Source organism: Varroa destructor, unplaced genomic scaffold (genome assembly GCF_002443255.2).
Source record: "Varroa destructor unplaced genomic scaffold, Vdes_3.0 BEIS01000005.1, whole genome shotgun sequence".
Taxonomy (NCBI): Eukaryota; Metazoa; Arthropoda; class Arachnida; order Mesostigmata; family Varroidae; genus Varroa; species Varroa destructor.
Window position 1 is genome coordinate 15609595 of NW_019211458.1, and position 128806 is coordinate 15738400.

General features: G+C 41.8%; 3 protein-coding genes, 3 long non-coding RNA genes and 11 other non-coding genes across 17 annotated transcripts; 5 read left to right on the forward strand and 12 right to left on the reverse strand.

Annotated features, from left to right (window-relative positions):
* Positions 1-719: 719 nt before the first annotated feature.
* LOC111252067 (solute carrier family 22 member 7-like) lies at positions 720-7287 on the reverse strand. Its single transcript, XM_022809434.2, has 10 exons — positions 6906-7287; positions 6143-6260; positions 5623-5726; positions 4957-5111; positions 3540-3705; positions 3037-3291; positions 2608-2822; positions 1699-1874; positions 1409-1513; positions 720-915 (listed from the first exon to the last, which is right to left on the reverse strand). Exons 1-10 carry the CDS (start codon positions 7133-7135, stop codon positions 784-786), a joined length of 1656 nt encoding a protein of 551 aa, XP_022665169.1. The 5' UTR covers positions 7136-7287; the 3' UTR covers positions 720-783.
* A 901-nt stretch (positions 7288-8188) lies between these two features.
* LOC147755336 (uncharacterized) lies at positions 8189-11932 on the forward strand. The gene is made up of 2 exons (XR_015329424.1): positions 8189-10350; positions 11793-11932. It is a non-coding gene; the product is annotated as an uncharacterized LOC147755336 (long non-coding RNA).
* A 1420-nt stretch (positions 11933-13352) lies between these two features.
* On the forward strand, positions 13353-20968 carry LOC111251248 (uncharacterized). The gene is made up of 4 exons (XR_002673682.2): positions 13353-15657; positions 16055-16158; positions 16950-17097; positions 18261-20968. It is a non-coding gene; the product is annotated as an uncharacterized LOC111251248 (long non-coding RNA).
* Positions 20969-20983: 15 nt separating this feature from the next.
* LOC111250858 (uncharacterized) lies at positions 20984-75784 on the forward strand. The gene is made up of 9 exons (XM_086989830.1): positions 20984-21027; positions 40677-40767; positions 59007-59067; positions 68389-69365; positions 69687-69834; positions 70189-70488; positions 71297-71642; positions 72323-72621; positions 72856-75784. The coding sequence occupies exons 3-9, from the start codon at positions 59007-59009 to the stop codon at positions 75000-75002; spliced, it is 4278 nt and encodes a 1425-aa protein (XP_086845956.1). The 5' UTR covers positions 20984-21027; positions 40677-40767; the 3' UTR covers positions 75003-75784.
* Positions 75785-102006: 26222 nt separating this feature from the next.
* On the reverse strand, positions 102007-102079 carry TRNAA-CGC (transfer RNA alanine (anticodon CGC)). The gene has a single exon. It is a non-coding gene; the product is annotated as a tRNA-Ala (tRNA).
* Positions 102080-104388: 2309 nt separating this feature from the next.
* Positions 104389-104461, reverse strand: TRNAA-AGC (transfer RNA alanine (anticodon AGC)). Its single transcript has one exon. It is a non-coding gene; the product is annotated as a tRNA-Ala (tRNA).
* A 922-nt stretch (positions 104462-105383) lies between these two features.
* TRNAA-AGC (transfer RNA alanine (anticodon AGC)) lies at positions 105384-105456 on the reverse strand. The gene has a single exon. It is a non-coding gene; the product is annotated as a tRNA-Ala (tRNA).
* Positions 105457-106304: 848 nt separating this feature from the next.
* TRNAA-AGC (transfer RNA alanine (anticodon AGC)) lies at positions 106305-106377 on the reverse strand. Its single transcript has one exon. It is a non-coding gene; the product is annotated as a tRNA-Ala (tRNA).
* Positions 106378-107183: 806 nt separating this feature from the next.
* On the reverse strand, positions 107184-107256 carry TRNAA-AGC (transfer RNA alanine (anticodon AGC)). Its single transcript has one exon. It is a non-coding gene; the product is annotated as a tRNA-Ala (tRNA).
* An 832-nt stretch (positions 107257-108088) lies between these two features.
* On the reverse strand, positions 108089-108161 carry TRNAA-AGC (transfer RNA alanine (anticodon AGC)). The gene has a single exon. It is a non-coding gene; the product is annotated as a tRNA-Ala (tRNA).
* An 810-nt stretch (positions 108162-108971) lies between these two features.
* Positions 108972-109044, reverse strand: TRNAA-AGC (transfer RNA alanine (anticodon AGC)). Its single transcript has one exon. It is a non-coding gene; the product is annotated as a tRNA-Ala (tRNA).
* An 836-nt stretch (positions 109045-109880) lies between these two features.
* TRNAA-AGC (transfer RNA alanine (anticodon AGC)) lies at positions 109881-109953 on the reverse strand. Its single transcript has one exon. It is a non-coding gene; the product is annotated as a tRNA-Ala (tRNA).
* A 1304-nt stretch (positions 109954-111257) lies between these two features.
* On the reverse strand, positions 111258-111330 carry TRNAA-AGC (transfer RNA alanine (anticodon AGC)). The gene has a single exon. It is a non-coding gene; the product is annotated as a tRNA-Ala (tRNA).
* A 1419-nt stretch (positions 111331-112749) lies between these two features.
* Positions 112750-112822, reverse strand: TRNAA-AGC (transfer RNA alanine (anticodon AGC)). The gene has a single exon. It is a non-coding gene; the product is annotated as a tRNA-Ala (tRNA).
* A 333-nt stretch (positions 112823-113155) lies between these two features.
* On the reverse strand, positions 113156-113228 carry TRNAA-AGC (transfer RNA alanine (anticodon AGC)). The gene has a single exon. It is a non-coding gene; the product is annotated as a tRNA-Ala (tRNA).
* Positions 113229-115492: 2264 nt separating this feature from the next.
* Positions 115493-118647, forward strand: LOC147755337 (uncharacterized). The gene is made up of 3 exons (XR_015328947.1): positions 115493-115679; positions 116340-116584; positions 118477-118647. It is a non-coding gene; the product is annotated as an uncharacterized LOC147755337 (long non-coding RNA).
* A 6299-nt stretch (positions 118648-124946) lies between these two features.
* On the forward strand, positions 124947-126391 carry LOC111251139 (cAMP-dependent protein kinase catalytic subunit alpha-like). The gene has a single exon (XM_022807452.2). The coding sequence runs from the start codon at positions 125221-125223 to the stop codon at positions 126304-126306; it is 1086 nt and encodes a 361-aa protein (XP_022663187.1). The 5' UTR covers positions 124947-125220; the 3' UTR covers positions 126307-126391.
* The last annotated feature ends 2415 nt before the right edge of the window (positions 126392-128806 follow it).

A 128806-nucleotide genomic window follows, 5' to 3' on the forward strand; every position in this document is an offset into this window, starting at 1 on the left:
CGGATGTTTTCTACAACGTATAGAAGTACATACATAAGTGATACTGCTCAGGCCGTCAATCGTCCTAGCGCCGCATCTACTTAACATGACTGAGAACCGCTTGCGGAGTAAATAGCAGTGCATGGATAGAAGCCTGTAAAGAAGCTCGTTCTTTTTCGTGAACGAGTGGATTTGACGTATTGTCGTCGTGCCTACTCTAGTCTTTCGATTAGTTGGAATAACAGGAGACACTTTTGATAATAGGCCAAAATTGACGAAAATTTAGATATATGACGGAAGAAAAGGTGTATGCCCTGACGCATTTATATCATGCAACAAAGATGATGTGGGCTTCGCTAGAATGCTGTGATTGTTTCACCATAATCTCATTTTGCTTCATTACGGCTTCCTTCACGTTTAACGTACATTTTTCAACAACGTCAGCCTAGGCTATCTTTTCCGGTCGTCAAAATGCACCAATGAATTACGGTTTCATGTATCGTTTTTAGTTAGAAGCTAAATTCACGCCAAAGTTTAAATAGTTTCCGTCTGCTACCGCCGACTAAGGAACGCGCCAGTATTTTATTGCGGAAATAATTGAGTCGTTTTTACAGCAAAAATATTCACCGCCGGTAAAGTAGTTTACTATCAAGGTAATTCGTCTATCAGATCTGTGGCTGGTCAGCGTCCATGATTTAATGAAATAGGTACTATGCAAAAACATCATCAACACCGCAAGCTTCAGTGATGTAAACAGATTTTTATTGCTACAGATCTTAACGTTTTTTTTTTTTATTAACAACGCTATGTGCGGCGAATGCTACATTGCACTTTTACCCCATTCTTTATATCGTCGGCTTCGTGTGTGTCTTTCGCCCTTGTTTCTACCGAAGCGTAAACTTCAGGATCGACATCGGCCAACGAATCTGGAAGCTCCTAAAACAGGTACATATACGTGTTCGATTAGTTCGGCAGTGTCGAAAGGTTTTTGTTGTTGGGTAGAATATTTAAGGCTCGATATTTGATAATATGTCATAAACTAGGCTGCTGTTCTGGTTCACTAGAGCTGCGGAGTGTCCTTGGGTGCATTTGCAGTCGGTGGCTGCAAATTTAAGGGTGACCGATTTACCCGACAGAGGGCTCACTGCCTAATTTAAGATGCGTCCAAATCACTTGCCAGGTCGTTTGATTCCCGGAATAAACCCACAGTGGTATAATGGTAAAAGACTGCAATGGCTGATTTTTGCCTAACGTAGACTCCCTGGCCTGGATTATATTGTCGCTATTAATTTCTCCTTTTTGAATAAAAAGAAAAGCGACCTGTTCCGTATGTAACTCGATATATATTCGAAATAATAGTACGAATAGGCTGCGTCGCATCATTTCGCCATATACGTTATTACTAAGTACAAATAGTCAATTAACAAACCTTATTCAGCGTTTCTGGTAAAAAGAGGGTTGAGAGAGCACCCAAAGCAGCGATGCCTGCGGATACTGCAGCAGCAGCGGCGGGACCTGCGAAATCTGCTAGCTCCTGTAAAATAGTTGTACGCAAATAACACGTCGCGTTTATCAACCGGACCTAGGCTATTGAGGTGCTAGCGAAGTGTTCGCAGCTAACGAGCGCACACAAAAAAAATTATATCAAGAACAATTGGTGATACCAGGTGTCACTATACATAAACAACACTGGCTTTAAGTATAACTTTCTAATCGTACTTTGAAGAATGGCGAGAACATCGCGCCAAATCGCGAGGATGTGTACGCGCTGCCAATACCCATGGCTCTTATGACGGTGGGAAACGATTCCGACGCGAACACTCCCAGTGAGCAAGCTCCTATCCCGTTAAGGCTCTTGGCTAGCGTGCACAAAATCACACGCGCCATGAACTGATCTAGAAGACATAGAGATAACAAAATTTTACTTATGTAACCTTCGGAAGACAGTTGTAAATTTTGAAAATTGATTAGCGTGATCACGTGTGGAGCAAAATTTCATAGCTAATGCGCCTATGCAGACAATGTTTTCATTCGTTAGACCACCATTCAGACCAAATTTACTATTATAGATATATGGAATTTTGCTTTGAAATAGTGCGCCGTCCGGGCGCACTAACTTGCGTTAAAATTGTCTTGCAAAAAGAGCTTGCTTGAAAAATATATTGTAGGTTTTTTTTTATAGGTATAAATATACAAGGCTCACAGTTCCAGGTCTATATGCAACTCAGAATTGGTTGCATCTCTAGAAGACATACACAATCAAAATTTTCCGTAAAAACGGCCAGACTCCGCCTTAAAGGGTGTTACCTTGATTTTTAGTTTTCGTTCATAGGGAACGTATCAATATATTCAATGTGTTCAAGCATTTTCAATATATTTTGAGTAAGGTTCCGTAAGTGGATTCATAGCCATATGTACGTTCTGCTTTGAAAACCGATTTGTACATATGTAGTAGGACGCCTTCCTTGTTATAATAATAATAATATTTGTCCTCAGGCGCAGATAATTATATACTTAAAACGAGCTGGGCAGGTGTCAATAAGAGCCTTTTTGATTTGAAGCTTAAATTGAGTATGTTAGAAAAGGAGTGCTAAACAGAGTGAGTTTAACTGGAAGTTGGAAACCCACCTTCGCCAAAGGGGACAAGCAGCAGGATGAACGCGCCGGTACCCAGAAACGATATGAACATGGTGGGTCGCCTCTTGACGTGGCGAATGCAGATCACAGAAATAATATCTGATGGTATAGTGAGAAGAGCAACAAGTGTAAAGCCCCAAAATGGGTTACCTCCCATTCGTGACGAAAAAAATGTTAAGTGAAACATGAGCAGACGATTCGCGAAGCTGTTGAGATGTCGAAGCGTCAAAACGGATGGATAAAAACGAGACAATGTTAGACAACCACGAATCCTACGATCAACAATGGCAATTCAACGAACAACGACTGTGTGTTGGCAACAATTTACTCACTGACACTGTATCTCAACAAAGGGGAAAGGTAACCAAAGGCCTGTTCATCCTCAAGGTGAAAGTTAGTTGTAGAGCATAAGAGACGTACTACATGATGAGAATGCAGACAGAACGGACACGCATCCTAGGCCCGCGAAAAAGGTCAGCATATGCTGGCTGGCCCACTACCGAATCGCGTGGTTTGGTGCCCTGCAATATGTTGTTGTTTTCGCGGTACTCTTCAAACATTTTACCGACGTCGACGTTCTTTAAGTTGTTTTTGCGCACGAGTTTCCCTATTGCCGTCTCAGCTTTATCTACATGCCCACTGGCCAAGAGCCAACGGGGGGATTCGGGTAAAAATCTAAAAGCAAAGTTTGTTTACACTTATTAATCATCTATTATTTGTATCGTCTCTCGAGTTAAACAAGATCTATTTTTCGTTTATTCATATTTCTAACTATTCTTTCACTGTTCGGTTGCTTCCAGGTGACTTACTTTTCTCTTCGAAAAAAAGGTACGCCATCTATCTCGTCTATGCACAATAATGTCGTCATCAAAACTGAAATAATTTCCTTCTTTCGAAACACTCTACATTAACTCTTTACTCACTTCCAGATAATCAGACACGGTATAGCGGAGGCTGCGTAAAGGATTTGTTGGTATATCCAGTTCGGCAGGAGGTACGCGGTCCATGGAAGTATCATCGAGCCAGTTGTCCAGCCAAACGAAGAAAGCATTGCCCAACTTCGCTTCTTAGCGGACAGACACTCCATTACTTCCCATCGGATAAAAACAAACAATAGCATTTATTCGCTGTTAGTTTTTCAATTAACCGTATTGTTTCTATGAGTAAGGTAAATACACTTGATAGGGAAAAAATGAAAGCATTCATATTGGTTTGTAACGTAAGTAGGTCGTCCTCTTCTTAAATCTTTATATGATAATCAAAATGTTCTCTATCACCTCTAAGTTCGTTGTGCAGGAAACGGGGTTCTATGTTGAATTTAGATAGAAAAACGCACTTTCGGCATCAGCTTTATTTTACCTCTTGCGGAGATTAAAGGCTAGGATTTTGTAACGGAATGAAAATGTTCCCTAAGTTAAAAATTAGGGGGCAATGTGGACTGGGTGGCTAAGGCATATCATTTTAAGTGCGTTGCCATGGTAACCATGAGCGCATGCGGCTATGTTTGACCACAATCTAGGATATGTTACCATGGCATATAATTACCATGCCGCTTAAGTCCCAGATAAGTGCCATCCCGGTTAAGTCCTCTACCGAGGGCTTATTGAAGTTAAAAGTTCCGAAAGCACTTTTTAAAAGAGGTTTAAAGCTGTTTAAAACTGAAAGGGGTATACACCATGCCGGTCGGCTATCCGAGGCATCTTAAATGGGAGATGGCTCGTTAATTGTCGAATAAGTTACGAACATTAGACTGTTTTTCCGAATTTTATATCTATTGCGTTTCAGTCGGAGTGCGCTGTAAACTAGGTGAAACGTACAACGAAGTATGACATCTTATCCACTTACAGCATCTTGCTGGGCACCGCAAAATACGCAGCTAAAATGACAGACTTGTCGCCAATTACTAGAAGTAGTGCCTCTTTTTTTTACTATTAAACAAAGGAAAAAATGAGCAGCTTCGGAAAATATACCCAAAAGGCTAAGTTTTCGTTTCAAGGAGATCATTATTATGAGAAAGTGTTTGAGAAGGACAAGATACGGGCCTGTATATAGCCCAACTGTATTGGGTACAGTATCCGATCAGACGATTGCTGTTAACAACGAACAAACGTACTGACTCATGTATATATATATATATATATATATATAAAGAACAAACACGCATTTCTAAGAGGGAATATATAACAACTTAGTTTTTTTTGCTAGAAGTTGAATGAATTGTTGTGTTTTCGTTAAGTAATAAACCCGATAACACTTATATGACAAACTAGTATGTCTAGCAGCGCCTGAAAGAGCTTAATTTCTAAATAGAGATTATGTTAAGAAACAGATGTACCGTACACAATGACAGAATTGTACACTGGTAGGCTCCACACGCAATTGAAATGCCAAAACGTGCAACGTTGAATGACCAATAGTCTCGGCAGAAAACAGTGATGAAGCCAACGACGATCATCAGAAGCGTCGACCATAGAAGTGATTTGCGGCGTCCATACCTAACATTTGGCCACATTGGCAGAACCGAAAGAAAAATTGAAAAGCGAAGTTGTTTGTTAGTTGCTTGAAGGTACGGGGAATATTTAGCGATCGATCGATGATATTACATGTAGCGATTTCGTTCAAAGGGTAGAGAGAGAGTATAATGATCCGGGCTTACCACATTATTGCATGCTATCAGACTCAGTCGTGCATCGAACCCAAGCCTTCGAGTACGTTCGTCCTGCACTCTAGTTTCTCAGCCCTATGTGTACATTTATATGGCCAGCATATGCTGATGTACATATATATATCAGTTCAATTTTGTTTAAAAAGTGCAATTAGAAATTTTGGCAAAGAACAAGGAGCTAATTACAAGCGCAATATTGGATCCTACTGGCTTTGGTTTGGGCCCGTTCATAAGAAATGGTACATTGGCAGTTTCCATTTAATGAAGGCAATCTATGCAAACTATCTGTGATATAACGCTGTGTTCAAGCAAGCTGATGCGTGAACAAAATGTTCTATTACCTGTCGGCGATTTTAGCGAATACGACATTTCCCACCATAATTCCAGCCATGAAAGAAGCCTGGGAAGCAGAAACGTACCAGCTTTTGTCGCATACGAGCCCGAACTGCAGGACACCAACCGAATAGGTAATGATACTTGTAAACGTTAGTTGTAGCATTAGATCCCTACTTAAATTTAAATTTATAAATTTTTTTCTCGTGTCTGTTTCTTTGGAATCGGCTGATCAGACCGTATGGGCATTCAATGCGATTTTCTAGCGATGAAATGTTCAATGCTTGGTTGCCGCTGTTAACTACTACAGTACAGAAAAAAAAATTCAGAAGAAAACATGTTCATAATCACTTTGTTTCAGGCAGACGAATGATACACAAAAGCAAACTACTATATCTTTAACTTTATGTAAGATATAGTACGTAAGACGAAAGTAATAAGCTAAGTAACCTAAGTTATTATTATCAATTTAATTAATTAATAATATCAATTTTCAACGGAACGCAAGTGTGTACATCTACTACGTACTTCTCGGACGACAGTCCAATCATAGTACGTCGTATCATACTCCCAGATTTTGCAATTTTCGGTTTCGTTCAGAAATCGCACTTTGCCATTTTCTTCGACCCATTTACGAACCAGGCATCTGAAGGTTAAGTTGTGCCAAGAAGTTGGTTAGAATTCTACCTAGACAATATGAAACGATACGTATCGTGCATATATGAAAATCTGTTCAGGGGTTTAGCCAGCTAGCAAACTCTAATTGCCAAAAATAGCACCTATGCCACTGACGATTATAGACAATGAGCCGTACAGATGTAGCGCAATAGCAATCTAATACCGTGGTAGCGTATGCGGTACGCCAGAATTTAGCGACAAGTTGATTTGTTGGAGACGAAGATCACAATGACGGCTACGAGTTAATATATCTACAGATAAATAGATCCGTTACTTCAGTCTGGTAGATACGATATGCTTCGAATTTTAGTTAGTCTGAAGCTAGCAACATTTCTGAAATGCATACTAAAGCATGGTTCGTGTTCCGAGTATAATGATCTTTGCCCCTAACAAAGCAGTCGATGCTGAAAGTCTCAGACGTAAAACTCGAAGCAATTAGGCATACGTAAGTTACATAGTAATCAAAGTTCTACCAGACCAGCACTAGACATCAAATGTTAACAAATCTCTGTTACCTTCGGGTTGCGCGTAGATTATCCTTCGATGCATACGTTACGACAATAATTCTGTTAATAGTAGATGTGTATAATTGGAAGCGTTAAACGTTATTTACCTGCTGAACTTATTTTGAACAACTGGTATAGCCTGTCGTTTCCATTCATCGACCGAGAACTTTTCGACAAATTGTGCCGGCCGGGCGCACCAGTGATCTTGTTTCGAGGGCGCGGCAAACGATAGAAATAAAATGTGAAATTCAAGTGGCCACGATCGAAGAATGATCAGTAGAAACACCGGAATCTGCCACGGCCCGATCTTGTCCACAAGAGCGTTTACATCAACCATTGCTTACTTCGGAGGTGGGCGTACCTTAAGACAAAGTACTTTACTCTTTCCCTAATCAAGTCAACTTTTTTGAACACCTGCAGTACGCGCGCTGTTGCTTTTCGACTGCTATTCGACCCACCGAGTCATGGTCAGTTGTGTATGTACGTCGTTCCTTCGCGTGATTCCATCCAGAGCGTGAGTCTCTTGCCATTGTCGTAAACCAGCAACCGTCGAGGGCAATTGCCGCGAGCAAGTGAGCGCTATTCGTCCGATAGACACGTCTGCCACTTGTTGCTTCCATATCGAGGTAGCGTGACTAGAGGCTATGCTAGCTACGTCTTGTCTCCTTGTACCGTAATAGTCTACTTATCTTCTCTCTAGAGCGCCATCGGATGTTCACTGCTTCCAGTCAAACCAACAAACGATTTCCGGTAACTAGCTATCATTATTGAGCATAGGCTGGTGCGAAGCTGTTGTCTCGTGGGTGGTAGAGGCCTCTCATTGTATACGCGTTCAATGTCCAATAACCATGACAGGCCGAATCTTTTGCCAACAGAGATAACCTAATTGTTTGTATAGGCGATAAACTCGAGCAATCAGCTTAAGTCGTGACCTATCTAACGAGGTTTCCGGCTGAGAGAACGAATATAATTTTTATATGTAACTGCTCATTTTGGTAAAGGTTACATGAATCGAGCAAATAGGAGATCGTATTCTGGAACCGTTGTATCGCGGTTACTTTGCAAAAGCGGCACTCGTCCTGTAATAGGCACGATAGATTATTTGGCTGACACTTGATTCAGATGGATAAGTTTCTACAAAAAAAAACTCGTCCACCCGCAGGGGACTGCCCCTAATATATCAGAGCGCAGTTTCACCATTTTAAAATCGACACACGAGAATGTGTAAGCTGTTGAGATCGTGTATGGAATAGACAAGCAATCCGCTAGATAAGATCGCTTATCTAGTTCCAGCTCGCCTCAGTCGGCCAAAAAGAAGCATACGGAGGAGCACCAGTGGCGTAGCTTGATCAGCAGGACGCGCCAGGGAAATGCGAACAAGAGCTGTCATTCTTTTAGTAAAATTCAAGTTAGCTCCTATTTCATTAAAGTTGTCGTAATCACTATTATGGTCACGGGGTCCCTACGAAGAGCATCAACAAGATAAATGATGTCCTAAAAATTTCCGTCTTAACAAAGGTCCAAACTTTTATGTATAATAAACAGCTGGACCAAATAATCGTGAGAAATGTGTTAAGTTTATACTCTAGCTAGAGCTCTAGGAATCAGTGTGTCAGTTCCGGCGAGTAATTCCAGTGGACTTGCTAGGGCAAAATCGCAAAGACAACGCCGAGCTATGCAGTATATAACACACAATAAGATATAAAATTTAATTCACTTTTTGAAGTCAATTAAACATAATTGATTTTTGCTAGCAGTTTACTTAGCAATTCTATCTAATGGCATCATATGTAGGTCTAGCTTGTTAGCATGTCAGCGAAGCGGACACTTATACGTACACAATGCAGGTTTTACTGAGCACGAACGCAGGTCAAAAGTGCAACAGCAACCTTCTGCAACGGATTCACGTTTTGATATCCATAAAGGCAAAGCGTTAGATGTGGCGATAGAATGGCAAAACTGAATGAAGTTGAAGTAAATTTGCTTTTTTTTTTGATGTCTAAAACTGCTGTCCTTCAAACTGGATCAAAAGGGCGATTTGGAAGCTTTAAACAACGATATGTAGATGCTTCGTTGTACGGAACAAGGTATGATCTGGAGTGTCACACAACAAGATCAAGATTAGGCCAAGGTTAAGATCAAGATTAAGGTAGTAAAACAAGGCTACTGTTGTAGATCAACCTAGATTTAGAAAAATTCATAGTTGTGTGCATATCCTGCTCAATAGTCATCTCCTATTTTAACATACGTACAATTCTTCGTTGACTTTTGCCACTATGGGCTCATATTATCGCTCTGAAGTACATGAATATGATTGACTATACATTGTTTCGTTGCAACGTTTCTCGAACGCCTGGCATTTATCTCCTCTTAGTAATTTGGCTGTGCTTAGCTTCTTACGATTGAAGATTCATTTTAAAAAACCCTCGATTCCCACTCACATTGCCGGACGGTATATACGATGCTATTGCGTCCATAGCTAAGGCTCTGGATAATGATTCCTACGACAGCAAGAGCTGGGAAATTTTATCAGCGTTCGATGGCTTGCACCGTGTCAATGATAACTTCGTTAACGAAGTAGAGTTGTCGATGTTCAACGGCAGACAGACTGTATGTACCTCAATAAGGCTTCTAAGCCGACACGTCAGTTAAGTGAGGGCATTTTTCGACGCTACGCGAGACGGCGGAAAAATTTGCTTGTGATTTTATCGTATGAGCCACTTAACGATTCCAGAGTTGATATCAGTGTCGTCTTCGAAGCGGTAAAAGCAATCTATGTTCTGTTTGGAATTCAGAAGCTACCCGGCAAAAAAAGGGAAGTTAACAGCTCCAGCGTGCAAAATTTTAACGGGAATGAGCACAGATTCAATTACGTCCGATACTGCGATAAAGGATCCAGAAGACATGTCTTCAAGCAGAGCAGAGAACTAGCTTCAAAAAAGTTTTCCTTCCTTCCCGAATTCGAAGGTCAAAATGACAATCACAAATAAACACGAAGAAGTGAGAGAAGATTACTTTCTTCTTGCTGCAGTGGAAAGAGCTACCCAGCACAATTCCAGATACGCGGCATAGGTGATTCGCGTCGAGTATGCCACTGAAACTCCAACTGAAGTGCGCGGCTTCGTTGGAAAGAGCGTCACAAATTATTCTGGGGATTATGATATAAAAAGTGCAGGCAATAGAATAGGAGTGAGCCGATACAAACGGTGGAGCTGCAACAATTGTCGGGCCTTCTCAATCGAGCGAATAACCTAGTCAAAAAACGTACGTGTACTTGGCACACCTCGCTTCGTACGCAGTCGACAGATACCTAGAAACATAGGCGCTGAGTGCTAGATCCTAAAGGAGAATTCGTGTAATTAACATCGATGCCGAGGGATGACTGACTATGGCAGAAGCCCTATCCCTAATGCGTGACCGCGTCCTGTATGAAAACAAGGCTCCTCTATTCACGATTACCACCCTTACCAGCGCTGCATGACGTTATGCTGGATTTCCTTATTCTACTGCAGTGGGCAACGGTTTAGCTCAACGGTGTAGCACGGCTCAATGGTATACCTTCAGCAATTTGGTTATGAATTTCTAAAAATGATTTGCATGCTTTTTGTTTGCTTGGTTTTAGAACTGCCCAAGATTTTTAAAGAAAATGTGAATCTTCAGCATGCAAAATGCAAATTTGGTATCTGGATAATCGCAATGGGGTAGTTTCAACGTAAAAATAGGTTTACGGTGAAAGAACACTAGGTTGCATTGGTTGGGAGGTATGAGATAATCATACTACGACTAGGTTGTTATAGGGGAATATCTGAAGTAAGGTAACTAAATAGCCGAAACAGGATTACTTAGTGGACGCAGTCAAATTAGGTAATGGAACAAGGTAAGCAAGATAACCAAATAAAGGGCACAATTACTTTAGGCTGTACCTCCATAACAATTAAAAACATACTCACCAGTATAGTACGCTTCTTTATGATACAAGTCTCTATACTCTCGTTCCACGTAATCCATTTAATTGAGGTGCTTGAGGCTGATTAAAGTGCTAGTGATTTTCAAACGTTAGCAGTTTTGTTCTGCCACCTAATTATACGCGTGCTTACTTTAAGTCAAGCATATTGAATTTCCTTGTTGGTTTTATACACCTTCAAAGGGTGTGCACTGTGCAGAGGTTGCAGTGGGCAGACGAGCAGGTCGGAGGCATGATTGAGGTAGGTTGTGGCGTGAAGGCTATCTGAGCTTCCAGGCAATTCCCGAATCTGAAGACATGGACAAACGGAAGACAGGCCTCTAACACTCCGAGCAGTATTTCTAATGACATATTGAACTGAGTAACTCTAAAAGATACAACATTTTTGCGAAGCAGAATGACGTTTGCGTTGTTAGCTATCAATGTTTTACTTTCGGAAATCGATATCACATATATTTTATGTGCCCCATAGATTTTACATAAATAACGAATAGAATATAGAAATCAAGTAATTCTACACAGCTTCACTGTACAGCTACATGAAGTGTAGTAGTCCTTTTACGCATTCTGCTGTAAAATTAAGTACGACCTTGCCAAGTATATACATAAGGCAATGCAGAACTTACTTGACAACTTGAGAACTTTTGTTTCCGATTTTTGAGGTAGGAGAGCGGAATGTAGGCAAAACGAGGATAAAGAAAAAAAGTAAGGTTGATACCCTCAAAGTGTCAAATAACTCTAACTAAAATATCAAAAATACTTTTACGGGGTGCAAGTTTGCATCGTCGATTAATGATCTATTACAGGTTTCGACAAAGATGACCTAGAGAGCAAAGCGCCTCAATGGAGTCACTAATTTGGGTATTGTCGCATTGGAAAGCCGATCCAATCCCCGCAATCTCGGCGGAGATCACTGTTTCTATAGGATAGTGTTTGGCTCGCATATAATAATACGCGGGAAGTACATCGCTATATGGAACGCCTAAGAATATTATTGAGAATATTTATACAAATGGCCTTGTTCTTTCAGGGTCCGCATAGCTACTGATAGCTAAACGAGCATCTGACAATATGGAGCGTCCACGGCACAGTTACGTATACCTTCCACTATAGTCAATGCCCTTGGTATCGTTATCATCATCATGAAATAAATCATTCTTTTTTTTTCTATTTGACGTATCTCTGTAACAAACTGTTTGGTGCTCGAGCAACGGACTTAGGGCAGTCTCCCTAAAACTATGCATAGCACAGAAGCGCCACAGACTTCTAGGTGGATGCTAAAGTAGAAATTATAAAAACTAAGTAGGAACTGATTATGTAAAGGTGAAAAAAAGCTAAATATAATTTACCTTAACCAAGACTGATGATAGATCTATTGAGTAAGAGAGTTCCCATTGCACGCGTACAGATAAACGTGCAGCAAAGCAAGGTTATGGTACACATACATAAACTCAGAATTATAGCATTTGTAAGATGCTTAGAAATTCAACAAATTTGCGTGAACTTACATTTGCTCTTTTATAGGAAATCTTCAACGTTTTATTGTAGAGCATTCCCTTTATAATTGTTCAATTTAGAATCTACTGCTATTCGGATAATTAACTTTTGACAATCTAGCCACTGAGTGACTGTTTCTTCCAGTTGTTTTTTTTTTTACCAAAAAAAATAGAATTGTTGGTATAGGGTTAACTCAGCAAACACTTTTTTTAACCGATTTCCCTGGCTAATCTGCCTACTAGCAATTGCATGCCGTCATATGCAATGAAGAAAATTGGCTCGGTGATTCCAAACCAGCGAAGTAGTACAGCTGAAGTTTTAGCTAATACAGAAATGAAATTAAAAGCGACTGGACGTAAGTTATACTTGATTCTCAAAGAATCTTCCGATGAGCGCGATTCTAACAACGCACAGTTTGTACGATACAAAAATATTATGAGCTCTGATGTAACGCTCCTTGGATAAGACACTTAGATCAGTACTTATATAAAATGTAGTCTGTGTGGTAAAGTATTTTGCATATGAGAGAGTGGGGTAATCATTCCTTAGCAGTTTGAGGGCCCAAAGGACCTGGATCGATCTACGTTATGTGACTTCTAAAAAACTGAAGAAGACTTCCAGAAGGTAAAGCATAATATCCTCGATAGAACTTTCGTTTACAAGGCTGGAAGACTCATCAAGCCAGTCAATTTAATACACTTTGGTCTTTTATATCGAAAGTTTGCTTTCGTAAAGCATCACGTCAATTGCCAATTGGATCTTGTAGATTTGTTTCAATAAACGGTAGATCTTTTCGGCATTTCATGCGATTTTTGCACCTTTGTAATCGTTGGCCATTTTTAGCCCTTGATCTTTTGAGACCTTTGACCTGCCTTGAGGCCAAAACTTAGTTTTTTTTTAGGTGAATTTTTAGTATGTACTGTATTTTCGCGCCTTCTAAAGCAGTCTACACCTGCTAATACAACTTGACGCACGATTACTACTAGAAACTGCTAAAAAAAAAACAACTAAAAAAAGTATTTTTGAAAAACAATGAACAAGTTAATGCTGTAGGTGTTTAATAAAAGATGCAATTAGGGTAAATTAAGGTTATATTAAATAGACATAATCGGCAAAGATGACACATCTTGGATATGAAGCAAATATTAGAAATGTCTTCAGAACAAGTCATAAAAGCTTTGATTTATGCCGTCCTGTATATGTGTGTAAACAATATAGAGCTGTCAGCCACGATATTTAGCTCAACTATATAAAGCACGCGTCGGTCAAAAGTTTGGTCGTATATGTTAGAAGTGTAGCTTCGTTTCCACGTACCGAATACGCCGTTAACCTTTACAAGCTAATAGCTCAGTAGTAATACGTGGACGAGCATTTGCGTAACCTAGACAACTGAATCGGTAACTCGCGAACTCGTGTTTGGATGGGAATACGTTTAAAGATAGATAATAACAGTCAATAGGGTATAGGATATAAAATCAACTTAAGTAGCATTCACATAGAATGAGGCCAATTTAGGTACGATTGGCGAAATCTAGTATTTCTAATGCAATCAATTGTATTTTCGTAAACCTCGTGACTTTTTCTTTTTACTAGTTACTAGTATAAAAAAAAATCCCCTCTACATGAATATGCTTCCGGGTTCCCTTGGCAGTATCTCCCGTTCTGTGCACGTTCGGGGCGACGGCCTCCGCCGGCGAACTGTTCAGGTTATATGAAGGACTCAGTGGTTTTCCCTGTGATGAAAAGAACCACCTCACTTCGCACGAAATAGGCAGACACGTAGCTCCCCCTTTATTACCGCACCTGATCTCTTCCGATTTTACCCGTATTCCCTTCAACTAACGCACCCCACAAAGTGTGAAGTAGACGCTCACTGAGGCGAATATAATTCGAGATACCATGATAACTTGCTATCATATTGAACATATGGACTTCAACATCAAAAAGCGTTGATTGCTTCTGTCGTAAGGAGGAAGATCTATCTAGTGCTGCCCTGATCGAAACATTGTATAGCTATTCATAAGAGCCAGTGTGATTGAACCATGCGTCCAACGCTGCTTTTCCATTATAATGTTGTAGTAATTGTTGCATATATTCTTGTTGTATCAGTAGTACTATTGCCATGTTGACAAAAGCATATTATAGTTGGCGTCGCTATTTACAGCCGGTGATTGTTCGCACCGTTATCTACCCCCTTAATACGCAGTCGTCTTGGTTTTTTTTTTATTATTATACAGAAAAAAAAAGTTTATGACGTAATTCTGTATCGGCAGAAACTAGGCATTGGCGGAAAGCGCTGAGGGCGTAGTCGATGAGGTCAAAATGTGTCAATATGAAGAATTTACAGCACCGATATTTTAAAAGGCAATAAATTTACCTTAATACTAACGCAATACGAGCTGTGGATCAATAGAAGACAATCGTTCGACCCAATGGCATCAAGCATCCAACTCGAACCTATTTGCCAAGACCACATTATTCCTACACACAAAATATATCGAACATATTTCTATTTATAAATGTTGTAATTATCAAACCGTATCGATAACAATCACTAGCACATTGCTCACTGAAGCCTATCTTGCTAATAACCTCTTTAATATGGGTGTTCGGGATCTACGGCCACTCCCACAGCGCAGACAAGATAGTTACGCGCAGCGGGATCTTGCACTAGACCGGGTGCAGACCCATTATAGCGACGCAGAGATTCGTGACGGACAAAGACATCTTTCCACCTCGGACGTATATATCAGCTTTTACAGGTAAATTGTCAATATTGCACGCGGCAGTCGGTTCGTTTCGTCCGGTAGGATCACGTGCCTACTTACTGCGTGTTACGAATGGTTAAAGAAGAGCCTGCATGGCCTGACTATCATTATTATTGCTCAATCTCAATCGATCGCAGCCTTCGAGAACGAGCCGCCCAGCGTTAGTCACCAAGCGGCAGGGTATCGTCAGAGCATCATCGTTATTTTCGCCATAACTGTAGAACCTATTGATACGACACAATGTTCTGCCAAGAAGCAGAAACAGCAAAATTTTCAACAATTTTGTCCGAATAATAGCTGGCTACTTACAAGACACAGCGTATCTTTTATCCCGGTTATCTCGATTTTCCTCTCCTATCTGAGTCATTATGTTTTCGGGTCCTAGTGGCCGATTTCGATTCATGTTTAGCTTGTCAGCCAAAAAGAAAGATACCCCACGAAGGTCGTATAAATCGAGCCGCGTGCTGTTACAACACACAATTAGCCCCTGCGACGATCTGGAACTCCTATAAAAGACGTAAACGCTTGATAGAGAGGAGCCTGTGAAACATAACAGCCCCGAAGTCATCCGGAAAGGTTTTTTTGAATGAAACTTCCGAAAGAAGACATAGATGAGCCCAAGGCTAAAAAGTGAGGGACTCAGATGCCAGGTTGATCGCTGTAGAATGGAGGCTTTGGCCGTCTGAACTTTTAGAAAAGCCTAGCTTTGTTTTGTCCAGAACCTTTAAAATCAAATGGGATTGACAGATTTCAGTTGCTCGATGATATGGGAAAGCTTTCGAAGCAAAATCAATTCCTTGTCTATTAATACTTCAGTAGTCGATTGTACGCCCCTTTTGTCTGGTCTGTATACTGTCTTGCAGAGACAAAGATGTATTCGTTCATGGGGGGAATTTATAATAAGTTTTAGTATCAGATAAAATATTCAATAATGTAGTAGAACTCAAATCGTTTATTTTATTTTTTTTTTTAACAAAATGTAAGTGAGATGACAGGTTAAGTAGAGTTACAGCCCTGTTTATGTTAGGTGTCTACATCTACTTTGCCTGATGGTCTGCAACGACGTTTGCCAGTAGCAGTTCCTGAAGAGCCTGATGCAAACTCAGGTTGACTGGAGCACATAAAATGCAGGTACTTAAATAGCTATGCAATTTGCATCTCGATATCATTCTAGTCGAGCTCGAAACGTTTGGATTTATCTCGCGTAGCGTCGCCATTGAATAGCCGGCCAGTTTTTTTTTTGAGGACCTTTTCTCCGGGAAACTAGCAATTGACAGACTAGCAAAAACAGACTTAGTTTTTTCGAAGTTGCCCGATGCCTCTACACTCGTCAGCGTTGAACAACGAATTTCGAGAACACTACGTATCCCATATGATATTATTTCTAACTTGATGGAAACTGGCAGCCTGTTTAGAAGATACAGGCAATCCTAATTTTCCTTCGTATTGACTTCGTAAGTAAAGTATCTTTACTTGACGGCAGTAATTTTATGATATCTACATATAGTGCTATGCAGAGTCTGTGCGTGACAAACACTTTTCTATGGGCAGTATTTTGTCAAGCAATATTGCCAAGGACAAAACAATTGAGTTGTTAGCACGTTGCTAATTAAATTATCATGTTTATATTTATGTTTGTCTAGCTGAATACGTAACACTGGTAAAGATGTAAAAGCGTATATGGTATTTTAGGCAATATAGAATCAGCAGTCGTGAAGCTTTTCGAAATATTTCTTGGACGTCAAGCGGCTGGCTAAAAGAACTATGCGAAATTTCGAATACAGATTTCTTCACCTCAATGCTTTGCTAGGAAAGTTCTACATTATGAGAAATAGACAATCCTTAGCCATTTATTTAGAAATCATATTTGATTGATACTATCTTTTTCGCATCATGTTGTCGATGTCCGCGATCACACTCAGCGATGTCCTGCACCACCGGCAGGCCGATCGTGCAGCCCGATAGAAGCACGTTACCGTGCCCGCGTGCGGTGTGTAAACTGACGTAAACGCGTCAGGTAACCATCATAGGACTACAATTCAAGAAATGACTTATCACTGCAAAAAATCAGTAAGTCAACTCGTGGTCGCTAATTACCAGGTGTTCTTACTGCGATACAATTTTATGCAGCCGTGTGTGTTGGCTAAGAAAAGCATCGCATATAGAGCTGTGTGATCTTCTATCAATCTAAGATCCTAGATGGAGTTTCCCTATCCCGCGAAAGGACCGACTATCTTTACTACGTAATGCAAAACAGTGGGGCAGGATTCGAATTTGAGCCAAGTAAAATTGATGTCTTAACTCGCCAGAATTGTTTTACGTAGCGGTGGCAAGTTATAAAATACTGAAACGCCTACCAAAATGTCGAATGCCTGTCCAGCTATGCGTCAGGTTGATTATTTGGGTTTAATGTTGGAAATCTATGTGCTTTCTTGTTTAATTTTCCTACGATCGATCGTCGTCGCTTCTATGATATACGAATAAATTCCTTTCATCGATCGAAGGGGCACTCAATAGACCATTGTTAGCGGTTTGGAAAGTTGCCAATATGGCGATTTGACAGAATTTTGGAATACAGAGTGTTAGATAATGAAATTCTGCGAAAGAATCTCGTAATAATTTAAAGGGCATTTTGTGTAGGCAATATTTTTCTCTTGCATGACAGGTCCCCATATTTAAACGCTTGCTTAACGAAGATATTACGAAACAATGGCCTAACATCAGCAAACACCAGTATCTTACCAAAAAGCTAATTCTTAAGCATTATCGTGCAACGATTTAGGTAAATATGTCTGAACAAATAATTTACTAAAAACCTTACTAATCCTTTAAGCTTATCATTAGCGAGAACTAGCGATTGTCTAACAAGAGATCGTTGTTTCGATTAGAGCATACGTTTGCAGAAGCATCGACCGGCATGTTTTCATGTACACAATTCTCTCCCTCAAGATCATATATATTCAGAAACAGACTTTTTATGATTAACAACGACCGGCCAGAACACGAAACAACGAACAAGTTACAATGGCCAATCTCAAAAAACAATTCCTAACAGTTTGACAAACGGTCGGTGACGATGCAATGGATAGAACCAAAAAACGAGGCTGGCCGGCGTTTAGAGACGCACGGCGACACATCATCGAACCAGACGGACAGAGCGATAAAGTAACTACTAACTGCAACGTTAACTAGCAGAAGGATTTCAATTTGATGCGATGTCTGCAACTTCACAGGACGAACCTTTGCTGCTAAGTCTTACGTTGTTGAATGAGCTACAGTTTCGACAGACTCAAAACCCATTGACGGTCATGGAACGCAAGAAAAATAGCGGGAAAAACATCTGCAGCCCGTTGGTTATCGTCGTCACTGTCGTACTAGTTGAAGAAGCTATTGATTATGATCAGCCGATTTATCATTATACAGCAGTTTTGCTTGAAGTTAGAAGTGTTGACATAATCGCAGACGGGTCAACCAGCCAACAAATTCAGACCAAAAAAGAAAAAAGTAACCTATCTAAGATCACAATGAAGTAAATACAGATCTATATATATACATATATAGGCAAACATGGCATACAAATATATTTCAATCACTAACATTTTGCCATCCTTGTTCGACTAGATGCACAGCTTTTTATGATACCTATATGCAAGTATGCGTCAAAGGAAAATAGTTACTTACAGAATACGTAAGTAATGTAAAATGTTTGCTTATATATTGTTTTGAAAGAACCGAAAATATTAAAAAACGCGAAAAATTTGTAGCGAAATTTTGTCGTGATGACTGCCTGTAGACTATGTCCATGATATGCAAAAACATGCGACAATGCGCACAAATTGTAAATATAGATTTTATACACGATAGTGATTCAAAAAACAATGACGCGAGCTTGACGAATTAACCCGATGCTGTCTGTAGTCAGGTACATCACACAAAATCTACTTCGATTTGAGTTTTGCTTTTGAAAGTGCTTCGGGTCCATCTAGCGGCGTTTCCACCGAAGTGCTTCCAACCTACATTGCGTATCTTTATCTACTAGGGGGTAAAACATTTTTCATTGAATATAATTTAGTTTCTCTTTCACGCGTTAAGTATCATCACATAACAACGCTTAACCTAACAAAAGTCTGCTACCTGACAAGCGCAGGTTGATCCTGTCCTACACCTCTGTAGATTTTGCGTTTCGACATGTCCATGTAAGTATACTGTGCTTAACGATCTTAATAACTGTATTAGCAAACTAAATCAAGCTTCGAAGACGGAGAGCTGACTTCGAATGAGCGGACAACATCTTACAATGAGGTGGTAAGTGGTCTTTTTAACGCGCAGCCTGGCTGACCCCTGTTGCTGTTGGCTATACATTGCCAACAGTTACGGAAGTGCCATCACCCGCTTGTGCTACCACTAGCCCTCTGCGTTCCCTACCTATCATTCTCGTTTGCTGTAGCTGACTTGTCTATTCCTTTCGGTATTTTCCTCTACAGCTTCTTATACTGCTTATGCTTCTTTTTACGCAGCGTATGTAGATACGCTGTTTCATCGTGTTTAGCATTATTGTCAAGTCTTGCGCACTACGAATGTCAGTGAAGGGGCCTGCTGGCGGCTTCTAGGGTGAGTCCGTTGTCGTCCTTTTGTCCCGCCCAACCCCAGATACGAAAGCTAAAGAAGCAACGAAGCTTCCGATGCCGCGCCTGACAATAGTGCTGGGCCAAAAAGGTTACTGTGGGCACTTCTGTACTCGTTTGCCTCCTCTCTCTCTCTCTCTCTCTCTCTCTCTCTCTCTCTCTCTCTCTCTCTCCCCTCCCTTTCTCCCCCTGTTTTCTCTTGGCCCGCTCTTGCGGGCTGGCTTTTTTCTACAATAGCTAATAGGAACTCCCGCACCTGATGTTTCTTGTTCTTGCCACCACTAAATACGCAGGTATACGAGCTCGCCGTGTAGCCATAGACGTTATATATAGATATATATAATATAAAGTTACGCACTGCTTGTAGATACAAGTGCTTTCACTTTGTGACGCTGGTGCTGAACAAGAAAAATAACACAGATCAGCCACAGCGGCACGAAGGCCTCCATTTTCTGCTAATATAACGCTTCCTGACATATGGTAAGCCTGTCATCTCCTTAAGGCAATGCTTGAAATTGATTCGACTACTTTTTCTTTAATTGAGAGATCTGGTTGTTGGCGACGCAGACAGCGTGTGGCCGGTTATTTTCTCCATTGTCACTGACCACTATCGGCTGATGGCTGTCGGTGCCCTGTACCGCTGCCCTGACCGCTCCTTTAGTCTGTGTATATAATGCGAATGTGTTTGTATGTGTGAAAACAGCGTCGATTCAGAGCGTTTGCCTATGTGGCAAGGGCGAGCAAGAGAGTTCGGGGCATTTAAACAACTGGCGATGCAATGGTGGCCGTCGCACGGAAGCCTCCATAGTTACACTTCAGATCATTAGGAAAGTTTATCCGATGAAAGCCGTAGCTATTTCAGCTCTAACAATACGATAGCGGTAATAAGATCAAATAATTTTTTGTTTGCAGTAGCGACTGTATGGACGTTCTAGACTTCGGCATGCTGGTAGTAATCATACTGTTGTTGTTACTGCCACGTAACAATAAAAAAAGCCGCCTATACTTAGCCGTTCTTAATGTAATAATCGACTAAATGATTTGAAAGCAACTTTCCGGCGCTACCGAACGACGCTTTTGAAATCCGTTTAACGAGGTTTATATACGAAAAATGATCTAGTATAATATATCGAATTTGTAAAAAATAGTGTCCTTCTATTTCGAGAATGCATGTTCTCTATTACTTTTAGCCTCTATTATCCTCCATATTGGGGGGTAATCGCAGAAAGCACTAAGGCTAAGCTAATTAATAAGGAGATTCGATGGCTCAGTTATTATTGTTTCACGTTTTTACCAGTATTGTAACGTAGTTTACATGCTTTTCAGACGTGGTGACACTTAGGCTCTCTGATGGCGACTTGGACAACTCTGACAGGTAGCGCCCTTACGTCATAGTAGAGGACTGAAAAGGAAATAGGAAGGAAAAAGGTACATAACGATTGTTGCCATCATGTAGGATTGCGGTTAAAGCACTCTAACAGCAATATTTTATATTATCAACACGATTATTACCCAGAAATTGAAATTAAAGGATTAATAATATATCAAAAAAAAACATTAAATTAGATTTTAACATTATAGTCAGTTTCTAAGCTAATGTATTGTGGCTATATGCTTAACGTAAAACTGCCGATTCCCATGTACACACACGCGTAATGTTTACGTCCAAGGCTCTTGGTGGTGTCCTCTGTATAGCCTTAGGTATAGGTTGATATACTTCGGAAATTAGTAACACATACAGCTCCTATGACGTTCCGCTTTCTCGTAGCTGTTTCTGGGACTGTATTGATTACATTCATCGTGAAGCAGTCTCAGAGAAGTTCGGCTTTCCGACACAACGAACAGTTCCATGGCATTCAATGGGCTCAGCACTTAAAGCTTAACGTTTTACAGTTACTGAATTGCTATATAGACTGTCTGAACTCTGTAGCTACAACTTGAATGTTCCATTTGTTGGGGTCGGGGGTCATGACCACTACTAGTCCACTGAACGGTGCTAATTTTCTGGAAGCACGGAATAGTAGAACGATTTTTGTTACATGTGCACTATTTAACCTGAAGTTTATTGTCTGGCTTTCATAGATCTAGGGGCACAGCAGAATTTCTATTTCTCATATGTGAATGACTCCATATCTGAATCTCTTTTCAGAATTTTTACATACATACATGTCTATATATTATATTTAGGCTGGGTGATTATAAGCAATGACGATTTTGTTTACAGAAGTGTATCTATATACATATGGTTTGCAACAAAACTAGTAATTATTGATTTGTTAGACATTTGTTTGTCTGTTAGAGAAGTTTTTTTTCAAGACAATAATTAGGTTTACACCTCTCCATTCACTGGTTAATGCCGGTGAGTCTCGTTGACCTTAATGGGTGCCTCTGAAATATAAGATATTATATAGCACACTAGAAACACATCGTTCTTTCCATTTTATAGGACAGGTTATTAATAAGACAGTTTGTTTCTAGCGATGTAGGCTTATTTGTTCGCCTACAACCCCCGATCAACTTTCCGACGACGATAATAAATGCCCAACGCATCAATTTTTAAGCTACTACACAAGCTCATATCGACTTGTCCCACTAGATGCTATAGTCTATAAGAACTCCAGTTCTTTTAGTAAAACACCTTAAGAGTTTTTGGCCCTTTATGACAGTAGTGAACTGATCTGATCTGTTACCTGTCCATATAAACACCAAACCCGAACGCAACAGCATTTCCGGATACCAAGTCACTGAAATGGAAGGACTGAATTACGCCGTTAGAAACTTGGCTCAAGTTTATGAATGGCGATAATTAATAATTCTAATTAAAGTTGAATAGATAATATGGGCCGAAAACAAATCACGACCCAGTTGGCAAATCCGTAAACCGAGCGTCACCACCAAACAAATCAATGTCGACCGCGCATGATCTTCTTATGCGTAGCTTTATCATGGATCGTACTCCTGCAAGAAAATCATTCCGTAATAATATAATTTCATAATTGTATTATCTAGTATCAAAAGAAATGTCACGTTAACACAGGCGATATTACATCAGTGTGTTTCAGAATTTGTACAATGACTTGATCGTCACTTATGTTCAGACCGGACTAATCATAGACCCATAACTGGACAGCCGTTTTTTTCTCGTTTAACAATGAAACGTTCACAGTTGGGTGTTTGCTAAATTATATGATGAGCGAGCAAAGGCCAAAGCCATACATAACTCTATCGAATGTAAAATTTAACTAAAATGAATTAAAACTTATCAGAGAGAGAGAGAGAGAGAGAGAGAGAGAGAGAGTTAGAATTAGTGCGATAGTCTTAATCATATAAATTTTGTGAAAGTGGAACTGGCAAGCGTTTACCTGCATGTCTGAACAAAGGTGTCATTTCTTTAAAAAAATTAATACCATTGAAAATAAAAAAATGACTAATTTTCAACAGTCTCGAATGCAAACAGACACAGGTTTATTTTAGATAAGCCTCAACATGAACAGTCAGCACAATTCAGTTGGACCTGCTTCAAAGACACATGAGATAATCAATGCAAATTTTGTCTCGATCCAACTAATCAATGAGAGTTGAATAAAAATGAATATAGGATCAAACTTTAACCTGGAGGGGCGAAATTTAAGTTTGAGCGCTTCGGAAAATTTCGACAGGCTTGTTTTGCATAGAAGTTCTTCGAAGTCTGGCTTCCTAGATACTTTTCGTTCTGCTTTTATTTCAATTGTTCGGATTATTAGGTTAGCAATTAAAAAATAGAACAGACGAGGTCTGGGGGTAGCCCCATAAATCCCTTGATCCCTTCCACGAATGCGTTCTTTATTTATCAGAGCATCAGTTTGCTGTCCAGGTATTGAGCACGGGTTTCGAATAGCTAGGTAAAGAAGAGTTGGCATTAGTGAGAGTCAGCTTAAAAATGGAAACTACTACTAGGAAATATCGAGATCGGTAGCTTAGAAACATTCATCTATACGACGATTTATATGGCGAATATATATTTACTATAACGAAGAAGTGAGCATAGACTCCCTTGATAACACGTAGCAAATTCAAGTTGTGCGGAGTTAACAGCAAAGCATATATTAAAAATCGAGAGAGAGAGAGAGAGAGAGAGAGAGAGAGAGAGAGAGAGAGAGAGAGAGGCGAGATCATCAGGCTTACAACCCTATGTCAAAAATGTAAGAAAAAAAAAAAGCAGATATTTTGATTACGGAACAAAAAAAGTACACAACAGTAAAATAATTAAAATGAGCTTATTCCAGTACATTTATTTTTATTCTCAAAATTGGAAAAAAAACTATAGTAGAACAAATGCGAATTAGGTTAGCTAAATGCGTATTCACAAGTCGCCCTTAAATATAACGTCCATTCTATGGACCGCTTAATACACCTCTACTTTCCGGCTGTTGGATTGTATTGTTGGCATAGCGACGTTCTTCCTAGTCACGTATGGCTTGGTACCGTTTCACATTGAAGTCGAAGGCGTACTTCCGTCCTTTGGTTTGTTTTTTTTTTTTTTTTTTTATATATAAATCATTGTTACAAGCTGACTTGCTGCGTCGTTTTTCTACAGAAATCATTAAGAACGGAACGAAGAAAAGTCGACTGGTTTCCTCTATAAACGGGTGTGCTGTTATGCTGTTTATCTCATTGCCGATGACAAACACGTGGTTTTTTCAACCTTTCATCTCATTCCTTCCGCGATGTGGCAGGTAGCTATTCACTATAGGGTACCGACTTCGACTAATACACATTTGAATTTTCCCGCCAACGCCCATTCTATCCAATTGGTCATAGAACGGTTAAAAGAACTAGAGGTGAATCAGTATTGCTTTCATTTAGGCAGGCAATTTAAGTAACTGTAGAAACATATCTCATATGTAGGATAAGGTTTCATAATCGACTGTTAGGTCAAGCTTTCATGTGATTGAGGTTAGTGCAAATTTCAAACTCAGATGCCCAGCTTTGTTTCGTACCTCTATAGTCTAGCTCTACGGGCTCTTCTCAGCTTAACTCGGCCTATTGCAACGTTGTCATTTTGACGAGTCTGAAAGTAAGCCTGCTAGCTTATCTAGGACATAATGCCAGTAGTGGCGACATGCTTAACCTGACCCCGACGACCCGCAGATAGATTCCGCTTGATCTAGCTCGGGTCTCTACGCAGCGGCTTAAACGGCAGACATTTGAGCCGCTGCGTTCAGTCTAGTAGATAGATATCTTAAGCGTCGATTACAGGCGGCATTCGTCGGCCAGCAGCATCGTATACCCGTTGTTTTCCCCTGTCCATTAACTTAGATTGCCATGTAATAATCGTGGTCCGAGTCGCTACCATTAAAAGTGCTATGATCTCGTTATCCCAGTTCTGGACATTCGTATTAATCGTCTTCACGCTAACGTTGATTCCAAACGACGAATTGTATTACTTCAGCATGACGTATACGTTTATGTATTGAATGAAGTGTCGTCAAAAATGCAGTGATTAACGTAGAGCAGATTACGCCATTCTCAAAAACACCTAATTTTTTCGGTTCCGCACGAACTATGTGATATTGCAAACTCAATACAGACAATTGTCGTTGCGTAAAATGTGGTACAAATGGTCCTTAACTCGAACGTCGCATAGCATAAAGGATCAATGTTCCTTGTCCTATATGGAATGTTCGTACATATTGGCTATTGCGAAACTAATTAGTGTTATAAAAAAAGAAACTCGAAAGAATATATGATAGATATATGACAAAGAGATGTAGGTTGGCCACTGAGTGATTTACCTATTTATGTTCGGCAGTGTTAGTTTAACAAGCATTGACGTCTCGCCAAGAGTAATTAATTGTCTTGTCTAAAATAATAATGTCTGCTAAGTAAATCAGAATATAGAACACTCGCAGCTGCGCGTTCCAGCCGTGTGCTTTTGTTGTTATTTTTTTTTTTTCTAGTGTCGGAAGATCGAAATACGTTATTCTTTAACGCGAAACATCTTTCAAATCTGTCCAGGGTTTATATAGTTGTTATTGGCTATTCTTTGTCATTGAATCGGTCGGATCACGCGTTCACTACAGCCGTCTATGTGCCATGAACGTGCTTTCCTTTTTACAGATTCAGCTGAAATTTTTGGGGTGACATAAATCAATCTTGCAAGAAGCGATAACGGTGGGAAATGGAGCTAAACGTATTAGGTGTGCCATATTTGGGAGTGGATATTGACGACAGCTTTGCTACCGCGAATTTTTGAAGGACCCAACCTGTATAGCTTTTAGTTGAAGTGATGCTAGCGCCCAAATATCTCTTGAGTGTAAATATAGTTTTTGATAATACTCATCCGAACAATATCTTAATTAACGTTAACAGCTATTTAAAGTTAACGCATTCTCCTCTTAGTAGATGTATCAAAGGCGAAAAATCGGTACTGACAATACTTGGGTCTAGTGATAATGAGGCGCCTAAAATATTTGTTAGCTCTGGCTACCTGACCGCAGTCGATTGCTAGTCGCTTGGAAGTCTACCATTTTTTTTGTTCTTTTCGGATATACGCCGGAACCGCTTTAGGAAACTATGAAAAATTTATTTTTCTTCGTTGGGGTTACTGAACATAGACCCCTAACACCGCTGGCCCCCCCGCCCTCTACGACTCGGTGTCACTGGTTCTGAAACAGGGTTGTTGAAAAACCGCGCGTTGCAAACAACTGGCTGGTTTTGTACCAGAAACGTTATACGTTCCCGATTAAGAATCCAAATAGAATTCAGGGTCGTATCTTTAGCAAGGCAATTTACCTTTAAAATTTGAATTAAGCAACTAACACTTAATATTAAAAATGGCTATTTCGTCGAAAGGAAAGACTGAATGCTGCATTTGCGACACATTAAAACAATCATACTTCGAGAGCATCTGTTTTGGTGAATACGTAAGCTTAGCTTAGAAGATATGAGTATCTTCATTGGCTATAATCAAATACTAAAATGGCTGTTTTATTACCTAACTCATAAGTCATCCGCGTTTGTTACTGAATTTTGTTCTTATTGATTTTTTTTTTGTAATTTATCCTTTTTGATAATTATCGTAACTTCTACGACGAGTTACCCCAAGGGTAAACACTAGAACAGTTGGATGATAGCATGGAATCACCCTATTGAAATTTCGGGCGCTGGTACCTATTCGATCCGACTTCGTTACCTATGATATTCTTAATAAACACCGTCAAATTGATGAGAGTAAGGCGGTAAAGATCTACTGCTATTGTATTATTGATTGTCGAAGTGAGATAGGTTCATTCAAATATCAATTCAGCATATCTTTCAACGCTACTTCACCATACGCTATTACTACCTTTACAATAAGAATCCCTAACAAGCCGCGTGCGCATACAGTGAAGCCTGCGGGGCAATAGCGACTAGTCAATAATCAGTAGCTAAAGCTATTGCAGCCTAGAGAAAGCGAGAACACCTGAGGCATGCTTTTAAATAGGTATATTGCTTATACAAAGTCATAGATAACTATACAGCCGAATCTCCTATTCTGTTACTGTAGCATCCGAGTAAGTTGTAGGCTTGAGTGAATCAACTACTCGTTAAGATATATGACTTTACCCCCCCCCCCCCATAAGCACTTCCTTCCGCTATGTCCATTCTTTTACCGTACACCCCCCTCCGGAAGGGACGCAGTCGGTTACACGCTTGTCAGAGATGAATGACTCAAGAACAATGTGGCGTCAGCTGCGATCATCACTACTTAACCAGCAGCGTTTTTGATGAAGGCAAGGCCAAAGCGTGAATATCCTAATTCATTTCTGGGTGCAGAAATAAATCAGAATACGCCTTGAACCGTCTCGGATCATACCGGGAGCGACCGTCAACATTAGCATCGCATATTCGCGAACGCCATTCGGGATAGTTGTTCCGTCGTAACTTCTCTTTCTGAGCGACAAGACTAAATCCAAAGAGGCTAAGTGTAAACACTATTGCCAACTGAGAGGATGATTAAGTTCTGTATGTCTTCCGGGGCGCTTGGCACAGATTCAAGTACAGGTCCGCCTTTGTCAAACTCTGTTTAGCCGCTGCCAACCCGGCTCCGCTACAGAAGTACAGAAGGTTATGGGAACTTGGACATCGCGAACGCTAGCAGAAATTGTCGTGCCGGCAGCATCTGTCTGTTGTCATTCGCGATGAATTAATTAGCGACCACTACATCACGTTCAGATTAAACAAACGACGACAGGGAGGAAAAGGAAGGCAAGATGGCTGCAGTGTGTTATTTTTATTCTTGCTTTTTGTGGCCGCACAAGCAAAAGTGATCGAATAGCCCTGGCCTATACCGTGCTATTAGATTGTTTCTTTTACATAGATTCTATTGTATACAATTGCTGGGGCAAGGCATATGCGGCCGTACGGTAGGCCTTACTTCACCTTGCAACGGTTTTCCCATTACACGCAGTGTTGCATCTTGCGCGACGAATTTTCGAAGTCTCTTTGAAGTCTGCCAGCAAAGAAAAGTATGCCCTTGTTAATGGGAATGACGTCAGCATTAAGCGATAGAACACAAACTTCCTGGCAGCACATAGCAAATCGCTAGGCAGCAAATTATTGTCAAACTTGATAGATTTTCAACCACTTCTTCCTAGACCCTAATAACTAGTAACGTTTAGCTTTCTAATCAATACTGCAGTATCCTCGAATGTGTTTATTATACGCACGCACTCTGAACAAGCGCCTTTGTTGCGAAAATTCCCTTGTCCACGTTACTTACTGCCGTTCTCTGAAACCGATTTGGTTTTTCCAAGCCCTAGAACGAGCTTCCGTTCGCTGAAACTCGAGTCGAACCAGTGGATGATGTTTAATCAAGGAACGATCACGGTTTCTGTCATCGTTTGTAGATCGCGCCCGACGATTTAGCTGGTAGCTACCTCGATTAGAGTGAGTCAGTCTTCCGTTGCCTCGAATATATCGTCTATATATATATATAAGCTGTTGTTAAGATCCATCATCGCACGAATGTCAAGTGTCATTCGGCTGAGAACTGATAAGCGATTTATGCATGTTATATTTATAGGAGGTATCAGTTTTTTTTGGGAGAGAACATCCATTTTTTTTTTTTGGAAACGCCTGTGACATTGAACTCTTGGGTCTGAGTCAACGAACTGTGTGGAAATTGTGCAATGTCATCCGTGACGTTGAAGTAAGATCTCATATCACGGTAAAGTGAGCGAGTGGCAACGAATTGCGCAAATCTGATAAATTTATGTTGAAGTTTTTAGGACAGGCAATCATCGATCGATCGACGGTAATGCACAGTAGCAAGAGGTCCCTGTCTGAACCAGATCACCGTCAGATCGGAAGCCATTTAAATGATCGATGCTAAATATAATTGTAATATTTTGAATTAAAAAACGATTTTATATTTCAGCTTCAAGTTTAACTTGGAAAGCTTTCGGACCAGGTCACAATGTATCCACCGTACAGAAATAAGCCCCCTGCAAATTTTAAACGCCACGAAGAATATTACTTCACCCATAACTGCTACGTAACATTACAGCACTCGCATACTGTGTATATAGAGACATTTTCAATATTATCGATTTACCCGCTTCTGTTAGAGTGAATAATTATACTTTAGTGTTCTGTGTTTCGGATAATTATAACTCTGAAGTTCGCTGGTTCTCCTAGCAGTCTCTAAACAGCGGAGACAGAACGCTTTACACAGTCACGATCAGTAGCAGCTTCAGCTTACCAACCATTCATAGGGATCTTTATGTATTTTCACATTGTAGTGACAGATGAAGCTAGCGGACTAGAATGCTATGATGACTCAGAGTTGAGGGTCATTTTAATAATAAGCACTTTTTTAATTGCTCTTTTTCGCCGTGGCTGCAAGGGCGGCCTTTTTTGGTGATGGCGGATATTTGCCGATGAGCAGATTTGGAATCAAGTCAGCAAATTGACAGGTAGTGACGTTACTTGAAAAAAGAAAACAAGGGGCCTCAACCCTGTCCGACTCGAAGATAGGCCACTAACTTTCACAAATGCACAGCTGCACTGAAAACAGACGAGCAAGAAAAAAAGGTACATTTGAATGTACTAATAAATCGACAGTTCGTCATAATTCCCCATCTAACGCAAACATTATGTTTTAGTCAGGTTTCCCTAACAGTATATCTGCGTTTATTGTAGCCTACTTGGTTTCTGCAGGACAGAAACGTGGAGAATGCTCGGTAACATATTCTCATTCTGTTCGAAACGAATGTCTTTCAAAAGATAGTGACCAGATAGCTCACTAAACGCAATTAAAACCATCTTTCAATATATTCGTGGCGCTTGTAAACGAGCCTGTTGAACATGGTAATTACAAAAGGACCGGAAGCCTTCAATATAAAGGTCTCTCTTTCCTTTGACCATTCCTGACTCAATTAGTACCTATCGGCAACATCGACAATTTTCGAGATTTCCGCTTTAACGTGAAATTTAGTAAACGATTATCCTACTGGCTGTCATTCTTTTTTCCATTCATTCGTATAAATCTTACGCTCGAATCCGCCAGAGCATCCTCCTAGAGACGACCGTCTGTTTTCCAGACACCGTACCTCGTCCAGAGCCACGGTCTGTTCTTTTGACCAGTTGCTTCATTTTCTTCACCTTCGGAAGAGTCATGGTAAAAGCGGCCTGAGTTCTTCTGCTATCATTATCTTCGTCCAGATGGACTTCACCGCCAGTACCACTTAACTCTTCCTGTCAATCGCAGGACCATTGTAGTCTTGTAGCTGCTTTTTTTCGCTATTTTTTCTTCTCGCGCGCTTCTGCGATTTGCCTACGGTTGTCGACGTCACTAGCCCTGCTCCAAAGCCAGCTACCCGTAAGTATTAGGTATACTAGTAAACCGATTTGTTCGTTTTCGCCATGAGGATTGTCTAGCAATGGCGATGGGGCAGTCGGCTGAGATACAAAACCGTCCGCCGACGTTAGTGACCATCGTTACAGATCAAACTGCTATAGTCCGCGGTATATAGCAGCGCTGTGCCGCTGATGGTAGCAGCGCAATATTTTGTTGATACCCCACTTACGTTGATGTCTGTGCTGTTCTTGCCCGTTCTGCCGTAGGCTTAGTTGTTATAAGAATTTAGCTTGTCCTACCTTACCTTTTGTTGTGTTGTCTTTGCCTTGTATGTGCGTATCTTACCTCTCCTTGTCATCTTTTTTGCCCTCTCCTTCATCCCACCGGTGCTACGGGGGCGAGAAGGTCTCCTGCCCAAGCGATGTGGGGCCTCCGACAATCTGCCCTGGCTTCGTAGCGTGCAAGATTGGGTCGGAAAGACCCGTGGACTGTCTTGCTGATTTGAGTTGTCAGTGTTGAGCAGCTCTACAGGCTGCTGCCATTAGTTTGCGCACTAATGCCATCCACTCGCTATGGTTTTAACCATGTGCTCGCTTATGTGTCTTCAGTAGTGCTCGAGCGCCTGTGTGATTTAGCGTGAATAAGACGAGGTAGCGCAAAGGTAATTCGTTTGTTGGTATAACACTGCGTGAATTGCAATAGCCGTGGAAGTTGTAGCCGAATACAACGGTATAGCCGACCGTACTATAACTGGTTTCCGTTGTCCTGTTGAGATAGGCCTGTTTTTTTCGCCTTTTTCGGACCTAAACGGATCGCGGATTTCCTAAACGTTATCATTATTTTTACTGACGTATTGCAAAGCAGATACTACAAAGGATATCTCTAATTATCTATACTCTATTGGTGTCTTTCCGTTCAGCGGAAAAGTGATTTCGACGACAAGGGAAAGAGTACAAGCCATTGCAGGCTTGGAGTTCGCTCGGGACGTTGTTCTCGCTAGAAGCCGCTACAAGGTGGACTAAAGCTGTTTGTTGGTGTTGTTTCTATTGGAGTCTGTCCTTATCGGTGTTGTTGTTAACGTTGTCGACGGAAACGCTGTCAGACGAAACAGATACAATCTGTACTCAGCAAAGGTAAGCTGACGGAGCCGCGCTGCATAGGTACATACGTAGTACGGGGTGCTATCGCATTTCAGTATTCGACCAGATTGTTACAAGGCTCACAAATGAAGGTCATACATTCAATGAAGGATCTCATATTTAGATAAGTACGTCCCCGCGTAAAGTTCTTAAATTAATCGTCTAATGCTTTACGGCTAGATTTTAATTACTTTTTTTAGTTTTTTAATACATATATATATGTATTAAATATATACATATATATATATATATATATATATATATATAGATTAACTTTTGCCGTGAGTGTGTGGTTACTAAAGTGTGTGTGTGATTAAAATAGTGGTTGCTTCTATTCTTATATGTTTTTCTTGGAACAGAGTTCAGAAATAAGGTTTCAGTTAAAGGGGGTGTTCACAAGTTCCACAAAGGTTCTCGAGTTTATTAAAAGCCTGTAGAATACAAAGACAACTTCTCGTCGAGTCGGTTCTATTCGTTGTAGTTGTGTAGGAAAATGGTGACTCTTCCGCAAAGCGTTAGCCTTCAATAGCTCATGCTCACAGATGTACCTAATGCTAGCTCAAGGAGTTTGTGATACGAAAGGATTGTCTCACTTTATTCAAACGGCTGCGAATACGTTGATGAGTGACTTAAAGTTCAAACACTTCAATTATGCTCTGATCATATCTCATTTATGTTCGAGCGGTGGCAAAAACGCTCGAAGGGCAGACGATGTCTAATTAACAGTAAGATAGAAGAAAAGATATGCACGAAAATAATCCTGTGAATCAATTAGATGTCTGAATCCTCGTATTAATACAAAGCCAACCTACCAAAGTAAGGGAGTTTAAGGTGGCTCAAGTTTGAAACGGGGCTAGCCTTCTGAAGGAACACTGAATGGATGTAAACCTTAGAGCATTCATTCACTCGGATCTCTGGCGCTGAACATAATGGCTAGCCTGGTGACAGCGTTGCCTTTTTTTTTACATACGAAGGGAGTTAAAATTGTCTGCATTTTTGATCATTTTCGAGCAGGCTGCAGAAGCTGGTCTTTCCAGCTTCTATGTAGCTCTATGTAAGGGACGATACTGGATCTCACTCACGCCTTAGGTTTCAACAGTGTTTACGTTAGACCCTTATACTAGATTAAATCTGCCTTCAACGGACGAACGTTGAGCGTAAGCATGACGTTCATCGATGTTAGATCTGTTTTTCGTTTATATACCAATTACCACTCTAGAGTAACGAATCTAGATTCCATTACCATGGTCACATAGCCGAATGAACTATAGATCTGCCTGCCTGCCTGCCTGCCTGCCTGTCGATTAATACAAAACTCTAGAAAATCAATTGGGTTAATTCATGCTTGTTCACTTGTTGTTGTTGTTGTTATTATTGTTGTCGTCGTCGATGATGATGATGATGATGATGATGAGAATGCTCCCACTGAAATTAGACATTAGTAGGGTAGCTGCGTTGAAGGAATGGTGCGTTTAGTGACTTCTCTCTCCTTTCGCAGATGATGAAGTATTGCGTTCGCACTTCTAGTCTGCTATTGCCCTTTCCGGTGCCGGTAGATGCCGCGCAGGTGACTGGCGCTACATATTGTTGTTAGTTGTCGAAGGCACACACGCGCCAGCCGATTTTATACATTTCGCTATATAGCGACAACGCGTGCTATTTAAGGTATATGTGTGAACTCGACAAGAAACAAGCAGGGGAACGCGAGTGGGAACAGTTAGTTGTGTCCGGTATCGGTGGAAGATGAAAAGAAACCGTTACGCAATCTTTATTTGACGATAGTTTTCATCTTGATCCATCATCCCCACCGCTGTTGGCATCGTCGATGGGCGCCGGAATATGAAATCTCTCCGCTCACGATCTAAAACCGCTGGCCGGCAAAAGCAAGATCTAGAAATTCATCTTTTTTCAATCTAGCTATTACAGTATGTAGAATAATGAATTAGTAAAATTAGCGTTCTACTTTACATGCGGATAAGCTGCCTTTCTTCTCCTGACCTGGTAACTTTTGCCATTTCATTCATTTGACGCTATATAAATCATAAACGACAGAGACATTTAGAAAAGAATCGATCTCTATTATGCTGTTGCGGACATCATTTAATTTTCGATGATACCGTGATTGGTGGTTTGTGTAAAGGAAGGAGCGTAGTCAGTGAATTATCTTTATCAAGAATATATGTTTATCTTGTAATTTTTTATCAAGAAGGTACAACAATACTGACACATGTGATGTTCTTTCACGAAAATATAGCAGAGGATACTGACAGTAAAAATCGATAGCAACAACAGATATCATAGGTCCATCGGCTGAACGATCATCAGTCAGTGGGATTATCCAATAATCGGATTGCTAGCATTCTGAAAATAAAGCATAGAAAAAATCACGAAGCAGGAGAAAAACAGGCCTATTCAAATACGTGTCTACCATTTCATAGTATTCGCAGACACGTATACGAATGCTTTTAGCTTTGCACCTTTAGGGCAAAGGGCAACCAACTGCGTTTTCAAGTCAAGTTGCGGGAATCGCAATAGCTCCGAATGTTTTCTAGAGCGAATGCTTCATCTTGGAAGGTAACAGCTTTGATAAGTTGTGACCATAGGTGACAAGATATTTGTGCGGTGTTTTGAGGCACCTTTTTTGTTTTGCCACAACAAACGAGCTGGGCGTGCGTGTCTGTGTGGTCGGAATTTTCCCTAACGTAGTATGCAGCAATGCTGCCATTACTAGAGTCTGTTAATGACCACCGAACGTCTACAACGTTAGTGTATACTCGTCAAGTGAATCCTCCATATAATCTTTCTGGTACTTACGCCTCCTCGATGCTTTGTGGCTTCCGCATGCTATCCACAGTTATTGAAACCTTAGCCATTCTGATGCTACCTGGCAACATCTTTTTACAATGGGCTCGCTTAAATTGTTTTTTCTGAAAGGCTCATATATGTACATCTCTATCTTATTGGAAGCATGCTATTATTCCATGTATACGCTAACGTATCGATACGAAAAAAAAAAAAAAAAAAGATAAAAATAGGTCTATTCAAAAATGTTTCTCTCAAAAAGCATTTTACCCAGAGTGGGGAACCACTTACGAAGGTAGAGCTCTAAATCCTCGCATTAACAAGCCATGAGCCCAGTGAAGCCGTCGCTTTCGTCTACAGGTGTAAAGGAAATCATCTATATGTACACTTTCGTCTGTATACAGACCGTTGGCTATGTGTGTCATTTGTCTGCTTTGCACAACAGCCCAGCAACGGTTAAGATATGTCTGGTCAGTACTAGCCGCTTCGATTAAGTGCACGAACCTCATCTATGTCAGATGTAACAGCGGTGCAGCCAAGGTTCCCAATGGTGGCCGGGTACAAGGTGAATGATAATTGTTTCTTCTGCGGTGAAATTTATTTATTTCGGCTACCCACAGTATTTCGTAGTACTTCAACGTCACTGACGTTAGCGTATGACATAATCCTTCTTCATGACAGAGATGATTTAATTATTTGTGCTCAGCAAATAGCTGGACTCGCAATGTATCCTTGATACGGTGCCTGAGTGAATGCAACAGTCTTCCTACTAGTTAATGATTTGAATTAGCGAGCCAATTAGTAAGTGTATGATGAAGATTTATACGGTGAAACGTTTTACAAAAGCAATTGTCTATTACTAGTGCCAGTCGACGATTTTGATGTCAAGCCCTACAAATTTTGCCTCTGGATAAATTATATTTGGTCTTCCCTTAGAATTCGACTTGCCCTGGAACACTTACCACTGCAACCGTGTTAATAGATGAAGGTGATTTAATGGCACGACATTTTTCTCATAATAAATAGCCGGCTGATCTGTTCGGCTTGGAGTTGTTTTTTTTTTTTGACCAAATGTTACTATGATTCGTATTTTGAATTTATTTATCATCGGGACATGTGCAGTATGCGTTAGCTTTAAAGGGCAGTTCGCTACAGCCTAGGCACCGATCAATCATGCCTGATATTTACTGTCGGTGCAGCCGTTTCAAAGCTCTATTTTGGATTTATCATTTGCATGAGACTACATGTGTCTGTATCTGATCAGATACGCGGTTTACATACGCTAATTGAAGCGAGCAGATCGATCGGACTTCGCCAAACAAAGCTGGACATCATTGCTAGAAATAAGAGCGTACTGTGAAACGACTAATTATATCACGGCGCTCGCTTAATCACAGAGCTTTTTACTAAGTCGTCAATGATAAACGCTGTGCGGGTAGTATTTGGCCGTATCCCGAGACGTCCTCGTAGCTGAACATCTGACGGGGATCGCCCCGCGGGCTGATTGCAATTGAATGCTGATACATTGCCGGGTAGATTTGAATATAAAAAAGTGATCGCAAGGTCATCACGTCGGAGGACGTATGCAATTGATAAAGCCGATTATGGGGTATTGTTATAATGGGGTATACGCAAAGACAAAAGAAGAAAAACAATTATACACCGTCTACTTATTTTTGACAGCCTTTCTGCTGTAGGAGATAGGTGATATTCGCAGACAGACAGATAAATAGGCCGACGTAAGGGCGTGCACAAACATGATATTATAACACTATCTTATCCGACGTAATGAGCAGTGCCAAATGCGCTAGACTCAAAGGCGCTTGGCGGATAGGCAAAAACATTCCATTTATTTAAGGAACCCTGTATTTTAAACACATGTACATTGCTGCCAGCCGAAACCAACAACAATGAGTATGCATTTATGTTCCGAAATGCGCGCATGCGATGTCTGTCTATTTATTCAGCCAAAAACTGAAACGTGTAATACATTTGGGCCGATATTTTTTATGGAGACTGATTAGGTTCTGTGTTAGCGATTAGCGTAGCTGGGCGCGGTAGCCATCGCAACCTTTTGCTCACCAAATGGGCCAACAGAGAAGTTCTGGTAGGACCCAGATTATTAGGTCTGCTTGGCCCACTCGAATATCCGACGGTTTTCCTATAAACGCTTGCTACGATGAGAAACCTTAGTAATAATAGTAGTATGCTAGAAAAAGTAAGTACGAGTTAGAGTTTCCACTAGGCTTTTTCCTACTGAAATGAAGCCGGTCATCGATTTATCTCTGGCAACCAGAGGAAGCGCAGAACACCTAATTTTGAAAATCGAAACATCATTATCACGTCTGTTCGAAGTACGGCTTAGTCCTTTTTGAGACGCTCATGACACACGGATATCTTCGACGAGGATGGAAGAAGGGCTCTAACAGAGATAAAAATAAGTATTATAAGTTATATGACAGTTCGATCTGTCTGGGCACTGCTATCTGACCCGTAAGATAAATTGCACATTATTTTACTCGGTTAACCCAGACGAGTAGACAGGTTAATGAATAATGTTTGCCAGGTACATGTTCCTAGCACCCTTATCAAGGCAAATATTGACATTATTCGCAGCTACTGTTGTTGTTGTTGTTGTTGTTGTCCTATGTGCAGCTAATTGAGGTCCTGATATCGCCAACTCATTGCTATTCTATAGATTTCGCCTTGAAACCTAAAAGGCTGCGACAGATAGTGTCACGTACCGTTCGGCACGTATCCTCAGACTATTTGCCTCAACGTATGCTGTACTGATAGATACCACGTAATTATTCTATCAACAATAACAAATCCATCGATTGTTGATATTACGTATAGCGTATCTGCTGACGTTGTGGGAAACTGGCTTCCCCGTCCGTGTCGCACGGCCACATTCATGGAGGCAAAACGCTTACAGGGGTGCCGTATCACCAGTTGTTGTTTTCTTAACCATTATCTGGCCCTTCTTGAAATCACAATGCTGTAGTATACAAGTAATAGAACATCGAGGGAAGAAACAATGTTAACTAATGATATGCACTCTGGTTCCAAGTGGTGTACAAATCTGTAAACTTAGGCAAACAAAAGGAGACAGGTAGATTTTAACACGTGAAGCATACGTACATGGTCATTGGCGGCAGCTACATTTCAACCCACATCATGATGACGGTAAGATATAGCGTGTTGAAGCATTAAGCTGATATCTTGCAGTGCCTGGTAGAATTATAAGATATCTATTAAAAATTTAACGTCTGCTTTCTTGGCGCTTCTCTTCTCGAAGCCGTCCTCAACGGTGCTGATTAGCGCACTACGTGGTGCTCATGGTCGCCATGAAGGGAGACGCGGCAAAAACAGACAGCATCCGACGGTGCAGCGAGAAACAGCCAAACAGTGAGAATTATGCTTAAAAAATATACCAGAAATAATTTCTCCCGTCTGCAGGCAATCTGTTAGCTCATTCATGTGATTTTTCTTGGGGTCATGTATTGAGTCGCTGAAATGAAATGAATTTACCACGGTTGACGCCGGCTTTCCGTGGAGCAGGAACGCCTGCAGCACCATAACAACAACCTATTTTGAATAATGAATGACTCGAATATGTTCGGCCATCGTATCTATTTGCATGCATATCAATTGTTAAATACTTCTTTCAACCAATTTATATATCTGTTTATTACTGATGCCTTATCGTGCCATGCACTCCCTAATGCTTGCCCTGTTTGATTTCTGCCTGAGATGAGATAACGGTTTTGGCGGATATCCAAATTTGAGCTGGACCGCTAGCTAGCGAGCAACGTCTATGTGTTTGTAGTGTTTGATCTGGCGGCAATTTCGTTTGCCAGGATTCAACGTTCTGTTGTTCGCCGGACTTTCCTTCGCCAGCCGACTCTGCCGAGCTGCCAAGCACAGTTCGGCGGGGGGGGGGGGGTCCGCTGGGGGTGTTGCTGATGGCAGCGGCAACCGCATGGTTACGGCAGCTAATGCCTGTTTACTGCAGGCGTTTTGCTGCCGGTTGTTATGGTCCATGTTTCACTCTCTCTTGCTGTATATGTGTCTGTCACCGCTCCCAGTTAATACTACGTCAGATCTATGGCATTGGTGGTAATGGGGCGACGGCGGTCGCTGCTGTCATAAATGACTGCATCGGCTCCCAAGGCGGGTTTAACGCAAAAGGCGGGCAGATGAAAAACGAAAAAGTAAAAAAAGAAGCTACTGATAGTGCCTGTCGCCTAGAAGGAAAGAAATGCCGAAGTCTGGCTGAGTTACTGCTGGGTAGCTGGCTGGTGAAACTTCGTCAGCGCTGCCATTTTCGACGTTCTGCTACTGAGACTGTTCCACAACGAGAAGCAGTCGACGGGGTGTATAACAACAACAGCCATGACGACGATGACTTAGCCATAGGTCGCATGCAACACAATGTCGGAAGATAGCAGTGACTTCTGCCAAACCGGTGACACCGCTAGTAGCAGTTTTGCCTCCGCCAATGCTGCAGCTGCGGCTCTTGCCGGTCAAGCTATTTCTCCGGATATGGCCACCGTTATTTTCTTACTCCCCTTTTTGGTTTCTATGGTTCATTTGAGATACGGTGCATACCTATACGTACGTGGACCGGTTGAGCGGGGCAGCCCAGGCGATCTAGCCATAAGAACTAGTTCACCTTGATCTCGGTTAGCGCCCTATCTGTCGTCGCTTTCGCGATGACGAGATCACCAATTATTATTTACAGTTCCTATCGCTACCAGGCGTTTACGCAACAATCGAGCTGGTCAGATTCTGTGACTGCCTCATACCTTGTTCTAGTGACACAATGGATTTATAATAAAAACATGTATAACACACCACCAAGTAAGAACATCCAGCCGGTATTTTCCAGGTAGAAATAACTTGACAAGAGAATGAGACAGAGATGGGAGAATAGAGTCAACGATTTTCTACGATGTGGCAAGGCGATGTTGGAACCGCCGTTCAGGAACGGTGTAGTTTTTGAAACAGCAGCTGTCAGCATATAATAATATGATTATATGCTATTACATTTAAGAGTGGAAGTGATTGTAGCGTTTATCTAGCCGGCTGCTTGACAACTGTTTTGGTACCCGCAGACTTGATCAGCGCACCAACATCAGCCGGCAGGGTTAAAGGACGTTATTCAAGTAGAAATTTCAGTACGTTTTTGAAGGAGTTTAGCAGATACCATTTGATCAAATATTATAATAATAATAATAATAATAATAATATGGTGCTAGAATTGTTATAATTAGGTGCTTACGGCATCACTTCAGAAACGATTCGTTGTTGAGCCTATTGAAGGGGTTGCAGTAGGCTTGGACCTGTATTGTGGCCGAAGCTTGTCTTTCAAAAGGGATATTCATAATGCTAAGACGTCCTCGGTACCTTGCCTGAGCATGCTATGATTAGCTATCAGCCGATTATTGGAATGCTGATCTAGACATATTGGATTATATCGCACCTGTTAAGCTCAAGTACAAATGATCGCAATTTCGTTGACTTTTCTTCAGACTGACATATTTTTTTTGTTGGTTATGTGTTTATTTTAGTCAAAGAACTCAACGTTTGTATATATATTTGTGATTCAACAATAGAAACAATGTGGTAAATATGCGTGTTCGATCATTCCTCGAACTGAATCAGATCGATATGCCGATGACTATGCCTGTTACTAATTACATCATATTGAGACTATCCGCTTTCCTCTGTACGACGCCAAAGTTGCGCACTGAAAATTGTAGGCCAGTTTTCACAAACGGTACGGAAATGGGTCACCCGTAGTAAAGGTAAGGGTTAAGGCTGTCACTAGCTGAAAACAGCAGTGACATTTTTAAATGGTTTCATTCAGTCTCTTTTGTCGGTTTTGCCCTGTTAATTTATTTCGCCGAAAGCTCAGACTCGCCGTTGGCTTATCGTTTTCTACGAGAATACAGATAACAGCAATAAATCTGTTTAAAATTCCCAAGTACGCTTTGTGGCGTAGTTATCTAGATACGGCAAAGGCGACGAGGAGACCGTGCCTTACCACACCGACACACTCAATCATCTGTAGTTATAATAGTGATAATAAATGATATCGAAAACTGAAATTGCGTTATTATTGCCTGTATTTTGTTATTGAATAACGCCTGTCAGCATCACCACCGTATACTTGCAGTACTAGGAGATGCGTATCTGACTCCCATCTAGTCAGAACGTCTCTCCTACGTTGACTTTGCTGATTTTTTTTTTCCACAGATTGTCTGAGATTTTCGACCACGCGCAAAGGCGATCCTGTTCTCTGCTTCTGTTTCTGGCCGTTGACAGGAGCGTCACGATTCACTCGTCAGTCAGTGTCGTCCATCATCGCTTTATCGAATAACGTTGGCGGCAGATAGCTGACGTACCTCTGAATTATCCAGAACTGTTCTAATGACCCTCAGTAATACTAATAATGAAGAAGAAGTCCATCTGGACGATTGCTGACCATACTAACGTTTTTTTCTTTTTTTTTTTGCTAGCGGTGTCCCATACAAAATGCATACAACGAAAGTAAAAAGCTACTGTTAATGTGGTTCATGCATATTCACGACGAGCTTAGAGGCAGGAAGCTCAGGGTATATTGCTGAGACATGTTTACCAAAAATCCAATGTGATTTCTTTACATATGGGCGCAGGATGATAAAATTAAAGATGACATCAGCTCATCTAGTTTTACAGATATTTAGCATGTCTGGAGCGAATTAAAAAACTCAAGAAGCAAATTAAAGAAATAGAAAAAAAAAAAACTAATTTATTAAAAATAGGTAGTACTTGTTCGTTTATTGGTGAAATGATAAGTATGTTTACTAATCTTGACAAATATTTATCATTATTATTATAAGGCAAACACTAACTTAATATTTTTACTTTGCGAACGTATTTCAAAAGTGTATGATGGGATCGAAAAATTGGAAACAAAACATGAAGTTCTTAAACAATAAAAATCCACAGACGGCAGCAAGATAAAAAAACATCACACTTAATAAAACACTTAATAAAAACTCAGAGACCTATTATTTGTTCAACCATCCTTTTCGGTAATGTTTTACCAAAGGTAGAATGGCAGAAATAGTAAATCAATCAGACCTTACATTATTGCTAGGATATACACAAGAGTTCAAGGTGGCCTAGGTTTGAGTGACGCTGCTAACTGAACGACGCGATGCTACTTAAAGACAATATAATTATTGAGAGGATTTAAATATCCAGAGAGTGACCAGACATTATGATATTAATTAGTTTGCCTTATTGTGAGACGTAATGACGACAGTTCAGGGATATATGCGTAGCTGTTCGCATACGGTGACATATGGACACTCTTCACACTGCTGTGAAAAAAAGCATTTGACTATACCTCTTGCCAGTCATTGTTTCTGCAGGTAAAACTTTGACAGTCTTAATTTCGTTTTGTCAACCTGTCGTGATCTTGAGCGCATATGTGTACATACTATACTGTACATCGGTGACGAGCGAAAATATCTCAGACTTATTTCTAGGAAGCCCAACAGCTCCGGCCAGCTGGAACGCTTAACTTTTGAACCGTAAGGAATCAAGTAATTTAGTTGGGGGTGACCTTAAGTAATATAGCACCCAACGCCGACGCCGACATTGCTTATGGGCATCATTTTTTAGTTGATCAACATAAACCAAACAAGCCACCGCACCACCGCATTTACAGCCAAGCGTATTACTTGTTAGCCCACTACAACATAAAAGTTTAAGCTTCTACTTGCGACATATACTAGCTATTATAAGTACAAATTAAGGATATACCGCCACTGGCAAAACTTTTCGAACGGAAATGGGACCACACAGATAAGTTCATCTGTCTAAAAATTGTGTGAAGGGAAAACGGCAACTCAGACGGATACCTGCCGCTGCTCCATCGACAGAGAATCGCCAAACATATATATACACACAAGAAACCTGTAAAATCATCTACTTATAAACGTGGGTCTCACCTCATCTCTTACACGTATCGCGTAAGAGAATTTAACAAGAGTTCTCCCAAAGCGCAACAGGCGCCGTCTTCGTGGAGCAGTGTCTTACGTGCATACGGTGAATTCTGGCAGGCACGGAAGTTTTGTGCCGGATTAAAAAAGCATTGGTACGCCGTCACTTGGTTCGTATTTCGAGATCATCATTTTGCCGTGTCGAAATTCAGCGCATAGCGATCGCATTATCTACGTGCGGTCCTTTCATAGCGTCGTTTCGTTCGGTACGATCGTATGCCATATCTTCGCGTTCACTTGATTCTTCATTGTTCCAAGTCGTCGCGGACCGCTGCCTTGGCAGTATTCTCACTTGACTGCGCAATGTAGGTAGACACGTGTGTAGAGATATATATTCGTTTCTAGTGGTCATTTTTATTCAACTTATAGTCAAAAAAAAAAAAATAGGAAAATTGATATGACTACTATTCATTGACGGACTTTCTGCTTTGTCATGATTGTGACAGCTTATTGAAACTCTGCACTAACAACAATACTAATAGCAGCAACCTCAATTATTAGAGTAACAATCGGGCCATTTTCGTACGCATTTTGCTAGCATCTCGCCACGATGCGACAGAAGTAAGCCGAAAAGAGAGAACTAGCAAACGAAGAGTTGTGAAAGATTGTTGTGTATCTATATACTTATTACGGATATAATGGCCATTGATCTTTCTGTGCACATCCATTGGTCCGCGCTATCATCAACACGTTATCGCTGCAAAATCCCACGTCTTCACATCGGTCGCAATGACGAATATAGTCGAAGTTGACCAGCCGACGCTGTTGCACAATAGACCGCAGCAGAAATGCCAGCGTCCATAATATCAGCGTCATTGGTATTCTTTCTTCTGCGACGTGGCTCATAGTATCCAAAAGTGAAACGAACCCAAGCAGTCCTTAGTATATAGGTGCCGATATGAACATAGTTATGTTTCCTGTGGTAAGCAAAGTCCACAGCGCAATTTGCCCTATGCTGTAGTGATGGTGATGCTGTTGGCGTTACCGCCGCAGGCTGTTGGCCCTCCCAGACGTTCGATCGAGCACGATTAATTCGGCGACGGACCGTGAAACTGCGGTCGTGGGTAAGCTGCCCGTCGGCGGATTCCCTTGACATTGCCGATGTGATCGGCGGCTGGCGGTCGCGTGATTGGTCATAGCCCTAGGGGAGGCTGTTCGACGTTTGCCAATAAGCAAGCTGCTAACTGACCAAACCATGACAAGGAGACAGTATTCGGCTGATGAAGTCCGTTTGCTCATATGTGACGGCACCGGCGACATTTGACATCGCTTATCTTCGCTGTCACCCTAGCCGCGATTGTTGCGTGTCGCGCTGGTGGTAAGGTCCCTTTGGCCAAGCGCTTTCTCAGAACAGCGGCAGAACACTAGGCCGTATCGAGCAACTGCAAAATCTCTAGTGGATCCCGGCTTTCGATGGGTGCTGTGGAGCCGCATCAGTGGTAATATGGGTGCCAGAGTTCGAACAGGATTAGACAGTTCAGCCAGCCCCACAACGAAAAATAGTTTTAACAACAACACTAACTACCCTTCTGCATTACAACTATGAAAATTCCACTGTGTAATGGGTCGGTAAAGATGGGGCAGCCGGTGTCTATTCGACAGGTCCTCACTTGCTTAACGAATGATTGCTGGGCTGAGCGATGTTACTGTGCGCTCGGGTCGCTGGCGATAATGAAATATTGTCGTGAGTTTTTTTGCTTCAATGGGTTGGGGCTGCCGGCAGCCGTGCTGCGAATGGATCACATGCAACACCAGTGCGGTCCCACATGTTAATATTATACATAGACATAATCTTAACCACACCTAATCGGTCATCAGACACACAAAGACATAGACTCTGTCGACATAGCTATATTAAGCGCCATGGTGGCAGCTGCTGTGTCCTCTGTTGGACATCCCTGGTTAAGGGCGATAAAAATCAGCCACAAATTCACACTATTATATAGCTGTCGATAGAAGATCCAGCTGTCTACAGATGTAGGATATATAGATCTTCTGTTGTGGCCTGGTGGTGCTTCGCATCAATCTATATCGTGCCCACTGCCAAATCGCACTCGAGCTCGTGCAAGCTGCATAGTTTTCTATTGTGGACTAGTATTGATAACACGGTAAATCAGCTCCGCGAGTACCAGTGCAAATTGTCTTACGTTGGACAAAACAATTGTGGATTGTTCAGATATGTATCGTAACCGTAATAATGTAATAACGTACCATAGGGCATTTCTGTGCCGCAAAATAGCCCAAATGGCGCTCGTGGAAAAGTCCTAATGTTTCATTCACACATTATCATTAGACAAGAATTTCGCCGAACCGTTCGATGGACTACGGCAAAAAATGAACAATCGCGTATTGTCTATGTACGAAGCAAAGAAAGCTAATCAAGCTTGAATTTTCATAACTTTATATGGGCGTCAAGGAACCGTATATATAAGAGAGAATAGCTTCTTTTAAGGTCCTCCAGCCCCGCTAGCCAAGTCCAGCCAACGCGCAGAAGTCTTTTGAATGCAACTACCCGACTGTGCAATTGATTCCTAGTTACGAAGATTTTCTGATCAACCGTACGCTGGTCAGTGTCGGTGGTATGGGGAGTGGCGTCTCAGTTTGATTGTACCACCAAAAGCAGATCGATACGTGGCCATATCCGTGCACAAGGCCGTTGAGCTGTGGCTTAGCAGCTTGTGTTGAATATAGGACTTCTCGTACTGGCCATTATTGATGTCGAGAGATCACTCTATCGCCTTCTGAATGCCACGGCCAGCGGATCCCATTAATAAGTTTTGATCTTTAAAAGTCGCAACAATCGGCGTTTCTGTAGCGTATAAATATGTAAGGTAAAGTTGTTTTGCCTTTGCGGACAACAGTTGCCACAGAAAACACAAAATAAAAAACATTGTGGTACAACTTAACTTTCATCGTATAGCCATTATATTCAATACTGACAAAGTAGTGACTATCTAGTATTGATTATTATCCTATACAGATGGCATTTAATGTCGCCTGAAAAAGTAGAGGTACTAATGTGTTTCTGTGTTAGCTCACAACGGGAGCTGGTCATTGCCAGCTGTCACCGAAGGTGAAAGGGTTGATACTCATCAGGAAAGATTGATTCAAAACAGGCCATTTGCATGAACGGACTTAAGATCACCAGCTATTTTTCCGGCGTAGTAGGCCTACTATCACTTGTACTAGGACGGCGATAAAATAACATGCACAGGCCTGCTTGAACTAAAAAATGTTTTTTTTTCTTTTTACATTCTTCTGATACATGCTTCACTACCTATATCAAGTAGGTACCTAAGAAGAATGTCGGCAGGCTTTTAAAACACCTACATGCTAGTAGCATATGTGACACTAATTGCTATATAACAATCATGGCAAGGTTATTTATTTTAGTACGAATCCAGAGATCAATTGCAATCAGCGACTAACTAAGCACTTAGTCATCGGCCGCTGTCATTGAAGTGATGATTGGGCAAGACGCAACTCGAAAGTGTGCCAGAGAGATAATAAAAACGTATAATTTACATTGTGGAACGCTTCGAACTTTCCCACGCTTGACAGATAGCACTCCTACTATTGCAGTTTGTTACTCGTCCTGCCGATCTGTCGTTGACTGTAGCAAGCAATCGCTTGCTCAGTCTGGCGCTGGTTGCCGGTCCGTACAGTCCGTAGCAGCTAGAACAGCCGTAACAACAACTAGACGGACAACGGCCGCAGTCATCCGCGACGGGTTTTTCATGCCAAAAGCAACAATGGCATACGCAGTGGACCACATAACGGGGCAGCACGGCTGTTGGCACTAAGTTAACAGCTAAAACGAGCGCCTGTTTATAACTGACGTTCATCACTTTGATCACCGTTAGAAACACAATGAAGATCATGACTGCTGGATCGCCCGCGGTCGGGCTACAAAAACGACCGGCACATTGCGTTGAGAATAGATTGTTGTATTATGGCAGTAGTACAGTTGCTATTGGGGCGATACCGGCGGACACCAGGTGGCAAGCACTGGGGTACCGAGGAAGGGGGGGGAGGAGGAGGAGGAGGAGGAAGAGGAGGAGGAGGAGGAGGAGGAGGCAAACGACAACACTGAACGTCAGGGGTAACACACTCTCGTCAATGACGGTGGACCGAGCGGAAGTTACTATGCATTATTGTTATTCTAAACGGTAGATGTGAGAGATGTTCTTTTACACAGGAGTTACCTTGTTAAGCTATTATCTCGGCTAGAGCCATTGTTGTTAAACATTGAATGTCGGTGTCTTTTGTTACGTGTTAGTCTGTCTTTGTCGCCGCATGCGGCCATTGCGAGAGCATGTATAGCATTTGCGGTGACGTTAGATTTTCGAAGAGCAGTAGAGACAGAGACAAAGAGCAGGGTGATCAGTTATACTGCAGAGATATGCCAATAAAAAAGCAGACAAAATGAAAGGAATAGGTAAACATGCATATAGTATCATTATAGCTCATACAGACGCACGCTTGTCGCGAGTCTACAAGCAGGTGTTGATCGTTATTCAATTTTATTAGAACCTTTCTAGCTAGCACATACGTAACAGCTAGTGTATACTGTTATTTTTATCGATGCTTTCGATGATACGGTATTCGAAAAATCGTGAGGCGTCAATAATCAGGGTCTGAGGGCGCATTGTCTACTGGAAGCAAACAAGTAGCTAATTCACTGAAAGGTTTTGTGGTAAATTGTGCCTCGCTAACGGACTATTCTCTCCCTTTTGCTCTTCCTGTTTGTGTAATAACCTTATAGACATATGTATCTGTTGGCGTGTTTGTTTGTTATTCATAATAATGTAAACAAGAACTATGGACTAATAAAATCAAAAATATGTAACTAACGATTACCTTTAGGTCTGCCGCTTCATATTGGGACGGCTAGTGCGTAGGTCAGTTTTAACACTGCTATTGCCTATGGTATGTTGCAGGGGTAAGAAGATCAGTGGAAAAGTGAGCCTAAAAATCAATGCCCTTTTACTAGCGCATATATATTCTTTGAAAAATATGCGATGGACGTTTGGATAAATGCCTTAAAGGGCTTTGTGTGGTCCGGATTGAAGCACGTACGGGTGCAGTGTTTTTTTTTCATTTTTTGCGATCTTTTCAGTAAGGCGTAGCAGGTACATAATTATGATTAAAGGACGACTTGTACGATTAAACGATACGACCGCAAGACCTAACAGCGAGAAATTTGAAGGTTCTTTCTGTTTCTTGCGAGCCTCATCGACGGCCAATAACTGCTGGTCTTTCATATAGCTTCTGCGAGAAGTTTTACAAAAAGGAGACGATCCTTCTATAGTCTACGACTCAAAGCTTATACTTCACATTCCCTGTTATAAGCTTCGAAATTGACAATTGTAGTAGTCAACGGTAAAGAAACAATGGAACAACAATTGATGGGATAAATCAATATTCTATACGTTATACTTCGTTCAAAGAACACTACAGAAAGTGGAGAACAATTCGACTCTTTAGTTCTCGCATTTTAGTAACTTTTTCGCTATATCTCACGTTATAATTTAATGAACTTCGAACAGAATATAACTCATTATAACAATGAATATTAGTAGTCAAAATTTATATGGACAAGCACACAAAAATAACCACAGCTGAATGTATCAGCGGTTTCGGAAGCGTTATTAATGTGAGGGGAAGATGCCGATTTGCGTAGAAACGTATATATACGTACACACATCGTACTATAGCTCCGTACTCTATAATAACCTTAAGCGTACCACACCCTCAACCTGTCTCGGTCTCTCTCTCCCTTTTAGTATGTCCCAGTCCATCAGCGATCTGTCTATATTTGTAATTACATCTTCCTTGACCTCATCTTGTTCTTTCGAATATTATATAGTGAGACTAGTAGCTACATTTTCCCCTCGAACCAACATAATCGTCGTCATCACCTCTACAATGATGCGTCCAACAATCACAAGCGACTGACGCATCAGAGGCAACAGCCGGAATAGAAGTTGGCCTTCCGACTTGTCGACGCGACAACCAAGCTAACCGCCCTTGTCACCGCCCCGTTCCCAGCGTCGTAATGTATCAGTCGGCACAACGCGGTCGACGTCCATCGTCTCAATGGACTGTTATCTGATGATCATGATAACAAACGACTTTGGGGATAAATTCGACGCATTCTTCGACGTTGGCTGCGCTGCCGGAACAGCGACCACACAGCAGCAGAGTCTGCTGTGGTAAGGGCGACTTTGTAGTGACGAAATAGCGGCGGAAACAACAACGATAATTGGCGAAAATGAGCAGCGAAGAGCCACGTAGCAGCTCATTGGGACTTCCGGACGTCCCCATGAAACACTTACAATACGGAGATAGCCATTGGCACTATCGTCACTACAGCCGCTGCTACCGCCACCGCTGTTGCCTCCCTCCATTAGGTGTCTATAGCAGACAGCATGGGCTCTGTCGACGTCGACGTAATGCCGCCGCTTCGGTCACGGCGTGAAATGACGATCAAGAAGACGAAAAAGAATCCAAAGACGTTAGTTCGAGACAAACGAGTATCGTGGGGATGGCGATGGAAACAGCAGCAGCAGCAGCAGCAGCGGGAACTTCGTGGCGTGTTGTGATTAGCGCACTGCCATCTGCATCTCTACCGTGCACCAGGAACGACTAAGTAAGTCACAGTCAAGCCTTCATTCGTTCGTTGATCCGTTTGGCATTATCCTGATGTTTTGATAGCATCAGCAGGAGTTCCACCACAGCTTACATTTCTGCTCATCGGAGTTCAGCTTTTGATTCCACCTTACTCAAGTCGTTCTCCGTAGAGCTGGCATCGTCCGGACTCCGTAGTTCGCTGCACCTAGCGCAGTTTGGCTGAGTCAGCGTAGCTGTTCAGGGAAGCTTTCAATGCGGCTGGCCGGTGTCCATTATTCACTGCTCGCTGCACTTGGTCATATGCTTGCGATTCATTTCTGTCCTATGAATACCTGCTGCAGTGCCCCGACGATAGCGGCCTCGGCCGGCACGACGGCAAACGCGCAATCAACGGAAGCTGGTCGGTCTTTTTGACTGGAAAAGGAAAAATCTCGTTGTACTTTTAGAGGAACGAAGGACTTTTCTAGGCCATTGCGTACACATGTCATACTAAACCTTAGAATAGAGACTATGATCTGGTCCCTGCATATGTGATTTCACGGAAGTATCAAAATGTATATTTATCCTGTTCGTGTAAACGTGTAAAAATGTACATAAATGTGCGTTTCGCAGGGCGTAGTCTCAAAGCGTTCAGGAAAGCTAATTGTTTTTTTCTGTATCTCCTTTTTGAAGTCTATACAAATAGATGATTTTTTAATGTATCTAAAGCGATGACCTTGGCGTTGCATAGCGTATATATATATATATATATGTAGCTACTGTTCGGGTGCCGTTCGTTGTTAATCGTTTCTAGATTGCGCTGTTTGCCCAGCTGACTATTTAATGCTTGATGAAATCATATTGCGTTTATTACCTGCTTCTGTAGATACTACGCCGGTATCCAACCCAGCTTAGGCTCTCTGGCTTAAGTGTAATTGTCTTACCATAACGTATCGGTTGGCTTTTGCAGTACAATGCAACAGATGTTCCCTTAGAAATTACACAGGCCACCATGTTCCTATCTGCACATAATAGCTTGAGTTCGAAAGCTTAAGAAAAGCGATGTAAGAGGTGGGGATTATCTGAAAGCTTATGCATGCGTGTATGCATATGATCTCCCACGAAAAAAAAGCAAGTAAGCTTCATTTTGTACCTCGCTGCGTATATATCCGATACATGACGTAGAATAGAAAAGAAAAAATGAAAATTACTTAATGCGTGGGGTGTTTATTTCACCTCAGAGACGAAATGTAACTAACAAAGACCATATTAGTAAGATATTACCTACTGATTAATAACATTATATATAAAGACAGATGCCTTTTCTGAAACGTCGTTTCCGACCTAATTAAGGACACACAAAGCTCGTACATAGACTATCGAGAAAAGAACCTCCTATCCCCCATACATAGAATGATCCAGCAGCATATTTATTCACCGGAAAAGATGTTCCTTGTTCATACGATATCGTATAGAGCTCCTTGCGTAGATCAACCCTTAAATGTCTCTCTCTTACCTCGATTTGTGCCTGCCATACATCTCTCAAGCTGTTGGTGGTTCGCTTCCGACAAGAGTGTATCGATCTAATTTTTACTTGGAGTTCTAATAAAGTCGATCCTGATCCTGATCCTGATCTTGATCTAAAGGACCGATAAAGTCTGTCCAATTGACAAATTCGGCCCGATTTGATGAACTCCTGCCGCCGTAGATACCCGTCAAATCGCCAACGGTTTATACGTCTCGCATATATAGTGCAATAATGTTAGCAAAAACATCGACTGTTCAGTGCCGGATCTCGTTGACGTTCCAATTGTAACTTAATTGTCCTTAGTTGTCCATGGATGGATGGATCATCGATTCGCTGATTGGCTTCTGTGTGTTGTTGACATTTTGCTGTTTACAATGAAAGCATAAATCTTTTTATATAATAAAATAAAAATAAATTTTCGTTTAATTATTTCATTAAAAATTACGGCGTACTGTTAAGCCAACTTACATGAGCCACAACTCGACTCAGTTGGCAGAATTGATCGAGCCGATCAATCCAAACTAATTAAGTGAGCTAAGGATGTGCGGCAAATCAAGCGACTATTGATTGATTGATTGATGAGCTAGAATGGTGGCCATAGTCCCTGATCAACGTAAAAAAGCGCACGTGTGTTAGCGCTCCCGGTAGACAAGCGGGAGAGACGGCAGGAGTTTTAGTATGTTTTCGCTGCTATTGCCACAACGAACGGGGTGATGAAATTATGTAGATTCTTTTTTTTTGTATTCTAAGTCGAGCAACTACGTACAAGAAGACGGTCTACTAGCGTTTGTGGCATGTTGAATAACAAAAAGCTTCGTAGTTGGGGTACGAAGTCGGCTTCTCTATTGAGGGAGAGATGCACCGCCGCACTGTCGTCGTCTGCAATAGGAAATATAGGAATTTGTCGAGACATCGGTAAAAGGCCTCGACCGATCGTTCTTGTCCGCACGTTGAAGCTCCTGTTTACTTCATACGTTAAAAAATTAGCAAATCGATATCCCCGTTAATGCGTCGTGTGAAGGTGATTCGATTTTGTAAGCAACAGATAATTTACTTTTATGAGTTACAATTAGTCCCCATAAAAGGAAATGCATACGTATGCGAACATACCAGAAGTACACGCGACAGCTGCCGTTCTAGTCTTCGCTCGCGGCCGATCTATAAGCAAATCGTAGCGTTTGGCTTACGATCGGTAGTGAATCGTTTGGTTTTCCCATCGTCCGACTCACAGGACGTTATATATTCTTCATCTGTACGTTCAATAAAGCCGTTTGAAATCGTTCCGATCGATAATCTCTGTACTCCGTACTGTCGGTTAATGAAGAGTAACAGGATCATAGAAAACTTACATAGGATATGCGTGTGTGTGTGTGTGTATATAAGAATCTCTATAGATGGGTTGTTTCGGCCAGGTCGCATTGACTGGCTAATCGGGATGATATCGTTAGTGGTAGAGGCAGGTAAATCGTATGGTGACTGTATTTTACCCTGATTTACCCGTGTACGTCGTCATTAATGTGATTAGATGATTGGTTTTCGTTTAGTATTTGTGGACAACGTAACCGAACGTCGGAGAAACAATCGGTAGTTAGTTCAGACTCTGTAATAACATACAGACGCATGACAATTTACGTCTACGAATTAGACGTGCATTTTGTTTCTGTGTTGCATTCAGGTCCGATTCCTATCAGCAGGTTATTTTAGGCAAGAGCTAACCCGTAGAAGCTGAGAAGGTGAACAGTGTTTACCGTCTACCATAGTACGTACATTGTTTGTCCTTTCCGTATCTACCTATATCCTCAAGACAGTCAGCGAGGTCTGCCCTCTTTCCCTAAAAGCCTCAATGTAGCCTTCACAAGTTTTATCGAACTGAACGATAACAAATCGAAATGATAGCTAAGATTTGTTTTTTTGGTAATTTCTTTGAAAATTTCATTTTCAGAAACCACATAAGCCCATTCATGACCACACAGAAGGATGGATAATTAATATCAAAGCTTCTTCCTTTTCCCCTGATACCTTGCCGATCTGATCGAACCTTCGTAATGCTAGAGCACGTTCAATTTTCTCGTAGTGGAGTGAGTTGGCTGGATCTTCTCGTAATTGTATGTGTCCTGAAACAACTGCTTTCTGTTTCGGAGAATTTTACGCATATCATTATTATACCGATCGTCATATAACTATCTACTTGCCTTGAGAATAAGTATAAGCTTCAAACAGTTTCATACGTCATGAAATTAGTGCCTTCTCCGTCCGCGCTTGTAACGGAATACGCCGATAAGAGGTTTCTGGAGACCGCCTCCCATCACATCGAATCTCGACAGCATTCGTACCTCAATTTCGCGCGTGTACATCGCGGATGTACATCAGCCCTATAGGAAATCCAGTTTAACTGTCAGAAGTCACAAATAAAATTTATCAAGACGGCACAGTATGGTACTGGTTATTATAGCGCACTGAATCGTGCGAAGGTTTCGCAACGAAGAATCGTGGCTTTTGGCCCTGTGCCGTATTGAAATGATGAAGCCGAAAGCCCGGAATTGAACGATACACACAGGTGTACGGTAAAATTGTAACGGTTCGTTGGCCAACTCAAGTCGTTTACGGCTATAAAGAAAAAAAACGTACGTAAACTTGCTATTAACTTCTTGGATCAGGTTTTACTAGCATCGAAACAGAGTAGATGGCTGTACGAACATAGTGAAGTGATATCAATTGAACGAATGACTGATCATCGAAACAGAAAGACGACTTCTTTTAAAGATCTAACCCTTCCCCGAAAATTCCAGATAGTATTTCCTCATAGATTGGTTTCATTGTCCGTGTCTGACCCTTCACACGGTAGATACTGCTACAAAAATTGCGTAAATGTTATATAATAACTACTTGTCGCAACTGTTGATATTGTTAGTTTTCATTCAGATTCAATTAGCTAGGTCAACTTAGGCTTTGTGACCAAAAAAGTGCTACGAAATATGGTAGAAGTTCGCCGAACTGTCGACAGTAAACTGTGTTTATATATATATATATATAAGACAGTGACGGGTTCTATAATTCCCCACGTTTTTTCCATCACTATGAAAGACCGCTGTTTCAATGACAGGAAGCAAAATAGCAAAAGGAATGAGAAACAATGCTTACTGCCATCGGAGGCAGCATTACCTCCATTAACACTCAATGCAAGAACCACAATAACATTCAATATTTTCTTATAACTCACTTAACCTTCGATATGATATGTCTCTGATACGGCAGCAGCGAAAACGAACAGATTGATGGAAGCCCCAACGAGCTGAACGGCCACGCAGTAGATTGCACACAGTGACGACGCTGAAGCTACTTGTCTCGTTGTCATCAGCTAGATCGCTTTTCATCGCCGTAGTTATAAGGCGGAGCAAGCTTTCCTTCGACGGCTTCGTGTAGGTAGAATGATCACGAAGATTTTTAGTGCGACAGAGAGATGAGTTAAAGAGAGATAGAATTAGTCACCTGTTGGTTACCGGACAATTTTCGGATGCACGGATAAGCTGACCCTCGGAACGAAGATCGTCGTCGCTGTAGTAAATGTAATGGCTCAAGTGAAATCGTGACTCCTGTTGTGATATCATACACGACACCTCCCATGCCTTTCACCTCCCCCGGCATCTTCGCGGAACTAATATGATCATTGTTGTTATTGCTACTGCTTGAATCTTATAATGGGCTGGTTACAAGGGATCGAAAGCTCAAACAGAAAAGATGGAAAATAGAATTCTACATCTTTTCGGATGTTTTTGCGTTAAGGCCGAGTACCTGTCGCCTTCGCTGGTCATTCGAGTGGTCCAGCAGGCCAGCTGGCTTGACTGCTAATTACGAGTGGCTTCAGGCTTTTGACCTGGACGCATTAGAACTCGTATGAATAACGTAAGCACTTTGAAACGGTGCCATCATCACCAATAACTAGAAAGGTGGGGTCGCGTCGGGAGGTGAAGCACAATAAGCAACGGAGCGCAGACTATAGGTACAGCTGTGTACAGCTATAAGGACCGTGCTAATGTTTGTCATAGATAGAATCTGTCAAATGCCGATTCAATTTCATCCAAACAGTAGTCTGCCGTCCTTGTCTTGCGCCGTCTCTCTCCGTCCCTATCGTAGGCACCCTGCCGCTATCTGTTCGAGCAAATGGAACATCCATTCCCAGAGACGCCGCGAATACAAATTAGCGTTTCGCAACGACGGACAGCGCAGACATGTCAAACTGGGCGGCAGCAGCGACACCTGTTGTTGTCCGCAGAGCTACAGCCATTGTCGCTGCACTGTTATTTTTGTTGCTGTTGCTGTCGCGGAAGCTGCTCGCCTACGACGTAATAGGCGTCGTCATTGTAACAGAAGTCCGACAGCTGTACGTTAAATTTCGCGCCGTGCTTCAATGCCGGCAGTTGGCGTAGTCAGACCAGTTGTTGTTTTTGACTGAGCAGCATTGGCCAGGTAGGGCGTTAGCAGATTTAACGACGATGGTAGCGGACGCCATGTGCTCGATAAACAGCTAGCTTCACAATTCTTCAATTTCTGTTCTCTGAGTTCTGTCGGCCCTTTGTACCAATTTACCGGAATCAAGCGCATTCGATATTCCCATTTAGCATTTGTCGGTACGACGACTCAACCGATACAGATGCGGCAAAGCTGCTGGGAGCATGAACAGGTTACAGACAACAGCACGATTCATATAGCAAGGCTTGATGGCCGTACTGGGTCGGTGGGCCGTGATAGGTCCGTGCTGTCCTTCCAACGCCCAAAGCCCGGCGTCCGGCGTCCAGCGTCCAGTCGTAATAAAGTGGTCGTGATAGTAGTAGTACAAATGGTCGCAGAAGCATTATCAACACTCACCAGCTGTAGCTGCAGCAGCCGATAAAGAACTAAAAATCAGTTATAGTATAATAAAATATTGCATCCATACGTGAAGAGTGGTCGCCTGACGAGACCAGCCACATTTCAACGGTTATCCCAATAATATTTCGTTCGTGAAAAAGAGGTAAACAAAGTGTACGGAAAGCATAGAGGGTTGAAATCGTACTGCAACAAATCGGCGCCAGCAGTAGACGGATATGACGTCGGCAGGGACGCTGCTTCTGTCGACAGCGCTCTTTGTCTTGGCTATATTGGACTGCGACTTTGGGTAAGCGCTTCCGCAATTTTTCACCCCCGTAAACTATAACTCGAGACAACATCGAATATTTATCTCTATGAGGAAGATGCGCGGCCGCTCCTACTTAGACATTAGGAGATTTTGGATACACAAATACTTAACGCATGCTATCGGTAAATATAAAATAATCTCGCATCGCAGTCAGCTTCGCAGTTGCCTCTGACGATAAGTCGATGTTCATTCGTAGGAAAAACATAAACGACACAGAATGATCTTATGTAAAGATCATCATCAGGGACAAAAGGTACTGGCGCGCATGTACGCGCCCAGCGCAAGGACCGGCCTACCAGTTCTGATGTGTGCTTATAACACGGATGGTTCTCGAAAAAGCTTAGAACGTCGAAACGGGACCTCAAGTGAGGACGACTCTACAAGCCATCCAGTGTTGAAGGGTCCGTCCGCCCGTCTGTCTTTGATTAACGAAGCACAATCAAAAAAATTTAAACGGATATTTTTGCCATGTTTATAACATCATCGGCGCTTACATACAGTTTTACGTTCTTCGGTGTTTGCCGTTACATATCCAGTTTAGTACTATAAGACCTTTTGCGCGAGCAAAGAGTATTTGAAGCGTACGGTCGTTAGAATTAGCCGATTGCATTTAATGAATAACGGATAGACAACGAGTTACGAATTATCGTTTGATGACAAAGGATAGCTGGCATTTAGCGATCTGTTAAGGCTCCGGGTACTTGTGCCACATCGCGGTTTTTTTAAAGCGGCTTTACTTCAGCACTTTTCGATCGAAGTGGAAAAGAAAATTAGTCGCAAAGTGAGCTAACCAAGCGCTGTTTCAATTATCTTAAATTATCCATCTGAAAAATAGCCCTATAGCAGCTTAACAGAGGGTTTTAGGGACTATTATCGTTCGGTCTTAATTTAACACTGACGCAGATCTGGACATAAAACATCAAACGTTCCTAAGAGGTCAAATGGGCTGTGTTTCTAATGAAAGCAATGATTCGGACGGAGGCAGAGTTGACAAAGGCTCAAAGTCAGCTTCCGATCATTTTGACAATTTCATAAGGAAAAAAAAAGTATTAGAGAGAGTGAATTTTGTTTAGATAAGCTTTGCGATATAGTACTAATTCAAATAACTAAAAATGAATGTGATCCATAATCATATCAGGTCACTAAACAGCGAGTTCCGTCTTACTTCGTCAAAAAAACAGGTCTATGAGGTCTAATTGAGTCTATTTAAGGTTATCTCGGTTATCGATCAGTGCATCTGGTCATTGTTGTTACTCGGTAACCTAACGAGACAAAGTGCCAGAAAGGAAAAGGTGGAAACGTGCACGAGTTTGCCCAAGACGGGGCATTCTGCAAATTTCAACTTCTAGCCATCTACATAACCAGCTATAACGTCCAATTGTTCTCTCGGAACGTGCCTATTTCAATGGGTGTGTGTTCTATATTGTGAAGCGCTTCTCGCGCATTGCAATGGGCACTTGGTATTTTTACGGGCGTTCAAAGGGGGCGAACACAGTGCGTCAAAGCTATCAGTTATTACTGAGAAATTGTTGCTAGCAAAACGGAAAGCGAAATATACTCATTAGCAATGCAAGCACCTTAATTTCATTAGTGCCTGAGCAGCTGCGAAGGGGTTGATAAGAAGGAATAACAACAATGCAGACGACTATGGAGGTATGGGAGCAATAATTTGCCTAAGACTGCTCATCCAAATCCGCATCTCACCAACCGCAGAAATAGAAACATCTGCCGTACGAAAAAAAGTTACGCATCTGATTATGTCCAATGTAAATGTGTAGATCGTAGATAAAAATCTTAATGCGAAAATAACGATTATATTACCAATGGTTTTCTTAGTTATGCCCGAGGGTGCATACGTGTAGACTATATACATATAGCTCAGTCAAAGGTAGAGTAAACAAAGCTTGCTATAGACGGGGTCGGGTGTAGAAATTGCAGAGGTAGTGCGAAGACTGTACACCATACTCAAACATCTGGTGACCGAAACGTATAAAAGACTTGCAAGCGACAAATATCGCCGAAAAGTTACAACAGACCCCCTAAACGTTTGCCTTGGATATATCGCCCTACAGGCGACAACAGTGGTCATCTAGAGTGGTACTCCATTTTTCGGCTGAAACACAGTAGCTATATTGAGTACTCGTTCTCGGCAAAAATTACACGAAGGGCTTCCTTGTCCGTGTTTAAGGAAACATCTTTTGACTTTTGTCGGTTGCACGAGCGCTCGGTTAAATCCCAACAATTACACTGCGACTTAAAATTATATGATAATATATAAGAACGTTTTATTAGAAAGCTTTAACTTTATATGAACCGCACCGTTTCTACGATGTTGCTGCTGACTGAGTTGTTAGAAGCTGCCACGAACGGTTAATCTTTAGTGGCAACGTATGCACAAAGACGGGTTACCGCCCGTCGGTTGGAGAGATCGGTGGCAGCCAGCTCGAAAGCCATCGGTTGTCGTAAAGCTACTTGAAGCCCAGTTTGCTACCCTTTCTGGAACGTTCAACGCTCGTTAACGTCAGTAACAATCCCCAACAACGGCGTAAACTAGAATTCGATGACTCAGTCTATTCCGGACTATTGAACACTTTACACCTAAAATTCGTTGGCCTTAGTGTACCGTGAGCGTTACCATTGGATAGATACGGTAGACTGTCAAGCCAGCCCATAGCGGCCCCGGAACAACGGGCACAAAGTGTGCTTACGAAATGTCTTAAATCCGTTGAAATTTTAAAGATACAGGAATTCGATTGGTCTAGGTATTTATTATTTCGCTTGTCATGACTGTCATTTTTGTCGGCTTCGTTGGGCAATCGTTGGATAGAGTGGGGTGATGGCGTTCGATGCGGTATGTGCAGTCTTCCAGTCAATAGCTGTTGAAGGCGGCACCGACTGAAAAGCAATGCTTTGATGACTTTCTCAGATTAGGCTAAACAATTTCGGCGGACGTTATTTGGGATTTCGCACACGCCTTCACAGACGGCGTATGCACTAAAATAGAATAACGTCAGCATAAGCCTAAGAGACGCCCGTAGCGCGGTCCCAAGCAAGTTTATGTTTACGTATATATATCGTGACTGAAACTTCTTTGTCTTGAAGGATTCGACATTTCATTATAGGGTTTTCGGAAAATTATTGATAATCATCGAGGGCGTCACACAGGTCAAAATGGATACTAACTGTAGGATGCTTTTGTTATCTGTACTTCATTCCAGATGAGGCTGTTAGGGTTTATAGCCCTAACGGTGGCTCTCGCAGGAACAACGCAAGCTCAAAGTAAGTATTTAGCGAATGAGTTGAGTATTTACAGCTCAAAGGTGTCTCTGTTTCTAGTAAATAGTCAGCTGCTGCTAAACCCGTCGCGAGAACTCGCTTCGTAGCTTACCATTGGCCTAGTACACATCTTCTATGATGCACGAGGAACTATGTATGCCAAAGAGCTAGCATAGGAAAGGGTTCCGGATTCGTAAACCATTGCTTTCACTAAACTGTTTAGACAGACTCGAACTTTCAGACTCGAGCATACGTTTATCCTCTTCATAGTCACGAACGTCCATAACACCTATAAAAGTAGCGTCTACTTAGGTAAACCGCAAATCGCGATACAGAGCAGCTACGCCAGCGCAGTGTATTAAATTGGACGTTGTGATCACCCAACTTGTTGTTGTTGTTACTATGTGCTATTATTCTTGTCCGGTGAAGCTTTGTGTTGTCATTCGACAATTGATTTCTGTGTTACCCTACAATGGCACACGAGCATATCAAACTGCGAAATGCTATGGGAAACGGGGAGCTGGATACTGTGTGAATAATTGTGCTAGAAGGGCAAAACGTATGTTGAGGCGAAGAATCATCTGCTACCATGGTGCTTTAAGCAGACATCGTCTAGCATGAGTTGTAAGAGCTGTGTAATTCCCGTGCGCGGTCGTCTAATAATTCTTAATAAGAGACAACTTGGGTCGTCTTAATTCAATCCGCCTCCTGGATGGTCTTGCCCACCGCGAAAATGGCTACTAAGTTACGATCGTTTACTTACGGGTCGATGGAACCGCCCGGCGCGATAGTCTGTGGCTGACGGCCGTCGCTAGACGCTGTGTGTTGTCGTGACTTACGTTTAGCTGAAACGAAAAGCCCAGTCGACTATTGAGGGCAATGTGTAATAACGTAAAATCTACTTATTTGATTTAAGAGCGATTTTCTCATTTCGGGATGAAGCACGCTTGGGGAAGGTGGGACTAGCTAACGTCAGTGCAATCAGCTGCTTAATTTTGGTCTGTTTCTCTTCGAAACGCTTCGTGGTTTACGCTAATCATATTTTAGCAGGGGATGCAATTCGGGACTGTGCGACTACGAAGCACTAGGCGTAAATGTCGGCTTTAGTGACAGAAAAAAATCAAATTTAGTCTAGTCTCTTTGAAGCCTATTATGCATTAACTATATGGTGATTTCGTGGTCTGACGCAAACGCGTATGTAGGTATATTTTTTTAGCGGAGCCAAGCAGTCCTAGTGCTGGGCACTAGAAAAGTCGTTCTGATAGCGTTGTTCAAACTATGGAAGGCCATAGAGTGTCTCGTCAGCTTTCGGACTATTCTGATGAAGTTTTCGCTATGTCGTATTGCTCGAGTTTCGACAAGGCTGCCCGTGCTTCTACCACATGATTTTCGGCAACGGGTAGTTTTGTATTTGTTGAATTGTCTATTACGTAAAATGCAGCAAAACATATTGCGTCATGCTCTGATCGGGTTGGGACGAAGACAAAACTACAACAGATCAAGATCGTGCATAAGACGCTATTGAAACAGAAAACCTAAGTAGAAAACATGATATTTTCGATAGATATAAGCATGAGGTACATTTAAAATGGGAACGTTATTTAACGTTTTTAATTGTCTTTTAGAAAATAGATGAATCGTGTGCTGTCATTACTCTTGCATCGTTTTGCGACTCCATAAAATCGTCTGTTCAACGATAACAAGAGGAGTAACAAATCATCCCGCAATTCAACGTTTTACGTTTTGGATATATGGAACGAATCCTACTTTGACTTGTTAGGCCAAGCGCAGGCAATTAGAGGCCGTTTGCTAAACTATACATAGTTTGTTTTTTTTATATATAGTTAAGGCTATGGGTGTTGTGGCATCGCATGAACGGTCTGACTTCATAGAGACAAATGGAGTGCATTGATTTTGTAGCCATTCCCATAACTCACTGTCCGTCTATTATACTCAACGTTTCAAGGTCCATCTATTTATTAGACGCAGTTTCACCAATTATAAATATTGGCTATTGCAAGCTTGTTTCACACTAGCTTAGTACGCAGCCTTAGCTTCCGTTCGATACAGCCCTCATATAGCCTTTGTTGTTGCTACTGGATTATAGGCGTTTATAGAACCCGATTTGGTGTCGTATTGTCGTAAACCATAAAACATAAACGAACACCGAAGGAAATTGGGGGATTGGCTGTAGACATCTGGTCATCGTGAGTAATGCCATGACCATCGATGCGGCCAGCATCTCTGGTGGCTCTTTTTTGTTTGTTTTTTTTTTATCAGTGACTTACTACAGAAAACGAATGACTATTTGCAGTAATAGCCGCTTCTAGAAATGGTACCTAGTGCATCAGGATGCCCTGATATATCCCTGCAGTGGATGTGCTCGGAACACAATAGGATCGCTTTGCTTGCGATACGAAACACACTCGTAATCTGCCGTGATTTACGTATTGCTTTCCATACTGCAGATGATCGTGCCTGATGATTTACTTGGCAAGGCCATGCGTCCTGTTTAATAAGGCTGTTCAGTCTGATCACTGGTTTGAAATGATCCGTTCGTTGCGCAAGATTCAGACGGAAGTATATTATGCGATATATGAGAAAGTGTAATTCCGATAAGAAGACTACCAGGCGCTGTCTCTGGCGTGTTCTACGCAAGTGACCGCCGTATACACGACTGAACTTGCGAGTGTTAGCAGAGTATAAAAGTATTTACGTTAAATATGGTACAATTTAGTTGTAAGAGAATAGAAGATTTTAAGTTAGTTTGCTTATTTCCGCCTAATTCAACGGCCCATTGAATTACTCAGTTGGCCGCTACAAATGGATACACATATCCGACTTAAATATTTTAGATGTAATTTGATTAATTACTACGTTTATTAAGGACGTAATATTTAAATAAAGCAACACTTAAATAACGGGCCGTGACAAAGAAGGTAGCCACCTCTGTTAGTCTCTAGTAAACACTGAGAATTTCAATTGCCATTCGTTTTGACTGATGTTAAAATAGTCTCCTGCTGTCAAAAATCGTTAATATAGCGAGTCAGATCTGGGTTGGCTCGAGCAGTCCAGCAACCTATCTCCCGTACACCCGTCTAACTGACATTCCTCATCGACGTCCACCAACATTATCACGCCAATATTTTTCACCATATCTAGCGTCGAAATCAAGCTGGTATACCACACAACAAAAAAATCGCTTCGAAACCAAGAAGAGGAGAAAAAGCCAATGAACACGTAACCACGGCATACGCCTATATAGCGCTGTTCCGCCGCAGAGCAAAGTATGACCAATTCGTGTCTATTTGCGTCAATTCCATTGGAAATAAGGTATCATATATATAAAAATAACTGTACACGTAATCGTACTACTCATCGCAGAGACACTGGGACAGTTTGTTGTTTTACGTCCTAACGACCGTTGTCGACATCATCTGTTCAACCCGGAATTCGCGGAACAGCAACAAAATTTCAACATTCGATGCCCTATTGAAATTTTGCACTCCGCTTCGCCGTCCCTATAGACGTCATCGCTATCGCCAGTCGCTATAGCGACAATAACAGTGCCTAAAAGGGCAACCGTAGAAATGGCCTCATCGAACGCGAACCGTACTGCAACTAGCGGATTCTACGGCACCGGAGAATTCAATGGTGACAACGGGTTTTTCTCTGTTGCAGCGCGTCATAGTGAAGCAGATGAATTTCTATTGGACGCACGATTTGTCCAAAAAGTCAGTAGACGCCTCATTGCCTTCTCGTGTCTGGCCTCCGGGGTAGATATTCGTCTGGTTCGACGCTACGATTTAATGCGAGGCGCTATCGGCAGCCGCGTCGTCGGCTCAGCAAACGCTGGTGCTGCCGCCATTAGCGACACTATCGCGTCTCCCCAGTACCTGATAACAAAAGCGGACAAGCCCTGAAATCGATGCCCGGTACCGCGGTAACAATAATCAGTCGAACAGCGACACGGCTATATTAACGTAGATATCGTTGTTAACTGTACCACAAGCGTTAACAAGTTCTCGTCAGCTCAATATTAAATTGTACCTTTTCCGCTGAACCGTTTGACGATTAGTCGCTTACCTCTAAGGAAGATTCTACCCTAACCGCATTCCCTGCAGCATAAGAACTACAGAAAATAAAGTGTGTTCACTAAATTGGCAGCGTCGATCTCATCGTATCAATAATAAAGCTGATTTAAGCCTCAGCAACATTCGGTGTGGCAATTGCGATCGCTTCGTACACAGGCTTTTTACATGTGTACGACACGATGCGCCATGTAACAGAGATGGATGCCAGTTGCGTCGAGGTGGGGGCATCTGCAATCGACAGCAGCGACGAAAAGAGGCCAAATGACTTTAATAATTGAGAGAAATAAAGAGCGCGGCTTAACTACGTTCGTTGGATAGCGTAATGAAAGCGAGAGCTTCGTAGATAACACGACTAACTAGCAGACAATGCGTGGCCAGCCACCGCATCGACAACGGTTGACGGTTAAAGCCCGTCTATAACATATACGACACCCATAAAAGTTGCGAAATTGATGCTACAAAGCCATGTACGATAGTGTACATAGGAGAAGAAATTGATATAAATGATTTCAGAACAATGGCTCTATGGCATACCATACATAATGTATTGCCTTAGTGACGATCATTGTCGTCCCTGCTTGTGTACACTGGATGCAGGGGCTAGAACAACAGCGTTTGGATGCTGACTAGATCCGGACCTTGACAAGGCTAAGCCGTGCAGCTGCTATGGCTGAATAAGAAAGACCGATAAGCGTAGAAGAGACATAACTTAAACCCAATGCCCACGCTTCCGTGGGTAGATTTTCGTCCTGCTGCGCACAGCAGCTAGCTATCGTAATCGTTTAACATTGGTGACGAACGCGATGTGATGCACGTACGCCCGCTGATGGCTTTGACATGGCTGAGAAATGCTAAGAACAGCCTCTTCGTTACCAGTATACAGGGAATGCGGGTTCGGGCACTCCAGTACGTGTGAGCCAGCGTTCAACAGATAAGACAATAGTACAGCAGATGATATCACTAGATAGTGCTACTGTCCAGGATGGTCCCACAACTGAATTTGTTCAAGTAGAACTAGGCCCTATTCGTTATCGTCTACGTTAATTCTAGTTTTTCTAGAGCTAAGTTGACATACTTGAAAAATTTTCGATCAGGTCATGGCGGTTGTCTTTCAAAATAGTTACTGAGCAAAGGTGATTTAGGAAACAATTAGGGCACAGATTCGTGTCCGCGCGATAGTGCTTGTTACCTGATTACTATAGCTTCACTTAAAGTAGATGAGTGTGTATATTTCAGTTGAAATCATTTCTGTCTTTGCCATAAGGTATGCGATCCTCTGACCCTCGAAAGCATACTTTTACAGGTATGATATTACCGTATGTTCTGGCTTGTATCTGCGAACAGGTGTTAGGGATTATATGCGCGTATTTCGTAAATTTTTCGTTGAAACTGTTATTTATAAAAAAAAAAAAAAAAAAAACACATGGTGTTGAACAAGGCATGGACGAAAGTGAATATCACACTAGAATTATGAAGCAGGTCCCAGACATTGTACCATATATATATGGGCGATGTAAAAATTTAGACGTTTATTTGATACTTATGTTAATTTTGTTGACGTTCTGCATACTATTACAGATTACTAATCCTCTATATTTTAGCTGCTTGAAAAGATATTAAAGTCGGCCCGTTTCTGCTAATCGGGAGAGGAAAGAGCGTGCTTAGATATATGGTTTGAGTTTAATGTCGATGAAAATCTACGCTTTCATCTAAGAGTTAAGAGGTTTCGTATTGGGCACCGGGAACATTTGAATCATACGTGCCCAAGAACTTCCATACAGTGTGTAAAACATAGCTGAAGAACATTATGGTATTACACGCATTCTGGTAGAGTTAAATGTGAAAGAAAAATTACTTAAATCCAGAATTTTTAATGGCTAAGTGCATCTATTATGTAGTATGAATACTAAAGTCCAAAATGATACCCTTTCTAATTTAACTACGGAAATTGTTTAGATTTCGAACATTGAGGAACCGAGATAATCGTATCCTTTTACTTCTGCTATTGACATCCTCAGATCTAGGTGTCGGCAGAAACTGTTGCCGTTCCATAGAGAGAGAGAGAGAGAGAGAGAGAGGAAATGAAGCACGTTACATCTATAGCAGAATAGAAAGCATCGCGGAAACATGATGGGCATGCGCCATGTTCACTGAAGTCATTATTAAGTTCAACGTACAATGACCTGCTTTCTAACTAGCTACATATCGAGAATGCTGAACTTGACGTATCTATTGTCTGGAACAGTCTACTCTAGGAAGGAATCAAAGTAAAAACGGTATAATTGTTCTCTATTTGCTACCTGTATCGTTACGTACTTGCAATTGTCACCTGTGTTATCTGTCATCTGGTGCTTGATTCGGAGTCATGATTGAATCACTCGGCAGGACATGGAGTCTGAAATCTTTTCAAGTGTCTAGCCCGACGTAAGCTATGACGACCTGATCAAATGTGGCGGCTGTATCTATTTACAATTGTAATATTTCAATACTTTAAACGACGGCCGTTCCGTTCATCGTTTCACCATGGTTACTTTGTTATTTTTTTTTTTTTTTTATTATTTGGCCAGTGTTACCGAAAGATGAATGCGCATACATCCGATTCTGTCGTGTTGCCGATGTAGCAGCCGGCGAGCAATGGCTACTATTGCCACGATTGTAGATATCGTTGTACGGCATGTTTCTGCCTGGTCGTCAGTGTTTGCAATGATGCTTATCTAAAAAAGATCTAGCCCAACATTTGGTTTTGATGCCGATAGTTAGATCACGTAAACAGATAAGTTCGTATCTAGTCAGCTTTGGAAACGTTCAGCGAATCGCGTATGATGTTAGTGTTCAGCGGCAATGGTTGCCTGACGTTCGGTTCCCAAAAATCGCAGATGAATCGAGTTATTAGAATGTACTCGCATAAATCTTTCTTGCTATTTTTCTATTTAGCCCATGTTGACTGTTCACAGAATGCAAGGTTGAAGATAGGGTCGTGCGTGTTTGCTGTGGCCAAGTCCGAGTACCCATCTGGCTGACTGCAATGACAAGCAAATGGCAAGTTAACTGATCGAGATGTTACTTACGAGTGCTGAAACGTTTCTTATGAAAATGCTGCCTTCCAGATGCAGGGCACATCAAATCGAAGCAATGGCCAAGGAACATGTATTACAGGACAAGTGAGGAACAGACAAGTGTAGGCCAAATATAGGCCTGAATGGAGAAAACCGAGCTAAACTCACACTACAATATATATGAATAATAATGTAAAGATTAGGCCAAATAGTACGCAAAGAGGTGATTAGGGCTTATTTACAGGGGAACATCGTCTTTGAAAAATCACTTATTGCATTTGAAGACAATGTATATGGAAATAATCACGTGACTGTTTGTTCCTTTTGTTAGAAGGTTCGCCGAGCCTTGGACCAACTTTCGCGCTTAAAATATCCAAAAAAAATCAAGTTATATAGGGCATAACTGTTTAGAAAAAGGTTATTACGAGAAGCAAATATGTCGGATCAAAAAATTAACAATTGATTAAATGGACGCTTTGGCATTAGGTAGATGTGTTAGGGTCGTTTGTTTTTGGTGACCTGCCATGTTAGGATCTTTGGTTTGGCCAGTTGTCAATACTGTAATTAGCCCCGAATGGCATGTCAGTGCTGGCAAAAGTGCTGGCATTTGCCCTTTAGACGATGTTGAGCTAATAGGAAGACTGTCTGCAAAATCAAAACATAGCTCAAAAGTACTTAACTTTCTCAATAGTCGTGTGAATGGGCAGACGCCTTTTTATACTGTGTATTATCTATTTTATCATTAAACAGTCCGATCCGAATATCGTGAAGCTTCGTAATAGAGGAAGTTTGTGTCTTAACCGCAGTGCATATATACGTATATGCCTTTCACTTGCTTGTTATTTTAAGCTCAATAATTATATCAAGGAGGCACGCTTTTTTGATTTGCTATCCACTATATCATTATTCCATTTCTAAAGTTAAAAAATAACAGTGTAATATGGTTTTGCTGAACTATGTAACCGTTTATTTTTGTAGCGGTAGCAGCCACATGGAAGAGTCTCCATATTTTAGGCCTTCAACCTTGAGAAGGTCACCACAATTATTATAAAAGTAACATCGTCGTCAGTTCAAGCAACTTCTTGTATTTTTATGCTCTTTTTTTCTTTTCTTTTCTTTTCTTTTTTTTTTTTTTACAAATGTACTAACTGTTTTTTACGGAATCGGAAAACAGATAAGATGAATGCGCTGATGGAAGTGAACAGAAAATAGTGGTATATTTTTCTACAATGCGTTTTTATGGATTTTATTACCTAGATTGCATTAAACTTTGATTGTCGACAAATAGCAAGAGCAAGAGAAAATGTTTCTGACAATTCTACCGGCCGCGTTTGTGAGTACCTGCTTCATTGCCAGCGACTTAATTTTAAAAATTAATTTTTTTTAGGTATTACCTGTTTATTTCGGTGGTTTATTGATTCGTGAAAGTCACGTTCTCATCGTGGCTATTTCAGGCTGTGCCATCCACTGCAAAACATGCGTAGCTACTAACGAAAAAGTTGCAAGTGGCAAATCTTAGATCTATCAACAAATGTTAGCCGCGTTGCGTGAGAGAGTGGAATCGAGCAGGCGCCATAGTATAAATCCTACCATCCGTGCCAAATATGTGAACCCGAAGTCGTCTGAAGAGGTGAAGCACATATAGTTAGCACCGCTTTTTGTTTATCTATTAAGGATCGTTATGATCGAGTCGATGCTTTCGTATAAAGACGGCCAAATATATAGTAGTGTTTATATCATGACTTGAAGGACTGTTCCACACAGCCAGCCTTGCAACTACTCCGCTGCATATATTACAACTGCGTCGCATGCTTATCAATCGGATTATTGAAGATAATTTTGCCATTACCAAATGGTAGCCGAAGAACACAGTTGTATACGATCGTTATTTTCGGGTTTTTTTTTGGTTCAACTACTGCAAGAACATAGCCATGCAGGTACATCTATAGGGAAAGTTTCGCCTAAACGATGAAAATTTGCTTACGCGAATAAGCTCTGAAAAAAAAGCGTCCGTTCATCTATGAGCAACGTTACCTTCCTTATGATTGCAATCGTGCCAGCTAAGCACTTACGCTATAGCCCTTAGAGCTGTCGTAAGATCTGGGGATTTGGGCCTTATATGGGCAATTCCAGTTCGAATCAAGGGCTCATACAAACTATACCAATCATTTCAGGAATAATCAAGCGACCCCAGACGTCGCTCCAGCCGAAGTCACAATCGAGCACCTCGTCATCCGCTTCGAGTAAATCGTCGATTACCACAAACAATGTGCTTACTGATACAAAGATGGTTTGCTACTACTCAAACTGGGCCATTTATCGACCCGCGCTGGCCAAATTCACACCTCAAAACATCAATCCGTTTCTCTGCTCACATCTGATCTATGCGTTTGCCGGTTTTAATAAGAAGTGGGAGATGAAACCTTTCGATCCGTACAACGATATTGAGCAAGGCAATTATAAGAAGTTCGTTGGCCTGAAACAGTATAATCCAGCATTAAAAACAATGGTTGCTGTCGGTGGCTGGAATGAGGGTTCTAAACGTTTTACAGAAATGGTAGAGAACGCCGAGAACCGTCAGGCATTCGTGCGGAGCGCTGTGAAATTTTGCCGCATTCATAGTTTTGATGGTCTTGACTTAGATTGGGAATATCCTACGTTCCGGGAGGGCGGCCGACCTGAAGATAAAGAAGGGTACGCACTTCTCATCAAGGAACTTCGTGAGGCTTTTGATGCCGAGAAGACAAATGGCAAGGATCGACTTCTCCTTTCTGTCGCTGTACCAGCCGGCAAGGATTACATTGATCAAGGTTTCGACGTGAAAACCATTTCAGATTATGCGGATTTTCTCAACATACTCACATATGATTACCACACCGCATTTGAAGCTGTCATTAACCATCACGCGCCCCTTCGTGCCCGAGACGGCCTTAAAGAGTGGGATGACGAGAATACGCTCAACATTGACTGGACCGTCACTTACTACCTGAAAAAAGGAGCACCCGCCAACAAGTTGATCCTGGGTATACCCACCTACGGCCGATCGTTCACACTTAGCAATGCAGATGAGACGGACCTCGATTCGCCAGCCAGTGGACCCGGACAACAGGGTGAAGCTACCCGCGAAAAGGGTTATCTTGCATATTACGAGGTATGTAAGACAGTTTCATTCGAAGATTAGGTCAATTGTATTTTCTGCTGGTTTTAGTGTTTGGCATATAAAATTTATATATTTCTTATAAGTCTTTCAAAACATGACACATGGACGAGCCGTTGGGTCTGCTTGTGTCAAACACTTGCCACGCTGTTAAATAGACGAAAGTATACGTATTCTAGATAGAAATGGAATTTGCATTACTCGTCAGGAAGTCGTTGCTTTTTTAATATCCTTAGATTTTTCAAATTTTTTATGAGTCGTCGCAAAATGATGTACGTTTCGTTGTTGTCAAACGTTTTCTTCCTTTTTACATAGATCTGCCAAGCCGTAAACGAAAACGGTTGGGAGCTAGCCCGACCCCACGAAGACATTATGGGGCCAGTCGCCTTCAAAGGAACCCAGTGGGTTAGCTTCGACGATGAGATCATGATCGCCAATAAGGTGAAGTACATCAAGAGCAAAGGTGTGTAACGAAAGACACAGGCAATTTGACACGGCTAAAAATTATCGATAATATAACGGTTCTTGCTTTTCTACGTTTATACATTATCGATGGAGTTATCATTCGATGCACAGTAATTGTCAAGCAGTACTAATAAAGAAACGCGGTAATAGCGTATCACTGATCCGCAAACTGACTGCTATACACGCACGCCTATCTGACCGTTTTCTTTCTTTGTTTGCCGTGGGTTCCACATGAGTGTATCGCTTTAGTATGCATTGATTCACTTATGCCTTTGGACATTCGCGTACGAGTTTTTCTTGTAGGTTTCGATTCAGTTTTTTAATGCTACGTTAACGATTTCCTCCTTCGAAGGGCTCGGTGGTGCTATGATTTGGACTTTGGATAATGACGATTTCCGTGGCTCATGTGGGGGCGGTGAGTCACCGCTGATCAGTGCGCTTCGAGAGTCTCTACTTGATGCTGAAGAATCATCGACCAGGCCACGTATCACCGATGCGAGTTCTAGCAAAAAGAAGGACTCGTTAAAAAGCGGACGAATCAAGACTACAACGACGACGCCAGCCCCTAAGGGTACTCAAAGAAGCAGGGCAAACCAGAGCGGGGCAGCTAAATCAAGTAGCACGCAATCGGCAAAGAGCACGAAACCCAAGGGTGAGAATGGCGTGTGCATTGTAATGTCTCACTGTTCGAAACTAGCTTCATCGTCGCTTAGAATCTAAGAATCCTAATCGGTGCCAACAAACAAGCTACATATACATAGCATATGTATGTGAGACTTGCTCTCTTTAATTAAAAAAAAACTAAATTAAAATTTGAAACGTGTTTACAGTATATATTTCGTTCGTTCTAAGTCTTTTTTTTGGAGATTGGCATTACCGGTATGTACCATTGAAACCATCTCCGTGGTAAATCATTACAAATTCGATGTTCCAAGCCTGGGTAACTCAGGTATGCTACCAATTTTTGTGTGTGTATACCTGTTCTTCTTGTCCTAAGCTACACATCTCACCCGAAAGGTTGTATTTGCTCTTAATAATACTGCTATAACAATTATAAACACCAACCATACTAAAAGTTCTACCTGTGACAGTCTTTAACGGATCCCGATGTAACGATCATACAATAACCCTGGGAAACTCTGCATGTGACGTTTGTTTCCATGCGAATAGTTTGTTGTTCCACGCTTGAGCTGTTCATTATACACCTGGTGACAGCTTGAAGAACCACTACCTTCGTCGCAGTATTACGCACCTTGTTCCGTTCACTTCTCCTTGCCTAACCTGCTACCCCTACCAAACTAGCCATTAGTTAACTAACTATAATAAAAATGGAAGCGTATGCTACTTTTGCATGAATCGCGTTTCGGTGCCGTTTAACTCAGCTCTTTTGTAGAATTTAGGGCCGTCATTTGGTTCTAAATTACTATACTTTTTCTGGTTGTCTGACGTCGCAACATTAGAAACGGGTCTTCTATTTACGACTCCCGAGCCGCCGACAACTCCGGACCCAGGCACTCCATTCGAGTGCGAAGATGAAGGTTTCTTCCCTAATGACAAGGACTGCCGGAAATACTATTGGTGTCTTGATTCTGGTCCAGCAGATCTAGGTATCGTAGCCCACACCTTTACCTGCCCGAGTAACCTTCATTTCAACTCAAAGACGGAATCTTGCGACTTCAAGGATAGAGTCAAATGTAAGGCCGATAAAGGTAAAAGCAAGGCCAAGAAGATCACTACAACATCGGCGCCAGCGCCTGAAGAGGAAGAAACAAGCACAGCCAGGCCGTCCAGCAAGAAATCCAAGCGGTAATACATTTATTTGTATAGTATCAGTATGCTTTATGGCCATTGACGTTGAGGCGATCCTATTCAGCTGTCTGTATCACTGGAGTTACCCTATCCAAAAGTTTTCCCAGCCAGAGGATAAAGAATAGCAGCATAATTTCCTTCGGCGTGAAGTAACTTATTATGAGTTGCCAGTCAAATCGATGAATCGGCTTCTAAATAATCAACTGACCAGTAAAGTAGTTGTCATTCGTCAGAGTAACGCAAAGCCAAATATAAAATTACGTTGAACATCGTGTAGCGTCTTGTTCAATAGGTGTGCTTGAAGATGAAGTTAAGACCAAACTAACCCGATTATAGGACACATATTCGGCACTCGCTTAAGGCAAGTTTTCTGACTTTTTTAAGCAGGATAATCTTGCCGAAATACTGACATAATATATGATGATGGATAATTAAGCAGCTATTTTCGTTACTGGCAAAGGGCACGACGACCTATATTGAAGACTTTAATTTATTTGAATCGTGTTCCTATCCTAATGCTACATAGGTAATCTGATAAGAAAACAAAATTATAGTACTCCTTGATTTCTGGTCTACTCGATACTCTGCTGATCCGAGTCTTCGTTTGTTCGATCGTCTTTAACGGTATTAACGCGTCTTATCTCCTTGCCCTTATTCTTGATAAAATAACAATCTAGGCCTTCGTCTCGCACCACACTACGTACAGCAACCTCAACATCAACAACAACATCAACCACAACGACCACAAGGCGGCCCAGCACCCGAAGGAAAACAGGTGGGCGAAAAAGGCCTGTCACAACAACGACGGCACTGCCTGAGGTTGAGGACGACGATTTCGAATACGTGGATCAAGAGCTTGACCCAACTGAGGAATCGGTTACCACGCGTCGTGTGAAATCTGGGAAACAAACAGAAAAAACCACCAATAATGATAGCATTGCGGAACTTGTACGATTGCTTAAAGATCATCTCAGAGGTAAACAGATCTGATGAGATAATGCAGCATTATTTTGTCGCTTTCATTCGTTATCGGGCACAACACGCGCTGATTTTGGATTAATAGTATACAACGGAGGTGTACATATAGATAGAATGATAACCTTTGTCCTCGGTAGGTTGATTCTTGTTCCATTGTGACAGAATAAACACTGTAGCATCAGTAACCATAATGCTGGATTATTGTTTGCTTTTGTCACATTATTGTCTGTAGCACCTGAAAGCAAAACCGACGAATCAACCCTGTCGAATCAGGGGAACCAAGTCCGCGGTCCCCCCGCTCAACTTGCTCCACAGACTCAGGCCTATACTGATCCACGAATTCAGCCTGCCGAACCCGGAACAAATCTACGTCGCCCTGTTCAGGTTCAATATCGAGAACCTGTACAGTTATTCCAAGAATATGCTAATCCTTCGCGTCAAACCAACAGTCGACTTGATTCTGGCCTGAACGTATACGTTGCTCCGGCGAGAGACGCGCGCCCTCTCCCTGAGGACGCGATCAGCCCGTTCAAGTTCAGTTACAGCGAACCACTCAACAGGCCGGCTCCACCTGATAACTATCGGGAACTCCGTACACAAAATGGTGAACCTGAGTTCAGGCAACCAGTCGCTCGCCCCGACGTTGACCAAAACGACCAGACTTCTGCGAAGGCGCGAAAGCCAAAGTTGGATAATTCACTAGCACGCGCTCCTTATAACCCGGACCGTTTCGACCTAGGCGACATTCCTGCTTTTGGCTTTTCCGAAGGCTCTTCTAGAGGACTTGAGGAAGCCCCGGCGCCTAAACCGGTTACAGCTGAAGCTTCTCTTCCCCCAAGTAAAAGTAGTGAGCCTGATTTCATATTCGATGGGGATATTCCAGATTTCTCATTTTCTGACGGACCGGGAGAAGCGAAACCGCAGTCTAAATCCAACTCCGGTGATTTGAGCCGGCTACCCAACTCACGGCCATTCCGCTACGATTCTCCTGGGACAACATCTACACAGTTTCGCCGTGTAACAACCGAGTTGCCTTTCGTCTACAACACGCCTCAACGGCAGTCCCGCCCCGCTCCAGCGGCGGTTGGACATTCCGACTTCGGCAAAAACGACGACTCAAGCCAGCTTCCTGGGCAAAACACTCAGTCGGCACTGCAGTTTGACTATCAACAACCTCAAAGGGACTCACGTCAGCCACAAACCACATTTACGTACAGTGACCCACCGCTAAGAGAACAGAGGCCTCAAACAAACCAATTTACTTACAATGAGACACCTCAACGTGAAAACCAACAGCAACGTCAGCGAGGTGCTGCGTTCACATACAACGATCCTCCACAACGCGAGACACGTTCTCAACAAACCAACGCCTTTACGTACAGCGATCCTCCACAGAGGTCGACAGATGCTCCGGCCGCATTCTCTTATAGCAACCCTCAACGAAATGCTGTTCCTCCGCCAGTGCAAGCCGCCTACCAAGACCCATCTAGTCGGCAGCAAAGTACTACAGACCAATTTGACAATTATCAGTCGCCTCAACGAAATTCCCAGCCTGTGCAGTCGTTCGCTTTCAATTATGAGGCTTCGCCGCAGCGGACGCGTCAGCAGAAGCAACAACAGCAGGCCTTAGCATTTAATTATGACGCTCCCCCTCAACGTGACCAGACATCTGCTCCAAATTCTCTCCAGCAGTACGACGCCGCGCAGCGATCGAAGACAAAGTTGACGCAGGGGTTTGCTTTAGACACGCTTGTCCCCGATCCACTGTCGACCCACGATGAAGGTCGCAACGTCGCGCGTCAAGGTAGGCTTAACCAACAGCATCTCACCACTAATCTCCCTGTGAGCCAGACACCAACGACTACGTCACAGCCTGCAACTACCCGGCCGCCAATTCCACCTCTGCCGTCGCCAGCCTCTATTCCGGCGGCAACATTCGATGATGACGAATACTACTACGACGATTACGAGGATGAGCCCACCCTGGCGACACCCCAGGCTCGACCAACAGTACCACCCCAACCGACAACGCGAGCTACCGTGCCACCTCCAGCGCGCCGGACGGTTCCCGTTAGTCAGACCTCTCCCAGAAGGGCGGTCGTGATCACAACCCCTCGCCCCTCTAGAAGACCGGTAATCGCCGTCGAGCCAGTACAAGATCCCTATGCGCCGCCGCTAATCGTCATCGATAAAGATACTATTGACTGCAACAAGCGAGGAGTTTTTATTCACCCTAACGATTGCACAAAGTTTGTCGTCTGCGCACCCGGTAAGAATGGCCTGAAAGGCTTTGTTCACAACTGCCCCGCTGAAACAATCTATGTAACTGCGCTCGGACGCTGTCTACGAGGTGACCGCAAAACATGCACCCGCAAATAATGTCCGCAAACATAACTAATCGAAATGACTCTTGCCTAGCCAGTATGAATGATATCACTGGTAACCATAATAATGATGTCACGCTATCATTCAATATAACATGAATTAGGGCCATTGCATAACAGGAAGCATAAATGCGAACTATGATGGATACAAGGCCACACGATCAGTGTGCCTAGAAAAGGACACTCAATAAGGAACATTCTTCGACATGACAGTAATTCATAAATCGATTTGTAATTATAGGTCACAAAATGTTTGTTTCAATCGGTAATACTCTTCATTTTTATCAAGGATCACGATGTTATCAATCAGCAGAGCGTTATTATTCAGACGGAGAAAAATATAAATCAAATAGATAGGACGAGATTTAGAGCGGAACGAGAGCAAAGGACTAGCAAGCATAGATTCTGCGCGTTGTGGTTAGTGCAAAGCCTAATAATGCCATATGTAAATAATGTATATAGGGGCAATTAGCAACAACGAAGAAGCGACAGGCAGTGATTCGAGAGTCTGTCGTTGCACTGTTCACTGCATTGCATCCTGTTCGTGTTGTGTTTCGTCCTTAATAGAAAAGAGAGGGGTAAGACGAGAGAGAAAATCACCCCCAAATCGAAACCAGGAAAGCAGAACTCTATAAGGGAATGTCTTACATTCACAAACGCTAGTGAAAATGATCCTGCCAATAAGAGACACAGATTGACTCTGTTATTCTACTAAGATTAAGATAACTTTAAAAAAAAAAAAACGTTAATTATAAGAGAACTTCTTCTGCAACGTTGCCGCACGAGTCAGTAACAACCGGTAGAAACGATGTAAGCGATGAGGATCGTCCTCATCATAGAAAGCTGTTTGATGTTGAGGGCCGAAGTTTTTGTTGTTATATTGTCAATCAGTTATTTATACTATATGATGTTTGCCATTTCATATGGTTTTCTTCATAAATAAAAGTCAAAGTAAAAAAAAGTTAGTTCTCTTTTTGTCTATATAATAATGACCAAAAGTCGCTATTTGAAGTCTTGCCGTTGATGCATATGTGTTTGCGTAGACCGATAGAATCATTGTTATATATAATACAGATTAGAAAGGCTACTCCATGGTGCTACTGGTATATACAGGTGGGTCTGAAATGGAAATGATGAAATCACGTAAAAAAGAGTGGTTTCTCATAATTTACTTAATCTTATAATTTACATAAATCAGTTTTACTCGTTGTGGGAACACAACCATACAGAGGGCGCGCATTACAAATTATAATGCAGCGGGTCAAAAAACATCCTTTCATAAATGTCATTTTAAATTGAACGGTGGTCTGAAAGATCATAACAGTGATTTGCAAAACACTCAATAGGCATAAATATACATTCGTTTATCTGCCCTCCTTAAAGTTTGGCATGACTTGTGATTAGTCTCTAAAAAGCTCTAACATAAGCGCTTATCCTGCAAAGGAATAAACCAACTTGGGACCGTTTTTGCTATTCGCCACAGCATAAGCTTTTCGTTCGCTGATTATGATCATATGATATATCGTAAGGGCCAAACGAGTACCCAACGGCAGCTTGCGATGCGAATTTGTCGTGGCTACCATACAATTTCAACGAATACAGCTCTTGGCGTGGCAAATACAAGGCCATGGCGACACCTGGCAGCAGAAACCGATAACGGAGGCGAGGACCGAACCGAAAACAGCCGGACAAGGGCGCAGACACTCTCCATCTGATAAAGGAGGAGTAAACGTCAGCTGCTGCTGCCGTAAATAGCACCAACGCTGCTGTGACAACTGGAGCTCACTGGACAAAGAGGCTCATTCAACGTATCAGGAATTGGTTAGAAGGAAGGCACGGTAATCACACAGGTAATCAGCAGACACGGTTATTTCCAAAAGTGCTTGTGAAAGATCGGCAACGCAAACTTGTCAAAATGTTTGCTGTACAACCTTGCTGAGAACAACACAGCCACACACATCATACTGGGGTGCCGACATTTCCGAGAGATGGGGAACAGTTTCTAGCAACGCCTCCAGAGTAAAGAGGTAACTGCTGACGACATTGTACCCCTGATGTCGGGAGGCACTGAAGAATGAGGCGTTGTGTCAAACTTCATGGGAGTTGCGATCAGAGTTAAGAAGCGTCAAACGCGGACAAGAGAAACAGCTGCAACAAGGATAAGATCGACATTTTGAGAAGGAGAGACGCCAATTCAGGTCCACGGCTATATCAAGCAGCGGCTTCAAAAGCATTCAGGGCTGTGGTGGCGGGCCACTGTGACGGGTACCGTCGGAGAAGGATGGATGCCTTCAAGCAAGGTGAAAGCAGTCCCGGGGTTCCTTTAACATAGTGCTTGAGGCATACACGCTTTTAGAGATGGAAGATACTCCACATCTACCAGTTTTCGGATGCACATTAACGTTTTCGCGACCAGCATCATTAAAGGGAAAAAAAGTTATATGGGCCGATTCAACACAGGTCATACTGTTCTTCTATTTCGAAGTCGAGATGCATTATACAATTTTAGTTTGATTATGATGCATTGCCAGTGTATCGCTTAACATACCGCATAACATAAGATGTGTTCTTCGTATATATGGTGTTTCGTTCGTTTACTGGGTACCATCGAAAAAGGAGGATACCTAAAATAAAAGGGATACTATAAAGCTAGAACCAATAATTGACAATGAATTTTCCTCACACATAATATAAGCTAGGAACCTCAACAGAATGCTAAGCTTTCTTTTAAAAATTCACAGTTTTTTTTTAATATATTCTCACACTAAAACATGCTAGAACGCAAACGACTATACGAATTCGGTTGTAAAAGTAACATGTAGATATATTTTATGTATTTCGTGGGATGTAATGCCAAAGAGGAAATTTATTGGTAGGTGAAACACTCGTGTGCAGGTAATTATTTTCGTTGCCTATAATAAGCATGTTAACTTCGAAAAAGACCTTCCGTTAGCCCAGACCGTTCTTACAAAAAAAAAACTTCGTACTTTCATTTAGAATTGTAGACCATATTTACATGTAGAAAGCATACACATTATATTTTGATATCTTTACTACAGCCTAATCAAATTACTCAGTCAGTAGCCTGTAATGAGCATGGCGTTAAATGTTTAAATATATTTAGTCATCTGTTTATAGCAATTGAATTCTTAACGACCAGTCGGATATCAGACCAGTCCTAACTTCGTTCTTAATGTTCTTTCAATAATTTTGCTAGATCCTATTAGGGGTAAGCCCTGGTGTTCTTTTTGAAGACGACTGAGGGCAAATACGGTATACAGGCCAAACTTGTCTGGTATCGTAGGACACTCACCCACTAAATCCTCACATTCTCGAGCCCTGGTTCAGAACTTAGTTTAAAATTACTTCGAAACCAAAGTTTAAAAGTATTGGTGTTCACCGGAAAGTTACATTACTTAAACCTGAATTACTTAGAAATTCATAAATATCGCCAATTCGGTCCTATATTGCATTCTATTTGCATCACTAAACCTCATAACAATTTTCGTCTGAACGTCACGAAAACCCAACAAGTTGGAGAACTTTTTAACTAATAATACCCTGTAGTTTAATATCATAAGTGTCAACGGCGCAGCTTCTGATCTATGGTAAATTCAGCATCAGCTCTCCATGTAGCCGCCCACAGGGAGCTCATTGGTAAATTCTATTTACCTTTTCTGCTTGTCCCATGCCCTTTCGGCTTTGTTTTAGCGGTTGCGTTGTAATTGCGTCATAGTAACAAGCCATAAATAGCGATTTCTGCTTCTTCTAGTTATTTAGCGAATTTCTTTCTGCTGATTTTGTTCCACTTGGCTGTTGCATTTCTCCTTTACCAACTGGGTGATATTTACGCCTTGTCGTTTGGTATTTTAGTAGACGTTTGTTGCCATCATCATCATTCTGGGAACGAGGAGTTTTGTGCTATCTGAACGTGTTCGCCCTCTTTCTGCCGCCACTGATTCGCGGGTCGCATCCGAGGAATCGCTTGAAATTTTTCCTCTCTGGTCTTCATCCTTTTATGTCTCGATGTCCTCCTTTACACTATTTGTCCACGACCATTTTCAAAGGAATGCTGTCCTACCCTTCTCTTCGTGTGTCGCTTTACCGTTTCTATTCGTGTCGTACCTCCTATTCGTGTTGCCGCCGCTGGTCACGCTACAGCTACTTCAGTTATTATTTTGTCGCTGACATTTGCCCTGGGGCCGGGTAGGCAGGGACGTCTGGTGGTGTCCAGCAGTCGCTCAGTCAATTCTAGGCAGAATTGACTGAGCGACTGCTGCGAATGGCGAAGTAGAGATCAAGTTGTGGCTTGCTCATACTAAGGCCGCCTCTGCTGTAGATGCCCTAGGAGGCAAGAAAGGCTCAGTCAGTAGCAGTGGTGATTCGAAAACGCTAGAATTCTTGCAGAACTGTTGATGTATATACGCGTTGATATTTCTGGGCCTGCCGAATAACAAGAGGGCCAGTATGACCCACCCTTACTGTTAGTGGGCAAATTGTTGTTGGGCCGGTTTTTGTAAATGTACGTGTCAACTTTGTCCCGAACACGACTACCCGTATAGCGGTTGTAGTGGTTGGGTGTCATCCGGCAAGCTCATTATTGTCTGCTTCAAGCTGCTGTTCATGCCAAATCTGCGAATCCGCAAATAACAACAGCAACAATAACAACATTTCCAACGATTACGACGACAACAGAGTGGAAAACAGCAATGAAGATGAGAGACAGATGGACAGCGGCCTAGATTAGGACGAACCGGCGGCAGAGTTTTTCTGTAGCCTTCTCGTGTAGCCTTCCCAGCACTCTGTACATTCCCTGTCACGAGTCTAAGGCCACATTCCTTTGCCGCGTGCCTACTAGTTGTATCTGCTACGCATTTGGCAACTGCGACCCCTGTCTCATGGCAGCGGCAACAAATCCAGTGGAATGGGCAATGGCTCCTATATTCTACATCTCTATTTCGGAAGCAGCATTCAGCAGAACTATCAGTGACAAGCTCATTGCGCGTTGGCTCTCCTTTTCCAGCAGCGTGGCATACGAATATAGACATAGCACGGCTTCAGCCTAAGGAAAAGCAGGGTGGAGTGTCGTGCGGGTGTCACATTGAGGCAAAATATTTTCTTCTATGGCCCACAGTAATGTATTAAATACCCACTGGCATGCACTCTTGCTCGAGAGGCAACAGTGCTCGGCACTGGTTTTACAAAAAGAAGATTGCAGATGTCGAAGGCGTCCAGTATCTCAAATACCGGTAAGCCACACTCTTCGATGGCATGCCTACAAGCTATGCCAAGCGCGCCTAGAGACCGATAAACACGCACGTGAAACAGACAACCAAATAGGCGTGCATAGGGAAAATGATCCGCCTATCAAACTTACAGTTAACGCACGCCAGCGCGAAAAGAGATACACTACTTGATAAGGAAAGGCATCTGAAAATGGAGGGATGGGGTGGGGGCGAGTTGGCCCTCGTGGCCGGAAGCCTGACAGGGACGACTGTTAGCCCTTAGGGATCGGCCGTAACATCTTTTAACGACGCGACCAATGGTAGTCGAAGGAACCCTATGTTGCATTTAACGGCGAAAGTTAGGTAGCCACCCATTCGTCCAACTAATGTTCTTCCACTCTTTCGTCCTCAGCTAGGATTCGCATAGTCATGCCACTTCACAGACATGCTCCTATCAACGGTTTTTGCCATCGAAAACACCAAGGCGACTGAAGCTAGGCGTTCTTGCTCAGCCGACTACGGTAACGGACTAGTTCGTTGGTCTTTTGCCTTTTTCAGCATACCTAACCTCTGGGTTTCTGAGTAGCACTGCCAGCTAACTGCTCGGAAATCCCTGAGCGAAGACAACGACGAGTGTGAAAACAGAGCGTGAGAAAGCAGAAATGCTAGAAAGGAAAGTGGTAGCTGTCCTTGCTATTGCCGGGAGATTTGGTACTGTTAACTGTTTAATAGCGCCATCGAGTCGTTGATGGCCTCCTGCTCATTGTCTTCTGTTCGTTTTGCGTTGCTATAATACATTACGCAGTACACCCACAGCTACCTAAAGAGGGAGTAAGCTAGCTTCTTTTGCACTTGTGGAACAGCCGACACTCTGAGGCCGACGGTGTCTACGAGCCAGCGTTTGCTTCAGCACGATGTCCCCAGCGACCCGCACGTCTTCAGTAAGTGGGTTCTTACCATGAAGTCTGAGAAGAGCTAGTGGTGGTCGCCGGTGCCGCCCCCGAGAAAGTGGACGCAGAGGAACGAGCAGCGGTAGAGGCTGCGTCCAGTTAGCTCGTAGCAGGCAGTTAGGAAACTACGAGGGCTGGTCCGTTAGCAAGAAGACAGTTAAGACCAACATTTGCTGGTGGGGTAACTTGGAAGAAGGAATCCACGAGATGGCTAATTGCTCGATTCACACATCCTGGCCAGACTACGACAGGCTGGCAAGCTAATAGAGCCACTGCTAACTGTTAACTAACTTACATATATATATATATATAATGTAATAAGTATACGATATGAGCATATAAGAGGATTAAATGCTAACCGGTGCTTCACAAATCACAAAAACAACAACGACCTATTGTTTTTTTGTTATTTTCTACAGCTTGGCTAAATGTACGAATATACCATTGATTGTTTTTAAAGATGTGTGCACCTGGACTTTTTATGTGGTGAAATGTGTTCCATTCCAAGATATTGAAATGTTAAATAACTTTTTGCCGGCAGCTTCCCATCGAGTCCTTTCATTGTTCTCACAAATGCAGCGTTTAATCAGAGTAGATCTTTAGTACATTATTCTCGTAGACTGTGGCTGCGTAATGAACAGCATACAATTTGATAACTTCATTAGGTAGACCTAAATTGGTGTCATTGACCAGCTTACGTCCTTAAAACAGGTTTACCGAACATACTGAATTGGAATAGCTATAAAAAAAAACACGGACCGGAACTCATTCAGCCATTATGAAATGTTCGTAGTGCACGTCCTACGGAAGTGTATCAGTTTACGGTCAAATACTCCGAACACCCCCCAGCAATAGTTTTTCAGAAAGATTGACTCTATACCATATTCCTACATGTAGTGAAAAAAATAAATTATAAAAAAATATACACACTTATACAAACTGTTTCCTTGCTTTGAAATCGCCAACAAACGAAATTAGGTCATATGGTATTGGACGCTCATTGCTGCGTTACCATGGTGCATGTATCACATATGCTGGCAGGCTGTTACGAACGGAACAAAGTGCCGGTTGTGTCTGATGTGGGCAGAAAAGTAATGACCTACTTGATACCGTTGCCCCAGATACAACTTACGCTATACAAGACAGCCATGGAGCTTCGACAATGCCTTCGCAGTCAGCCATGATAACATACGCCGATAGACACACTACAAACATCCAAGGAGTAGCTAGCACATATGTGCTGACTATTTGAAAGCACTATTTTTGAACGGCGGGATCTTTGGTTGCGAATTAATTAGCCTTAAACTGAATGTAAGTGACAATACCTGCATGGGTCAGGAGTTTGACCCATCTCTACTGATTGAACTCGGTTGTTTTGATACGACATGGATGTACCTGAACAGAAAAGTCGAAATCATGAGAAAAGTTACATCGTGCCCGCCACATTATTTTTTAAAATCTTCTAAATAATTTATTGATAGGAAGGCAAAATCGAGTTTACATTAACTGCGTTGCCGCTTTTCGTGTGGCCCACAAAGTAAATAAAAAAAAATTGCAGCTCTACGATGGATACAATTATCAGACATTAGGGTCAGACTTTTAGTTGGGTTATTAATTTTAGTACATCGATAAACTAATCAAAGGATGCTGAAAATGGCATTAGCGACGTTTTCTAGCCACTTTTCTTTGTTGACCCTTTGTCGAATTTTCGTGGTGTTTAATCGATAGCAGTTATGATAGAACGCATGACATGAAGTTGTGAGTGGAAAGACCCAGTGCGCTTCGTGACGGGGGAAGTGGCCTCATAGTGAAAAAAGTTCGACCCAGAGAGCACTACGTATATAAACATATATACGACAAACAATTGATTTGCCATCAGAAGGCCCTCGTTAGTTTTTGTTATACACGACTTCAATTCGTGTGGTCCTTCCCCCATAGAATATTCATATCACGCTCCGCCTTGTCTAGATCGATAACTATCGAAAGGAATCGGCCACATGGTGACCTGCTGTATTCAGAAATCCATCAGGCTGACTGCATATTGGGAGAAGAAAGAACGTTGTCGTACCTAACTTTCGTACTAAAGTTCGGCTAAAGAATACTTACCACGCAAACAACTGCCGTTTGCAAAGGAGCGCTTTACAAGCTGGTCCTAATAAATGAAAGTGATTACAACAGTGAGTTCCATTTAGCCATGCATACGTAAATTATTTCACTCTTTTAATAGAATGGCTTTTCTTCATTGCTCCAATAAACGTAAATTTAGTTTAACAAAACGCAAAATTATTTTTGCAAATTAGCAGACAATCTTATGATTTTATCGGTTCACAGTTGAACTTAACAGTTAGCTCCATAATTTTGTGATAACTATAGTTTCGAGGCCCTATCTTTACTGGTTCGCATCTAGATGCATAGATATCGGCACAAATACAAATCCGTGCCACCCTCACTACATTGTAGGGCGACGTGTTAAAAGCGCTGCAGACTTGGTCATGTTTACACCAGCGTAAACAGGCTCATTTTGCATTGAAAACAACTGCAAACTATCCGACCTGCAGGCCTTCCTTCCATCTGCTCCACTAGTTTACGTATTTACTAAGGATTCATGTATTCCTATCCGTCCGCTACACATCGTTTTCTATCCCCGCTAGTGCATCGATAGCACCCGTTAACTCCCTTACGAGTGATGGCCTAACACTACGTAAATATTGCTACTGTTTGAATGGCGCTTCGTAAGCCACATTCCGAGAACAGGACGACACTCCCTCCCAGGGGGTAAGGAGCCCGCTACTTAGCTTGATACCTTTTCTACTAATAGACTAGCAGTCACTAAACGAGGGGCGAAAAAGGGAGAAGCTGGGGCCTGGTCCGGGCCAGTTGGGAAAACGGAGGCGGTTATATGATACGACAATGATGTCAGCGGTTCGGCACCGGGTATGATCCCGTCCTAGTAGCGAGTCCTAGTTGTTCCTTACGTCCGGTAACCTTGCGTTGCACTTGTGACTCGGCCAACACGCTTTCGCGCGTTGATTCTCGTGATGACGATCATAATAATAGTCCCAGTAGTAATAATATTAGTAGGAACGATAATAATCTTGGCGAAGCTGCAACCACAGAGTGGCCTCGCATCGTAGGTCCGCTTATGTCGCAGTTTCTCTTGAGAGATATAAAAGCAATGATAGATGCCCTTAATAACACTTAATCTGTTAAGCCCTGTCGGTCGTTAGTTGTGTACGTGACGGACGAACTCTGCTACGGGAACTTTTCCCTCTCATTACGTTCACTTGCAGAGTCTCGCGTTCTTCTCGGCCGCTGCCGCTTTCCGTCCAGTACAAGACCTGGCTTGGGGAACGCTATATACAATATAGTAAACAGACACTTACCTAATGGCTGATATGCCCATAGGCGCTAAATGCCATTCATAACATAGGCCAAACTATGACTTCTATTATGCGATAGAGGCAGCGGTAGTGGCTAACGGCTGCATGCAACGGCTAACGAATGAGAGTATGACATATCGTTGTTGGACATACGAGAGTGAATGAAGCATGAGATGAAGTCAGCAATGGGTTTTTGAAGGGCACGCGGAACGAGAACCACAACAATATCTCATGCCCTTTGTATAAATGTCTCATATTAAATTCAAATCGCGGCTTGAAAATGGGCTATTAATAAACCAAACAAATAGAGTGGCAATGTATTACCAATGGACCAGAAGATACGAATTTCATACATGGGAAATGAAGACGAACATCAGCTTGATTGCCCTTCCGCGAATTGCCAATTTGCGTTTAGCTCTTCTTTTTGCTACATTCTAACCGACTTCCTTAGGTGCGCGAGTTCTCAACAGCTGTCCTAAGCTTCAAGCGAAACATCACTATAGCTGACAGGCGACTAATCGAGCAGGTAGATTCCGCTGACATCAAGATGTTGCAGGCAATCATCTCTCGACCGGATAGCAGCTAAGGATCAAGACATCACTGCCTGTCTGTAGCGTTAGGGTGCAGTTATATATTCTCGGACAAGGTGTTATATAGCGTTTTTGACCCTCGATGTGATAACCTCGTCAATATAGATAGGCAGCTAGCTTTAAGCTATATATAGGCTGAGATAGACATCGTGACAAACAGAAGGAGCTTTTAAGGATTCACTCAATGTCGAAGCCAGTACTCTCTTTCACTCTATGGTGAGTCCAAATCTGGCTTTGTGTTCGAAGCGCTCGACTCTTCTTGCCACCGCTCAAATCGAATCTTTCTGTCGTTGTGTGAATTGTCTGATGCGATTGTGTCTATCCGACAATCTGAAATGTTATTGCCAGTCTATTTCCGGCTGATTGGGAGATTGGTTGCGTCCGAAGTCTACCAACTGCCGTACAGGAGCGGCTGTGTGACACCGTTGATGGGCAATAGAAGCTGTAACAATATTACTAACAAAACATAGCTGCGAGAAAAGTTCACGGATGAAGCTTCAAATAAGGCGCAAATGCTGTTTTAGTTTCTGATGGCTCATTTTAGCTTTCATAATAATATAGCCAACTAATATTAGTGTTAATGAGTATTACCTGTGGTATTTGTCGTATCGAAACGGACATTTATTAGTATTTTAATTTAAAATGCTTGTACACATACGTGTAGGCGCAAGTTGTATCAAACGAGTAAACCCTATGCACTTTTTTGCTTCAAGGGCGAAGTTCCTTGGGACTTCGCGTAAAATGGCCCTCCACATTGTTAGAACGCCCATCGCACGTGTTGCTTTAAATAACCGATCATATGTACCGTTTAGTTGTTACACTGATTCATAATACCTGTCTCGCTATTTCTGAAAATATTTTTACAATTAGATACTTGATAGTTATTATCTTAGATTTAAAAACTTTACCAAATGTTAAGCCTGATATGATATATTGCTGAGAATTTCGTCACTAGCGGCTTCACTGCTCAATGGTTGCGACGACAGAAGACACATGTTTGGCCAGCTTTCTTAGTCGGCCGGGGTTGTGGGGTGTTGTGCAGCTCACGCAGAATCGTCTCGCGATATCCTAAGCGAATCCTTCCCATATATTAATGGATTCGTTGAATCGCCTTGAACTTGTTTTCATTGAGTCGTTGAGATTTTTCCACAATTTACCTGCCACTGAAATGAACGAAGACGGCGAGTGAGAGCAAAATGACATTCCAACCCAGTTCCCAAATGCATCTCCTCGCAAACATCAGCCCGACGACCGGCTGCTCATGTCAACAACAATAAGAATAATAGCATAGGGGACGCAGTAGCTGTAGCAGCAGGTTCGTGGCAGGCTCATCTGTCGTCGAATGTTATCCGGACAAGCTGGCTTTGCCCTCCAGTCATCGTCACTCCAGATCACTAGTGGTTGTTGTTAGCCGTTGGCGCTCTGTTACTGCCCCACTCTGAGCCCGTCTTGGTCTGGATGTATGAGCTCTGGGCTTCTCCGTCTAACTCGCCAACAACAGTTCTCCGACTACTAGTACGACAACTTGTGCCGCCTTCAGTCACTGACTAGCGTTTGTCGATCTTTTCCTCCCTATCGCCTTGCGTACGCCCGCTTGCCAGGCCTGCCCAAATCCCTTATGTTGATCGCTGCTTTCAACTGAGCCTCCGCTTACCATTCTGCGCACTTGCTCCTCCGCGCCTTCCGACAATCGAGTGCAGATATTGCTGCTATCCAGCAAGTTTTGACGACAACGACGACGACGACGATTCCGGCGCCAGTCTGCTTGTACGCTGCAACAAGCAATTTCTTCATGTAACGCCTGCTAAATCCCTTCGTTCGTGATGCTAATGTTTATGCGAATCGACGCTGATAAACTTCAACGCGGATATGGATACAACAATATACAGACGCACACAAACCTGCTGAAAGGAAGGTTGAGAAGATGACTTACTTTAGCAAAAGCTTTCCAGCTTATCCTCTGTGTACATTATAGGTAGTTTTAGGTTATAAAGCCACGACATAAAAACTAGTATGGCCTATACCAAGGTTGTGGTGCCAGTTGAATTATATGATAAATTAGGATTAGTGTTTTACGTTTGTCGCTGTTACTAATTGCGTTAATGGTTTATTGCAGTGTGAAAAAAAAACACCTTCAACCGTCACGTCGCGAGCACTGATGAAGAAATGTGGCACGTATTGGCAGCTAAAGATAGAAGTGGGTGATGTTGTTTCGCTTTCAGAACATATATAATATTAAAAGCAAGATCATCTTTATTATATGTGTGCAACTACTCGAACAAACAGATCTTGAAAAACTATTTTCTGATTCTTTCTGTGATAGTTCACCCTGTTAATAGTGTAAGCAATGTTTGATGGTCTCCTGAAGATCCTTCGATCAGCGAGAGCAATTTTGTCTCATCCACAGGTTTCCTTCGACTGTCCCTATTTCCGCCTTGCCGTTGCGGCGGGTCACCCAATTTTCACCTTCTGTCTCAATTCTCGCAATGGGCCTTCGTCTTCGTTGGAGGCCCATCATTATTCGAGGCAGCCGCCATGATTAAACGACTTCCCATTCGAGTCCACAGCCCACATCGGTTCTTGACCCGGTTTCTCCCTACCATGTCACAGCCAGCACCGACCATCACGGATCCCTAATCCGATATTTATTAAAAACAATGATAATAGCAACCAGCCAAAGAGGCAAGCCACTCTTTATCTTTGCTCACGTCCCCGCTATCTTTTTCTAAGTGAGTCTTTTTTCCCTACCGTGACTCCACCGCCAAGGAAAGAAGGTTAAGAACGACCGATCTATTGAGGGACAACGAAAAATTCAGCTGGATAAGACAATCTGAGCCTTATATAGTTACCTGTCGAAATGATGACATTTCAAGCAGATCTTCTGGGCTAAGTCATTGTGTTAACTCGGTATTAAACCTGAGTATAGTATGAAGATAAGTGCGTTGCTATATAACCATAGTCCCTTAAAAGCGCAACGAGTTTAGTCGCGGTTAATATGCGGACTCGGCGGAAGAGTTCCTTGATACAATACTATCCGATATATTGATGAGGGAATATATTCGAAAGATTATCAAGTTGGAAAAAATATTCCATTCTCGAAACAAAGTAAGAGCAAAAGAAGAGCATCCTGTTTCTCAGTCGGTTGATGCGGTTATTTAGCTACTGTACCCCACCCCCCATCCCGTCGCAGTATGGCGGAATTGCTTCAATTTGCTTTTTATTACTAAACAATCATCCTATCGACCTATATGAATTCGTCCACATAGAGTGCGCTTACCTCTTTTTCAGCTTCTGCTACGCACTGGGCAGAATGAATTGCTCCATTGTGGAGACGACACTGACATCGCTAGATAGAAAACCCATAAGCAGTTCAGTTTCCACCTCCTTGTCCAGGCCCTCATCGTTTTCATCGTGCTGCTCGAAAAGACCGTTCTTAGTAACTGCAAGCTTATACAGCGTCAATGTGTCTGTGTGCGATAGTGCGGGCCTCTTTATTTAACCGCCATGCTACTGACTATTCTCGGCTGTTCTTACAATATGTGCGTCCAGCTCGCTCTTGTATTGTCGTTAATCCAAGTGTAGTAAGCGGCAATCTTTTGCCCGAGGACACTCGTTCCTTCCTGAAGAGGCAATGAGGTCGTAAGGCCAGGTAGTTTGAGGGACATATCGAAGCGTTTTGTATTCCCTCTCTTCGACTCACTTGTATGCTTGAAGACAGCTGAAGACCTTATTTTAGCGCTTGGGTCGTCCGCCCATATTTCTTCTCCGCTAATTTCCGTTCGGCTTTGTGAGTTCTTAATGCTTTCATACTAGAATCGCCTAAGCAGAGACCTGACTACGGATGTTACGAACACTCATACTTTAGCCAGTGTCATTGATTACCCGTCTAATCACCATCGATAGGCTTCAGATGTATCAAATCAACGATTTAAACTATAGTAGCATATGAACTTCAGCTTCATATATGTGCTATACTTTGTTAAGTGTTCATAAGTAACGGCCCATGCCTTAAACTGGTAACTATATATGTGTACTGGCTTGGATCTAAGAGCTTGTTTAAAGTAAATGTAAGCACATTAATCTAGTAACTATACGGCTTCTAACCGAGGACTACTTTTTAAAGCAGAGATATCACTCGTACTGACCCAGAACATTGCATATTAAATGGAAACGTATTGTAAGGCGATAGACTATATGCGACTGAAGACAACAATTGAAGTAATCCTCCCATCAATACGCTTCTTCCTTCGTTTAGGCTCTTCTCGTGTGCCACTAATTGCGAATTGCTTAGGCGTTCGCTTGATATCGGATCGTAATTACACTCGACGTAAACGTGCTCATTAATCGATAATTACGTTTTACCTTTAAATGCTACTTATTTTTAACTAATCAAGGTCACACTTCAGCACATCAATTACACCTAAGGGCAAGGGGCGCTCTCTGGATGCCTAAACAAGACGGATAGGCACTCGTTGAGAACGAACGGCATATTGGGTATTGGAGCCAATATGACGGCGGTCAGAACTCTCGATCAACTGATTCCTATAGGAGAAACACGCATCCGTACTCTAACCCCTCTGAGTATTTCCTTGCCAATGAGTGCTCCACTTCACTAGCTACTTGCTATACCGTTGGATCGATTCCACGCGCAGAGCACGCCGGATGCATTACCAAAACGTATGGGTGTGCATACTCACTTGTGGGGAATATTCTATTCCAGATGGATATAGAAAATAGTACATCCTGTGGATAGGTTGTGATGGAACCGATAAAAATATTAGGTATCGTATGGTTCGCAGGGTGTAACACAATTGGTCGGCCACTTCCCTATGAACTATCTGACTGTCAGCGCACCTTGGCTATCGTACCCGTAGCATTTTTAAATCGAAATCTATGTGACGTTCGTTTACTAGTGCTAGCATTTTGATACATCGATTGTTAAATGATGCAAAATATTAAGGCTTAGCAGCTCTTGGCATCTAACTAGAGAAGTAGCGATACGAGTTAATTGAAAGCTGAAATATACGTTTTTGGTTCAAACATTTTGTTTTTACCATGGTACCTTCTCGTCATGCCAGGTGCAGGATGAAAGTTTTAAAGCTATTTTCAACAGTGCGGATAACATGTTTAAATAAGGCGTTCCATTAATAACCGTTCAAACGCTGTCCGCTTTGATTATTAGAAATTTATTCGCTGGAACGTTTTGGAAAGTGTTTTATTTCTAGGCGATAGTGCGAGAGGATGTGGTTCAGATCATAGAGCGCTCGATTGGTATTCGAAAGAATTGGTACTGACCATGGCTGATGATTTCAAACACAAAAATGCCGGGCCACGATGAAGCATAGACGAAAAAACGATAAGAAGCATAGAGTCGAGCTCCGTATGTAGCAAAGATATGATATCTGTATCATTACTCATTAAGGGCTCATTTAATGAATATTTATTAGCTCAACTGTTGTGTAAAAGACAGAGCCTTCGCAAGAGTTACTAGGATCATTATTCAGCTGCTCCAGCGAAGTTTCTTTCAAAGCAAGGTTTAAACTTACTATTATTATTATTATTTCGGTATCCAGGGGCACGAATACTGTGGTAATAAGAGCTGAAAGAAGGAGCGTCCTTTTTTTGGCTCATAACAAATAATAATAAGAAAAAACTTGAATGTTACATTTTGCAGGAAACTATAAACTTGCCGAAGGCGACTACGATTCAAGCTCACAACAAAATATATGAACAATACAATTATGGTTCATATAATTATCTTCATACATATTAATACACATCTGAGTAACATTCAAAATGGAAACAGCAGGGTCCTCAACGCCATGCATAATAAACATTTACAGTTAAAAGGATTCAGGAGAGTGCACGGCGCTCTACAAGCAAGTAGATAGGCGCTGCTTCCATGTAATTCGGACGGCTTACTTGTATTGCAAGCTGTCCTCTTTAACTGGATAAAGCCTCCTTTCGCAGAGCAACGCTACGTTATTGCCGGTTTTATCAAGCATCGCGGGCGTCGCCATCACCATTCCGATCGACACTGTTCTACCTACCATATCAGCCATTAACTGGTGTCACTATCCGACAGAAATTGTTAGTAAATAGTGAGCGCGTTATCGGAGATGTTTTTCCATGCAACCAGAAATACTGACTGCTTTCCTCTCTACACCGCATCTTTCTCAGTCCCGTCGAACGCTATGATGCCGAGGGTACGGCGGTGTCCGCCGTAAGCTACAGGAAAAAACGCCGGATCCACAACAACATTACAACAGGAACATTTCGGCCAACAGCGAACTATTAAGTGATTACCAAAGAAAGTATGACCGTCGGAGAAGCTTACAAACTACTTTTGTAGGCTTAGAGAAGAATACGGCAACCACAATGCTACCGGACTGTTTAAGGAAAATTTGGTAACGAAAGCGTTTTAGTCTAGAGAACTCCCTAGTCGCCCGACCGAAGGAAGCAGAAAATGTACCAGCCAGTTTTACTCATATTATTATATTACAATCCAAGGGAACAAACTAGTATGACCGACTAAATGTTGGCGAGCAGAGCTGAAACGCTACGTAGCACAGGCTTAACTTTACGAATGCCGACCGGAAAATTTGTGAGGGCCCTAAACAGTTTTATTGATTTTTCGGCAATTTTTATGCAGTATTGTAAAATAATATACCCCGTAATAGTGCATCGTACATTATAACACACATCTTCCAACAACGGCAGTGGCATTTCCCTTTAAGACATTGAGCTCGTAAGCTCTTCCTCTCTCTATCTGACTATTCTTTCAGTGAAAGTATTAACACAACAATTAATAATTTAGCGGGCAGTCATTATAATGTGAAGCCACGGCGAACAACGGAAGCCACTTTCAGGAAGAAGGAAAAAGGTGAGAACATTAAATTCAAGATGGGAAATTAGGGCAGGTCTGACTTCGCTGCGGGCACTCATATATCCACTATTCCCTCTTCGGTCTTCAACTTGACCGGTAAGTCAGTAGCAGTAGTGGAAAGTGTTGGACCGGACGATCCGTGTGGACGTAAGGAGCTCATCGTCGAGTGAAGTCAGTTTCCCTGAAGTGATTAGCAGGTGCCAAAGATAACGCGCACCGTCAAGAAATATAGCGAAAGTTGAGCGATATGACCCACTACGGCTTCCAGGCCTGTACGAAATGTAGGATTGTGGGTGTGTGTATGCGCGTGCGTGCGTGCGTGCGTGCGTATGTGAGGGTGATAGCGGTGATGGCGCTTGTCCCTCTATCTCATTATAAATAAAATCTCTGGGAAGTTGTGAGGACATCGTGAGCGAAGCTAGATTTCAACAAAGAGAGAATGAAAAAGATAACGAAGATAGCGAGAAGATAGAAAGGTGAGGTACAAAGGAGACTGGGAAGAGTCCTGCAGAATCTAGACGACAAGAACTGTGGTGGGTGAGATCACATATATGAACATATATGAGGCAGCGTGACGACGATCCACAAAGATGGAGCTCGAAAGGATGACTGGTGGGGAACGGTGCGAAGGAGAACATAGGATAGACAGCGACAAGGAAAAGGACAATAATACGAACGAAAGAGAGTGTTTCTTGTTCCTGGAAAGACGACGGTTAAATGAGCTGCAAAATTCATCACTTTCTTTGCAGGGCGGTAAAAATTTAGTTCCGCTATGTTTGACGACGGTCCGCTATGCTTCGAGCGCTTAGCGCCTTTTTCTCTTTCGTGGCAGGGTTAGGGCTAATCCCTCGAGTGGCTTCAATGGTATCATAGTCGCCAGGGTTTCGTGAGGATTCAGGGCATGTGCGAACCTGCGATGCACAAGTCGGCCGATTCCTTAGAGATTCCGGCGGTTCTGACGAGCTCCCACGAACTCCGTACATTCAGAATTCACTGAAAACGCAAATCTGTTATGACATCTGGACTTTGTAAACAACCGACTTCCGAATTCGTCGTTCTTCGTCTTGCACTAAGCACGGTCTAATAAGAAATCATGAGAAAATATCCTAAAGATCTGAGCGAGATATATATATATATATATATATAACAACAAATTAAGTATGTACTTTTTCTATTTCACATTATAACTGTAAGGGATCAAGAATGAGCTGTACCAGAAGGCCAGTACAGATTGTTCACATATACGTTCCACCTCCAGATCAAAAAGATGCATGACCCTATCTGTGCCGCAATACGGATACGTGCTGGATTAGGAGGGGTTAAAAAAGATTTTGACAACTTTCCGCTCGTTTTGTACATCTGATGTCTTATGAACCCCAAAAAGTAGCTCCTGGTTTCACACTCAGACGGTGCTTCCTCGGCCAATTCGAGAAACGATTTACCTCATCAATTTTTTATTTAAATATATATATATCTATCTATCCTAACGTTTCCAGATCAGACATCGCTAGACAGGTGTAATATTTCCTATGTAATTAGTTTTCGATCTCATCTGATTAACAATTGCTCTGGCTAATGCGCTAAATGATGTATGCGTTCCTTGCATTCCACCTTCATTCTCTTTTTAAGAAGAGTAAGAAACCCTTTTGACCTAGCTGGACCTATTACAGACCTAAAATTCCTATAGTACGAAAATATCCTGATTAGATGGTTGATTATTAGAAGTTACCGCCACAACCACGTTGGCGAGAGTGCCCTTTAAGTTCGACTAGTAAGTGTCTAACAATAATGCTCTTCAACGACCGGCTCACCCATAATGGTTCCCAGACGGTTACACTCGGTCGCCATATAATAGTCTGTAGATAATAAAAAAATGAAGAGACATTTTCGACAACTGCAGGCTTGATAGCAAGCGAAATCCGGTGCCCTTGTTCGTTCAGTGAAGCAGGCCGATGTCATTTTTCTCGTTGGTTGTTGCCTACCTTGATTTCTATCGTACCACCCTGCTTGTGTTCTAACGGTCAGAGCAAAATAACCCGCCGATCCGCTAGCATCGCCTGTCGTTTGCTTGCTGTTTTCAATGAACAAAGTACTAACAACTCGATTTTCAGCCCAGAGCTCATTTTATCTTAGAACGTTCTTATCGGTAGCAATTGACAAAGCCCCCTTAAGCGTTACTCAGGGCAATATCTTCGATCATCTAGTCTGTAATCCAAACGGCAACGTCAAAAGGTGCTGAAGACAACACCGATAGAAAACGGACTGAGGGAAAATCACTGACAGTCGAGATAATGCCCTATACTCGAGTGATAGCCATTGCCTATAACTTGTATGTAGATTCGATAAGTCGAGGTTTCTGCGATTGGTGAAGGGTATTGTTGAGTTGTACGTTCTAAATCAGTATAAGGATTTTTTGCCAGTGAATTCTATTTGGCTAAGAAAACAAAAGCTACATAATAGATAGTACAGTATTGGTGCTCTATTTTACCCTATATAGATCTTCGTTCTCTTAGATGCAATATCTCGAGATTATAAGCAGAGCATTAATCAAGTAATCTGTAACGTAACCCGAGTGCTGCAGAAATGATGCGGAAGTGTTTGTTAGCGACTAGGTCATTCAGACTGAGAACGATTGTTAACTCACAAGCTGTTTTGTTCGCTCGCGGCGTTACGTCGTCTATCCAGCGTTTCAAAGTCTTCACTCGTGACAGCTATGAAAATAACCGGTTGTAGCACCGGTTGTCGACCACCGATACTGTCGGAGTTATAAACCCGAACGAAGTTAAGCCAATAGAACCCAGCGCTCAGGTCTTGAAAAATCTGGCTTCGCTTCAAAGTGTGCTTCTGCTGCTGCTCTGTTCGGAGCTTGCGTACGCATCACTTTGTCGGAGGCCCTACGGCGGCTGCGGAGCTGCGGTGACCGTAGTAGAAGCGTCATTACAAGCGAATCCATCTCTTCAGCTAGTTAGCATTAGCAGTTGCTGGTCATTGTCAATGCGTTCCTTTCGACCCATACCCCCTTCTTTGCCCCACTGGCTCTATTCGTCCTTTCGCGACTATAACCCAGAACGAAAGAGGAGCTTGAAAGAAGCCAAACTGGGAACAAGCACCAAAGCGTCCGAGAAGTGGGCCGAAGCAAATTGTGGAAAACAATATCCAACAATGAGCTTCAGAAAGATGGCGCGGGTAATGTGGACGCCGAGAGAGCGCATACGTAGAATACTTTTGCGATAGCATAAGGTTACGAAAGCAGTTGAACTTGGTGGCTAAAATTTACATGGATTCCATAATTGCACAGTGGTTGATCCAGGATATTTATGTAGACCTGTAAGTGTTTTATGAGCATTGTGCGACTGACTCAGTTAGCTAAGTTATATTGCCTAGATTGTTTATTCATTATTGCATTCTTATACCTTTGGTTACTAGAGATCTAACATGGCGGGGATACTCTTAATCTGCCCATTTGTTTTATCAGTGTCTGCGTGCATAATTAATAATTCCTTACGCTTCCACGGATCGTTCAAATTATCCATTTTTTCAGGATCTAAATTTTTTTACAATTTATTTGTAGCATAAGGGTGCTGACTTGTGCCGTTCATAGCATTCGGTAATTTGCTAGTATTTTACGATTAAAACTCTCTGCGGAACAAAATCGCGTCACCCTCTGTTTTGTGAAGCTGGGGAAACGGTCGGAAGAGGTTCGAGGCTATCTTTTCACGCGAATGTAAACTTTTTGTTAAGCCGATAGTTGGCAGCATCGGTGTCATCTGCAGATGGACCCGCCCTTTCCGTGTCCTCTGCGACGTGCATTGCTCACGGTAACAGCAGGCCCTTCTGCTATTGCTTTCGTAGCATCGCCGCGATCGCTGATATCCACGAGAAACTCCATCCACCCGTCCCAGCAAGTTCACTCTTCTCACTCAGCAACGTAACAGCAGCAGCAGCAGTTTGGCATATCAACACATTACTACAGCTGAGCGCGCAGCGTGTAATGAGGTACTTGGCTGGTTTGTTTACTAGACCACGTTACTTAGCAGTAGGAATAGATTAACTTGCGGTTGCCAGGCTGCAAACCGGCCAGCTCCATTGTCATAGTCGGTATAGGGCAACACAGCAAAGCTAAACCATCGTCATCGTCGTGACAGCCATCCCCAGACGACAGAAAAGAGGGCAAAATGGGGAAGACACGCAGAGCGACGAGTCTATCGTCGACGAGAACTGTTGAAAAGTCTGCACCCAGAAGCGACGATTATGGTCGTATTGTAAGCGAACGTTCGATACTAGATCGGCAGCACAGCCCCAGACGCCTTGATACGAGCAGCCAATGGAGAGGCTAGTGCAGACTAGCGACGCGCAAACGGCGTGTTGCGCTTAGCTGCAGCCAGCGTCAGCAACCCCAATGACAATATGGATAAATTAGCCATCGGGAGTAAAGAAAATTGTTGGACACAAAAGGGGCTTCCATTCATCCCACGAGGATTGCCACTCCACCTATCCCTTCACTTAGGGCTGCTTTTAATGCCACTAGTTTTGCTAGTGCGTGTTAGCGACGCACGGCTTCTGCCAGCCACGCGATGAGATCCCGCAAATTCCATCGTTTCCGCACCTCTCGCCCACACTCGTTCTCGATGCCATCCTAGCAGCGACCATTGCATAGCTTAACTTTGTTGTAGTAGGACAAGTTTAGGATAGGCGAACAAAGAAATTGTTCAGGATGATCACTACTCGCAGGCTGTTTTTTGCGGCCTTTACATAGACAAATACATTTGGCGTCATTTTGAATTTAAACTCTGTTTAATAACCGATCCAAGTTGGTGAAAGAAACGGCACATCTGCACAACTGGAATCATTAAGAATTTTGAAATCTTTGACACAATCTACCGGAAATGGTAGTGTCTGGGAATGCACAATGACACGGGACGAACGATTTCTAGGTCTATTTGCTGGTTAACAAAATCCCAAGGCACATCCATCTATGTTTTTTCAATTGCCAATCAATATACTGGCAACTTTTCTCATCATCGACGAATTCATGCTGTCTATGTATATGTTACAATGTCACGAGCTTGAGGCGAGCTAAGCCTGTAATATCGTAAGCAATCCTTCTACTATCTGCCGCAAAAAGTAACGTTCCTGTGAACTGGCGTAATTGGTAGATGTACTTAGTTCAGGCCTGTGTGTATTATCTAATGGGTTTAATTATATTACTTTTAAACTGGAGCCAAGATGCTTTCTAGTCGAGACCATTGCAGATTACGGCAGTAAACACTAATGAACAGTAGGTAGGCCCGAAGTTGCGGTCGCTATGAGTCTCAGTCTGATAACGTAATGATTACCTCGTATCAGTTTGTTGTTATTACGCTGCTTGATAAGAACGTTCGGATTTTTAGCTAGTAATTATTATACATGGATCGTGGGCAGAATATTCAGTTAGAATCTGATTGGACAAAAGTAGACTGACCCCGTTATGATAGTGAAGTTCTCCACAACGCAACTCCATATGCTATGCCACCTGTGTTTTTAATAGAACAACACATTAACATTATACTTTCCTCACAGATATGTAGGCACACTCGATTATGGCAAGTTATACATAATGTATAACGCTATCGCTGAGACGTATATCTATCTTCAATGCTATATTGTACCCCGTAGCAACAAACTGTTCCATAAGTTGTTTTTCGAAGCGCAGCTGTTAGTTACTAAAGGCGACCGGTTTTGACTGGGAACAGTTGCTACGCTCCGCCCCATTACGATAGTGTACACAGTTAATAATGCTTTGCTCGTAGCGGTCCCGTCCACCGACCATCGCGGACAGCAGTAGTGAGTTTGCTTGCAAAACAGAATCACCGCGTCCATCACAGCCAAGTTTTGCTACCGGCCTGACGACACAGCGCTCCACCACAGCTGAAAAACAGGGCAAGATATAGCAGGATCTACGCCTGTGGCGCGTCTTCATGTTTATAAGGAGGTTATGGTTTTAACGGTATGCATCAGTCTCAGCCGGTTACGATGTCCAAATTTGCGATCCATTGCTCGGACACGGATCATAGCCATATGGCCAACCAAGGACACCGCACTGCCATACTGTTAACTAAAGCGTCAAAAGTACTACGAAGGAGGCAATGTAACTGTCAATGACAGCGAACGATCACTAGGCCTCCTTTCTACCGTCAATATGTGAACCATTAAAGTTGTATTTGTCTAATTGCATCTACAGACACCGGCACAAACGAGTGACAAGAAGGGGTGAAAAAAGTGAAGAATGACGACGCGTCAGCTGGTGCAGTGGCCGATGACGTTATCGCTACCGCAGCGCAAAGCGACTAGAACTGTAGATCGAGAAGTGTTGTAGCCTGCAGACAGCGATAGCTAGAACACACGAGGCCGGCCTGCTACAGTGTTATAAGACTCGAATGAATAAATACGTTAAAAAACGACATCGCGCCTACAATAGGGGGGAACCGGAAATGAATGAGGCAAGTATGTTGTTGCCAGAGCTAAAATTCAGGCGGACTGATACTGAGCGGGTCGAGCGGTCTAGCCGATACTGGCCGAACGTGCATCGACGGTGAGTCGAAATTGAGGAGAAACAAATATACAGTGGAGAACTTTGACTAACTTGAAAACAATGACATTTGACGTGCTTCTCGAGCAACTATAATTCTGTGATACGCGCAAGCTTACGGCATACCTCGTTTTCAGCAATGCACAGATAAAATTTAAGTGAACAGCTTGTTATACCTATTGATATTAGAAAAGTCCATCTCAAATATTGCTTTCACTTTTAAGTATCGTTTTCTAATAACAACGGAAAAAGTTGTGTAGTAGTAGTATTATTATTATATATGAATAGAATCACTGTGTAATTTGTCTAGACAAGTCACAGGCTGAATACTCTGTACAGGTTGGCGCATTGAGGCTGCTTGGACAAAAAAAAAAAAACATAAAAGCAATAGCTACGAGCGGCCCTTGTGAGTTCGGTTCAATTTTTGCCTTAATATTGCATTTCTCATGGGGTGCTACACTGATTTGTCTTCGTCACCTTGTTCGCTCTGGCAATCGTTTCTCGATCAACTTCCTACTGCTGCTTAGCAATAGGTTGCGGCTAGGCTGTACCTGGCCTTTTGGGTATTTTGTTTTTACTTAGAACATTAGGGAGCCATTTTGCTAGCTAGGTTACCCCAACGATTTAGGATTTCGACCCATTTTATTCCACAACAACCTAATCTGGTCTCTAAGCTTCAAGGGTGTTTCTGAGCGGGGGTGATAATGACGGGCGATCGCCGACACGATAACTTGCGTACAGGGAGTTCGGTGTCGGTATTGCAAATGCCGAAATAGTGGCTTCACTTTCATCTGAATCAAGTATGTACGATTCTCATTTTCGAGATTGATACAGCTGCTTCATTTGGCCTACATATAATAAGAATATATTATATTTAATCAATGTAATCTGTTTTTAGTGTCGACGCACTGCTTCACCAAAGTGATCATATCCAATCACCCTACTCGTAGCGTATGCAACACCGATTCGATGCTTGTTTAAGCCTTCTTTACAGTATCGAAGTGTAAATAGATCATCTTATTGTTTTAAGTTATAGTAGACTCTTTCTCATGCTTTGCCTAAGTTTATACCGGTGCCTGCGGGTGATATTATGATCAAAATGAAATCAAATACTAGCGTTTTATCGATCCATAAACTTAAATTTTAATTGTTTTTTTTTTGGTAATCATATGTGTTAGCAATGTTATCTCAACAGCCATTATCGCTTAAGTTATCGAAACGAGACGAACAGGCAAACTCGAGTCTCATTAGGTTTATTATCGAAAATTTTTACTTTCGTTTTCTCTTTGATTTGAAATTATGCATCTTAATTGGGTTACCTCTTAACTTTGTGTGTGTACACTTTTTTTTGCGGTTGATGACAAGAAAATCAATAAAAACAACGGCAATATCCCTGTTTACGTCATGTATGTATGCGTGTGGTAATGACAACACTAAGAATCATAATAACAAAATGATCATAAACGCATACAATGTTCACTTGGTGACCTGATACCAGACGAAAGCGCTTCCCATCAAGAATCGAGGCGAACCTCTACGTAACATATCCATCGCGCCTATCATTAGAGGCTAGTTTTTCTTCCTTTAAAGATCAGAGCAAAGGGGAAAGAAAGTGGTGCCCGCCATGCTAGACAATAAGTAACCGGTCTCATTGTTTATCCAGTGTGTACGAAGAAGAAGTCCATCCTATCCTTCTTTCGTCTTTTTCCTACAGCTACGGGCTCACCCTCGTTGTCTCGCTTTTTTTCCTGTCCTCCGAATTTGAGGCTGGAAACCCCGAAATAACATGTTCGAATAGTGTATAGAACGAAGCTCGGAAACGATCAGGACGCAGCAACGCTGTAACTATGTGGATTAAGCCTGAGAGCATCCGATACCAGCTTGGAAGCATGTCGACGTTCTAGCATTAGATGTATGAGTTAGCCAGGATCTAAAGCCATTGAGGTAACCTTGGCTCGTTTTAGGTCTAATCAAGGTTCCTGTATAGCACTCGATTAGCTCTACTGTGTTTGATGTGGCAGTCGAGCTGCTATGTTGTTTGAACCGGCACTGATTTCAATATTTCGCATATATTCGAAATTGTTTTAACGAATGAAAGCAGGATGCTGAGACCCCTCGAAAGCTTTCGATACTGGGGTATTGCGTCGTTCACGATGCCCGCCGCGTAGCTTATATTCATCACACGACAGTTGTTAACGATGTATTAGGCGCTCTAACAACCTCAACAACATCAGGGTTTCTAGTGTCAACAAAATCGTTACGCTTTTCGTATAGCGCGTTTCTCTTGGCGATCAAGGCTCATCGTCATCGATAATACACACAATCTCACGACGAAGCTAAGCAACGGCAGTGTTCATTGTTGCATAGTGTAATACTACCAACAAGTTATTAGAAAAAGATCGGTTAGTGTGCATCGACATAACGTTGCAAGCATGCAAAATATACCTTTCGCTAACTCTTCACATAAGTAGCTTGAAAGAACGTTAGTTAGAAAAGCTCTCCAACGAACCTGCTTGTGAGAAAAGCCTTCATATAGATATGGAAGCATCGACAGGTCTAGGTTGGTGTATGAAACTGTTTTTATTCGTTTATAGTATTTCGCCAAATGTTTATCAATGGTTATTTCATAAGAGAATGATTAAGGCCACTACATAATATCTCTAATGCGTTTGCTTCAGCTCGGATCAAATCTTCGCCTGCATTTAACTAGCATGTTGATGTGTATGTTTTTATATACTCATTCATTTACATTTTAGATAAAATGTTCATGTTCTAACAGAATCTTTTGTTTTGTTTTTGTTTAATCTATTATTTTACGTGGTCAGACAGGTTGCCATGTATCTGTTCTCCTGTACTTCAGCTAGCTGGATGGGCGTATATCTACACACCGGCTTTAAAAACAAGATTCTAAACGATTCTCGGCAGATTTGTTAGATAGAAATAACGATGATTTAAATAAGAACATTTCTGGAGATGCTCTCTATGAATTCCAGTAGCTCAAGCATTCTAAAGTACGGCTCTACCATTTGAGCTATACCCCCTTAAATGTAACAAAAAATTTAACGTATTTCAATATTGCTTGCGTGATGGAAAACGAGAAAATTTGAAAAACTTAATGATCTTTGACGATGCTGCGCATTAATTGCAGTCACTAGCATATTGAACAATATAGTCTGATCTGTATCACATCTAGTCACTCGGATTAAGACAGGTTTTAATATAGTAACGTTACTAAAAGCATAAATAAAAAGGATTTACGGAGATGGTACCGCTCCCAGTGCTTCTCGCATGCGAGCCAGGCGCTGTACCTTCTCAGCTACATCGCTTTGGAGGGCACAGGGTTAGACGTACTTCACAATATTATCTGCGTTGTTAAAAACAGATGACTTTTCAAAATCAATGGAGATGCTGGGTATCGATCCCAGTTCCTCTCGCATGCGAAGCGAGCACTCTACCATCTGAGCTACATCCCCTTGAGAGACACATCCTTAAACGTGTTTTAATATCGTTAGCATTACTAAAAAACAAATTCTGAAAAACGCTGGAGACCTCTGGGGATTGTGGGTATCAGATGGCGCATGATAGGCAATCGATGTATCATCTGAGCCATATACCCTTGAGTAATAGTTGTTTGTACACGTTTTAATATTGTTTGCGTTGTTAAAAACATAAATTTGAAAAACATTCCGGACCATAGAGGACACTGGGTATCGATACCTTGTGAGCTACACCCTCGTGAGAAACATATGCCTGGATGTGTTTTAATATTGTTAGCGCTATTAAAAACAGATAAATTTGAAAAACGTTGAAGACCTTCGAAAGCGACCCCACTACCTGGCGGATGATAATCAGGAGATGTATCACTAGCTACGTGCCCTTGAGTAATTGTTGGTTGAACGTATTTTAATATTGCTTGCGTTATTAAGAACAGATAAATTGGAAAATCACGACGACCATTGGAGATGCTCGGTATCAATCCCAATACCTCTCGCATGCTAAGCGAGCGCGCTACCATCTGAGCTACACCCCTTGGATTACACACGTACAAACGTATTTCAATATTGCCTGTGTTGTTAAAAACGGATAACGTTTTAAAAACTGGAGATCCTGGTATCAATCCCAGTACACGTCGCATACAAAGTGAGCGCTCTACCGTCTGAGTTACATCGCCTTTAATAACACATGCTTAAACGTGTTTTAATGTTGTTTGTGTTATTAAAAACAGGTAAATTAAAAAAAATTGGAAATGCTGGGTATCCATTGCAGTACTTTTGACATGTTAAGCGAGGTGGTACCCTCTGAGCTAAATCCCTTAAATACACTAAACTGTATTTTAATATTGTTTGCATTATTAAAAAGAGATCAACTTCAAAAGTCATTCGAGACCTTCAGGGGTGCTCGGTATTGATACCGTTTCCTCTGGAAGGCTAAGCGAGCGCTTTACCATGCGGGTTACTTCCTCACGAATATTACAAGCTTAAATGTATTTCGATAGTACCTGCGTTGTCAAAAACCGTAACTTTTCAAAGTGAGTGGAGACGCTGAGTATCGACCCTAGTACCTCTAGGATGCAAAGCCAGCGCTCTACCATCTAAGATACATTACGTTGAATATCAAACGCTTAAACGTGTTTTAATATCCTTTGCGTTATTAAGAATAGACGACCTGCTAAAACGTATCTCAATATTGCCCTGTTAAAAACATTTGACTTTTTGAGATCAGTGGAGATGCTGGGTATTGATCCCAGTACTTATCGCGTGCAAGGCGATCGCTCTGCCATTTGAGCTACACCCCCTCGTAGACAACACGGTTAAACATGTTTTAATGTTGTTTGCGTTATTAAAGAACAGATAATTTTGAAAAATATTCGAAACGTTTAGGGCCTCTGGGTATCGAATCCCGCACCTCTTGCACGTAAGGCGATCACTCTACCATTTGAGTTGCACCCCCTCGTAGACAACATACTTAGCCATGTTTTAGTGTTGTTTGCGTTATTGAAGAACAGACAAATTTGAAAAATATTCGAAACCTTTAGAGATTCTGAGTATCGATTCCCATACATCTTGCACACAAGGTGAGCGCTCTACCCTCTGAGCTACACAACTCGAATGATGTAAACTTAAATGTTTCAATATGCTTACGTTGTTAAAACAGATAACTTTTTAAAAACGATGGGGATGCTAGGTATCTGCCCAATACCTCTTATATGGAAGACGAGCGGTCAACCATCTGAGCTACATCCCTTGAATTGCGTATATATAAACATGTTTTAATATTGTTTGCGTTATTTAGAACAGATAAATTTGAAAAAGCATTAAGTACCTTTGGAGATGATGGGTATCGATGCAGTATATGTCGTATGGCAAGCGATCGCTGTACCATCTGAGCTACATCTTGATGAAACAATCTATGAAATAAAAAACACCTAAGCGTGTTTTAATACAGTTTGTGTGATTAGACACAAGTTTGAAAAAGAGTAACGGCGTCTGGATATGCTGGGTACCGCCACCAGAGCTTTTCGCATAGTAAGCAAGTGATTTACTATTTGGGCTACATTCCCTTGAATAACATGCACTTAAACATATACTTACACGTATTTCAATATTCCCTGTGTTATTAAAAGTAGGTACGTTTGAAAAGACATTACAGAGCTTTGGAGATACAGGGTAACTCTCGCGTACAAGGCGATCGCTGTACCATCTGAGCCACATGTCGTTGATTACATTATGATTAGACGTATTTCAATATTGCCTGTGTTGTTAAAAACAATTTTCTGAAGAGTTGGAGATGCTGGGTATCGATCCCAGTACCTCTCGCATGCTAAGCGAGCGCTCTACCATCTGAGCTACATCCCCTGGGTTGGAACACACTAAAACGTGCATGATTAAAAACAGAGATTTGAAAAAATATTCAAGACGTTTGGAGATGCTGAGTATCTACCCCAGTATATATCCGATGCCACGCGATTGTTCTGCCGTCTGAGCTACATCACCTTAAGTAGATAACGATTAAACGTATTTCAATATTGCCTGCGTTGTTAAAAACAACGTTAGAAACAGTGGAGATAATGGGTATGATAGCAGTGCCTCTCAACATAGGACTGAGGCGCTCCGTAATCTGAGCTACATACCATCGAGTAGTGTATACTTAGACGTATTTTAATATTATTTGGGTTATTAAAAACATATAAAGGTCATTCAAGGCATCTGCAGATGCTGGTGTCGACCCCACTGCTTCTGGCGTAGTATCCGAGCGGTCTATCATCTGAGCAGCATCCTCTGCAATGTATGACACTTCAACGTGTTTTAATACAGTTTATGTGATTAAACACGTAAACATGAAAAAGCATTGAGGGCCTTTAAGGATTCTGGAGATCGACATCACGGCCTTTCACATGGTAGGCGAGCGACAAGTGTTATATACAAACGTATTTTAATATTGTTGCATGATTAAAAACAGGTGAGTTTGAAAAATATTAAAGCTACTGGAGATGCTGGGTATCTGCCCAGTACCTCTTATATGGAAGGCGAGCGCTCAACCATCTAAGCTACATCCCCTTGAATTGCGTTTATATAGACATGTTTTAATATTGTTTACGTTATTAAAACCAGATAGATTTGGAAAAGCATTAAGAACTTTTGGAGATGATGGTATCGTTGCGGTATATGTCGTATGGCAAGCGATCGCTGTACCATCTGAGCCACATGTAGTTGATAAAGTTATGATTAGACGTATTTCAATATTGCCTGTGTTGTTAAAAACAGTTTTCTGAAGAGTTGGAGATGCTGGGTATCGATCCCAGTACCTCTCGCATGCTAAGCGAGCGCTCTACCATCTGAGCTACATCCCCTTGGGTAGAACACACTTAAACGTGTTTTAACACTGTTTGCTTCATTAAAGACAGATTTGAAAAAATATTCAAGACGTTTGGAGATGCTGGGTATCTACCCCAGTATATATCCGATGCCACGCGATTGTTCTGCCGTCTGAGCTACATCACCTTAAGTAGATAACGATTAAACGTATTTCAATATTGCCTGCGTTGTTAAAAACAACGTTAGAAACAATGGAGATAATGGGTATGATAGCAGTGCCTCTCAACATAGGACTGAGGCGCTCCATAATCTGAGCTACGTACCATCGAGTAGTGTATACTTAGACGTGTTTTAATATTGTTTGGGTTATTAAAAACATATAAAGGTCATTCAAGGCATCTGCAGATGCTGGTGTCGACCCCACTGCTTCTAGTATAGTATCCGAGCGGTCTATCATCTGAGCAGCATCCTCTGCAATGTATGACACTTCAACGTGTTTTAATACAATTTATGTGATTAAACACATAAACATGAAAAAGCATTGAGGGCCTTTGAGGATTCTGGAGATCGACATCACGGCCTTTAAATACTGGAGATGCTGGGTATCTGCCCAGTACCTCTTATATGGAAGGCGAGCGCTCAACCATCTAAGCTACATCCCCTTGAATTGCGTTTATATAGACATGTTTTAATATTATTTACGTTATTAAAACCAGATAGATTTGGAAAAGCATAAAGAACTTTTGGAGATGATGGGTATCGTTGCGTTATATGTCGTATGGCAAGCGATCGCTGTACCATCTGAGCCACATGTAGTTGATTATATTATGATTAGACGTATTTCAATATTGCCTGTGTTGTTAAAAACAATTTTGTGAAGAGTTGGAGATGCTGGGTATCGATCCCAGTACCTCTCGCATGCTAAGCGAGCGCTCTACCATCTGAGCTACATCCCCTTCGATATACATACCAAAACGTTAAAAACAGGTAAGTTTGAAAATATACTGGAAACCTTTGAGGATCCTAGGTATGATTCTAATACCTGTTGTTTGCAAAGCGGTCTACCATCTGAGACACACTTGATTAAATAAAACATAATTAAACGTGTCTTAATACAGTTTGTGTGCTTCCACAAATTTGGAAAAGTATTGAAGGCATCTGGAAATGCTGGGTTACGACACCAGAGCTCTTCGCATGGTAGGCAAGCAATCTACAATTTGGGCTACATTCCCTTGTATAACATGCGCTTAAACGTGTAACATACTTTCAATTTTGTTTTAATATTGTTTGCGTTATTGAAAACCTATGAATTTGGAAAATCATTGAACACCGTTGGAGAGGCTGGGTGTCGATACAAGTACCTCTTGCATGCAAGGCCAGCGCTCTACTATCTGAGCTACACCACGTTGAATATTAAAAAAAGAACGTGTTTTAATATTGTTTGCGTTATTAAAGAACAGATAAATTAGAAAAATATCTGAAACCTTGGGAGGTTCTGGGTATCGATTCCCGTACCTCTTGCTTGAGGAGCGAGGCCTCAGCTTAAACTCCTTGAATTGCGTACACATAAATATGTTTTAATATTGTCTGCGTCACTGAAAACAGATAAAGCATTAACACCTTTGGGGAAGTTGGATACCGACGCAGTATAAGTCGTATGGCAAGGAATCGGTGCACCATTTGAGCTAGATCTAATCGATTATATTATGGTTAAACGTATTTCAATATAGTATGCGTTGTTAAAAAGAATTTTGTGAAAACTTGGAGATGCTGGGTATCGATCCCAGTACCTCTCGCATGCTAAGCGAGCGCTCTACCATCTGAGCTACATCCCCCTGAATTTAGTATATATTAACACGTTTTAATATTGTTTGCGTTATTAAAAACAGGTAAATTTGGAAAAACATGAAGTACCTTTGGAGATGATTGGTATCGATGCAGTTTATATCGTATGGTAAGCGATCGCTCTACAATCTAAGCTACGTCGTATTGACATTAATATGCTTAAGCATGTTTTAATATTGTTTGCGTTGTTAAAAACAGAAGTTTGAAAATATATTGGAGACCTTTGGAGATCCTGCGTATGGATTCCAATACTTCTTGTTTGAGAAGCGAGCGCTCTACCATCTGAGAAAGACTTTATTAGATAAAAGACATTTAAACGTATTTTAATACAGTTTACGTGATTAAACACAAATTTGAAAAAGAGTAAAGGCATCTGGATACGCTGGATACTGCCACCACAGCTTTTCGCATAGTAGGCAAGTGATTTACTATTTGGGCTACATTCCCTTGAATAACATACACTTAAACATATACTTACACGTATTTCAATATTCCCTGTGTTATTAAAAAGAGGTACATTTGAAAAGACATTTCAGAGCTTTGGAGATACAGGGTAACTCTCGCATGCAAGGCGAGCGCTGTACCATTTGAGCTACATCCCCTCGAATGGATCACACTTAAACGTGTTTTAATACTGTTCCCGTGATTAAAAACAGATAAATTTGGAAAAGCATTAACACCTTTGGGGGAGTTGGATACCGACGCAGTATAAGTCGTATGGCAAGGAATGGGTGCACCATTTGAGCTAGATCTAATCGATTATATTATGGTTAAACGTATTTCAATATTGCCTGTGTTGTTAAAAACAATTTTGTGAAGAGTTGGAGATGCTGGGTATCGATCCCAGTACCTCTCGCATGCTAAGCGAGCGCTCTACCATCTGAGCTACATCCCCTCGGATATACCTACCAAAACGTTAAAAACAGGTAAGTTCGAAAATATACTGGAAACCTTTGAGGATCCTAGTTATGATTCTAATACCTGTTGTTTGCAAAGCGGTCTACCATCTGAGACACACTTGATTAAATAAAACGTAATTAAACGTGTCTTAATAGAGTTTGTGTGCTTCCACAAATTTGGAGAAGTATTGAAGGCGTCTGGAAATGCTGGATTACGACACCAGAGCTCTTCGCATGGTAGGCAAGCGATCTATAATTTGGGCTACATTCCCTTGTATAACATACGCTTAAACGTGTAACATACTTTCAATTTTGTTTTAATATTGTTTGGGTTATTGAAAACCTATGAATTTGGAAAATCATTGAACACCGTTGGAGAGGCTGGGTATCGATCCCTGTACCTCTTGCATGCAAGGCCACCGCTCTACCATCTGAGCTATACCACGTTGAATATTAACAAAAGAACGTGTTTTAATATTGTTTGCGTTATTAAAGAACAGATAAATTAGAAAAATATCTAAAACCTTTGGAGATTCTGGGTATCGATTCTCAACCTCTTGCTTGAGGAGCGAGCCCTCAGCTATCTGAGCTACACTCCTTGAATTGGGTACACACAAATATGTTTTAATATTGTCTGCGTCACTAAAAACAGATAAATTAACACCTTTGGGGAAGTTGGATACCGACGCAGTATAAGTCGTATGGCAAGGAATCGGTGCACCATTTGAGCTGGATCTAATCGATTATATTATGGTTAAACGTACTTCAATATAGTATGCGTTGTTAAAAACAATTTTGTGAAAGGTTGGAGATGCTGGGTATCGATCCCAGTACCTCTCGCATGCTAAGCGAGCGCTCTACCATCTGAGCTACATCCCCTCGAATATAATTTATTAAACGTGTTTTAATACTGTTTGCGTCGTTAAAAACAGGTAAGTTCGAATATACACTGGAGACCTTTGAGGATCCTAGGTATGATTCCAATACCTGTTGTTTGCAAAGTGCTCTACCATCTGATACACACTTGATTGAATAAAACGTAATTAAAGGTGTCTTAATACAGTTTGTGTGCTTCCACAAATTTGGAAACGTATTGAAGGCGTCTGGAAATGCTGGATTACGACACCAGAGCTTTTCGCATGGCAGGCAAGCGATCTACTATTTGGGCTACATTCCCTTGTATAACATGCGCTTAAACGTGTAACATAGTTTCAATTTTGTATTAATATTGTTTGCGTTATTGAAAACCTATAAATTTGGAAAATTATTGAACACCGTTGGATAGGCTGGGTATCGATCCCAGTACCTCTTGCATGCAAGGCCAGCGCTCTACCATCTGAGCTACACCACGTTGAATATTAAGAAAAGAACGTGTTTTAATATTGTTTGCGTTATTAAAGAACAGATAAATTAGAAAAATATCTAAAACCTTTGGAGATTCTGGGTATCGATTCTCGTACCTCTTGCTTGAGGAGCGAGCCCTCAGCTATCTGAGCTACACTCCTTGAACTGGGTGCACACAAATATGTTTTAATATTGTCTGCGTCACTAAAAACAGATAAAGCATTAACACCTTTGGGGAAGTTGGATACCGACGCAGTCTAAGTCGTATGGCAAGGAATCGGTGCACCATTTGAGCTAGATCTAATCGATTATATTATGGTTAAACGTAATTCAATATAGTATGCGTTGTTAAAAACAATTTTGTGAAAAGTTGGAGATGCTGGGTATCGATCCCAGTACCTCTCGCATGCTAAGCGAGCGCTCTACCATCTGAGCTACATCCCCTCGAATGTGATTTCTTAAACGTGTTTTAATACTGTTTGCGTCGTTAAAAACAGGTAAGTTCGAAAATACACTGGAGACCTTTGAGGATCCTAGGTATGATTCCAATACCTGTTGTTTGCAAAGCGCTCTACCATCTGATACACACTTGATTAAATAAAACGTAATTAAACGTGTCTTAATACAGTTTGTGTGCTTCCACAAATTTGGAAACGTATTGAAGGCGTCTGGAAATGCTGGATTACGACACCAGAGCTTTTCGCATGGCAGGCAAGCGATCTACTATGTGAGCTACATTCCCTTGTATAACATGCGCTTAAACGTGTAACATAGTTTCAATTTTGTATTAATATTGTTTGCGTTATTGAAAACCTATAAATTTGGAAAATTATTGTTCACCGTTGGACCGGCTGGGTATCGATCCCTCGACCTCTCGCATGCTAAGCAAGAGCTCTACCATCCGATCTACATCCCCTTGAATTTACTACGTATTAACACGTTTTAATATTGTTTGCGTTATTAAAAATGGGTAAATTTGGGAAAGCATGAAGTACCATTGGAGATGATGCGTATCGATGCAGTATATATCGTATGGCAAGCGATCGCTCTACAATCTGAGCTACATCCTATTGACATCAATACGCTTAAGCGTGTTTTAATATTGTTTGCGTTGTTAAAAACATAAGTTTGAAAATATATTGGAGACCTTTGGAGATCCTGGGTATGGATTCCAATACTTCTTGTTTGAGAAGCGAGCGCTCTACCATCTGAGAAACACTTTATTAGATAAAAGACATTTAAACGTATTTTAATACAGTTTACCTGATTAAACACAAATTTGAAAAAGAGTAAAGGCATCTGGATACGCTGGATACTGCCACCACAGCTTTTCGCATAGTAAGCAAGTGATTTACTATTTGGGCTACATTCCCTTGAATAACATGCACTTAAACATATACTTACACGTATTTCAATATTCCCTGTGTTATTAAAAAACAGGTACGTTTGAAAAGACATTACAGAGCTTTGGGTATACAGGGTAACTCTCGCATGCAAGGCGAGCGCTATACCATTTGAGCTACATCCCCTCGAATGGAACACACTTAAACGTGTTTTAATACTGTTTGCGTGATTAAAAACATAAATTTGGAAAAGCATTAAGAACTTTTGGAGATGATGGGTATCGTTGCGGTATATGTCGTATGGCAAGCGATTGCTGTACCATCTGAGCCACATGTAGTTGATTATATTATGATTAGACGTATTTCAATATTGCCTGTGTTGTTAAAAACAGTTTTGTGAAAAGTTGGAGATGCTGGGTATCGATCCCAGTACCTCTCGCATGCTAAGCGAGCGCTCTACCATCTGAGCTACATCCCCTTGAATTGAGTACAGATAAACATCTTTTTAATATTGTTTGCGTTATTAAAACAGGTAAATTTGGAAAATCAATAAGACCTTTGGCGATGCTGCGTATCGCGCTCACTAATTATTGCATGATAAACGAGCGCTCTACCATCTGAGCTACATCCTATTGAAGGAAATACGCTTAAACGTGTTTTAATATTGTTTGCGTTGTTAAAAACAGATAAGTTTGAAAATATATTGGAGACCTTTGGAGATCCTGAGTATGGATTCCAATACTTCTTGTTTGAGAAACGAGCGCTCTACCATCTGAGAAACACTTTATTAGATAAAAGACACTTAAACGTATTTTAATACAGTTTATGTGATTAAACACAAATTTGAAAAAGAGTAAAGGCGTCTGGATATGCTGGATACTGTCACCAGAGCTTTTCGCATAGTAGGCAAGTGATCTACTATTTGGGCTACATTCCCTTGAATAACATGCACTTAAACATATACTTACACGTATTTCAATATTCCCTGTTTTATTAAAAATAGGTACATTTGAAAAGACATTACAGAGCTTTGGAGATACAGGGTAACTCTCACATGCAAGGCGAGCCCTGTACCATCTGAGCTACATCCCATTAAATAAAATAGAGTTTAACATGTTTTAATATTGTTTGCGTTATTAAAAACAAATGAATTTGGAAAATCATTCAATACCTTTGAAGATTCTGGGTATCGATCCTTATATCCCGCATGTTAAGCGAGCGCTCTACCATTTGAGCTACATCCCCTCGATTGAAACACACTTAAACGCATTTTAATACTGTTTGCGTGATTAAAAACATAAATTTGAAAGAATATTCAAGACGTTTGGAGATTCTGGGTATCTACCCCAGTATATATCCCATGCCACGCGATTGTTCTGCCGTCTGAGCTACATCACATTAAGTAGATAACGATTAAACGTATTTCAATATTGCCTGCGTTCTTAAAAACAACGTTAGAAACAATGGAGATAATGGGTATGATAGATAGCAGTGCCCCTCAACATAGGACTGAGAGGCGCTCTATAATCTGAGCTACATGCCATCGAGTAGTGTATACTTAGACGTGTTTTAATATTGTTTAGATTATTAAAACATATAAGGGTCATTCAAGGCATCTGCAGATGCTGGTATCGACTCCACTGCTTATGGCATGATATCCGAGCGGTCCATCATCTGAGCAGCATCCTCTGCAATGTAAGACATTTCAACGTGTTTTAATACAATTTATGTGATTAAACACATAAACTTGAAAAAGCATTGAGGGCCTTTGAGAATGCTGGAGATCGACACCCCGGCCTTTCGCATTGTAGGCGAGCGACGAGTGTTATATACATATACGTATTTTAACATTGTTGCGTGATTAAAAACAGGTGAATTTGAAAAATATTAAAGGTACTGGAGATGCTGGGTATCGATCCCAGTACCTCTCGCATGCTAAGCGAGCGCTCTACCATCTGAGCTACATCCCCTTGTGTGAAGTTAGGCTTATTTCAATATTGTTTGCGTAATTCAAAACAGATAAATTGGAAAACATTGGACACCTTTGAAGGCTCTGCGTATCAGTCCCTGTATCTCTCGCATGTTAGGAGGGCGCTATACCACCTGAACTACATTCCGTGCGTTATCATGCAGGTATTGCAGTAGTTAAAGGGTTGTATGCTGCGTATCGATCTCGTCCCTCTTGAACGCTAGGTGAGTCCTCTACTGTTTGAAGTACACTCCAATACATTATGCAAAATAAGACCCATTTCAATACTGGATAAATTTTATAACGGATAAATTTGAAAAATTATGAAGGCCTTTGGAGATGCTGGGTATCGATCCCAGTACCTCTCGCATGCTAAGCGAGCGCTCTACCATCTGAGCTACACCCCCTTGTGTTTCTTACCAGTCATTTCAGTACTTAAAGGACGGAACGCTGTGTATTATCGCAGTGACTACTAGACTAGATGATTGGGTGCGGTCTGAACTTGATCAACCTTCGTGGATGCTGTGTAGCAATTCCTATGGCTCCTGCATGCTAGACGAGTGCTCGCCCATCTGAACTACACATAAACTAAAAAGTGTTTTAATATTGTTTGCATGGTTAAAGACAAGTAAGTTAAAAAAACTTTTTAGAGACGCTGGGTATCGATTCCTGTACCTCTTGGATATTAAACGATCTACATCCCCTCACGTAATTGACACACACGTTTTGATATTACGTGCCTGATTAGAACCATAAAGATCTGAAAAAAATACTGATGATTTTCGAACAATACTAGTACCTCTACCATATGTAGTAAACGCGATACGTCTAATCTAAACCAGCTTTGCTAACACAGATGTAGAAGTGCATCAAGGTAGCAGCGTGATTAAAAAAAACAAAATTGAAAAACACTGAAGACTTTTGTCATCTATAATAATAAATGACAATAATTGTCATATACTGATCGATTGGGCTATCGTCTGATATACATTTGCTCGTACGTAGCAAAGATTTAGACGCGTCTGAATAAAACATCCCAACTAAAAACAGTCTATCTGATCTATATCCCCTAAAATAATTGAAACTTAGACATGTTTCAATATTGCCTGCGTGATTGAGAACAACCAGATCTGAAGATACATTAAAGATCTTCGACGCCGCTGCGTATCAATCCCAAAAATTGTAGCATAATGACCACCTGGGCTACAGTGTCATCTACATACCCTTTCGTAAAAATGATTTATACAGGTTTTAATACAGCAGAGCGACTAAAAACAGAAATGACAGAACAGACAGAAAAAAAAAGAGATACTGGATATTGTACTCTGCACTTTCCTCTGGCCAAATAATCTCTCAATTATCTGAGTTACACCCACGCACGTACGTAACTACTCGATTGAATTTAGCAGCGCGAACGAGAAGATTATTAAAACAAAGGTTATTAAAGATGCTACGTATGAACGAGCATCGTATTATCTGAGCTTCATCCCATTTCGTAACAAAGACGTATTTCAATATAGCAGCGCAATTAAGAACAGAAATTTAAAAAATACCTTCGAGAATACTGGGTACTAATACTAAGCGAGCGTCACACCATCTCAGCCATGTCCCAAACAACAAAAAATTATATGTGTTTTAATATAACAGTACGAGTAAAAACAAAAATACTTAAAAATATTGAAGACAGTTAGAAATTTTATATCGACTTAAGAAGTTCTCTCGTACTGAAAGAGAACTTTAGCATCTTGATTACAGTCGCTTACGTAGTACACAAAGATTTATTTCAATAAAGCAGCCCAATCAGAAACACAAAGGTCTGAAAAAAACACTGAAGTCGTCGGCGACACTGCTATAGATCCCTACATTAAACGATCGTCTTACGATTTGAGCTTCACTTCTTACGTAGTTAAGACTTCGACGTGTTTCAATATAGCAGCGCAAATTTAAAACAAAAAATTCTCAACACGTTTGGAGATGTTGGGTAACAATCCCTCCACTTCTCGCAGGATAGGCGAGCACTCTACTATCTGAGTGACATCCCCTCATGAACACATACGCAAGCGTGTTCCAACATTGCTTGTGTTATTAACAAAAGAAGACCTTTGCATATTAGTCCCAGCATGTCTGACCGTCCGAGTGCTATCCTCTGTAGTACCAACAACTCAGACGTGTAGGAATGCGATCAATAACAAAAAAAATTTCAAAAAAAAAAGTTGAACATCTATCGAAAAATTGTTATTCAGTCTTACCATCTGCCGCATACAGGATACATATAGCTATCTGCAATATTAGAGCGTTTTAATGAACCTGAACAAAATTAAAATAGAAAAATTCGTAAGTGGCATCGGAGATTCTCAGAGACGGTGCTGCTTTATCTGTCATTTTTAGGCGAGCGTCGTACCACCTGACTTGGAGACCTACCTACATTCACCTATCAGTATAATGCACATTAAAGGTGAAAAGTAACTGAGCCGAAATTATACTAATCTATCCGATATTATTAAGCCCTACATATAAACACTGTATAATTTGTTGAATAATGAAGCTTATGTAACTTAAATAAGAATGTGTACTTCCTTTTAATCACTGCAATGATCTAATGAATGATAACAAAACGTAGCTTAACTCTGATCAGTTGTCAGTCAGTCAGTCAGTCAGTCAGTCATCGTAGTGTTTGTTATTCGGTTGGAAGAACGAAGGCCTGTATACTAGCCATTTTTAAACACAATCATTGTCATAACTTCTAAAATTTAGTTCTTACGCACGCATTGAGATCTGCCAGTACGACCCATCAGTCATACTGTTCTACCTGATTTTCGAGTTTGTTGGGCACATGGGTGGGCGTCCGTTGTACTGTGGTAAAGATTCTGTTTCTCCTAAATTTCAATTAAATTGCATAGACAGGTAGGTACAAACGACTAAAGCCAAGTACAGCGAAAGGTAGAAAGATAAGTTAATTTTGTCATGGTGTAAGAGAAAGAAAAAAGTTAGATGACGTTTTGAAATCGATGATTTATTTAACGAAGCCATCTTCGATCGAGCGACACGGGATATGCCGCTTTCTAATAGCTACATCCGGCTTAAAGCTAGATGGTTAAAGATTTAGAACACGAAAGGCACGAAAACGGTTTAGCAATTTCATAATTCGTTACGGGTCAAAATCCTCCTGTAGAACTGCCATCGAGACTGCTAGCTTCGGTTGTTCGGCGGAACCTTGAGTAATGTCCTATGTCCTATCTAATTTTATCCATCCCCTCTTTATTTAGGTGTCATACGATCAACGTCTATAATAATATAGCAATTTGACCACCACCTAATGTCCTTTACGTCTCTAAGCGACCCTTCCCACCAGTTTCTTTCCTCCGATCAAGCAAAACTCATTGCAGTTACTCATTAGCGTTGCTCACCCCGCGCATCTCAAACGAGACAAATAAGTAATAATATGATAACCTGATCCAATATTAATTTTTGTTTCGATCTTGATCGGCCGCGCCCCGTGCGATTATATCTATACATAGGCGAAAAATCGAATATGTACGTTTGTCAAGGACCACAGCGATAGAGTACAATAGGATCGTCACATAAGCCACCTCTTCAAGGATTACTTCGGTCCTCTCCAAATCGACCCTATGCATTGATAGACCTGAACGCCTAATCAAGGGCTATTCGGTATAGGTTGAATGTGCGCTTCGACCTAGGATCTGAACTACTCTATGCAGCACCTATAGAGCAAGCAAATGATCATGTGTGAAAGCTATAATCGGTCAGTGTAGAGTTGTTGTATGGCGATCACGGAGTTATTACAATTGCAACATTTCAGACAGGGCACACGCGCTACTCACTCTATTATTATATAATCTATTTGATGAAGCTATAGGCTTAGCATAAACGACCGAGGTGATCACACCAGTCACAGATGGCCCCCTGGACGGGAACAATTAACTAGCACAAAAAGGAGTGTAATTTCTGTTTTTCTCTGCCTCATTGCTCCGGCAAACATCTATGATATTTGCCAACAGTAACGTAATCTACAATAACCTTAAGACGTGTTCGCATATCTTGTAGTGCTTGTCTTTGATGCTTTGTGTTTTCCCCTTATATCTACGAATTAAGGAACGTAGAGAAAATTTAGTTAAAAGATCGATTTTCCTCGAAACACATGATTTACACATTTAAATTTGCTTCTTGAGAGCCAGAGTGTGTGGGAATGATTTCTAGGGCTATCATAAAACAATAGCTTGCTGTAGAAAATATTTCGCTCCTCATAAAAATCAACAACAGTGTATACGAAAGAGTAACAAATAAGCACACAACAACTACACAGGAGACCTCTATTATGAAAACCCAGAACAGTACAAAGTGATTTCACGTCTCACCATTACAGGCAACGCATATGCATGAAGCTGTAGACATTTACAGACATCTCGTTCAAGCCAAATAGCTTTTTTTATAACAACAAAGTCAAAGCACGGTCACAAAGTATTCTAGCACATACCTCTAATTAAAGTACTTTACTCAAGTAAGCGGATTTAAACGTAATCAGCGATAGACATAGAGCGATGATGTCTTACTTGTATGGTGCGTTTATATGTTTCCCTTCACGTCACACCCCTCTCGTTTCGCCTATGTTGTACGTACCGAGATACGAGCTATCCGATGGCCAGCCGGGGAATTGTTGAGGGATGTTGCTTCTCGCTCGGCATTTATAGGCATAGGCATAGGCATATCTATAGAATTGGACCTGCAACTCAATGTAACTTCAGTGGGCACTCGATAAAAAGCGCGGACTCATCTCCTGCTGAACTGACAACTCCCGTCTGTCCCGCTTCGAGGCACTCTGCAATTCTTGCTGCGAGTCTCTGCTATGACTGCACGAGCGTTCAGTCGTGTCGGCACGCGCCATTCTTCCCGCTACTCGTAACCACTGCCTCTGTGAGCTCCACACTACGAACATACACGGATATAGAATTGCGACAAGTCCGACATAACGTCATCTGTGGGTGCGCGTATCAAATCGGCGACCCAGATGTATGTTCGATCGTAACTAGGAGACAAAGGCAACTCTCAAGCTAGTTATACAGATGTCTCAATTTCGCCATAACACGAAGTCTATAGTCAATTAGAGGCTGCAAATGTGATGACCAACCCACAACAGCTTCGGCTGAGTGCTGAGAGTGGGCGGAGGTGCGACTCGGAAAGAAACAAATGACGACAGCGTTCAACATCCAACGCAAGATTGACGGGCTAATCTCGCGCGGCGGACCACGGTTCAAGCGTTTGTCCGAGCCGCGAAGTCTATAAAGCGTCTATAGAGTATGACGGAGTGTGAGTGGAATAACGGTTTAAGCATTGGCCAGGTCAATTGCTGGGTCTCTGCTAACTAACTTTTTTGGTGCAGAGACGTCATAATGCCACGCTGCCATAGCTGTGTGGGGTAATTGAGAATAGGTCTAGTGCCTCGCACTCGTAACGCAGTTGGTTTATAAAGCTGTGAGCATACTCTTCCCCTTGAATGAAAGTTTGTTTACCACGAGAAGAGAAACAACTTGCTCATACAGGATCAAGCTATGCCTAGTTTCGGTCCTGTTTTCGTTGATCGTGACCCACTTTCCACATTTATCTTAAAAATGTCTCTTTTGTGTGTTTAACTTACAGTTGCAGACAGAAGCTTTTCGTAAGTTCCCTCTCTTTGAGCTTGCGTCGGGGTTTTAATTAGTCGGCTAGACACACCGCGATGACTGAACAACTCGTTTTAGTGGTCGCTAAAATGTCTAGCTATGGGGTGCGAATGGTGGATGGCCAGCAATAGCAAGGCGGATGGCTCAAGCAAACCCAGTTTCTAATTACGTTCACTAATTCAAATGAATATAATAAATGGGTAAACTTATTTTAATCTCAAAAACGAACCTTAGCCGTCAGCGTCAGTGCGAAAAGCTATATAAAAGCGAAACTCATGTACTCGTTATATTCAAAGTACTGCTCACAAACTAACTGCCTCTAGGTATGAGCCTGCAATGTACGTCATCGTCCATTTTTTTTTTGTTCTGCAAAGTATTTTCGAATTAAGGTATCAGTTTCTACGAAACAAGTTTCTTTAAAGGCCCGTTCACGTTCATATGTGCTGAAAATGATTACCCTTTAAAAGAACTCCTCCGTTTAATCGTTATCATTAGATTTTGTATTCTTCATATTATTCTCTAGCAGAAATCCAAGCCGTCTGCTATTGCTGCTTTTTTTAGTTTAAGTTTTAAGAAAACTAACGTTGTGCAGGCGGAACGCCAGCATAGCTGGAAGTGATTTAATATACTTGTTACCAAGATAACGGAGCTACCAACAAAGCGTGAGCGCAACAATAATTTGGAAAAGTAATGACCCGTTAGGGCAGTCTCAGTTCGAACCGGTCTAGGAATGAAAATCTTTTTTTCCCCATAAAATGTTACAAAAAAGGCATAGGCGATACCCATCCTAATAACGGTATTGGAAGAACCTATACATACAGCAACACGTGAGTAAACTTTATTCATTTCAATTAGAGAAATAAAATTAACGGTGGGAAACGCGGTATTTGTTAGAGCGTCCAAATGCTAAGGATAATAAGTATATCCTCAGCTCTGCAGGGAGAATACTTCGCAACAGACCGAGCAGTTATCTGTGAACTATCATATTTTCGAATTTTTCTTCTTGGTAAGTGAGTTCATATTGGTTTTATAACCACAGTCGAATCTTACTGCAATTGCCGACAATGCATCATCATTCGTGAAGTTCTCTCTAACTGGACTCTAACAATTCAGTTAACTCGACTTGTCCTTTCAATAGCAGTTTTTGCTGATGTCTCTACATGTCGAGCCCTTCGAAGCCATTCTTCCTATGTCCTACCTAACTTAGGTTAGTGTCCTCTCAGCACCTATCTATTCACTTGAGAACAAATGTACAAAAGAAATTAGAGCTGTATCCGCCCTGTTTCCCATAGCCCGTTCCCTAGCTCCTTCTCACCTCAGGAAAGAGACTTCCTGTACTTCACGCGAGCTAACGAGAGCAAAGGAAAAGGAAACACGAGACTCGGCTGGCTGTGGCTGTTAAAAACAATAGTCATAATGCCCGTGCATGGATTAATTAATTACTTTATTATCAAATATGCTTCTTCCGAGGCGTCGGGCAAGCCGTACTCGACGCTCGACGATGGAGCTTCTCGTGCTTATGGTCCTTTCGAACCCCGCGACAGTGAGCTAGCAATAACTTGACGCTGTTTTCGACATCGTACAGCTTGGCGAACCGCGGCGCTGCGGCTGGCGTCTTTGCCGTCGTCATCATCGCTCCCAAATGCTACGACATTAACAGGGGTGTTAAAGTCGTCGACAGCCCCTACCCAAGATGCACTGTTGACGGGTTTTGTATGCCCGGCCGAAGCAAGCAGCTGAGTAACGCTCAAACCCTATGAAGGCCTAAGATCGGACGGTGCACTGTTAAAGCGAAGCAGAAAGGAGAGGTTAAGGCTGTGCGAAAATGGAACGGAACCAGCCTTCTACATTACACTAGCATACTATGGTATAGAAGCAGATTGCATCAGTTTGGGAGGGACGTGCTGCCAGGCTGCGGGAGCCCTGCGTTGGTGCCGTGGCTGTCTAGCTTACCTAAGCTGAGCGCTAGGAAAGTGTAGTGCGTCGAGGACTGGCATTAAAAAATCTCCTTTTCTTATTATTTTACTTAATCAAGGTGATGAATGAAGCTTCTATTATGGCATGGCGGTGTCGGCGGCGGCGTCGTCGTCGGCACTAGTAGCAGCGGCGTCTGCAGAGCATATAGCGTAGCCGTCATAGCAGTAGTCATAGCGATAGTCGCGAGTGAAAGCAAAGGAGAACGATGAGGAGCTAGCCACCGAAGGACTATAGAATAACATTGCAACGCACGCAGGCTAAGGTAGCAAGCGTAGACTGCTGCTCCCGTAGAGCCAGTCGCCTTCGCCCTGAGTGGTTGACGCTGCCACGGCCGACGCTGCTGAAATCAGGCAGAGGCTGCGTAGTCACTTTGGTGTCTGGTGAACAGCAGTAGACCTGTGTTAATTAGGATCTGTTTTCATAATCAGGAGAAAAAACAGGCGAAGAAATAGGGACGATGATCGAGAATGCGGGATTAACAATGGCAGGGTGCGTCGTAGGAAAAAGCGAGAACTATAGGACCACGAGCGATTTGAGTGTAGACAGTTGTTGCAGACAGGTTGCATTCGCTGGGGCGTAGGGAGGTGGAAAAGGAGCGAACACCGAACGGTCAGAAACTACTTCTGAGATGTATGCAAGCGGTGCTGTGACTACTGCAAGAGAAGAAATGTCGAAACGATCTTGCGAGACGCAGACACAAAGACATGCGTAACTATGCTACTCCTACTATATCTATGAAGTCAGCCCGCTGCCTGATAGCCTCAGGGCTTAACTGAGATTTGCACCATACCAATGTGAAACGCAGCAAAAATAATTATGCTTAAAACAGATTGTAAATCAAATGGTGAAGCATTTAGGACTTGTAAATGGAAAGACGAGATTTGAGAGTCTAATTGCCCAGTGTTACTGCTTTAATGGCCTACATAGCCGCGATCTCCTTCCAGAGGTCCCACGAATATATAATTAAAGTCGTTAATAAATCAATACTACAATTAACTTCATGTTATGCGATATACATGTTAATAAACATGAGTTGTTATTAAAATAGTCATTATAGTACTGTTAAAGTTCCAACAGAAACAAGCTCAAAAGTCAGTCGAAAGATAATAGAGCGCCATTTTTCTTAAGGCCTTTGATATAACTCAATGTTGTGCACAAAATTAAAACAGCAGGACGGCATGCGTAAAAATAACCCAGATCTAACCATCTTAATAAGCAGTCTTGTGTAGCAGGACAAAAATTGTGCGGGATAGAGTTTACAGCAGCTTTTTTCAAATACCCATGCCAAAGTCTCACTCGCTAACCGCTTGATGGGTTACGATCTTTACGAATTAGTATAGGTGTCAACAAGCGCGTGCGTACAGAACCACGCCGGTCGACAAAACACAAACACTAGCAGGGACTCTACGTGAGAATCAGATTGTCATATTCTGGCTAATATTTACTCGTCGCCGTTTATTCAGCCCTAAATTTTCACTTAGTAAAAATTGTGTAGTCGTGGGCTGGCCAACATAAAGTAATTATCAGTGCCATTACTTTTAATATATAACTGTTACATGTAACGGATCGACTCCTCTATCGATCTAAAGGCCTCTGGCGATTATATGAATTATAACATATAAGATTCTTTTCCTTGTTGTATATTAGAATGTAATTATATCAGCTAAGGAGTTCTTCGGATTATTACTCTTTCCAAATGAGACAATTAGTGAGCTTTGAGTCAACTCGGGAGGCCGTCGTACGCTGCGTTCAAATTGTGACTATTTTAATGTGGAGTACATCTATTCAATGACATAGAACTTTGGCAAAAAGGTACACTAGAGTGTTCCGTGCTACATAAACAGTATCCTTTTATGTTGGCATCGGCGGGCACAAAAACAGCTCAAAACTCTAACTTCCTGAATCCAAGACTTGTCTCTGAATATGAGCTTTAAACGAGCCATGTTGAAGTGCCACTGAGTAGAACCTGGACGCTGTGCGCCTATTCATTTGCGAACTTGTCTATCTAGCTAAGGTCACAATACGTGTAGGATAATAGCGCAACCCATTTTTGCTTCAACATGAAAACGTTTACTCGTTTTGAGCTATTGTCAGATGTAAACAAAACCCAGTATTTTTAGCACCCGCAGAGTTTAGTTCAAGCAACGTTAGCGAAGCTTTCGCTTGTGTTTTAGTAGTAGGCAATATAGGACACGTTTCGCTAGAGCGTAGAACGGTCATGTCGACGCCTTCTAGTGTTTTGGAGCACTAGGCTCTTTTTCGGCCGGTCAATATCGAATGTCACATCTGCTAGACAGAAATTAATCCAATATGTAGACTCTGATTTCTTTTGAGCTTCTATTGTTCCCTAACGTGGCGATGCGAACGTGTGTAAGGAGCACGGTATGTACATACCTACTATTGGGAACAAGCATGTGTTCGTATTAATGTGCCATTAGTTTTCCATACTGTAACAATGCACCAGTACATAGTCATGCCTGATCGTTCTTATGTAATTCCGGCAACGGTCTCTTGCAAGCTCTAACAGCAGTAGCAGCGAGTGACCGATTCGACACGGCCATCAGAGGCCAGCCGACGGAGATCACCCTGCTTCTGCGGGTCATAGAGAGCAAATTCTGTGAGTACGCAGCGATGTATGCGATCCTACGCGCCGTAATTATTATGAACGTGCGATTATAGTTTGACTGCTGGTTACGTTGGTGCGTGGACACAAATAGCGCTACACTGTGTTCCGGTATAGTTGACCACCTTCCAATCGCCGGAACACAATTGAATCTGGCTCTTTTATACATTCTCAATTGGGAACTGTGCTCGTCGTAGCAGGTAAACTATTGTAGTTATAAGCACAATCTAAGAAAGTACAGATAGATCCCTCTTACCTTTTTTCCGCTTATCCCTAATAGCGATGACGGCTATAGAAGGTCAGCATTGCTTCATGTCGGTTTTGAAAAAAATGCTATATATATATTCAAGACACATTTAAAACTAGTAAACTAAGTTACTTTTAAGTATTCTATATTTTAACAGATGTACTTATTTATTAAAATCTAGAACTTTATCTAAAATTTTTTTATTAGCAAACAATAATAAAAGCTAATGGAAGTTACATTATACGATACTTTGTAGAATTTTTTGAAGTTTTGTCTATTGATTTTTTTACTGTTTTACTTGACAATTAGCTACTAATAAGGAATTAATGTTCGCTGTCAAGGTACGTTTGTACAAGCCCAAATGACAGTTGCTTGAAGTTAAAAAACATACTAATTCGATTGTAGCTGTCGTTAAAATCCCAGTTTCCCGAGGACCTATGCTCTCACAGGCCCGAACGTCTCCTGCCGTACACTCCCGTCCACCGCCCCGAACTGCGAAACCAGCCTTACCTTAAAGATCCGAGAAGACCTTCAAGCAATAGGTTGGCAACTAGCAACACTACTCGATCGAACACACCGACAAAATTAGGCCGGCGGTTTCACTCTTTTTTGCTCGACCAGAGTGCTATTTGGAATGGCCACCGACACAGAGCCGTATGAGTACGGTGTATATTTTGTTGATAGGTATATACACCTATACAGGAGGAGGGGTGCGGGGGCAGCTCTCCGTTACACAGGCAGGTCGCTCAGCTGTGTCAAAACAGCCCGGGATAAAGCATCCGTTTAATTACGCTAATGCAACTTTTGACATCTCTATTATATCGGAGAGAGAGAGAGCCACTAGCCTGGTGCCAACTTACGGTCTGGTGGAGGGGCAAGTGATTGACACTAGAGGACTGCGATTCTACCACCCCTCGCGATATATGTGTAGGCTCGAGACACTCGTTGGCTAGGGGTGGCGAAAATTCGTAAAATAGTTAAGGACCAAACCCAATATACGCATCGCGTATTACCAATTTTAGTCAATTGTCACGTCATACACGTTCACAAAGTCAATTGCCCTTAAAATATATGCATAATACGACGTAAATATTGTTCCATACATTAGGGCGGAAATCTCGAAACTGGGGGCAACGTTCTCGATCAGATGAACTTAAGACGATATTAAAAGGGTGGAAAGTCAGTTTGGATTTATTATATCTGTGCTTAGAGCTGATACGTGGTTCTGGTAGGTTTTTGTTGAAGGAAGAAACTACGAAGCTTGATAAGCATTTGTAATATAGAGCGGCTATCTAATATAAATTCGTTTGCAGTTACGGAAAAGGAGAAACTTAGCTATAACGCAGACTAAAAGGTTTACGTTCGTAGGTACGCCGCAACCCAATTGGCGGGTCCGGTATATATATATATATACCTGTTATAAGTGCACCACGTCAAAATAGTAATTACTGTGTAAAAATATGGTCAAATTACAGACCGCCTTAAGGGCTTTTAAGCTTTGATAACGAAAAAGTGATTTTTACTATTGGACTGTTGAGGTATGTTTTTGTTTGCATGGGATATTGTTGATGCTACGTCTGTGGGTAGTGCGAGCTCTCATCTTCTCCAATTGAACTTGCTCTCCAAAATAACTCAAATCTATAAACTGCTATTATGTGGTGATCACTTAACCGTTATCCAACCGCCAGAATGGAGGTCGTTTAATCAATTGGTAGTATGATGATGCATACTGTTACGATGCAATATTATTATAAATGGTTGCCTGTTAGGTTTGTCCACCAGAAGGCTTATTGGCAGGTGTCAGGCAACAACGATCGGCACCTTCGACGGGCCGGGCATCTGCACGATCTAGACGCCTTTACTTGACAAAAACGATGGGCTGTAAACAATCACTGAGAGCGAATAGTGTAACATGGGTAGATGCTGTTATACAAGACGCTGAAAAGTACCGAACTTTTCTATCGGCAAAGGTTGCTGCCTTGCAGGCACATCTGAAAGATCCACAAATACCGTTCGCAAGTTTAGACCACTTTAAGGTAATTAGTTACCTTGGGGCAGGCTCATTTAGTAGTGTCCTCGAAGTTCAACACAAGGACAACAGCACTCGATATGCTATTAAAATTATAAGAAAAGACCAAATTACTACACAGCCAGGCTTGGCAGAGCAGGTATTGAACGAGAAGAATGTCCATGCAGCCCTCGACTTTGAGTTTATTATAAAGCTTTACTTCGCCTTCAAGGACAACACTTGCCTATATTTTGTTTTAGAGTTCGCTACTTGTGGAAACCTTTACGACCTTTTGAAGCGGCGCAGACTGAACGAGGATGAGGCTCGCTTTTATGTTGCCCAGCTTATTCTCGCGCTGGAATACATTCATGCTGCGGATATTATCTATCGGGATCTAAAGCCAGACAACGTATTAGTAAATTACGATGGCTACCTCAAGCTGGCCGACTTCGGCCTTGCAAGACGTCTGGATGAAAAGAAAAAAGCCTACTCGCTTTGCGGCACTGCTGAATACATAGCTCCAGAGGTCGCTACTACAGATGGTTACAGAGGGTACGGCTTGGGAGCTGATTGGTGGAGTCTCGGTATATTGGTCCACTTTCTAGTATTTCGGAAAACACCGTTTGTTGCCTGTTCTCCAGCAGAAACAATAAATGCGGTAATTCAAAATAAGTTTAGAATACGCAAAATAGCCAAGCTTAGCAAGAAAATCGAAACTTTTTTGTACGAAATTCTTGAGAAACAACCCGAAGACAGGTTAGGTGTTAAGGGAAAAGGGGTACTGAGTTTGAAAAATCATTCCTGGCTAAGGGGTTACGAATGGATGACATTGTATAAGAAGAGAGTTATTCCGCCTGAGCCAAATCCTCAACCCCAATGGGTACGGAACATCGATTGGAAGCCTGAGTTCTCTTCGAAGATTCTTTACGAAAAGGAATTCGAGCATTTTTAGTTTTCGGGACTCCCTTCTTCCGCTTTACCCTCTCCGGTGTATGCATACACTGAGCTGAAAATAAATATTTTGAAAAAATCAGAATAGTAAATGACGTATTTTCTTTTAGAATAGATATTTAAACCATTAGCTTTTTCCCCACTGTAGCTATATAAAACCTTCAATGAACTCAGAGAGAGAAAGTAGAATAAATGGTGACGATGTGTCCGCGCTATTGCCTTTTTAAAGACGCATCAATTTCGAAGTTCGGGACTTTTGTGCTTGTTTATTCAGTATGAGATAATAGCGCACTACATAACAGAAAAAAATTGTTTTTTTTTGTAACAAAATGCGGATCATGGAATGCATAATTTAGGTACCAATACATTTTTATAGTCTGCATTTATATAATTTTTTATTGGTTTCAGTATACGGACATTCGCCAGTGGCATCGATAAATAGGTGACAACGAACTCTCTTCTCAAGAAGATGATTACGTATTTTAACAAAATGTATTATTACTCCTGTCCGTTTCAGCTAGTGAGTACGCTTGTCAAAAACCGATAAACACCATATACCATACGTAGATGGGCAACCCATAACATCGTTTCCGTTGTTGAGCTTATGAGCAGTTGTTCTTTCCCAGTAGCTAACCCATCTATGTCAGCATATTACGTTTGACCACTGTTATGAGTCTTCAGAAGTTTCAGACAAATTGGAAATTACCGGAATAGAAGTTATCGGCTCGGTTGAGAATAGATACTGAGAAATATTTCGATGAACCTAAAAATACATAAGTAAATCTGCAACAAGATTTCTATAATCGTACTTCTTTATGATCAAATCAACTTTCATTGTTACAACAATCCGACGATTGAAGTTTTGTTGGTACTACAGCGTTTGAAAGTCTGGTGAAAAATCCGTAAATGTGTAGCAGAACGTACACGATAAATACTTGACAACCTAAAAGGGACGATAAACCGATGAACATATCTAAGTGCCGATAGGGTCTTCGAAATTGTATTTGTGTTGGAACTACATAAACGGCACAATTACCTCTAAGAATCTGAGGCCGTGTTTTACGTGCCAAGGATTTCCACATTTCTCTGCAACCTGCCACTGACAACCCGACCGACGCTTGATGTGTTAACAGATGATCCAAGAAGCATTAACAAGTGGAAAAATTGACTCTAAACCGATCGTTCGGCCAGCCGAAGATGCAGACTCCGAAACAGATCGGAAATCCCATAGGTTGTTAATTGCAAGTTTGATGGTATATAGCTGAAACCTATCTCTGCTCTGTGTCACTTATTCATAGTTGCAGTAATAAGAATAATAATGGCAATGATAATGATGGTTCACCCCGCCTCTAATGAATCTCAAACGGTGGCGATGATTTCTTGCAGCGGAAGCACTTACCGAAGATCTGGGAACTCGGAAGGTTGTAGCGCAACTTCCTGTTGTGCACTATTTGGCATTTACTGGATTCGGTTCTTTTCTAGAGATTGCATATAACAAGACCAAGATATTAGGCTAGAAAGCTACAAAAGGGAGCTGAAGGTACCTTGAATAGACGAGGCGCACGCAAACGCATCGAGTTCGTACAACTATTGACTATGAGTTGATTACAAAGGTTATTCCTGAATAGGCAGAATTGGTACTTAAATCCACGCGCGGGAGGGATAGGTAGAACGGTCATACGATTCACGCCCGATTTGTTCCACAGTGCCGATGTCATAGACCTTAATGGCAAGCCGAACGAAGCAATATGGCGCAGGCGCTTACGTTTGAATGACGTCGGATACCCACCACTTCAGTGTCAGGGGCAGATAAGAAAACACTACGTTTCTTTGGTTCAATAGGATGTCGAAAAAGCTTCAGACATAAATGCAGTGTAATACAAGTCTACAAACTTCGACATTTACGTTCTTTCGGTGAACGTGTGGTTACTCTGATAAACGAACGGTCGTGACGCAGCGAACCACTTTCGAGGCAGCGCTCGCAATTTAGAGAAAGCGTTGCCTAGCCATGTTTACTAGCACGACTATCGCAAGTCCAACGTACAATTCACCACTAGTTTTTTTGGCGCCATCTGGGCCCAGTGAAATCTCATCAATTTGAAGAGTATGTATATTGAATTGGACAGTGATGACCGGGTACAGAGCAACGTACGCAAATAAATCTGCACAGAAAGCAGCGTTGAGGTTCTTATAGCACCGCAATGCAGTTTATAAAGCGCTGCAAAAAATTACGAAAACGTTCACGGTTTAACTACAAAAACTGGGCGGGAGTCTGCTGTTATCACAACCGATTAACGAGCAAAGACTGAATGGACCGTAAGCATTCTTGTATTTAGTACCGATAGCCAGCGGAGTAACGTATTATTGAGTTGCGCTTGACGTGCTTAGATTTCCATAATGGGTAAGTAACTTTTGTTTAATTAGAAATGCTTCAGCTGCAGGGTATCCTAAACTTGGTGCTACTATAGTAACCTTAACTTCTCTTTTATTATATATATATA

What these genes read in the sequence shown, in the direction of transcription:
- LOC111252067 (XM_022809434.2), bottom strand. Translation starts at nt 7,135, where the DNA reads ATGGTTGATGTAAACGCTCTTGTGGACAAGATCGGGCCGTGGCAGATT. An exon ending in CCGTGTCTGATTATCTGGAA is followed by an intron (nt 3,292 to 3,539) that starts GTGAGTAAAGAG and finishes CTTTGCTTTTAG; the next exon opens with ATTTTTACCCGAATCCCCCC. An exon ending in TACCAGAAACGCTGAATAAG is followed by an intron (nt 916 to 1,408) that starts GTTTGTTAATTG and finishes TACCTGTTTTAG; the next exon opens with GAGCTTCCAGATTCGTTGGC.
- LOC111250858 (XM_086989830.1), top strand. Translation starts at nt 59,007, where the DNA reads ATGAGGCTGTTAGGGTTTATAGCCCTAACGGTGGCTCTCGCAGGAACA. An exon ending in AGGAACAACGCAAGCTCAAA is followed by an intron (nt 59,068 to 68,388) that starts GTAAGTATTTAG and finishes CAATCATTTCAG; the next exon opens with GAATAATCAAGCGACCCCAG. An exon ending in GTTATCTTGCATATTACGAG is followed by an intron (nt 69,366 to 69,686) that starts GTATGTAAGACA and finishes CTTTTTACATAG; the next exon opens with ATCTGCCAAGCCGTAAACGA.
- LOC111251139 (XM_022807452.2), top strand. Translation starts at nt 125,221, where the DNA reads ATGGGCTGTAAACAATCACTGAGAGCGAATAGTGTAACATGGGTAGAT.